This window comes from Argopecten irradians, chromosome 5 (assembly GCF_041381155.1).
Source record: "Argopecten irradians isolate NY chromosome 5, Ai_NY, whole genome shotgun sequence".
Taxonomy (NCBI): Eukaryota; Metazoa; Mollusca; class Bivalvia; order Pectinida; family Pectinidae; genus Argopecten; species Argopecten irradians.
In genome coordinates, this window is record NC_091138.1 from 15,355,320 (window position 1) to 15,474,990 (window position 119,671).

Consider the following 119,671-nt stretch of genomic DNA (forward strand, 5'->3'; position numbering starts at 1 on the left):
TGTTTTTAATAGTGAAAAAATACTATTTGTCAGCGGTGGAGCATCTTTAAATAATGTAATACTGTGGCAATGCTCTATCACAGGGATATGAGGATTTGTTACAGTTTATATGACTATGGACTCAACAGAGTGCCTATAGACCATGCTTAGACGTTTCAGTGGTCTCCATACCTAAAACGTCTAAAAATTGTTTATGGACACTCTGGTAGGTTCATAATTATATATTATATAAACTGTAACTAATTAATTTTATATTTAGGGCTACTGTAAGTGGTTAACGTCTCGGAATTGCAAACAACAATGAGGAGCTATTTCATATACTAAATTTAGTATTATTGCCTACAGTAGTGGTCTATAAATGTTGAAATATGGAAAAATCATAGCGGTTATGGAAATAAGAAAAATATAATTATATTTTTAGTCTTATCATAGCTTTTGTATGTATCTGTATATAAAACAGTTTAAAAGTATGGGATTGAGTGATATATATAAACTGTCGGGAAACCAGAAACTATATCCCTCAACCACATAATTATATATATATAAACTGTAACTAATTCTCATAATACTATTGGCTCTATAGATACGGAATCTCTATTTTTACACACATACATAGGATTTCGAAGCAAAATTATGCAATATTCTCAGCCTCTCTGTTCCCAGGAGTCGGACAGCCAGGGCCACATTAGCTTAGTGATAAAGTTGCTCTTATATTAACACAAACCTTCCACCTTTGTGGTCTCCTATTCTACCTCCCAGACCTCTCACACTCTTGTTCAGTGTTGATAGGTCATGTCATTACTCAACCAAACCAAACCAATCGCACCAGTCTTTAATTGGGTATAACCTATAGGGACTTTATAAGGATAACTAGTCCTAAATGTAATTTTACATATGTTGTCTCATTTTGAACACCGCCCGTCTGTCCCTAGGGGTCGGGTAAGACTCATTTATATAAAATTTGATTTCGAGTATAGACATCTAAGCAACATATTCATGACTAGAAGCTTAGAATTTTAAACACCACACTTAAAGTTAAATGTATACATTTGGTACTTGAGATTACTAGGGCATCACATTTGTATCATGGCAACAGAAAAATAAATGAAGTACCGCTGTGTAAACAAAGTCGCGAATCAATTACAATGTATAAGCAATATGACTTGAAGAGGCTTAAGCTACACCACGCTCGCTCGTTTCTCGTCAACATGCCCTATATTATAAGCCCATATATGTATTATCTTATATGTTCACCTATTTATGCAAATCATGCACCATAGCTGACTTGAAGCATCTTCGCTAGGCAAAGCGTCTGATCAGAAGCCTTGGCAACACACTATTATTGGTGCTGTGGCTGGGAAAGAACTTATGACGCGGTAAAAATATTACGTGCGAACGCAACACTTTTTTGTGTAAACCCAATACTGTATATAACGTGCAAACGGAATACTACTTAGGGACATTGTTTCCTTCGTGTGTTAATGTAACAATATTGCGTGCGAACGAAATAATTATTTTAAGCAACTGCAACACTAAATTGTGTGCATAAGAACAATTATTCCGTCCGCAAGCAATGATTATGCATTGACAATGGTATTGCACCGACATATAAAGGCATTCGCACGTTTCTTAAAAAACAATGATCTAAAATAGTTACGCACAACATATGAGATTGCCTGCGTAATATATGAAACGTAGAGAGTAATGTTACCACGCGGTATTGCATTTTATTATTTTATCAAATCGTTCAGAGTGATAAAATTGTATAACGTAAGTTAATAATCTTAGGACCACAAAATTATGATTTGTTTACATTAAAAGCCGTTTCGAAGGTAGTGGGCCTTAAAACAATAATGTACACATGCACGTGTACACGCAATTAATGGAGATTATTGTGTTCGCACGCATTATCGTAGGACGACGGCGGGAAAATACTTGTACACGCACATAGTTGCGTTCGCACGCAACCTTTTTAAACCTCGCACGGTATTCATGTTCCTTTTCCAGAGGATTGTTACATAGCAGATATTTCAATAATTCAATTATTATCTAAAACCTGGTTTGGATTCCCGATTTTCAGAGAAAATATTTTCGGGTCCTGTGATTTGATTTGTAACTCTGACACGGCACTAAGACAGTGCAATAATTTCCGATGATGAAGATTGTCGGAAATTTCTCTTGATGCTGTGGTTTATAAGCTTGCATTCAAAAGAAAACATGTTGAATTTTTAATTAAAAACAAAAGTATTTCGGACTTTATGATCATTTACCTGTTTTACTTCGAATATTTACGGCCCTGCGGGTAGGGCGTTAGAATTGTACCTGCTGTCCCTATTGCATGATCGTAAAATGAGACTAAATTTAGGATCTTCTCTTCTCCTAATTGACTTTATCTTTCCTAATACCTCCCTTGGCACCGTCTCACTTTTGGCCTTGAGTTGAGTGTTCGCCCTTGTGAGGAAGGCTCTGAATTCTATCTCCTGGCCGAGACACAAAGTCTATAAAAGTGGTAGTTTCTGCTCATGCTTAGCGCTCAACTTACAGGAAGTCATCCTCGATACTCCAGGGCTTCCGATCACTTACGATCTCTACACCCCTGGACTATCTCACAGTGAAATTGAAGGCAGCTCAGCGGAAAACATTTGACCAATCACGGGCTAGCAAATATTTCATTTGAAGACTACAGAGAGAGCGACGCCTAACATCAAAGGCACAGAGTCAACCACAGTACCGTTAAATACGGCTCTTTTGATGTACATCAAATGACTAAGTTACCTGTTCTATTCTGTTGCCTCCAGTTTTACTATGAGATAGTCCAGGGGTGTAGAGATCGTAAGTGATCGGAAGCCTGGAGTATCGAGGATGACAGGAAGTGGGACGACTGGTTCGCCCGTGGTCAGTATAATGTGACCGGGTGGGGTGTGTTGCTTGGTGTCTTCGGCGGCATTCTTCAGTGATATAACGTTAGCACTATAAAAAGGACAAGAATTCCACAATACAAGAAGACACAACATGAATATACCGCAGTCTCCCAAGACACGCACCTCGCACAACAAACGTACGCATCGCACCGCATGCATGGGAGGCCGTCCTTACATGACCATAACTGTTAATAGGACATTAATTAATCATACAAACAAGCTAAATTTTGTTTGCAGAAGTACATGTACTGTCGCAGACTGTATACACCTAGTGATGTATTCTGGACGAGGACAGTAATGAAACAAAATGTGGATTATGTATCACGTTAAGTGTTTTTATAATAAAAAGAGAGTACAGAACAATATATGTGTATAAATATGATCTCCCTTCGTTTACTTTAAAAATTTGTATCGTACACGTGAGTTTCAATTCACTTTCTCTGAGAAGTATGGAAAGTTTCCGTATTTACGGAAAACACCGGACGTTACCGACTGCTCAAACACGAGGCGCAATGCCAAAAATAGAAACAGAAACCGGAACAAGATCAGACTGGGCCAATCACAAGCGTCTAAACACACTGAAGGTTGCGTAAGTGTCTGTTACATACATGTGACTTTGCCGACTATCTCATCATGATAAAAACAGCAATGGAGAAAATCGTTATAGTTGGTGCCGGGATGACAGGGGCTTCATCAGCTGCTCTTCTCAGGAAAGTCTTACCGAATGGAGCCGTTGTTAAGATCGTTGACAAGTCAAGGGGAACAGGTAAATTATGTTTATGTGTAGATCTAACCATTCATGTACATATGTCTTCTATGAAGTTGAGTTTGACTTGCTTATGAAGTTGGGTTTTAGTATCTACATTTGAAACTCAGTAAAACATCTCTGCACACGGTAGATGAGTGTAATAATATAATGAATTAGTATTGAGTCTCCTGAAACTTAAGGACATGCTGCACATGCAAACATGTACATTTTGTACATGTTATATATTTATAAAAGCTCGTTTTTATGTTAACCATGCTTGTATGGAGCAATTCCTCTAAGAATATATTCTATGGGGCGCGTTAGCGTTAGCGCCCCATATTGAATATATTCTTAGAGGAATTGCTCCATACAAGCATGGTTAACATAAAAACGAAATCCAATCCCTATATTTACACTCACAAGACTTTTCTTTTATATTTTATGCAATAAAATCGTCATTTGAAAGTGACGTAATTATTCAATAAAAGTCGGTCAAAAGTGGGAGGAGCTTACTCAATTGAACAGCGAATGATGACTCTTCACGTAGGATAAAATTATTCATCCGCGACGAAAAAAGTTCAATATTTTAATGTAAAATGAACATGACAAACAGAGCTCAGATCATATCAGAACTTTAAATAGGTATTCAATTTTGCTAAAAGTTAATATATAGCGTAATAACATAAAGTATTTGTATTCGGCCACATGTGTGAACTCGGTGACTGTATTGTGAAGCGAGGCGAGGCTGACGCACGCTTACACACTGGAGTTTTCCGAAGTTGTCAAAACACTGATGTTCAAGTAGCTAAATTTGTTTGAGATTGTCGTCTGACTTGACGATATTACATCCTTCGGAGCCATGTGATTATATAATCTACGCTTAGATCCATCGCCATCTATAGATGAAACAACTTCACTTGTGTTCGATGGATACAATGTATTTGTGGTGACGTGTGACTGTCAACACGTGGATTACAAGCGGTGCATGTTTTATAATACACATGATTAAATTCTCAAAGAGAAAGACAAGAGAATATGTTTATAACTGACCTATCTCTGTCAGTGGGTCTCACGCCCGTCAACCCAAAAGACTCGATCGTAGGACACAGACACAGAGGTAATGTTTACATTTGACATCCATCATTTTTAACAAAAATGAAAGCGCTGCACGTCGCCCCGGTCGGGATATTTTTCCCGTTTCTTTATACAATTGTTAATTTTAAAAATGTTTGTATCATATATAAATATAAAACATATATGTATTGTTTACATTTTCCCCAAATTCTATGAAAAACAGCAATATACACGTAATGTTACGTCAAAATGTAAACAAAGCCATGTGTTTCTTTTTAAAAAAAGTAGCCCCTTTATTTTGTACATGTTATATATTTATAAAAGCTCCTTACAACCATGGAAAGTAAATCATTGCAACGCATTTTAATACCCCCATAGCAACTTAAACCATGGCTTTAGAACAGGATATTGTTGTGAGACCCAACTATTACCACCCTAAATGACTTTCTGAAAGACTTTGACAAAGGAAATCAAGTAGATGTGGCAATACAAAGCATTCGACACTGTGCCCCACGACAAATTATTATACAAACTACACTGTTCTTATGCCATATTAACGATCTACCAGACAGCGTAAAATCATCAGTACGTTTATTTGCCAATGACTGCCTACTAATATATAACCATCAAAACAGAGAACGACCACCTAAAACTCCAAGCAGACCTTAACAACCTTGAAACATGGGCAAATAACTCGGGCATGAGATTTAACGCCAAAAAATGTCACATCCTGAGCATAAACAAGCGCTCCCAAAGATTTTATGAGCTAAACAAACACATACTCCAGGAGGTAAAGGACAAACCATGCTTAGGACTCCAGATATCTAACGACCTGAAATGGAGCCTACACATCAACAGAGTCTGCAGGAAAGCCAACACAACACTCGGCTTTCTGGGAAGAAAACTAAGAAATGTTCTGGAACTATGCAGAAGAACAGCCTATATCAGCTTACAGTTAGATCCATCCTAGAATATGGAGCAACAATCTGGAATCCAACAAGGTGACATAGACAGACTGGAACGTATACAAAACAGAGGTATACTATTTATAAAGAAAAAAATCAAAGAACAGAGAGCCAGGTACCATCACAAAAATGAGAGAAGAACTTCAGATGGAGTCTTTAGAAGAACGTCGGCTTAATACTGTTATTTAAAGTGGTTGAGGGGTTGGTGCCAGCATTACCACCATCAGACTTCTTAACAAAAAGAAGACCAAAATGACAAATAAAAACAAAGACATTCAGCGACTGTGTCACAAGCAACATCATCGAGAACCAAGTGTGTAACAACACAAAGGCCTCCAAATACCAGATAGTACAATAAACCAATATAGACACTCCTTCTTTGTGAAGACAATTATGCAGTGGAACCACCTCCCAGAGAAAGTGGCATGCGCAGAGTCCCTTAGTGCCTTGAAGACCGCACTAAGAGAACATGGCCAATAACAATCAGGCACTCTCTCACCGTCGTGAAAAAAACAGTCAATGGGATCTACGACGAAACAAATACAGATACAAAGCATGCATGAGTGCTCTGCCGTTTTCTTTTTCACATTATCTTATTGCCTGTGAACACAATATAATGTTTCAAAAGTGTCTCATTGTGCTATATCTCTAACATTGTTGGATAAGTACAGTATGTGCATGTGCATGGTGTATGTGTTGAAGAGCATGCTAGTCTGTAAAACAGACCATATCATTGCATACTCAAAATATTGACCGATCATGTGTTTTTAAGTTTCAGATTATGGTCAGTTTAGTGGACTAGAAGTGCCTTGCGTACATTTGTACAAGTATTTTTTTAGCTCACCTGCCTGAAAGGGCTATTGGGGTCATGCATTGATTTGGCATCAGATCTGTCTGGTGTCACTTTGCCATTGTCAACTTTTCCAAACACTTCTCCAAAAGTAGGAAACATTATACAATGTAGAGACTGGTATTGCAGGCCTACATATGTATAATATGGTGGGATAAATGTCTACCACGTGTGTTTAATTGAATGACCTTGACCTTCATTCAAGGTCATATGGGTCAAATACTGGTAGACTAAAATCTTTAAATGCTTTCTTGTCAATAGCCAAAAAACCTGACATTGACTGTGGCATGCTGGGTTGATTGGCTACAAAACTTGTTAAAATGAATGACCTAGACCCTTATTCAAGGTCACATTGGTGAAATAAGATAAAATCTATAAACCACATGTCAATAATGAAAAGCCATTGAGATATGATATTGGGCCTGTGGCATACTGGGATAAAGTAACAATATATATATATACAAAGTTTGTTTATATATAAACCTTTAAATTTCATTAAAGGTGGTGACAGGAGTCAAATTGACTAAAATCTATAAATAACTTTAATCAAGGTCACAGCTGTCTGTAATCTGTAAGGCCTATGTAAAGACTGAAGTTGATACTCATGTTGCAATGAAGTGTAACCAAGTTTGTTTCATATATGAAAAACTGTTTTATGTCTATGCCTGGTATGCAACATGATTACCATGTAGTAGACAAGCGTTTTGGGCCCATGTTTACATATGTTGTACCAGTACCTCTGTTTTGACTTACACAAGTACATGTGCTATGGCAGTGAGAAGGTGAATATGTGGTAAACGACTCAACATATACAATCAGGGATCAATCTAGGTTTTGGGGGAACTACATTTTTTCAAAATAGAGGAAAAGTTTGGTGAAATATAGGGGAATTTTAATCTTCTTATTTTGGTCCAAAATTATATTCATTTTGATGAGAAAGTACTGTAAAGCAACTGATTTTATTTTTAGATTTAGTAAAGCAAGATTTTAAAGATGCTCCACCGCCGACAGAGCGTAAATGATATTCATCATTTGAACAATAATTGGCGTTTAATCGTGTATATATATGTCTAATTAGCACAAAAATGACATACAATAATTTAGTTCGCCTTTGTGCATGCGCAATCATTACTTCATTCCATATAGGATATAGTGCCCACAGAATTTTTTCGGGATGCAATTAATTATTTTTCATATTTTTTAACTTGAAGTAAAATAAGAAGCTCAAATTTTTTCAATGGTAATAATGGTGTAAAGTAAGTAACTTTTGTAACTTTGAAGAAAAATACTATATCATCTGTTCCTGTTTTTGATAGTGAAAAATACCATTTGTCAGCGGTGGAGCATCTTAAGCTCAATAATGAAAAATTTGAGTTTATCATAAAATATGCAGTAGCTGTATGATAAATATGAAGAAATTTGCAAACAAAAGTCTAAAAAAAATAATGAAACATAAGTCACCGGGGAAATTGTGTTACAAAATTTTTTTTCATTTTTTTGCTTCAAATGGAGAATTTTTTTAAATATTCAGGGGAATTTTAGGCCAGAGGGGAATTCATTCCTTGAGGGGAAATTTACCCATAAACGGTAAAAAAATCAGAGCTAGATTGATCCCTGATAATTAATGTACATATTTACATTGAATTTTCAGAGCTGCTAACAAGTAAAAGTGTTTTGTAATAACTCTCTCTATATAAAAAAGGCTTAATCCTTCAGAATATGTTGTAAATTATATATTTGTTTTTTTTTTAAGGTGGACGGATGTCAACAAGCCGCAGCTCCACAGGAAAAAGTGCCACTGTTGATCTGGGTGCCCAGTACATTTCTATTAACTCGCACTATGCCAAGACCCATCAAAGGTACAGTACATGAAAAGATTGTGTGTCAAAATAAATTTTGCTGCATCAATGACCCGAGGTCTCAGGTTAATTGATGCCCTGACGTTGAATCAGACATTCAATGTACTTTGATAGGAACCATACATATAGAGATGTTTATTATAGAACCAGATATAACTATAAGGCCTGTGAAAAGAGTAAACAAAAGTCTGCTAAATATGATAGTGATTTCATTACAGATTTATGTAATCCTGCATATAACTTTATTTGTCTTAAGCAAATTTTAGATAAACACTGATTTTATTTGCAGTTTCCATGAAGAGCTGATGTCCCAAGGCTTGCTGAAGCCATCAACCTGCGTGATTGAGAATGATAAGTTTGGTGGAGAGGATATCAAACAATATGTCACTCCAGCTGGTGTTAGTTCACTTGTCAAGTACTTTGTCAAGCAGGCAGGTATATATGAAACTTGATCCCTACATTATCATTAAAGGGACATAATCCATTATCATTAGAGGAATATTCATTGTACATGTAATACAGTTAGTGCTAGAACGGGTAACTGGATAACCGGTTCACGGTTCAGTTTGAGCTTGTATCCAGTTAGCATTTTCGATATTCCATAACCGCCATATGTATTTCAAACAGGGAAATTTTGAAATGAATTTAAAAGTGTTACAACAACAGTGTTGTTATCGGAAACTGGGTCGTCACTAAAACGCTTAGGTTAACTTGGTTTCACCAGTGAGTGCGATGTGCGCAAGTGCCGTGTGCTAAAGAAACCATGTGCAGGAAGTAGGCCGACTTTGACATTGTAAGTGTTTACAACGATTTCCAATCACCATCAGGGTTTTATTAAAAACAAACAAAATAAATAAAATTCAAAGCAAAAATTCTGTGTGTCAAATGATTGTTTCCTGAAAGATGTGAGCGATTGTTATGGAATCCAGACAGAGTATGACGAATTTATGGCATTGATATTAACGTTACTTACAAAACAATGTAAACAACTACAGTACGGTTATCCGGTTACGGTTCGGTTAATCCAATCCGATTAACCGGTTGGCATTTTTACTAACCGTTTCAGCACTAAATTGACCGATCGCCAGGTGTAAATATAGCCACGCCTCGCGCTCACAAACGCATGTGTTTCTATTCAATGTCGGAGCAAACATCGTAGCACACAATACAAAATGCAAGGTCACGTGCTATTTGATTGACAGCTGGCGATCTGTCAATACAGTGCAGTAGTAACCCTATTATAAAGGGACATAACTCTGTATAGTCTAACAATGAAGTATATAATATTATCCTACACTACTGTAAACCAATCATTTCATGTGCAATTAAATCGGGCTGTTTTCATTCATACGGTTCATACGGTTGATTTGGTGATTTTATATTGGTTTTGGATGAGTCTTAAAAAAGCCCTCATAGGCCTAAATCACAATTTACAGGTCAGGATTTATTCTTGAAATAATCACTTTCACAAATGGTCAAATTGGTTGTTCTGCATAAACGAACAAATAAGGGGAGATAATCAAGTAATCCTACTGTACAGTCTGCATTCTCTCTACTTTATCACCAGTATATTGTGGTTAAGTATTATCTGTTATACCTCCTGTTAGTCTGATACAGCTAGGTGAGTAATTATTAAAGATTATTCTTTTTGTCCATATATGGCAAACAGAGCCACCTGTGTAAACAGTAAGACTACTAGGCTTTATTTGATTTTCAGAAATGTAATGTTTCATGTTTGTTTTATGACAGGCGCAGAGTTAATGTATGACAGTCATGTATCAAAAGTTGATGTAGAGGACAATAAGGTGAAATTAACGACCTTGAAAGGAGATGTAGAATTATGTGATGGGGTCATCTTGACCATGCCTGTACCACAGATACTGCAACTGGACGGTTCTATACAAAATCTTATCGGTTTGTACATATTTTATAAGGATGGCCCAACTATTGTACTCTTACATTGCAAAATATAGTGGGAAATATCATAAGATTTGGTCATAAATTGGCACATCTAAACCAACCTCCAAACAAGTTTACTCTGCATTTCACTAAAAATTCATCTCTAACTTTTTACAAAATTTCTGCAAAAAATATCACAAACAACATTCTTCTAATTGTATTGTGATACTGAAATTCATATTACAAAATGTTGTCGTCAGAAGAAATGGTAACAAGTCCACCCTTGATATCATAGGATTTCATCTGACATGTTCTCATACCAGGTTTGATGCCAAAACCTTTTCTGGACTAAATTTATAGGTTAAATTTGATGTAAACATATGAACATCACCATGATGGTTGGATATTGAATATTTCTGATGAGTTTAAGCTGGAAGGTTAAAAAATATTGCACATCATCATCAGTGAAGATATCAATTTTTGTTTTTCTACAGAGTCTCAGCCAAAGGTCAAAGAAAATCTTGAGAATGTATCTTACTCAATGCGGTTTGCTGTAGGAATATTTTATGACCCGGGTGTAACTTTGAGCTATCCTTGGGCAGTGAAATACTTCAGGGACAACCCATGTGTCTGTTTTATCTCTATCGACAACAAGAAGAGAGGAATAGGTGAATATATAAAATACAATTTATTAAATCATCTAAAAGGTCATGTTTTGTATTCGTTTACAACTGTAGTACACAATCCTCACAATTCTTAAATTTGAAACTTTAAATCAATTAGAGTTGATTCAATATATAATGAATTAGTTAGTTCAAATTCTTTACTCTTTTCCTGCTATAAAGCAGAGACCTATGAATATAAGTAATAGGATAGCCTAGGGTAGTAATGCTACTAAATGTATCATAAATTTATGCATCAATCTGGTTTTGATTTGTGATTACATATAGAAGTATCAAATAACTTATCAAAAGTAAGTGAGACTGCACTGTAGTTTACTTTAAGTGATACATACATGCATATGTTGGCAGCTGAAATACAGGTACATATACTAGACCACCTGCTTAATAAGACCACTTTCTCATGGTCCCAGATGGTCAATTTCAAGACAACTTGCCTTGTTTATAAAGATTGCCTCCCTATCTCAACCATTTGTTCTGGGTCCTTTCGATTGTCTTTATAGACAGGGTTTTTCATAGACATTACGTTTCACTGTATATAGATATCACTAAAACTCTAATGTTTAAACGACCCTTGTCCTATATCCTAATTGTTACATGGATTCATTGACAGAGAACAGCAGTGTCGGCCCATCAGCTGTCATCCACACGTCTGTACACTTTGGTATGAAGCACATAGAGGAGGATAAGGAACAAGTGAAAAATATTATAATGAAACATGTCAAGGAACTACTTCCTGATCTCCCAGAACCAGCGGAGGTCAAAGGGCACAAGTGGAGATATTCTCAGGTAATTAAGTACAATTATTATCTAAAATGCATTGTGGTTGAGTTGATTTTACACATAAATTATGCTGTAAGTCAAATAAAATACCTTGCATTTGCTTTATATATTATGTTGACTCATAAATTGTTTATAAAAAAGAACAACCTCAAAATTAAAGACTGCATTGCAGAGTTTAGTGTATCTCTGGAGGAAATGTCTCACAAGGTCCAAGGTTATATTTAGCAACTTGTGTGTTGGAATAAATAAGTTTCAAGGTCGCTTGTGTCAGATGCACTAAAATTTTGGATAACATCTTGATAACAAAGATGTTCTTGGCATAATGCTACTACCAAGAATGGCTTTCAATAGAAAGTATGTGAAAATAAGTACATTCCAATACTTGGAGGATTTTAAAATAAGGCTCACACGCCTCATTTCTAACCACAATGTATTGGTTCTTTGTTCCAATTCAGTTTGAAACCCACTTAGAAGTAGTGACAATAGGTCAGATTGTTCTCCATGTTCTCCCCCCATCCCAATATGGCAGGTCCTATATGGCTACAGTGCATGATTATTCTAAATCATATCAAAACTTTAATCAAACTTAAATCATTTCTCATATTGGCTATATACTGGTAGTTAAGGTATATAGATCTTCCTTCCTGTTCTAGGTGCACAAGAGTTACGCTGGTGAGCCTGGCTGTGTCGTCCTCTCCAACTCTCCTCCCATCATACTCGCTGGTGATGCATTCTCTCACTCTAACCTTGATGGATGTCTGGATTCCGCTCAGTCAGTAAATGATGCATTTGTGCAAAGTTTAGGTCTGGATCATCCAACAAATCGCCTGTGAAAATTGGTGTATATTTCATTATACGAGTTGACTTCACCAAAGTGATATTAAGCAGTGTGTGTTTTGATGTCTGATTACATTTGAAATGTAGAGATCTCTTGTAATGGCTATCTTTATAAGCAATCATAGTTATGTTGGAGAAAACTGCCATTTACAAGACATATGTAAAATGTGGGTACTTTTCAGGAACTCTAAGAGATCAATCCATTTTTCTAGCAAGTCAGATTCCCATTACCTAGTCAAAGTACTGGTTTATCATTTTGTATACGGGTACCAGTAATGCCATTTTTATTACATGTATCTACTAGTTGAGTGAACAAACGTGGAAGAATGCAAGAAAAAAATCAATGTTCAATACCTACCGGTATTATAACATTGAGGTTTGTTAGTGATTAAAATTATAGATGCAGATCATACATGAAGACACTCTTTTATTATAGTATTATGGATATTTGATAACTGTGTTTTTATTATACATTGTAGTTATATTTTTGTAATAAAAGTAAATGTTTTAAATTATTGGTTTTTGTTCTTGCCATGAGAGCTAGAAAATCCTGGTTTTTGTTCTTGCCATGAAAGCTTGAAAATCCTAAAATGAATATGACAAAGATCGAGTCATATTATTATGTTGTATTATCTAGACCTGCCAGCAGATTCTAAGTTTTGATGCTAATAATTTCTTTTAGTTACTAAATTAATGTACTTATACACTAGTATGTAGTAAATATCTCCCCCTAATTTAAAATTTAGACTAAAATTGGACATGCATATCACAAAGATAAAATAAGCAACCTGATAATTTAGGTACAACATTATAGAGACTGGTGGTAAGCCAAATTGATAACCATATGACCACAAGCATTTATAACTGCATGAGACAACACTGCTGGAATGATAAATTAATACAACACACAATTGGAATTTTATATAGATTCATTAGCATTATCACAAAATATTTATACATTGTTTAAAAAACATATAAAACATTTTCTCTCCATGAATTTTGGAGATTCTCAAGTGTTCTTCCAGCCTGCTATCAAAAACACATACAAATTAACACGCACACAATACAAGTATAGATATTTAAAACCACAACAAAACAAGAAATAATGCCTCTCCTTGTAGAATTGCGTCAATATTCTTTGATTAGGCACAATATTCACATTCACTAGAACTTGTAGCACTATTATATACTATCACTATCAAACAGAAAACAAGTCCACTCACAACCATCACACTATCAACAGACATCTCTGACACAGTCACCTAGAACAAATACAGATACATTACCTAATATTACATGCATTTAAAATTGACATAATTCTACATCATACATACAATTTGTTCTTTTATTGAATTAGTATACAGTAAAACATGTAAATAATGAACACATTTCAAATTCCTGCTTATAACGTAGTAATTTTCATTCCCCATCAAGGTTCCTGTAAGACATCTGTAATAAGTGTACAACAAACTCTGCTTATATCCCCAGAGGTTTGTTATAACCATGTTTTACTGTAAGTACCCTATATAAATTGAAACATGATGATGTGTATTTATAATGTCTATATATGTAGCAATCTAATTAAGATTAGACTTGTAATGATCCATTCCACTACAATGCTCTACAAGAGATCTCCAATACAATATTGTATTAGAACAAAACATTGCTGAATCGTAGAGGAGTGGAATTGCAGGTCTAATTTTAATTAGATTGAATATGGAATGAAATAGGAAAATTTTAGTTATGCATTGGACTTAACTTCTCCAGTTCATATTTATATGTTGTGAATGCCAGTTGAATGTTAACATCTTGTATACTTGTCAAGATGTCATACTTTAATAGCTGACGTTGTGGGGTAGATTTTAATCAATAATAGGAATGTCTAAGGATTCAGCTATACTCTTAATGTCATAATCAAAATTCTCAAAAAAAAAAAAAAAAAAAAAAAAAAAAAAAAATTTCTCTCCAAAAAAGAACCTATTATAATTTATTTTTTTCAAACTGATTGCATCAGCAAATCATCAAAATTATAAATCAATCCAATACTGAATACTCTCGTGAACAAGGCAAGACAATAACACTGAACATTAACACATAGTCGTCAAACGTATTGAACCTACACGAACGCAGCAATAGTCATAGTTCAATACAAAAATATAGATATTTCTAAATATACATTACATCTATATACATTAATATAGTACTATGCATCCTGGGTCTAGTTGTTTAAATGTGTATATGGTTGATCAGATATTTCATGAAAAACAATTTTCATTGGAGGATACACGAGTTTTCAAGCAAACTCATTACTCATCCTATAAAATTCTGCAGATGTATATTGTCTTCCAACAAGTTTACTTATAATGTTTTTAAAAACAAATAAAGTAAAATTTTCTACAATCAGAAAATTATTGAATGATCACGTCTTTAACAACTCAGCCCTGAGGTGCATCGAAGTGTAACAGTTATATGATTGTGATTATATATACAATACTAAATACACATTTGTTCAAACATAATTCAACTCTTCAAGCAGTTTCATATCTGTTCATAAATCATCCACACAAAATAGAACATGACAAACATTGCTATTTTTTTATTGGAAATTGATGTAATCTCTGAAAATTGGCCCAAAACAATAAAAACACTTTTGATACTTTGTATATCACATGGAATCCATCAAACTAACATGTATATGAATAACTAGTAAGGCTAAAATGGTCTAAAACTATGAACTGAATGCCTCATTGATACATTATGCAAGTATTGAATCGTCTGTGAAGTGTTTTTAGAGAGTGAGTATTTCATTGGTTTGAAACAATTGATGCAAGAAAAGGTATAAAGACTTTCATTTAGGAGAACTATATCCTGATTTGCTGAATAGTGTACTTTATCTTGAAAGTCTGTGTCAATATTGGGCTATATGGAGCTTACTGTAAACTAGCTTATTTTCGAGTGTGATTGAATTTTGAGGATTTATCGGGTGATAAGATATCACAAAAATAAATTAACGCAAAACTGTTGTGAATACAGGTAAAGTAGAACTCTATAATTCTAGATTGCATTACTAAATCTCAGCGAAAATGTACGTACGTATGACAATGTGAAATTAAGTCACCTCGAAAATAAGTTTACAATATTACACACCACATCCATTTCCTGACCAGGTATTTACACAGAAGAAACACCAAGCCTACAGTTCATCTGTTTTGTGTGTTGTTTTCTTTGAACACTCGCCTAACAATCCTTTGCCCCTACACAGGTATTTCTCAAAGTCATCCTCCTTTCTGTAAGCTTCATATATCTCCTCTTCTCCAATCTCACCGATGTACATGGCACACATCTCCCTCAATCTACAACAGAATAGTAAGGTGTTGTTTTATATACAAGATTAATAGAATCTAACATGGGTCTATGAAGTGGACAGGGATATCTCAACCCGAGTCTAAATTTAGGATCTTGTCTTTTCTCTTCTTCCTAACTGACTTTATCTTTCCTAATGCCTCCCTTTGCACCGCCTCACTCTTGGCCTTGAGTTGAGCGTTCGCCCCTCTGAGGAAGGCTCTGGGTTCTGTGCCCTGGCCGAGACACACCAAAAGTCTATAAAAGAGGTAGTTTCTGCTCCTGCTTAGCGCTCAGCATACAGGGAGTGGGACGACTGGTTTGCCTGTTGTCAGTATAATGTGGCTGGGTGGGGTGTGTTGCTTGGTGTCTTCAGCGGCATTCTTCAGTGATATAGCACTATAAAAAGGGCAACAGTTCTACTTTACAAGAAGACACTACATGAACATACTGCAGTCTCCCAAAACACCCACCTCGCACGCCACACACAGCATACATGGGAGGCCGTCCTTACAGGACCTTAGCTGTTAATAGGACGTTAAATTAATCAAACAAACAAACAAAATTTTTCTCCCATACTTAGTAGAAAAAAGATGAAATTCCACTTGGTTTCCAGCTTTTTCATTGCGCCATTATCGCAGGAATGTCGTTATGTGTCAAAATTGATGACGTCATCTACAATGCGCGCCGCAGTTACGCCGTATGTATTAATGACGTTACCTTATTGTCTAGGGCGTGAGCTGTCTTACACCCCCCCCCTCCCCACCCTGTGTAAGATAGAGATATCTTTTCCCTAGCAACCACGGGATATCCCTGTGAAGTATGGGAGAAATAGTAATCTGTTTCATTTGTTTATATTTTAACCAGATTTATCGTTAGTACATTGTATTAAACATTGATTTTCATATACATAATGTATTAATATGAGTCATACAAAATAGACTGGGTCTCAGCCATTTTTAGGTCCATGAATGTAAATAAGACTTTTCCGTGACTGTAAACACTGTCCATACAAACCAGTATCACATTATGTACAATATCTACCTATTAGGCCATTTTCCTCCACCCTGCATAATCCCAGGAACATCTGCTGTTTCCAGCCCAGGCCCAGATAATCGCTTCTGACCGTTAACGTCCTTAATTCCATACCTGAAAAAGACATTCAACATAAAATATGAAATTCATTGCAAGAATTTTATAAAGGTTACGCTAGTTTTAAAACTAAATGGTACAAGGTTAATGAAAGGGGCATACCTTTGCTTGTATCACTTTAGCTTGTTAAAATTAAAGGGACAATTCAGTCAAAGAGAACATTGAAATTTGTACATATATCGGAAAAAAACAGTTCTAATGGAAATTAGATCAGTCGGTTTTACTGTAATATGCCTGAAAGTCCATGGTTGTGACATGTGTGTAGATGTTCAAACTCGCTCGCTGTCCGCCATTACACATTGTAGTCGAACTTCTTGTATGCCGAACCCTGTCCCTTGCTCGTCGAGTAATGCAACTTTTGTCAAAACTGCTTAAATTGCTCTGACAGTAGTGTGTTAACCTTATTAGGTGAATTGTCTTGCCTTAAAATTATTTTATGACCTTCTCAGTGGTTATGTAGTTTATTTGTTTAACGTGCCTGACTTTGGCTCGGGTATGGGTACAGCGTCCATATTGTACCTGCTTAATCGTATTGATCAACGATTTGATATTTCAACGATATTAATTAAAATACTAAACAATGACGTGGAATTTGTAAATATTTTATCTTATATGTTTCATAAGAAATGTAGAACAATACATTTATGCCATATTTTGCTTCTTTGTTATGTAAAAGAATTAGCCTGAGTGAATTGTCCCTTTAAACTGAACGGGTATTTACCATATCGTTCCCAAACAATAAATGTATCATCAAATACTTCATCAATACACTCAAAATCACAGTATTGTTTAATGATTATATATGTGTATATGTGATAACGAGGAAATATATATATAAATGTATATGATTCTGGTTATAAATTGCACTGAACCGGACAGATATAAGAATAAATACAGCTGTAGTTCTTACTTGTCAAATTTGCTTTCACAAATAGATTCAGTAATGTCGTAAATTATTGACTCTGGTAACACTTTTAAGGAAGGCCTCTTCTTGTGAGCTTGTGAAAATTTGGTTTGCAACTGAAAAAGAGTAAAGAAAAAATATCATTAACAAAAGTCAGGGAATAACTGTGTATTTCCTCAATGATTTTAAACATTTACAAATTTCCCCGTAGATGTTTCTGGCCAAAAGTGACAATCCATGCAGAAGTCTATAACTAGTAGAAATTTAAAGGGTGTACATTAATTTCTTTACTCCTATTGGCGCCGCCCCTCCAGCCCTCTAGCAAGCTAAGAGCAGAGATTTATAAGTCAGTTCCCATTCCCCCTAAAGCATATATGGGTCTGGTCAAATCTGGTTCCAATCTGATTTGAAGGATTCACCTATGTTTACCCCTATTAGTGCCGCCACTCCTGCCCCAGCAGGGGTCAGAGAAAAATGTTCCAAAAACAATATATATGATTTATTTTGTAAGAGTAGAAGACAAATGCATGCATCAGACACTAGGTTTGATCTATGGACCTGTGAAAATTAGCAGTAAGCGCTACCCGAGTTGAGCAATTCAAAACTACTACAATCTTCCATCCCCTTTTTAGTTTTCTCTTCAAAGTCACAATACACAACCCAGGTTAGATTTTCTGTTGTCAAATAATCTCTCTTGAAGGAAGGTTAATTTGTTTAAATGTAGCTATATAGGCATCTAATGCAAGGGCATCCTTGATAATCCAGGGGTTATGATCACTGATGTTATATCCACACCTAGACTATCTCATAATAAAACTGGAGGCAACAGTGTTGACACAGCCTCAGGTAATGTTTTCCTTTGAAGTACATCAAAGGAACACTGTGGTAGACTGCTTTCAAATTGGACATTGCTCCCTCTGTAATCCCCTTTTGAAATCTCTGAAAGTCTGTCATTTAGTCAGGTTTTTTTTTATCTTGAAGTGCCTTCAGTGTTTTACTACGAAATGACTGGATATAATATCATAGACCAAATAATCATACCCTGCTTCCACTCTGGTCACGTCATCTATCAGAAATCGTCTGTCCGTCGTTCAGAGCTACATGTACATCATCGCAGCTAATAAAGTCAGTGATCATTACCTCTGGAGCATCGAGGATTACAAAGGGGAATAGAATTAACATTGTAAATGTATTAGTCTGTTAAACCTGTCTATGTTATTAGGTTTTTCGCCTGTTATAAATTAGTTAAAATAACTAATAATATATATATACTGTACATGTAGGCAGGTTTAGCAGACTAACATTATAACCACCAGACCAGGTTTCAAACATGGGACCTGTGGACACTGTATATAGCCAGTTGGTTACCTATACCGTAACCAATCTACCATGGTAATCAAGACCCCATAGACTAGATTGGCCACCTGACCCAGATTTCCCAGTTTCAGAAAATGCTATTTTGGAAACAAATGTTTTATCACGTGCACTGTTTACGATACCTACTTGATATGCGACCACGCAACATGCATCACATTTCAAATTCTGAGGCATGTGGAGGCTGTGTGCATCCTCGTCATCTAGGGCGGGAGGCTTAAAACTGAGTGTCCCCGATTTTTTATCCTCGCTCTCTTCCACACCGGCTAGTTTCGGTTCGCCTAAATGGGCTGAGAGCGAACAAATTACCAGCATAATGGTAATGTGATGAGTATTCATCGTGAGTCTACGGAACATCTCCATATCCAAACTATCAGAATCAGATACAGTAACAGAACATGATCGATCAAATGTATGCACAGCGTAATAAAAAATTCACAACACGGAGGGTGTAACCACCTGAGCTATGTTGCGGAAGCGAATGATTTGACAACACGTTGTGCGCAAGAGATGATGCGCAGTGATACGGAATATACTAAAGCACGAAACGGAGATATGTACACGTTAGACCGTTTTCGTTTGAGTAAAGTCATTATAATAAAGTATAAATCCTGACGAACCTGCAGTTTTTTATACAGGGCCTGTGAAGGCTTTGTCAAGGCTCGTCTGAAAACAATATAAAATCACCAGGTCCGTCTTTAATTAATAAACGAACAACTAGGTCCAACTAGTCAAACTGTATATATAATAATAGAAAACGGCTAAATTAAAAAAAAAAAAAAAAACGTGAAAAAAACCGAAAAAAACTACGGTAATGATATAAGCATGTTTAGCGAACTAGTATCTTTCTAGGGCTACATGCAGATCGAGCTATAGAGGTCAAGAGGGCAAGCCGATTTTGCTACCATCCAATTAAGGATGGTATCTCCTAAACAAACACATACATATTTTTAACAACGCGTCAAATTAAGCTGGTTTACAATATATATATATATATATATATATATACTATGTGCTAAATACATGTCACAACACAACATTGACCCAAATTAACATGAGCCTTCTAAGACGTAGTTTCTTATTTTTGTTGAAATTTTCGCTAATGTACTCAGAATTAAATATATATATATAGATAATATTTAGCCACTGTTGATGGGGATGATAGTTTCATTTTAATTTTAAAAGATGCTGTGGACACCGCTGACAAATGGTAAATTTTCGCTATCAAAAACAGGAGCAGGCGATTTAGTATTTTTATTCAATGACAAAAGTTACTTACTTTACACCATTACCAGTCCACCATTGCAAAGCTAGAGTCTTTTACATGTGCAAGCCCAGGCGAGGGGTCTGGGGGCCGCCTAGGCTCCCAGCGGGTCCAGGGCAGCGCCCTGGTTAGGGGGTTCAGGGGGGCGAAGCCCCCCGACGGAAAATCGTTTTAAGGAAATGTTTAGCACCGAAAATGATATTTGATAATGCTTGGTATTGCTAAACTATATTTATTAAAATCAAAGGTATAAGCTGTTTTCTACCTGTACCTGATAATTATGTGTTAATGTTTAGTACTTAAAAAGTATATGAAAATCTCATGATAAGTCCTGCATGTATCTTGAGTGACTCTAATGGGATTTGATGATAGATTGACGGAACTTTCTTACGTTATCGAATTTTTTTTATGTGTAAAAATCGAATTATACATATATGTGAAAAAATGAATGAAATATAAAAACAGCGCCTCATATTGTAAGGAATAAAAGTCGCACTGATTGAAAAAAATAGTATTTGTCTTCTTAAAGTCTATCTTGACGGGAAGTTTTAATTCTCTATACAATGTATCGCTCCAACAAGAGTATATGTGTCAGTATATTGTGCATTTGTGATAGAACAGGTTTCTATCGTTGTTGTTGCATTTATTTGTACAGTATGTATATTTGTTATTGCACTCTTCTAAGTCTTCACTTCAGTGATCTGTTTATGTATCTTTGACCCAAATTCAGGGAGATACCATGAGAACAGGTCTTATCTATGGTGTGCTTGCTGTTTAGCAGTCACATTCATCAACCTAGTTGTCCTCATGATCACCCCGATGATGACCGCTGGCCGGACTACACGTGTGGTACACGTGGGAGGTGTCATCAGTCAGTTGAGCCTTGTCTGTGTTTAGCGGAAGTTATATTGCGTGTGTAGGTGGGTTGTTGTAGCAACGGTTTCACCTAAATATGGTGCTCTGTCCGGACTCAGACCAATCAGTGGTCACTTTGGGGTACTGGGTTGATGTGTTGTTATAAAAGGGGCTGCTTCTAAGGAAGCTTGGGTCTTGACTAGGGAGAATGGGTTAGGGACAGAACCACGCCGTGCACTGTCAACAGTGCAACACTTGCGGGGTCTCTGAACTACCATTTGGGTTTATACTTAGAGCTACATGACTAACAAGGGTTTGTGTCGTTCTAGGGGATTGTCAGGGGCTTAGGGCTTAGACATCCATAGGAAACCTAGTTCGCACAGTGTAGTAGGGGATCGTCAGGGGCTTAGGGCTTAGACATCCATAGGAAACCTATTTACGCAGTTAGTTATGTCTCTTATAGAGTTGGGAACATTTGGTAGGTCGGTTGTCTCCCGTTAGGTGTTGTTGGACTGTGTTTGGGAACACATGGTCTTGTTGTTCTGTAGCTATATAATTAGGGTTTCACTACATATACGACGACTGTATGCTTATTTCTCTTACTGTAAGTTGTCTACATCAGGCACTATTGTAAATATATTCTTTATCAATTCTATATTACTTGTCTTTATATAATAAATAGTTATTTGTACCTGTATTTACCTAGTTGAGTTATTGGATTAGTATCTGTGCTTCCGCTACATCCTAGAGATCGAACCTGTTGAGATACAGGCCTGTAACCTGTGGAGGAAACGGGATCCGGAGAGGATTTGTGACGACTGTGGACTCTGTTGTATACTAAAAATACTATACGATCACGATTTGGGACTTATACATATAACGGGAGCTACAGTCGGATCGCCCCTCCGGGTCTCTTGTGGAAAACCCTCCCTATTACAGAATGGTGCTGTGACCAGGATGTAGTTGTGTAAGTACTGATTACATTATCCAATTTATCAAAACTTGTGATAACTATATAACTTAGTTGTTTTTGTAACATTTATTTACCAAGCGTTTATATAGTATGATTCAAACTTTATTTGTGACGTTGTAGGTGCTTTATCTCTAGAATATTCAAGACCTCTAGTGATAGACACTCTACTAGTGTTCAGGTTATATGTACGCTGTTTTTAGTATTATTTGGATATTGTTGGGTGGCATATTGTTTAGGGAACTATTGTTATCATGGAGAAGGGTTTCTTGCATGATGAGGATAGTAATAATGAGGTATCGGGACTGGAAACCAGTTCATATGTACCTCTTGTACCTCCTAGAAGGGTTAGAAGAAAAGAGAGACACACTGACACATTCGATGGTCAAAGCTGTGATTGGCAGGATTACATCGTTCATTTTGAACAGGTAGCTGCCTGGAACGGGTGGACAGACATAGAAAAGGCCCAACAGTTAAGTATAAGTTTAAAGGGAACAGCCCAGAGAATATTGAGTAACCTTACTGTTGTGCAGTTGTCAGATTATCAGTCGATAAAACAATGCCTTACCCAAAGGTTCAATCCTAAAGAAAGGAGTGTGGCTCATAGATTTACTTTTAGGGAGCGTAAACAGGGTAAGGACGAAACTGCGTCTGATTTCGGGTATGATTTAAGGAGAACTGCCCTCCTAGCCTACCCTGAAATCCCGTACCATTACCTGGAATGTCAGGTGGTAGACCAGTTCGTTAACGGCCTACACATAACTTTGAAATTCGAAAGAAAGTAATTTTCAGCCATCCTAGCACTTTGGATGAGGCTATTTCCTCTGCAGTCGAATATGAGGCTGTAACATGTAATTCCATCAAGAAACCTATAGAGTCTGAATCGGTATGTTCTATACAAACAAATAGTACTGTAGAACAAGTTCTTACAATTAACCAAATAAGTAACTTACTAGATAAGAAAATGTCCAGTATGAAGGGTAAGGATAAGATGTTAAAAACCCACGTTAAGAAGTATGGGGACAATAAAGTACAAAAAGGTACCTGTTTATTTTGCAAAGAGGAAGGACATTATGTCCGAGAATGTAAAAGGTTACAAAACCTACAGAAACTAGAAGATAGAATTAGCCAGTTAGAAAAACTAACTAGGGCTGGGATCAGGGCCGAGACGTCAGCCTGTCAGAATACTTTGAATACTATAGGTATATGTAGGCCAGAGTTGGGAATAGAGGAGAAAACTGAAAGGAAATTAGAAAGCGAGGGAAAAGTATCGGGCCAGGTTCCATTAGGGTTACAAAATGTACGTTCGGGCATAGGTTGTCTGTATGCAGAGGTGCAAGTACAACAGGTAACATGTGGAATGCTGATAGATACTGGGTCCCCGGTTTCTGTTCTATCCTTTGACGAGTTTATAAAGTTGAGGCTAGGTGTAGAGTCGCTACAGAGATTTGATACAAATCTCACCACAGCCGACGGGAACCAACTCGAGGTAAAGGGGTGTATTCCTTTAGTGTTTAAAATGGGACAATCTGTGTTCATACAGAACTTTGTAGTTTCAAAAGTTAAGAATTTGTCTGGCATACTGGGAATGGATTTCTTGTCAGCACATTGCAGTTCCATTCAATTAGAAAATGCCATTTTAGAGACAAATAAGGGGGATGTACAGCTAGGCAGACAAAATTTTGAGTGTAATAAACTATTTCTCTCTGTTATGAGTATAGAACAGCAGGTTGAATCTAACGAGAGAGAAAATAAAACAGAGCCTGTAACTACAAGGGTAGTGGGTCAACAATCTACTAGGGTAGATGACGAAATAACGTTTGAACTTCAGGTCGGCAATACTGAGAACATTGCTACTGATAAACGGGACAATGAGTTAGTAGAAGACTCTAGGGATGTTCAAGTATTAAACAAGGGTGAAAATGAAGCTAGCCTAGCACACAAAGGCGTTACCTTGGTAAAGGTTATGGTTGTCATGGTAGCTATAGGGTTCATTTTGTTAGCTTTACTTGGAATGATTAGGTCAACTAACTTAAGCCCCATTTGTCCTGAAGATACTGCTAGTAAACACAAACCAGTCTGTTCAAGACTATTGATGATACTAGAAAAGGATGGCTTTTGTCAGACTGCTAAAATAGTTAGCGCAAGTAAACCAAAGGTTTGGTATCCTCCGTAACTAGGGTGTATACTTGTAGGTTGTTTCGGAAACTGTACATGTTTAGGGAACGAGATAACTAAATTGTAAATAGTTATGCTGTAAACAATGCCATGTGGGAAGAAGGGGGTACCTACAAGTGTAACAATCAGAGCGACTGCAAACAGTTGCCAGTATTGAATTTAACTTTGTCTTAATTAGATTAATAAATTGTGTGTGCGTATAATCCAAACTAGTGTTAGGCTAGTGGGGGTGAATCAATTATATTATAACTGAACTCCCATAGTATCTCTTGGGAGGGGGTCTATAGAAAGGGGGTCAGACCACCTAAGGGGGAGTGCTGTTATCTGATCGGCCAGGGTCAGATCTAAAGGAACTGGTGTATCGGTACCACGGATATCGGATTACCTGACCGGATCTAACTGACCAGTACTGGAGTTCCCTCCTGTGAGGATGAACACTCGTTTGTCCTGAAGTGACCTCACTACATACTTCAATGGACCTGCACGTGTATTCTGTGAAACGCACATATTTCAACAGACGTTATGGAAATCATCAAACGATGTCAGCTGTACAGACGACACGGGGACGTTACGTACCTCCGTGAGGGAGAAGAGGAACCAAAAGCCGAGTTGATGTTGGACCACATGTGAAATTAACAATATCCAGTGTTATTGAACTGTGCTTAAGGTGCACTCTGACTGTATTTATTCTTTTTGGATAATGGATTAACTTCGAAACAGAAAAGACATTGCGAAAGTTAAAGTGATAATGTGATTTTGTACATCTATTTCTATTGGATCTTACAGTGCCATAATTTTTCAGCTATAAATTTTATATCACTTACTTTGCAGGTGTTTTATTTAGTAACTACTGGTATTTTTTTAAGAACTTTGGTTTAAATTTAGGGTCATGGGAGAGCCAAACTTGACATAGCTCTGGATTTTGTTGATATTTTCGAGCTTAGTTGGTTGTCCATGTTTCTTATACAGTTTATAGTGATTATATACATGTACATTGTTGCTTACATACATTGGCTACATGATGGAGGTCAGTACTGCCTGCTCTATTATGGTACCTGTAAGGATACTGATGTTGAATTAAGGAATGTACATGTAGTATACTCAGTCATTATTGGATACTCAAGCTTATTACAGATAGGTTGTTATCTTTGTTTAGCTCACTTCTATCATAGTTACAGACTGATTATGTTTAGGTAATGTTGTTACTATGGGTTGTTTGTAGTCGACACCATCCTAATTTTCGAACCAATTGGTATGGTAGTGCTATATCTTCGGGCATATGTTTCCTGTGGAATGGTCGTTAATCAGGTCTAAGATTACAGGGATGTAAAAATTGACCAAATATCTTGGTGAATCCTAGGTCAGAATGGATGTATGATGCAGGGATGTACGTACATTACCTATAGGAAGTCATGTAACATTTAAGGTTATTTTAGACAAAGCAAATTTGTTGTCAAATTGTACTTTGATCTTAGGGGGGAGGAGTGTGATAGAACGGGTTTCTATCATTGTTGCATTTATTTGTACAGTATGTATATTTGTTATTGCACTCTTCTAAGTCTTCACTTCAGTGATCTGTTTATGTATCTTTGACCCAGTTCAGGGAGATACCATGAGAACAGGTCTTATCTATGGTGTGTTTGCTGTTTAGCAGTCACATTCATCAACCTAGTTGTCCTCATGATCACCCCGATGCTGACCGCTGACTGCTGGCCGGAGTACACGTGTGGTACACGTGGGAGGTGTTTATCAGTCAGTTGAGCCTTGTCTGTATTTAAGCGGAAGTTATATTGAGTGTGTAGGTGGGTTGTTGTAGCAACGGTTTCACCTAAATATGGTGCGCTGTCCGGACTCAGACCAATCAGTGGTCACTTTGTGGTACTGGGTTGATGAGTTGTTATAAAAGGGGCTGCTTCTAAGGAAGCTTGGGTCTTGACTAGGGAGAATGGGTTAGAGACAGAACCACGCCGTGCACTGTCAACAGTGCAACACTTGCGGGGTCTCTGAACTACCATTTGGGTTTATACTTAGAGCTACATGACTAACAAGGGTTTGTGTCGTTCTAGGGGATTGTCAGGGGCTTAGGGCTTAGACATCCATAGGAAACCTAGTTCGCACAGTGTAGTAGGGGATCGTCAGGGGCTTAGGGCTTAGACATCCATAGGAAACCTATTTACGCAGTTAGTTATGTCTCTTATAGAGTTGGGAACATTTGGTAGGTCGGTTGTCTCCCGTTAGGTGTTGTTGGACTGTGTTTGGGAACACATGGTCTTGTTGTTCTGTAGCTATATAATTAGGGTTTCACTACATATACGACGACTGTATGCTTATTTCTCTTACTGTAAGTTGTCTACATCAGGCACTATTGTAAATATATTCTTTATCAATTCTATATTACTTGTCTTTATATAATAAATAGTTATTTGTACCTGTATTTACCTAGTTGAGTTATTGGATTAGTATCTGTGCTTCCGCTACATCCTAGAGATCGAACCTGTTGTGATACAGGCCTGTAACCTGTGGAGGAAACGGGATCCGGAGAGGATTTGTGACGACTGTGGACTCTGTTGTATACTAAAAATACTATACGATCACGATTTGGGACTTATACATATAACGGGAGCTACAGTCGGATCGCCCCTCCGGGTCTCTTGTGGAAAACCCATTCTATTACAGAATGGTGCGTGTGACCAGGATGTAGTTGTGTAAGTACTGATTACATTATCCAATTTCTCAAAACTTGTGATAACTATATAACTTAGTTGTTTTTGTAACATTTTATTTAGCAAGCGTTTATATAGTATGATTTAAACTTTATTTGTGACGTTGTAGGTGCTTTATCTCTAGAATATTCAAGACCTCTAGTGATAGACACTCTACTAGTGTTCAGGTTATATGTACGCTGTTTTTAGTATTATTTGGATATTGTTGGGTGGCATATTGTTTAGGGAACTATTGTTATCATGGAGAAGGGTTTCTTCATGATGAGGATAGTAATAATGAGGTATCGGGACTGGAAACCAGTTCATATGTACCTCTTGTACCTCCTAGTAGGGTTAGAAGAAAAGAGAGACACACTGACACATTCGATGGTCAAAGCTGTGATTGGCAGGATTACATCGTTCATTTTGAACAGGTAGCTGCCTGGAACGGGTGGACAGACATAGAAAAGGCCCAACAGTTAAGTATAAGTTTAAAGGGAACAGCCCAGAGAATATTGAGTAACCTTACTGTTGTGCAGTTGTCAGATTATCAGTCGATAAAACAATGCCTTACCCAAAGGTTCAATCCTAAAGAAAGGAGTGTGGCTCATAGATTTACTTTTAGGGAGCGTAAACAGGGTAAGGACGAAACTGCGTCTGATTTCGGGTATGATTTAAGGAGAACTGCCCTCCTAGCCTACCCTGAAATCCCGTACCATTACCTGGAATGTCAGGTGGTAGACCAGTTCGTTAACGGCCTACATAACTTTGAAATTCGAAAGAAAGTAATTTTCAGCCATCCTAGCACTTTGGATGAGGCTATTTCCTCTGCAGTCGAATATGAGGCTGTAACATGTAATTCCACCAAGAAACCTATAGAGTCTGAATCGGTATGTTCTATACAAACAAATAGTACTGTAGAACAAGTTCTTACAATTAACCAAATAAGTAACTTACTAGATAAGAAATTGTCCAGTATGAAGGGTAAGGATAAGAAGTTAAAAACCCACGTTAAGAATTATGGGGACAATAAAGTACAAAAAGGTACCTGTTTATTTTGCAAAGAGGAAGGACATTATGTCCGAGAATGTAAAAGGTTACAAAACCTACAGAAACTAGAAGATAGAATTAGCCAGTTAGAAAAACTAACTAGGGCTGGGATCAGGGCCGAGACGTCAGCCTGTCAAAATACTTTGAATACTATAGGTATTTCTAGGCCAGAGTTGGGAATAGTGGAGAAAGCTGAAAGGAAATTAGAAAGCGAGGGAAAAGTATCGGGCCAAGTTCCATTAGGGTTACAAAATGTACGTTCAGGCATAGTTTGTCTGTATGCAGAGGTGCAAGTACAACAGGTAACATGTGGAATGCTGATAGATACTGGGTCCCCGGTTTCTGTTCTATCCTTTGACGAGTTTATAAAGTTGAGGCTAGATGTAGAGTCGCTACAGAGATTTGATACAAATCTCACCACAGCCGACGGGAACCAACTCGAGGTAAAGGGGTGTATTCCTTTAGTATTTAAAATGGGACAATCTGTGTTCATACAGAACTTTGTAGTTTCAAAAGTTAAGAATTTGTCTGGGATACTGGGAATGGATTTCTTGTCAGCACATTGCAGTTCCATTCAATTAGAAAATGCCATTTTAGAGACAAATAAGGGGGATATACAGCTAAGCAGACAAAATTTTGAGTGTAATAAACTAATTCTCTCTGTTATGAGTATAGAACAGCAGGTTGAATCTAACGAGAGAGAAAATAAAACAGAGCCTGTAACTACAAGGGTAGTAGGTCAACAATCTACTATGGTAGATGACGAAATAACGTTTGAACTTCAGGTCGGCAATACTGAGAACATTGCTACTGATAAACGGGACAATGAGTTAGTAGAAGACTCTAGGGATGTTCAAGTATCAAACAAGGATGAAAATGAAGCTAGCCTAGCACACAAAGGCGTTACCTTGGTAAAGGTTATGGTTGTCATGGTAGCTATAGGGTTCATTTTGTTAGCTTTACTTGGAATGATTAGGTCAACTAACTTAAGCCCCATTTGTCCTGAAGATACTGCTAGTAAACACAAACCAGTCTGTTCAAGACTATTGATGATACTAGAAAAGGATGGCTTTTGTCAGACTGCTAAAGTAGTTAGAGCAAGTAAACCAAAGGTTTGGTATCCTCCGTAACTAGGGTGTATACTTGTAGGTTGTTTCGGAAACTGTACATGTTTAGGGAACGAGATAACTAAATTGTAAATAGTTATGCTGTAAACAATGCCATGTGGGAAGGGGGTACCTACAAGTGTAACAATCAGAGCGACTGCAAACAGTTGCCAGTATTGAATTTAACTTTGTCTTAATTAGATTAATTAATTGTGTGCGTATAATCCAAACTAGTGTTAGGCTAGTGGGGTGAATCAATTATATTATAACTGAACTCCCATAGTATCTCTTGGGAGGGGGTCTATAGAAAGGGGGTCAGACCACTTAAGGGGGAGTGCTGTTATCTGATCGGCCAGGGTCAGATCTAAAGGAACTGGTGTATCGGTACCACGGATATCGGATTACCTGACCGGATCTAACTGACCAGTACTGGAGTTCCCTCCTGTGAGGATGAACACTCGTTTGTCCTGAAGTGACCTCACCACATACTTCGATGTCTAGACAGTGGACCTGCACGTGTATTCTGTGAAACGCACATATTTCAACAGACATCACGTTATGGAAATCATCAAACGATGTCAGCTGTACAGACGACACGGGGACGTTACGTACCTCCGTGAGGGAGAAGAGGAACCAAAAGCCGAGTGGATGTTAGACCACATGTGAAATTAACAATATCCAGTGTTATTGAACTGTGCTAAAAGTGCACTCTGACTGTATTTATTCTTTTTGGATAATGGATTAACTTCGAAACAGAAAAGACATTGCGAAAGTTAAAGTGATAATGTGATTTTGTACATCTATTTCTATTGGATCTTACAGTGCCACAATTTTCAGCTATACATTTTATATCACTTACTTTGCAGGTGTTTGTTTAGTAACTACTGGTAGGTTTTTAAGAACTTTGGTTAAATTTAGGGTCATGGGAGAGCCAAACTTGACATAGCTCTGGATTTTGTTGATATTTTCGAGCTTAGTTGTTTGTTCATGTTTCTTATACAGTTTATAGTGATTATATACATGTACATTGGTGCTTACATACATTGGTTACATGATGGAGGTCAGTACTGCCTGCTCTATTATGGTACCTGTGTGGATACTGATGTTGAATTAAGGAATGTACATGTAGTATACTCAGTCATTATTGGATACTCAAGCTTATTACAGATAGGTTGTTATCTCTTGTTTAGCTCACTTCTATCATAGTTACAGACTGATTATGTTTAGGTAATGTTGTTACTATGGGTTGTTTGTAGTCGACACCATCCTAATTTTGAACCAATTGGTATGGTAGTGCTATATCTTCGGGCATATGTTTCCTGTGGAATGGTCGTTAATCAGGTCTAAGATTACAGGGATGTAAAAATTGACCAAATATCTTGGTGAATCCTAGGTCAGAATGGATGTATGATGCAGGGATGTACGTACATTACCTATAGGAAGTCATGTAACATTTAAGGTTATTTTAGACAAAGCAAATTTGTTGTCAAATTGTACTTTGATCTTAGGGGGGAGGAGTGTGATAGAACAGGTTTCTATCGTTGTTGTTGCATTTATTTGTACAGTATGTATATTTGTTATTGCACTCTTCTAAGTCTTCACTTCAGTGATCTGTTTATGTATCTTTGACCCAAATTCAGGGGAATACCATGAGAACAGGTCTTATCTATGGTGTGCTTGCTGTTTAGCAGTCACATTCATCAACCTAGTTGTCCTCATGATCACCCCGATGCTGACCGCTGACTGCTGGCCGGAGTACACGTGTGGTACACGTGGGAGGTGTTTATCAGTCAGTTGAGCCTTGTCTGTATTTAAGCGGAAGTTATATTGAGTGTGTAGGTGGGTTGTTGTAGCAACGGTTTCACCTAAATATGGTGCTCTGTCCGGACTCAGACCAATCAGTGGTCACTTTGGGGTACTGGGTTGATGAGTTGTTATAAAAGGGGCTGCTTCTAAGGAAGCTTGGGTCTTGACTAGGGAGAATGGGTTAGGGACAGAACCACGCCGTGCACTGTCAACAGTGCAACACTTGCGGGGTCTCTGAACTACCATTTGGGTTTATACTTAGAGCTACATGACTAACAAGGGTTTGTGTCGTTCTAGGGGATTGTCAGGGGCTTATTAGGGCTTAGACATCCATAGGAAACCTAGTTCGCACAGTGTAGTAGGGGATCGTCAGGGGCTTAGGGCTTAGACATCCATAGGAAACCTATTTACGCAGTTAGTTATGTCTCTTATAGAGTTGGGAACATTTGGTAGGTCGGTTGTCTCCCGTTAGGTGTTGTTGGACTGTGTTTGGGAACACATGGTCTTGTTGTTCTGTAGCTATATAATTAGGGTTTCACTACATATACGACGACTGTATGCTTATTTCTCTTACTGTAAGTTGTCTACATCAGGCACTATTGTAAATATATTCTTTATCAATTCTATATTACTTGTCTTTATATAATAAATAGTTATTTGTACCTGTATTTACCTAGTTGAGTTATTGGATTAGTATCTGTGCTTCCGCTACATCCTAGAGATCGAACCTGTTGTGATACAGGCCTGTAACCTGTGGAGGAAACGGGATCCGGAGAGGATTTGTGACGACTGTGGACTCTGTTGTATACTAAAAATACTATACGATCACGATTTGGGACTTATACATATAACGGGAGCTACAGTCGGATCGCCCCTCCGGGTCTCTTGTGGAAAACCCTCCCTATTACACTATTTACAATTAGAATCTTTTTCCGCTAAGCCTGCCTATATTATAAGTTGTTGTTTTTTTGTCTAATATATAGACTTTATATTTGGCAAAAAAATAAATAAAAAGCATAATAATATAAGCATGTTTTAGCGGACTATCTAAGTAGAATGTACTGTGTGTCACTATAATTTGCGAGGTGTCACTTTCGATATTTCATCTGTCGTCCTTTGACTTTTCGTGTCTTTCGTTTTAATCTTGAACAAGCCATCTTGTGTCATAGAAGATTCATATTAACGCATAACGTATATTTCAGTATTATTAATTTTAGATAAATCATCTACGTAAACGTTTAGGTTATTTTAACTTTGATTTTAATTTACATTCAAGACTTTGACGGATCTACATAGATGTTTTAACTTTACAAGACAATGAATAACCATACTAGGATTTTTTATGTGCAAGCCCGGGCTTTTTTTTTTTAAAGAGCAAGCTACACCATTACCAGTCCACCATTGCAAAGTTTGAGCTTCTAATTTTACTTCAAGTTAAAAATATAAAAAACAATTAATTGCATCACGAAAAAATTCCGTGGCATTATATCCTATATGGGATGAAGTACTCAGTGCGCATGCACCAAAAGCATAATGAATTACTTTATATTATTTTTTTGTGTGTGTTAATTAGACATATATATACACGATTAAACACCAATTAATGTTCAATTGATGAATATTATTTATGCTCTGTCGGCGGTGGAGCATCTTTAAGTGTCCCTTTTATTAACATATAGACATCTGTGATCATTGAGAATAAAAATTTGAAAACCATGTTTTACATCCTGATCAAGTGTATTCAAACTTATTCCGTCAAATGTTGGTACTAATTATGAAAAAAGGAATAATCTTTTTAAGTAAATCAAATGTTTTTCATATGTGGTATTCTCAGTCATAACAATCTCTAATTGTTGACAAATCAATTCTGTAGTTTTATTGACTTTCAAACGTATCTTCATAATCTTCTGTATACAAGGGTATATAAACTGTCAACATAGAAAGTCTTTAAACACTTTAACACATTGACCAGAACGCGTTATAAACCTTCCATGGCACTACCCAAATACACCACTTAATTAGATAGGTAACCAACAGCGACAAAGTCGCTTTGGAGCTAAGCGTGACAAACCATTTACTCTGGGACAACGTTGGTGAATTTCAGGACTCATTTATGAAATGTTTGTCTAACACGCACCTGGTCTCTTCTCTGGACAAGAAAGTTTTCAAATTGTATACACACGATGAGTTTCGGAGATCATGATGACGATGATATACCGATGGAGAATTTACAGCCTCCGCCAGGTTATCGCGGGAGGAGGACATCTTCGATGCATCTGGACGTGGCAGAACTTACCCTTCTGTCAGCAAACAGTGGCTCCTGGATTGCACAAGAAAGCTTACATCACAACACAGACTTGGATAATGAGTATTATCACAGAATCAGTGAAGCACCATTTCGAAAACGTTTTGCGAACTTTTCAGACTATTCTATGGGTACAAGTGGGAAACATCAGGTACCCGGAAATAAACGTGGATTTTACTCGGGACAGCAAACAGCATACTTTGTGGACGATCATGTTTCCGATGATAACGCGATTGGCGAGTATACAAGGCCATCTCTTTACCAGCTGATGAAGCATTATCAACCGAAGCATCGCCCTATTCCCATGACGACAGGTAAAGGAGGACAAACGTTACCGCCCATACGGCACACCAATACCCCAGTGGACAGAACAGCGGGACCAAACTCCAAGGACTGGAGATATAGGAATCCGTCTGGAGAACCAGACAACAATGAAACCATGGAAACAAGAAACGGGACACCAGATAGCTGCCAGAATAACACACAAACTAATAGAAAGGAGTTTTTATATTCTAAGAAAGTTCCACCAGAAAACACATGCGTGGACGAAAGACCGTTAAAGATGCCCATTGACTCTGGTTTGGCATCGGAATTGAGTCTTGTGGTGAAGGCTGGCGACAAACCGATAAAAGTTGGACAAAAAGAAAACAGCACATACGAAAAAAGAAAAATGTACGGAAAAAATCTGGAGAAAAACTGGTTTTCCGAACATATTCAAAAGAAACATGTGTCGCCAAGAGAAGAGATAGGTGATATTTCTGATCTATTCTACAGTCCCTGTTATACAGAGTCGGAAGGCGAAAGCAACGCAGAAGACGTGAGACAAGTTACAGATAAGAAACGTCACCCTATCGAGGCGAACAGTGACCTGTTCTCCTCTACCGATGTATTGATGGGTGAGGAAGGTGAGCTGGAGGAGTCGACAGCTTCGGAGTACGAAATCATCATCAAAGATAACGTTCTTATGGAAAAGAAAACGAAGCACAAAATGCGGAAGAAACGGCAACGGAAAAGGGATAGATATCTTAAACTCGTAGAGGATCAGACGACAACGGACCCAGATATTTCGCATTTAACCGACACACAACTGAGAGCAATGCGGCTGAAATTAGCCAAAAGACATGTCCAACCTCGCTTGAAAGGAAAAAGAAAATTTCTTCAAGTAGCCAACGCTGTTTTTGCTGCAATGCAGTTTGCTAAGATATTGAAAAAACTACGGAAAGCTAAAAAATTGAAAAGAAAATCACTAAGGAAATCAAAGAAAGTATTGAAACAAGGTTCCGAGGATGCGTATGACGAATTCGAGAGAAAATCGACGCCATTTTCGCTGAAAACAGAATTTTTGAAAACTATTGGTGATAAATTGATTCGAGATGTTTCAAATCTGAACATAAAGGATAAGGACGACACATGTGAAACAACTGACGGGACCAAGACCTTGACACATCTGGACACGTCAATTGAGGATTTGTTGGCGAATGTGTCCGAGGGGCCTCAACCTCATCGCTTGGCGTACAGGCGTGGTAGTGACCCGACGTCACTCGCGCGTCCCAAGTTATTCCCAATAGAAGTATATGAAACAACAAAAGTCCGTAGGAGAGATTTGAGCAAGCATGTTGCAACGCCAAAATCTTCAATAAATAGATCTTTGTCGTGTGATCGAAACCGAAAGTGTACGTGTCCACGTGGTCGCTCAAATGCGAATGGCCATAACAAGTCTGCCAGGTGCGCCGTGCACGGTATATATAGGGGTTTTAAAGTAAAAGAGACGATCATAATGTTTGACAGGGATGAGGTACTAAAACAACGTCGACCTAGTTTGGATATGGACAAAATCAAATCTGGTGAAGCCATAGATTTGCGGGATCTGTTGGCTGGGATTGACATACCAGCTAAGGAAATAAAGATACAAATAGCATTAAGGAAAATGCGACGGAGAAAGTTGCGACAGTCTAATCGGCCAGATACTGTTCACCAAACAGCAGTCGTTCAGAGGCCTCGGTTTAACTTCGATGAGGTCATAATCCCACCAAAAAAATCGTCACAGAAAACACTGCATTGCGAAAGAACGCAGGAAAGACTTCAAACCGAGGAAAAAAACGAAGTGAAAGATGAGTTAAATAATGTTTCGCTTTCATATCCGACCGACGACGACCCACCATACGACGGCTCGCCAGAACAACCAAACAGTGCTTACGACGGCAGCGATGATACGAAGTGTAGTTTAAATGCAACAACACTTGAGCCAATCAAATCGCATGTAAAAAGTCGCAATGCTTCATACAGCTTCTCTTCTCCTGTCAAGCCAATCATGTCTTATGGAGGGCTATCCTGGGACCCAACCACTGCCCCTGCCCGTCCTAGATACAGTGACAAAGAGATTGCGGAGGAGATGGAGCGAGTGTCCTCTCTGATGTTACAGATGAAGGATTGTCGTTATATCCGGTGGACGCCATTCCACCAGGCTGTTATTGCTCGGATGGAGAAGAACAATTACCAAAATACAGTGTGTTAAACATTTCTCAAGTACGGATCAATTTTGGAGTGTTTGTCTCATTACAATAAGGGCGCAGGCCTTCGTGCCCGAAGTGCACGAAGTGCAAAGCACTTCTAAGGTAACACATACATGAAAATAAAAGAAAAAACTCAATTTTCAAAATTCAATCCTACACACTGACAACTTCAGGTAGCAGTGTACAGTAAGACCGAATGGTCATGGGTGAGATTTTTATTAAGCATAAAGCCCCTGTTTTATCATATGCATAAAAAAATAAAAAAATGCATATGTCCTAAAATTGGTGAATTCAATCTAGAGAATTATATGCAAGCTTCACATTTGCATAAAGAAATTCCCCAAAATGGGTTCGAGATTAATGGTTTAGAGGATATCCGAATGTGCGTCTAAGATGGAAAAACTCAATACTGTGGCAGCAGAAATTGATAGCCGGGGTACGAGGTAAGATTGCTCAAAAGTTTAATGATATACCTATGTCGAAATAGGCTCAGTTCCGCTATCACGGCAGTGATGCTTGGTTTTAAACTGTGTTCAAGAAAAAAAATCCTCCTAGAGGGGGTGTAATTTTGGGTTGAAAATACCAATTTTTTGCATTTTTTCAAAAAAAAACCAAATTTGGTTACCATGGTTTTTACAGGCTCACAACACCACAAAAAGCAGACCTGTCCAAAAATGAACTCTGCATAACAATTGCAAATTTTGTGTAGATTAAAAATATATATACTTTGATATAGATGTCATTTAAAGGCCCACTACCTTTCCGAAACGGCTTTTAATTTTTAAAATGGAAATGTAAAACAAGATCGATAATTTTGTAGAGTCTTAAAAATTATTAACTTACCGTTAATACTACTTTATCATCACCTTCTGAACGATTTGATTAAAATAAATAAAATGTTTATTTTCATAACGCGGGTCGTATTATGTTTCCCGCCGTCGTCCTAAATACCGCGCGGTAGTTGACTATCACTGCGACAGACGGCAAAACAGCAAATTAACTCTCCACTGTTTTCATATATTACGCATGAAATCTTGCATATGTTTGGTGTCGTAACCTTATTTTAGGTCATCGGTATGCATTTTCTGATGTTATTAATGTTTTTAAGAAACCTTTATATTTTGCTCCGGAAAGGTAATGGGCCTTTAAGGTTAAAAAGCTGTGTGTACATAATTAAAGCCTGCACTTAATTTTGCTGAATTTTTCAAATCTACTGTACACTGCCACCTCAGTATATATAAACGCTTTTATGATTCGACGAACGTAATCTTCATCCGGCAGATGCTCAGTGCTTATTGCTCTTTATTTGCAAGCGTTCAAGTGATAGACCACCTTCCAATATAATCAGCTGATCAAAAACGGAGTATCTGTTACGGAAATAAAAATTTCTTCCTTCTCTTATGTGGATTTCCTTCTCAAATGGGGGTTTTGGGACAGAGTGTGAATATATTATTATTTCGATAAATTGAACTTTTTAACAGTGCATAATTAATGGTTACTGAAACATCTGACTGTGCCCTTTAAGGCCTTGCCTTCAGTCATATTATATTTAGACATCGTCATGCAGCGTTCTAAACTCTCTAGTAGTCTTCTTGGTGTGGTTCTTTTTCATTATTACGCCACTTTCTGTATTTTCTATGGTTTCTTGGCGAATTGCTGTAGCGTTTTAAATACAACGTTTTTGTGGAATAAAGTATAAAGACAAACACTCAGGTAATAGTGCACATATATAGTAAATTATAGGTATATAAACTTATATTAATTTATACTGATTTTTGTTATTCGTATTACACTTTTGTATATATATGTATGTTTGCAATAAATATTGATTGTACTTCGATTTTCTGTTTATCGTTCAGTTTTATTTGATAAATGAAAGATATATCCGTCATTGTCATTATTATTATTAAATATTCATTAACTTACATCATCGTCGGTTACCCATGTATAGACGGTGTATTGGAGTTTCTATAGATCTTTGGTTTCCGAAGGTGAACTTACATATAAAACGTCAAATCGACATCTAAGAACATTAATTGATGGTCTCACCTGTATTTATCGCATATTATTAATCTTACTAGTAATCATTGATTGAGAGATATGTGTCTCCTTGAGATAGAGTATATCTCACTATACAGAAAGAGCCGATCTAAAATGAGCTTAGAAGTTGATATGACATAGCGTTTCCAAAACACATTAAATTTGCATTGTAGAGCTTCAGCAACTACGCTTAGTCTGGTAGCGTGGCCTCAGAACACTAACAGGTTCCGCGTATGGGTAAACCACAGGGATTTGAGAATAATTTACAGTTGACATATTTAATTTGACCTATTCTTCAGTACACAAATAACTTATGTAGACATTTAGGAACCTACGTGTAGATCAAAAATAGGTTAAAACCATTTGACTCAGGTCTTGAAAACATTTCTTGTTTATGGATACTATTATAGGTCAGAATACAAGCTGTAAGTAATTATGATTCTCAAATCCCTGTGTGTAAACTACCGAGCATTCAATAAAAATGTGGTCTTTATCGCGCCTATATCAACCAAAAGAACGTAATGTAAATGTCATTTGAACATAACTATAAATGATCACGTATTGATTATATCTTAGACTATCACTATGTTGACGTCAGTAGACAGATGTGTTATCATATTAGTACAGCTGTTACCGCTGTGGTATTCCATGCATTACAATGATTACTTTGAACAATTGAAAGACCTCGAATATTTACGGCGACGTAGATGTTGTATTTCGATGGCGATGCTATATCTATATACAATGTACATAGATATAGTACATGTAACTAAAATGTGTGTAGCATTTGAGTGAGACAGTGTATATTACAGAATTTATCGATTTAGAATTAACGTTTATTTTTAGCGAAAGTGCTTAATATCATTGATGTTCGGAATTCAGAGTAGCACATGATTAGTTTATTGGCATAGGTGAGACGCATAGCAGAAAAGGCAAGGAGGAAAAATATATAGAAACTATATCAACCTACTCCAGACCGAAATCAAATTCGGGAGTATGTACAACAAATCCGGGAGTTGACACCGGTTTCGGGAGTTGATTCCTAATCTAGGATCGAAGTTGATATCAAGCCCGGTAATATTTACATCACAGGTGGGAGATTGCATCAAACTGGTGTATTCACGTCAAACTCAGGAGTTAAAAACTCGGTCACGGACATCAAACCAAAATTTGATTGTGAACATAAAAGTGAAAGCTGATATATATCCACTCAGATTGATATATATCCAACTCAGAAGCGGAGTTGACGTTATTCGTGAACTGATGGAAATAATAACGAGGTTTAAAGATTGCTAACTTTACTACATATTTTTATCGGAATTATCTTAATCGACAAAATACAAAAAAAAAAGAAAACATTTTGTAGACATTTGCTGGCTGCATGTCCTGCATGGATACGACAAAACTTAGTGAATTTGCCTATTTCTATCCCCACCGAGTCCAGCTCAGGTCAGACGGTTCGTGTAAGTGTGATAATCACATATTCAAGGGTTAATATAAATACGGGTACTTCGTTAATTTCTGGTTTGACAGGTGACCAATATAATATGTATTTGTGATCAACACTTCATGTGTGTGATAGATTTGATCTCACATGGCTAAACCTGCCTTTATCATAAGACTTTTTAGGGGAAAAAACATCAAGAAGGCCTAATAATTTTGGCAGGTTTAGCGGACTAATGGTGGTAAAGCATTGAGATGACGCTTGGTAATACCGGGAACATATCTATTACGCTATACTTTCTTGTTGCTTTGTACATGTATATGTTTGGATTTGGCTATAAATTAGCCAAGATACAAAGAAATACTTCAGCGGCGTTTTTAGTCAAGAGTTAAGTAGTAATCGACTTTAACTTAGGGTGAAACATATCAGTTTTTTTCCTATTTGATTGTCTTCATTTGAAAAAAAACACAACGTACGTGCATGCAATTCGTGTTTGAAGATTCAATGCTAATTGACTTTAAAATGCGTATAAAATCCATATTATCAGCAAATAACAGGCTTCATTAAACATTTGAAAATATAAACGACCCGAAAAACTGATCGCATTATAAGCGATCGCAAGATTAATATTTGAAAATTATTTCACATTTTGACTGATTATAATAAGCCGAAAAGCGGCATTAATAAACAGGTATACAAAGTGTCAATTTCACACCACGCATGGTTTCACCAGAGAACCCCGATCGAACTTCTTCTCTTAATTTTCGTACAGCTAAAAAGCATTCCATCTTTGGCCAAAATTGTACAGTTACAATGTATGTGTTTTGAGGCATATAACGGAATATTTCTGTCTGTTTTTTTTTCTTGTTTTTTTTTCTTCTCAATATTTTGGGGAAACTAGAACTAGAAATGATGTTAATTACACTCACTGATATCTCTTGTATGACATTTGTTGCTTGGTGTGTTTCATTTTTTTCTATTTTGTTTTGAAGAAGTGCATAAAACTTAATTTTGATGCTTGGGTTTTGTTATTACAATTAATAGCATGTGTCGAAACTTCTAGTTTTGTCACATGATGTGTACTAGAACGAATATACGTACCCGGCCTGCTATACCTCTAAAGACGACACCATTTCCTTCAGTCTAAAAGTCTTTTGAGCTACAATATTGCAGCTAGATGTGTTCCCAAACTGATACCTATAGCAAGAAAAAATGTATTAAAGTAAGAAAAATCAATATATATGAATTTTTGTGATTTTGCTTTATAAAGGGGATATTGTGTTTATTATACTGAGTTAAATTATACTGAATATGATAACATTTTACTGTAAAAATTGTACAAGTGTTTTCATAACTGTACCTGCGGTAATTCAGTACCTCCGTAAGACCACTTATAATGACTTATATGATATTTCAATTATCTAAATTTAGTTTTCTGTGACATTCACATAAGGTTGTATTGTTCCAATATGGTGCATATGTCATAAGAACACTATCATTTATTTTAATGATTGGAAAAAAAATCAATGTAAAAATGTAACAATTTTAGTAAAAATCATGATGGGAAATAACGCTATACAAAGAACAATTTGCACTTTATAAAATAAAAAAATACAATGTGAAGCAATTATATTTTTCCTATTTCTGTTGAGTGTTTATACCTTAAGTTTCATTATTCAATAAAAAAAATCTTTGATGAGGCCGTACGCTTTGAAAAAGAAAACAACCCATGATTATAGTACAAATAGTAATTGTCGCACGGCCACATTTCTAGGGATTAACACGTTTCAGACCAATTAATTTATCAATTTCAAAGTTATGTTTCAGAGAAAATAACAGAATAAGTTGCATAAAATGAAGTGTAATTATCAATTAATGATGCATCTTTGGTGTCATCACTGAGAAATAAGGTAAATTTTATCAAAACGACTGTTTCAGATATTGTATCAATTTGGGTACAGTATCAATTTGGTAAAATAAAACCATATTGACGTTGCCCAACAATGGGTGTTTTTTCTATCTTTTCATATTGAATATCATATTTTACGTTCACTATTGACTTTATCGGTACCAGCAGTTAGTTTATATCTTCCAAAATCATGCCGGAAAATAAAAAAAAAATAAGTAAATAAAAAAGAATGGACCTTGGGCATGAGATTCGAACCACCTGTTGGATTTCTAGCAAGAAAAAAATTGCTGCTCCCGCATGCAGGTCAATAAATGCTCCCCAGTGACGTCAAGGGATGTTAGCCGCTTTACCACTTCCTAATATTAAGCATACGATGCAAAACTATGTCCGGTATGTTTTATGATACGCTTCATAATTTATCGACTTTGACTCATATATTCATAATTAACCAACTATAGTATATTTGATTTTAGTTGTTTTTACTGTAATCTTGTAATATAATGTACAATGTTTTTAATAAACAGGCACTTTTTTGCAAACAATATCCTTCCGCCACAAAAACATAATTTACATATTCATTAGAAAGATGGATAGAAGAAAATAGCAGACGGAGATATTTATGTATATTTAGCACGTTCTTCAAGCTTACATGAGAAATGGATATCGCAAAATCTGTTTTTGGCGGCAGAAATGCCGAAGGCTACAGTAGCAAGGCAATGACAGGTAAACACATATTGTGAATTCGTCGTATCGATAATAATATGGTGATACCTTCTGTCAAGCATGGCGTACAGTTGCCACATTGACAACTAAATCCCTGCTGAAACCCTAAACATGACTCCATATATTTCGGTCAGAGAGAGCATATTTACGCTATATTTCATTGGTCTTATTATCTCTTTCATATCATAAACTTTCAAATAATTGAAATTCCCAGTCCTGAAGCTACGTCCAACTTTCATTCTTCTACCCATTCCATAACATCAATGGCATAATCTGCAACTAGGCAGTTTGTGATATTAGACTTCTAGTGCTGAAAATTTCAGGTCCCTTCATGTAAAACCCAAGTCAGAAAACAATAATTTTTCTCACAAACTATATCATTGGTACAGTTTTGTAAAATCACCAAACTCAAAGCTTTCAAAATAGCCTTCTCAAAACTACCTTAAATATTCATACTTTAAAAAAAAATGTTTACACTCAATTATTATTTTAGCACACCGACATATGACATAATCTTCATCTTGTTGAAGGAGTCATTATGACGTAGAAGTAGATGGAGTTTGAAGTTGAACTTGGACAGGACCTCCAACCACTAGGCTTACATTAGTGATCATGGCAGTACCTTGATAGCTTTAGATGCTTTACAGACTGAGCTACACCACTGATCGACCTAATCTAATTCTACTATATATTCCAGTCTTCTTGAGTCCTTTCTCGATTCAATTAAATTATTACCTTAACTTGCAGACACAACAACTCCCAAGTTCGCATATCTGTTTACTTAGTGTACATTCAGTGTTTTTCCTGCCTATATATTTGGGGCCGGAATTCGGCCCCATTCCCAATTGTATTTCTTGTTATTTTTTCCCAAATCTATGTCTAACTTTCCCAAATCAGTGAGTTGAAGCGTATTTTGTGTGACAAAACCAAAAAAATCTGGAAATCCCAAGTCTGAACATTGTATTTTAGTATACATTCTTATACTTGATTCTTAGAGAAGGATAATTGTTTATTTCTACCTTTTCCAATATTTCCATAAACACGGTTAAAAATTTTCCCAATTTCCTACTTTTATCGCACAAAAATTCCCAATTTTCACCAGGTGGCAATTTCCCAAAATACACAGGAAAAACACTGACATTATACTCCCAATATTCTTGAAGTAAAATGTGTCAAGCTTGTCAATTTTGTAAGTGTAGAGGACAAAATGCAGTGACCAGGCCAGGGGTCAAGTCTGGGATCATCCAAACTTTAGCTTTAACTGGCTTCTCCACTGATTAGCTACCTGTGGCTAGTATTTACCACGGTAACAGTTGTATATTGATTATATACACATAATAAATCCTCAGTCTATCAGGGGTTACTATCACTATCGTAATATTCACCCAGACTATGTCATAGAAAAACTGAAGACATTTTAGGAGATGCAAATAGATTAAGTACGTAAAGAGCTAGCTGTAGATATTTCCCCTTTCTCTGTTTCATCTTCCAAAGATCACTAGACACAGGTCATGTACCATCAGACTGGAGAAGAGCCGACATAGCTCCTGTATTTAAAAAAGGTCAGAAATTCAATGCAGAAAATTACCGTCCAATTTCTCTCACTTGTATATGTTGCAAATTACTCGAACATGTCATAGTGAGTAACATCATGAACCATGCTGACATAAGCAACATTTTATATCCCTTGCAACACGGTTTTAGGCAGTCTAGATCATGTGAGATCCAGCTCATTGAATTCATAGATGACATTACAACAAATCTAGAACATGGTAAACAAACAGACATTCTAATCACAGATTTTAGTAAGGCATTTGATAAGGTGAGTCACAACCTAATTATTCATAAATTGGAAGGCTATGGTGTTGCTGGAAAAACTAACACCTGTATACAAAATTTCCTAAATAATAGATCCTAATGTGTCAATGTCGAGGTGGAAATGTCCAATTCTGTCCCAGTAAGATCCGGGGTCCCCCAGGGCTTGGTCCTGGGTCTGAGTCTTTTTCTTTATTATATCAATGACATTGTAGATGGCATCTCTTCTTCCATTAGGCTCTTTGCAGATGATACCATTATGTATTTAGCAGTTGCATTCACAGAAGATGCCATATACCTGCAAAGAGACCTTTACAAGCTGGCCCAATGGGAGAAAAAATGGAAAATGGCTTTCCATCCTGGGAAATGCCAAGTCCTCACTGTCACAAAAAACACCAAACCCACCATCATATGTACTTCATGGTGAAGAACTAAAGCATGTAACTGAGGCAAAATACTTGGGTGTCACCATTAATTCAGATCTAAAATGGGACACCCATATTAACAACATCAGCAAAAAAGCGAATTCCACCCTTGGCTTCCTCCGGCAGAACCTCAAAGTATCATCGTGTTCCTTCAAAGAAAAGGTCTATAAGTCCCTGGTCCAAGGTCCTCCCTCAGGTTGAATATGCTAGCGCAGTATGGAACCCCTATTTAAAGAATAATATAGATAAGGAGGAAATGGTACAGTGCCAAGCTGCCCGTTTTGTCTCCAACCGCTTTCATTACACATCTAGTGTAGGAAGTATGTTGGAAGTACTAAACTGGCGCAGTCTGGAAGATCGCCGTAAAGATGCGAGAATGACCACGATGTTTAAGATCATCCACCAGAAGGTTGCTGTTACAACAAAGAACCCCATTCCAATCAAAAGACCCGCAAGACACAACCACCACTTATCATTCCAATTAACATCATGCAGAACAACTTCCAGAAAAGAATTTTTTTCCCAAGAACAATAAAAGAATGGAACCACCTCCCTACACAAATTATATCATCTGAAACTGTACTCTCATTCAAATACGCAATCTCAAAACATAAATATTAATTTCTAATTCCCATATTTCATGCACCACAACCACTCGATATAATCTTCACCATGTTGAAGTAGGTTGATAACCGGTAGAAGTCACCATGTTTAAGTAGGTCGATAACCGGTAGAAGTAGAATCACAGGCCTACAAAGTTTTCCTTTGAAGATTAAGTGAGAGAGAGTCTTGCATGCAGATGTCCATCTTCAAAGCAATGCAGTGTATTGTTATAATTAAATTCTTTTGATGTGCATCTAATGACCAAACTACCAGTCTCATCTGTTGCTGCAGTTCTTCAGTTTTGCTATGGCTTCCATAAAGTGATAACAATGAGGGTAACCTTTGAAATATCGAGCAAGCTCAATTATTCATACTACATACTGTTACCTTTGAAATATGATATAATGAGTAACTGTTATTGCTTTGCAAATACTGGATAATTTAATGTTGCTTTTATATTTTCTCACAAAATAAAATCTAAACTGTGAAACATACACTGAGTAAAACCAGTAATTTCATTTTTGCATTTCAGTGGACACTCTGTCAGAGGATGAAGATGAAATTGTTGGTGCCAGTGGTGAGGGAGTCAGTGTATCGTCCACTAACTACCTGTCCAATAGTAGTCTGGATTTCACCCCTACCCCAGGGGGACCATTCTCGGCTCTGACACCTTCTATGTGGCCTGAAGACATCCTATCAAAATTAAGAAATCAGGTGATTGAAAATAATTGATGTAGAGATGGAGCATTTGTCTATTAAATTATAAAACCTGCCTTGGGTTTTAATGCTACCGTAGATATCTATATAGCTATATCTTGAAAAAGTGGACAATGTCCACAGGAGATTGTCCACAGGAGCTGTTAATGGATATAGATTAAACATTTGATTTACACATTCCTGTTCATCGTAAACCTTTAAATTATCTGTTTGGGTCACAATTGTGTAATTGTCAACAAAAGATTTGGTTTGAATAACAAATTTCCCTTTAAAAGCCATTTTTAACATCTGACAATTTAATTTTTTAAGCAGGTTGTGAAACTTCCTTGAGATATCAGTAAAGGCAGCATTATTTGGTGTGATGAAATTATGAATAATATTTAACCGTAATTTAACCATATATAGAAGTTTACATGAAAATATATATGATAAAACAATTTCGTTTATTTTCTTATTCAGCCTGAAGATCCGAATGGACAATTAGACTACAGATACGATGAATTTGGGTTCAAAGTAGAAGAGGAAGGTAAGAATTTGACCTTTGTCCCAACAAAGGTTTTGCCTCCGTGAGTAAGTCCTGCTTATCATTATATCTGCAATTTATGGACTCCAAAGTCTGAAATTTGATTGACACTTATCATCACATATATTGGAATGTCAATCCTGCACTGTGAACTTTTTCAGAATTTATTTAATGTTTACTGGTATTTCTTTTTTTCCGTTAAATATAGTTATGCAAGAATAAGATGGTTAACATGCAAACATATAATATCATGTTGTACATTGGATATAATTTCCATTGGTTGGATATTAGGATATTACAAGCATTAAGTATTCAACTTTGAAGACTAATTGATGAATTTTCTGTGAAGATGGACCTGAAGAGAACTCCAGCAAATTGTTGAGTACACCATTCGTGGAGGATGCCCAACATCGTTTAAAATGGACTGCATATTTAGAGTTTACACACAACAATGAAGTTGGTGACCTGACCTGGGATAAGGTGATTGATAATTAATTTTTCCACCATGATATAATAAAATTTATTGTAAAGACTGCATTCTCATTTGGTAGTGACTTATCAATGTAATAATGCACAATATTAAAATGTAGTTGACTGTACAGTGTATGTGCATGTATAGCATTATGCCTAAAATGTGAGAGTTATGTCCCTTGACCAACATCTAACAATAAACGTGACAAATAATTGTCAGGTTGATTTATATGAGATGCAGCATGTTGGTTTTGTGTATATTTAGTGTAAATATTATTTTTACAAATCATACAGAATCTTTACCTTTATAACCATGTTTATGTATATACTATACTTATTTTCCAGGTTGAACCACGACTACCACGCTCAGAAAAGCTAAGACTGATGGTGCGACAGGGAATTCCACATTCTCTAAGGAACCAGATTTGGATGAGACTTTCAGGGGCTCTAGAGAAAAAGCGGAAATCTGACCTCACTTACAAGGATATCGTCAAGGCTAGTTCTAATGATCACCTCATGACATCAAAACAAATAGAAAAGGTGTGTAATAGGACAGATGGATGGTTGTATTAAAATCAAGTAATGAATATGAATTACAATGTTTGATCTGAATATCCTTTCAGCCATTTTACATTGCTGTTTATATGAACAATTTTATTTTATATTTTTGTTTTGTTTTTGATAGAGGTGATTTTTTTTTAAATTTGAACACAATTGAATCTGAAATTAATTGTAATTACATTGACATAGTAAAATGAATTACATGTAAACTTTACTGTATGTTTAATTGTAAATAATGAATTAAAGATGAAAAAAGCAACAAGCTGATGACCTGCAGTACTTTAATGAAAAGTACAATGTTGGCCCAATACTTTAAAGGATTTGTTCAGCCAAAATTTTTTTTTGGTAATATGTCAGGATATTGCATTGGATGAATGAAAAATCAAGTCCCACCCAACGAATTGCCTAGCTTTTAGCGCTATCGGTTTGTTTTGGTCGTGATTTACGGGTAGTGTCGACTACGGTTCAGAGATAATGAGTTAGGCGGTCACATGGTCTTGTAATGTCATAGTAGTCTGCGGCTACACAAGGTAAGCCTAGTACTATACATGAACACGGCACATATACATATACGTTAGATCTACAATTTGAGTTTTTCGAGTAAATGGTTATTTTAGCTTTATGATATAGATATAGATATAATATATTTTCATATTTTCATATTAACATTCCATTTACACCATTTCAAACATTCAAACAAGCATATATCTAACTTTAGATTAGATAACCAGTCCAATTTGATAGTGATATCAAAATGATGTTCGGATCAGTCTGGACTGCGATTTAAATTGCATATTATGTAAATTTCAGTGTATTAAAACAGTATAATGTAACCCTATCGTTTTCGAGTAAAATCACAAAAATAAGCATTAATATATCTAGAATGTGTGTTTTTATTTCAAACTTCTGCCATAACGATGCAAACAGGGCACAGTTTTTGAGTAAAAATAAAATGTAGACGGTTGTTATATATTGGAGTTACAGTACCGAACTTATACCGAAAATAATATGTATATGTATATTGTTGCCTTTAATATCAAAGAAATACAATTTAAAGTAACAAAGCATGACAATTTATTGACTCGTGCCCTATCCGGGCCTTGAACTCATGATCTACGGCACCAAATCGCCTAGCCAAACATATCTGCGCCTTCTACCACCGGCGCCACATCCACTTGAAACTTTATCCATAACTGAAAAGCAGAAATACATCAATGATATTTCTGATATATGTTTCTAAATTATAGTATAAGTGCAGATTTGAATTCATTATTTCAAAATTATACTTAATCCTTAAAATAGTATATTCATTGTCGATCCTTTTGTATACCGTCATACCGAGATTTAAATAGTATGATATATAAGAACATTTATTGTGTAATCCAAAAAGTAATATAACTACATGAAGTGTTAAAATGAAAAATGCAATTACTTGTATACAGGCATTATAAATAGATATATTATCTTGTACCTTTTAAAAATATACTTAGTGATATTTAAATAAGTATATTTAGTGTGGTAATGTAGTAACCCTTCATGTATGACTATACATGTAGATTTGAAACGGTGAAAATACATGCTTAGAATTCTTCCTAAAGTAATACCTTAGAAATTACAGAAGATTGCTGTATGCCACGATTCTGTAATGACAGTCTTTGACTGGAATAATTTTTAAGGTTAAACCTTTAGTTGAAATAGTTCTTAGAACCATTTTTGTTTCTGAATAAATCAACTTCCATTATTGTTTTACCTGTGTACGACATATATATATATGTAATATATATTCCTAGATATGATCAGGGATATTTTATTTCCATTTGCTTTTACATCTTCATTTTAAAAATGGAGGTGACAATAAAAAACCTAGATCATAGATGTACGGGGTTTCCATAATTCAAATCACAATCCAATTAACGGATGTCCTAACCTGATTGACAGTAAGACAATAGCAAATAACTGATATAGTCCAACGAATAGCAAATTGCCTGCGGCCAGGTAATTACAGGTGAGTTCAATGAATGGCATTGTGTACAGGTAAACAACATCCTGGTCCAGGTATTACATACCGGTAACCATCAAACCAAATGCATGGCTAATTATATATCTATATCGGTGTATCTACTCAGATATTGATTAAAATTTGAAAGCGACCGCACAGTCTGAAAAAGAAGTTTGTTTTTTTTGCTTAATATCTCAATATTTTGATCTTTTCTTTCTACCACATGTTGAAACGTATTACGGTATTGTAATAAATGTATCTCAATAAATTCGGTTAGCAACACACAACACAATGTTTGTAATGATCAATCATCGGTGTGTACAACTGTTCGTACGTCAAGCATCATATCCTTGATGCTTTAATCAAGGACTTCATTAAGGACTTCTTTAATTGTTACGTAAAATTTCATTTTACAGTCACAAACTTTGCAATTTACAATGTATCAAAGATACAGACTACAAGAAAATACTATCTTATTACAACTTATTTGTTTCTCAACTCCTCGACAAAAAATCTGAAATTTTATGTGTAGATTTTCTTTCATCATAATTACACGAAGATACCTGCAATTAGAGCATAAATTAGAGTATTTAAAACATTGAATTTCACACTTTTAGTTATTTACATTCGAGCCAAAGTTATTGCACGATTAACTTCACTCAAAAGTAATCATAAAAAATAGTTGATCAGCTTTTCCTGTGACAGTTGATATGAGTGATAGCACATCAGAGTACAGCTATAAGCCACGGACTATTATAATGTAATTTCGGGTTTAGGGCTAGAAAAAATGCATTATCAGGCGGTCAGAAAATTTGACCTCGATATTGACAGCTTTCAGGTTATTCCGGTCGCGCACAACACGGAGAGGTTTCTACACATGCTAATAAAGCCATTTCCAACACAAACTGAAATTATCATTTCTGACTGCACAAATCCTTTAATGATTTTATTGTGAAATTGATCAAGTGTATTATAGATGAAATATTTTCTGAACCAATATGCAAATTATATTTTTACAGGATCTCCTGCGGACCATGCCCAGTAATGCCTGCTTTTGTAATGTACATAGTACAGGGATTCCACGGTTACGGCGTGTCCTTCGGGGCCTGGCCTGGCTCTACCCAGACATTGGGTACTGTCAGGGCACTGGGGTGGTCAGTAACATTTATCCTCTGAATCAGTGTTGTGGTGTTCAAGATTACTTATCACAATATCACAAGGAATAATTATCACCTACCCCCTTACCAGCAATTAATCCTACAATCTTTATACAGTGAAAATTTGTGGTATCAATTTCAGTACAAGATACCTCCATCTTTTTGTTACAGTTAACCCCTTTGTTACAAAACGAGTGGGGGAGGAATGAAGGATGTAAATTGGCCTCCCGGACGATAGTTTTAGTTTGAAATTTGACTACTCCAATCCTCTTTGTTTCGACTTACCACATATCACTGTTTCAGATTGCATCGTCACTGCTGTTATTTATGGAAGAAGAGGATGCCTTTTGGATGATGTGTGCTATAATAGAGGACCTCTTACCAGCCTCATATTACAGTAGTACCCTTATTGGGATACAGGTTTGTATTAAACACCATAAGCTAGAATAAAGGTCTTGGAGATTGAGAGTAACCAATATCAACTGCTGGATAAGCTTACATTGTCTGTCAATAGAAAATATTTTTGTTTCAGTACAATTCACCTGAATTTGTTCCAAATATGATAGAAATACTTATAATTTAACCTTTAACTTTGACTGCCATGTGTAATGTCAGTTTGAGTAAATACCAAACCTTGTGTTATGATTGGCAAAATTTTGCACATGCCTATATGTAGACTGTTATAATAAACATGTTAGGTTTTCAGGAGATTTTCAGTATTTATTAATGTTACAGGCGGACCAGAGGGTGATGCGACAGTTAATCATTAGTTATCTGCCTGATACAGACCTTGTGATGAAGGAACATGACATAGGTACATTTCTGTGCTCTGCTAAATGTTTACCTAAATCCTAACCCGTCAAAATGGAAAGGGTTTTAATATGTACATATCAAATGTTTTGTGACTGAACATGTTTACTTAATACATCCTTTAGTGTTATGCATCTTCTGCTCTTATCCTTCTTATAAATATAAGTAAATTGTGTAAGTAATCGTAGATTTGAATTTAAGTTTGGACGTTCATATAATGTGAAAGCTTTCACATCTAAAGTGAAATTTCCCATTTCTAAGAGTGCTTGAAATGCATAAAGCTTTCTATAAATGGTTTGTTTGAAGTTTAGTTTGAAACAGAAGTGATCAGATAATCTTATTACCTAACATGCATGTTGATTGGCTGAGTTGCATTTTGGTGAATACTAACAAGGGTGTTGATTGGCTTGCTGCGTTACAGAGCTGTCTCTGATTAGTCTACATTGGTTCCTTACCCTGTTTGCGAGTGTGGTACACATGAAGGTCCTGCTGAGAGTGTGGGACCTTTTCTTCTACGAGGGCTCCACTATCTTATTCCAGATGACCATGGGCATGCTAAAAATGAAGGTCCGTATCTACATACATATGTAGTTGATGCATTAAAAAAAAAATTCACTGCAATGTGTATGCTTTTGAAATTGCATGTAAAGTCATGTCAATACCTTTATGAATCCAAAGAAGAATTCTGATTACCATTCATATTTATTCCACCTATTCCCTTATAGTTTTCGATTTAAAGAATGTCTATTCTAACACAATTTGTGTATTGCTTTAATGGTATTAGGTTCCTTAACCCTTTTGCCTCCTGCATCATGTAGTAGTCTCCCTTACACCATTTTAAAATTATTGTCAAGGTTGTCAACCATCAAAATCATTGTATGGTCAATGAAGCCCCCGTCATGGTGAATGAAGTCACTGTAACACCTTGTGTTGAAAGATAAGATTCTATCATTTTTGTAGTAGTCTTATTCTGTTTATGCACTATATTTGATCATGGTGTTCCATTATAAGATATTTTAAAATATCTTGCAGAGAGCTAAGCAAAAATTATAAAATCTGTTGAGAAAGTTGCATTTAAAAACTACACCTACCTATAGCTACATTACTTATCAAATATTTTCAAAAGATAATGTACCATAATTTGTGAAGTATGATTGGAGATGTAATGACATGACCGTAAGACTGACTCAATATTAAAATGCTGTGATCAAAATAAAATCAACCACACATCTTCTATAATTAAAGTACATGTATATGATTGAGAGCTTATCCTATAGAAACAGATATGGATGCAATAACATTTCCCTAAGAGCTTTTCACAAAGGAACACCATTACTATTTATACGAACCTTTTGAGTACAACAGACTTATTTGGTTGTAACTTGCATTTCAGATTGGGACAAAACAGAAAAACACCTGGTACTACAAGTACATATTTATAATAAATAAGTCACATGACATCTAATCACATGACCTTTACATATACTATGTATGCCACTATAATCACATCCTTGTGCACCACTCATGGACACTGCTATATATGTATGTAATTATCTTACAAAGTAAGTGATGCAAACATTTTATAGACGGAAAATATTGTAGCGGAATCTCCTTGACACAGCAAAACACAACAAAACACAGCACACCACAACACACCACTGCATGATGCATCACGTTTTATATTGTATTGGTAAGAGGATTTTATTTTACACTCTACACTAAGTGTAGAATCCATGACTACCTTTTTTTTTCTATTTAAAGAGATGTCAAACTCTATCTCTTGTAACTTATACCCTCTTTTTAAGTCTTTTGTTGGTGCAAATCACATTCCACCATTTCCACACTAAACAATAAAACATTCCATTTCAGCTGTCTCCAGCTTTTGTACAATTTAATAGTTAATCATATTCCCAATTAAAATTACTTCAATACAAATTAAGTTTTAAAATATTTCCCAATTTGAAACAGTTGTGTATAGCCTCAAGGTTTTGCTTGGCAAGCATCATATGAATCCTAGTCCAGCATTTTATGTATTGTTTATGCCAGAAGGTGTGGTTAAAATTTTTATGTATTATCTGTGACCAGGAACAAGAATTGAAGACTCTAGACAATTCAGCCCAGATTTTCAATGCCCTGTCTGATGTTCCTGGTGATGTGCAGGATGTCGAAGACTTAATTGAGGTGAGTATTAGAGATACAAACTTGAACCATTAAAATTATTTGTTGATGGTTTCCAAAGACTTTTGTTTACCAGAAATTAAAAAAAAAAATCAAACACAAATTCTTCAGTCGTGAATGGTAGTAATTTTGATTTAACACACTGTTTCAGATATCTTTCAGAACCTGTGGTTCCCTAACAGATATGGTGATAGAATCTCATCGGAGAAAACACCTGGCTTACCTTATGGCTGATCAAGGTGTTATTGTCAACCCAGACTCAACAAAGAACCTACCCAAACAGGTACACATACTTCCTTTACATTTGGTATTACTATTAAAATAAACAATAACTGTTAGGTAAATGGTAAAATCTCATAGTCCTTAAACATTGGTATATTAAAAAAAGACAACTTTATAAATCACTGTTCCATTTATTTTTTATGAATTGATTGCTTTTAAAAAGTATATTTAAAAAAAGTTCACTTTTTAGCTCAACTGGTCTTTTGGATTCAAAATTGTACAAATGATGGGGATTACTCCTGGGGGCCTGAGGGGCAGGGACAAAAGGTTAAATTTGGCTATTTTCATATAACTGACTTTTTCTCTGAAAGTAAGCATGGGATAGCACTCATTATACACAGTAGCATCTTATAGGGTGGGTGGGTCAATATGGCGACTGTTATATAAACTTCGTCTTTGAAACTTTGGAAAATTATGATAATAAGTAAAAAAAAAAAAAAAAATGGGGCTGTGGTGGCAGAGTGGTTAAGATGTTTCGACATATTACCACAAGACCTCTGGGATGAGGGTTCAAAACCCATGTGGGGCAGTTGCCAGGTACTGGCTGCTGGCCGTTGGTTTTTCTCCGAGTACTCAGGCTTTCCTCCACCAACAAACCTGGCACATCCTTACATGACCCTAGCTGTTAATAGGACGTTAAACTAATAAAACCATAAAACGATAGTAAAAAAAAACAACCCAGGTGAGTGATACAGGCCTTCTGGGCCTCTTGTTCTTATAATTCTTTAGTTTTAGATTTGACATTTGATCTCTAGATTTAATTTGAATATTAATATATTTATTTGCTAGAAGAAAACTTTCTGAAGAATTATATGATTTTATCAATTTCAGCAACTCAATAAACGCCATCTGCGGAGATCAAGAAGTCTGGTTTCAATGTTGCTCTGGGGTGATCAAGAAGATGATGATTTTGGGAAAGCCAAAAATATCCGGCAGACAGAGCTACTTGTGGATATGAGGGAGGCTATCTTACAGTTGGCACGCCACTTTCAGTCCCTGGACCCAAAGAACAATAAAGTGGTAAAGTGAATAAAGTTATATGAAATTGGTTGCTTCTCTGGAGGCATTGAGAGATATAGAGTTATCTTTCTTGGCCCATATAACTTCCAAACCAAGATCCTGCTAGGTCTTTCTTCTTGCTCTGTAAAAAAGTTGCCATCCAAAAACGACTATGGTATAAAATGTCAAAATGAAAGTTTCTTAAATGATAATTTGACAGCCTTTTGCATAAATTAGCTTTTTGACAGTAATCAATTTGTCTTTTAGATGAAAAAAAAATTAAATCAGAACAAAACTAAATAGAATTGCATTATTGTTTAAGTAATACATGTACATAAAATGCAAATTTAATTTCAATGATACAGAACCTGATAGCAGACTACACCATGGACAGCCATGCCAGAGATTTGGAGAATTATGTGAATGTAGCTAGGAACAAACGAAGAAGAGCAAAAGCGTTACTTGACTTTGAACGGCATGATGACGACGAACTGGGATTCCGAAAAAATGATGTCATAACAGTAGGTTTTTGAGAATATTAAAGCCATGTTTAAATGATGACTTATCAGTTGTCTCCATAGAAATGTTTTTGTAAGTGTTTGAATCTGTCATTTCATTTTATCAGAGTTTAGAAAATATTATCTTAACTTATCTTAACATCTACAGTGGACTCACAGTAATCAGGAAGCCAATATTCCAGAAAACTCACAATCTGGGCAGAATTGTCAGAAAACGGATTTGATTATTGACTAAAGTAGACAGAATTTGGCAGTTAGGACGGGAAAATTGGGAAACAGATTTGATTATTGACTTATTATCAGATGGATAGAATTTGGCAATCTACAAATTTCTGGACAGTTTGGGTTTGAAACTAAAATGTTTGGATTATCAGGGAGTTCCACTGTATTGAGTGAAAGGATTTTTTTACTAATGGTAATTGGTATTTCAATGAGAGAAATGTAGTTTAAATCACTATCAGCAATGGGAATTTTGTGTTTTTAAACTTTGAAGTGTGGACATTTTTGGACTTTCTAATTCGTCCCTATTTTTCCTGTAATATAGATAATCTCCCAGAAGGATGAACACTGTTGGGTTGGGGAGTTAAATGGACTCCGGGGCTGGTTTCCCGCCAAGTTTGTGGAGCTACTGGATGAGAGGAGCAAACACTACTGTTCAGCTGGAGATGATTCTGTGACTGAAAACATCACAGATCTCGTCAGGGGCACGTAAGTAATAAACAACACTTACACCAGCTTATATGTCATAAAATATCAGAGGTTTCATCTTTTATATTTCTTATACCCATCTACCTTTGAATTCAGGGTTTTTTGGGGGACAAAAGTGTTATAAAGTTAAAAAAACCAAAAGAAATGATTTATCCAGCTGTCACATAGGTATTTGATTTGAAGATAATAATAATAATAATAAATAAAATCTTTTATTTAACCAGGGTTACATATTTATACAAGTCTAATTTACAATATGGCCCTGCATCAATATATACAGTTATCACAGACAACAGTTTAATACAGACAACACCTTAATTAAAAAGGCATATACATTCATATCAACATATAAATATGGTTGCTTTCTAAAAATATTGGTAGAAAGTATAAAACTAAAATTGTGAAAATACATCCTTTAAATATTTTTGTTTAAAAACAGCAACACTGGGAGCATTTCTAATATCATTGTTCAATCCATTTAGTACATTGGAACAAGTGTAAACAAATGAACGCTTAAAATAACTTGTTCTAGCATTAGGAATATAAAACTTATTTGAAATTGAAGATCTTGTATTTCTCATACTAACATCCTTAATATAGGTAAACATGTTACTGAAGACACTAGGAGTATCCCCATGTAAAATTTTGTAAGCAAGAACAGCTTTCCTAAAAATAAAATAGTTTTCTATTGGCAGCCACTTCAACTGAGTAAAAAGTACTTTGGATGGTGTTAAAATATCTCTAACATTTAGTAAAACTCTTGCTGCTCTTTTTTGTAGCTTGCACAATTTATGAATATAAGATTTGTTACTGGCCTCACTCCAAACAACAGAGCAATATATGAATTGTGGAAAAACTATACTTTGGTAGACTTTTTTCAGAACATCATTTGACATAAATGGCCTTAGCCTTTTCAGAACACCAATCTTTTTTGAGACTTTCTTTGATACATAGTCAATATGGTCTTTCCATGAAAGACAACGGTCAACAAAAACTCCAAGGAGTTTTGCACAATGTACAGATTCAATATGAAAATCATTTATATTTAAATTCAACTCTCGGCATTTGGATAACCTCTGTGCTGATCCAATCATCATGCACTGGGTTTTGTTCAAATTCAGACTAAGTTTGTTTTCTCTCATCCACTTGATTGTACAATGTAAATCATCTTTCATTTGTGCCTCTAAAAGATCTACTGACTTATTTCTCACACTTTGTGAGGTATCATCGGCATACATAATTACAGTAGAATGTTTAAGACATTTAGGATAATCATTTATATTTAAAATAAACAGCAGTGGCCCAAGTATTGAACCCTGTGGTACTCCAATATCTATAGGTTTAAAATCAGACATGACATCCTTGTAGCTTACTGCTTGTGATCTGTTTGTAAGATAAGACTCAAAGAACCTTAATGAAAGAAGTGATACAGCATATGATTTAAGTTTATGTAAAAGAACAGCATGATTAACAGTATCAAAAGCTTTTCGAAGGTCGATAAATACAGCACCAGTTAGAAAACCTTCATCAATATTTTTAAGCCATTTATCTACAATATTAACTAAAGCTGTATCAGTAGAATGATTTGGACGAAATCCAAATTGACAATCACTTAAAAGTTTGTTCTTAGAAAGAAAATCATACAGAGTGTTGGTAGTTGTGAAGATGCCATTGATACTAAAGAACAAATCAATTAAATTTGGTGTTGGTGAATTTTATGATTGTTATAATGTCATTGTTTGATTTTGATTTTGGTTGCAGATTATGTCCAGCTTTGAAAGCGATATTTGACCATGGTCTGAAGAGATCTTCCATACTTGGTACAACTTGTCACCCCTGGCTGTTCATTGAGGAGGTAAGAAAATTAAGATATTTTCCAAAACTGCCACTACCACCATCATCGCAACTACCAACATTTGTTTCATTTTAATCTTTGTACTTTCATTATTCATGTCAATTTTAGCAAAAACATAACAGAGTGGATTTCTATCCTTTAAACACAATCCATTTCAATTTATTCGGTGAAAACATTTTGCTTTATTAGACCCACATAGTGTAAAGGATGATGTGATCTGCACTTTTAGTTGGACAGAATTCATTTGAGTTATTGAATAGAAACTGTCATAATCTTGTGGGAAATTGTGCAAGGGAACACAAAGTATTTGGTTTCTCAGCAATTTGCTTCTGCTATGTGGGAAAAATAATCAAGGAAATGTCTGCTTCATAGATAGATATCTAGACATTACTTTTAGACTCGTAAGAAAGTCAGCCATGCAATAGCAATTGAAACAAACACTTTAATTGTTACCGTCAACCAGGAAGTGGAAGTTTAATAATATGGTAATGTTACATGTTGTCTTGTCTTGATTACTATATTTCAAGCACATGGAATTATATAAGATGGATAGCAGTTACCTGGATATCTGATGCAAATATGACACCGGTAAAACTTAAGGTTTGGCACCTGGTCATTGCAATAGATTACAATCAATAATTTGGAATGAGAAGAAGGATATAATTAATGGATATCAGTTTTAGCTATCTCTAGCTGTTTTACAAGAAAATATATCAAAGTGTATTCCAGGTAAGCTGTTCAATAATGACTGGTGTTAGTGCACCTGATCACTTCCTCGATATTATATTACTTCTCAGCCAGGAGGAGAGAGCATATAGAGACAAAGCATATGAATGTTGTCCACTCTCTACTGTAATCCAATGTACCTTTTTCAGCAATTTTATTTTGCATTTTCATATGCATGCCTAGCTACCAGTACTTCATGGTGATTTAATTTCACGATTTAAAGTCAAAAGGTTCTGCTGTAATTATGCAAAGCACTTTTTCACAGCCATTTTTGTTGTGATTTTTACACAAAATGTGTGTAATCACATGCGAAACAGTTGATTTAAATCAAATTTATTTTTCTTTTAATTCCACCGGACATGTTGTCAGATTTATCCTTCATCAATTGTATATTTTAATAAAACTGTTACTCCTACATTGTTAATTAATTTACAAGACTCAGGATTTACCTAATTTTATCTATAGTGACATCTTGTAATTGGGAGGCATATGCCTATCCTCATGAAATAGTTCATGTAATCTTTTCCCTAGCAACCATGAGATAAACATCTGAACTATATATAGGAGAAAACAGTTTCTTATTCTTGTAAACTGTGAATAGTAGACGTTTATTTCATTTTGCATAGAAATCAAATCGGTACTACAAGTATAATGATAATATCATTGTACATGAACCTGAGATTAGGTAACTTTACAGCTGGTTAATGTCAGCTATAATATATCATACCTAGCATATCTGTTAAAAAAAGTACCAGGTTAAGAATTTTTTTAACTGTCCAGTTATGCAACTGACATTGATTTTACATTTATCAAATAGAGTATAAAGGGTGTTGTGTCCTGAACATTTCATATGAACAATTGTATTAAGTAAGGGAAGAAACACACAATTTTGATAATTTCAAGAGGCCTAAAACAAAATACTTGGATAAGGTTTTTGTGCAAGATAATATTATGAATTGCTGTTACAACTGATCATGACCTGGATTTCTGTATTGATCAAGGATTATTAGTATTGTATAAGGTGTTGGTAGAGGTTTTGAAATGACAATATAATATTTGTAATAACTGACATTGTTTCTGTATTTGTAATAACTGACATTGTTTCTGTGTTTGTAATAACTGACATTGTTTCTGTGTTTGTAATAACTGACATTGTTTCTGTATTTGTAATAACTGACATTGTTTCTGTGTTTGTAATAATAACTGACATTGTTTCTGTATTTGTAATAACTGACATTGTTTCTGTGTTTGTAATAACTGACATTGTTTCTGTATTTGTAATAACTGACATTGTTTCTGTGTTTGTAATAACTGACATTGTTTCTGTATTTGTAATAACTGACATTGTTTCTGTGTTTGTAATAACTGACATTGTTTCTGTATTTGTAATAACTGACATTGTTTCTGTATTTGTAATAACTGACATTGTTTCTGTATTTGTAATAACTGACATTGTTTCTGTATTTGTAATAACTGACATTGTTTCTGTATTTGTAATAACTGACATTGTTTCTGTGTTTGTAATAACTGACATTGTTTCTGTATTTGTAATAACTGACATTGTTTCTGTATTTGTAATAACTGACTGACATTGTTTCTGTGTTTGTAATAACTGACATTGTTTCTTTAGTTGTAATAACTGACATTGTTTCTGTATTTGTAATAACTGACATTGTTTCTGTATTTGTAATAACTGACATTGTCTCTGTATTTGTAATAACTGACATTGTTTCTGTATTTGTAATAACTGACATTGTTTCTGTATTTGTAATAACTGACATTGTTTCTGTATTTGTAATAACTGACATTGTTTCTGTATTTGTAATAACTGACATTGTTTCTGTGTTTGTAATAACTGACATTGTTTCTGTATTTGTAATAACTGACATTGTTTCTGTGTTTGTAATAACTGACATTGTTTCTGTATTTGTAATAACTGACATTGTTTGTTTTGTAATAATGAATTGTTTCTGTAGTTGTAATAACTGACATTGTTTCTGTATTTGTAATAACTGACATTGTTTCTGTATTTGTAATAACTGACATTGTTTCTGTATTTGTAATAACTGACATTGTTTCTGTATTTGTAATAACTGACATTGTTTCTGTATTTGTAATAACTGACATTGTTTCTGTATTTGTAATAACTGACATTGTTTCTGTATTTGTAATAACTGACATTGTTTCTGTATTTGTAATAACTGACATTGTTTCTGCCTTCATACAGGATATTATTGTGTATATGTAGTTTTTTGTATATATTTGGGCAATCATTTTTAAGGATGAAAAAATGGGAATTTGAGAAGTTCACAAAGCCTAAGGGGTCAATAGTACTTGAGTTTCCCTTCACAAATGATATTGGTTTATGCATTGATATAGGATTACATTATATTGTTATGGATAATTGGAATATATATATATATATGGGCAATCATTTTCAGAGAGAAAACACAGGATTTAAAAAGGCCAAATTGGCAAAAATATATACACATTCATATGCTCATAGGTTATTAATGGTTGATAGGCAAGCTTCGCTGTTCTCAAACATGAAGAAATGCTAATCAAGTCTAATGAGAAAGTGTCATAAATAAATCATGAATTATCTGAGTTTTTTTCTCACCACAATGAAAGTAGCTGGAGCAAGTCTTACATGTAGTTATAGGGCATATTTACACCCCAATTGTCCATGTGTTGATGCATACAGAATTCGAATATTTGAATTTGTTGATGTTGCAATCAATAGAAAATACACTTTTATTACATTTTCATTTATTTGGTTTTATCAAGTTTTGCTTCATCAGAAATTTTAAATATTATGACAAGGTTACAATACAGATTCAGAGGAGATTTTGTCATAATAAAAGAGGCATGAAGATAGCACAGCCTCCAAAACAGACACCTGCACATAGTCTGAACATGATCATACTCCTAATAAGAAAAAGCTATATCTTTGAGTATCAGGTATATTTTTATGGTGACATAAATTTTGTGAAACGATATAGCGCGGAAAAGTTAATTAAATGCAAATCTTTGTAAGATTGTTCAAGCATGCTGGTTCAACTCAGTATGATTTGATTGGTATTTAGAAATGCATGTTAATATTGATCGCACATGCTTTGCTGGAATTTAATTATTACATTCACTGTTAATGTCTTTGGTGTGAAATATGCTAATACAACAAGTGTGCTACAATGCTTAGCTATCTTGACAGCTAAATTTGTTTACATGACATTAAAAGTGCACACATTTCCAGTGTGCTGGCGTCATGCCTTGAATTAACTTGTGCAGGTGTTCAATGTGTAAGGGGTGTTGTTGTTACAGGCATTGTGAATCTCACAATCTAATATTCCACGTGTCTATCCAATAGCTGAGGGAGTTTATCTTAAGTGTAGAGGAGGCCATTCCAGGGCTTTGTATGTGCTTTGGGTCAAGTCCTGAACGTAAAGTCTGTACTAGTTATCTTTTTTTTTTTCTAATTAAAATAAACTTGTGATTTGCCATCTTATGAAAGAGCAAATGGTGAAGGAATCTGGCTCGGTATATTGGATCCATGACAATGTTTCTAAATTAGAAAACACCGTAAGTAGGCGTCACTTCATGTCATACGTTTGATAGAATTGGAATAACTTGGCTCTCATGCATTGTATTTGTCTGACCTTCAAAATAATTGATTAGCTCACCTATCAGAAGCCAAGTAAGCTTAAGTTATGGTGCCATGTCCTTCCTCCTTATGCCTGTCTGATGTCAATTTTCTTTTTTTAGAAACTTCTTATCATAGATATCTGATTTTTGGCTGATGGATTTTAGCTTATGTTAATGAGCTTGATCTTCATCCAAAGTCATTTGTTATTGTATGACCTTGCTCTTCATTCAAGGTCATTGGATCTAATGCTGACTCTTAGCAGGGGTCCTAGAGAGATATGATATTGGGGATGTATCTTGCTGGGTTTACAGAATGCTATACTTATTCAAATAAATTACATGTACTTTTACCCTCTTTTAGGTCACAGGTGTCATATGGGTTAGATCCTTTACGTCCAATAATGTAAACACTTAGCTTGCAAAAAGTTGGGTCTGCAGACACAGAAGGTGGGAAAGGGCAGATGGGAGGGTGACTTGGCACTTGCAGTCTCCCATTTTTCCTGAGTAACGTACTATTTCAGATTCAGCTGTAAAGCAATTTTGGTTCAAGAATTGTGGTTCAAATTTTCTGCATTATAAATAGAATTTTACCCCCTCCCTTTACATTCCATTCAACTTTCTTTGAATCTACCATTGGAGTGGTAATACTGCAGCATTTGAATAGACGACCTTCTTTTAAGGGTTAATATTATAGTGTCCAACCTGTCCTGTTCTATTTATGTCTTACAGATCTGTATCTAGATTTGTGTTAGTGATGATAATGTCTTCTGTGTGCCTCTTTAGGATTCAGCGAAGAAAAACTTTAAAATACCCTAATTGCATTGAAATTGTCAACAGAAATAGAGGACCTTACACTACAGTGTTCATTCCACATTACCGTCTTCCCCTATGTGCTTCCATACACCAACAAACATGATATTCCTGGATGTAACTTGTTTTTTGCAATGATGTTGTAGATGTAAATTGAAATGCGTACATACTAAAACTTGGCAGTTCCTTAAATGACCAATAACAATTTATATGAAAGGCAATCAAACAAGTTTTCTGCATAAAAGAATCTTGGTTTTTCTTCTACATTTTATTAGACAGACCTCAATGTGGGTAACTAAAGCATGTGTTGTATTGTTAGGAAATTGGTCCCACCCAAAATGTCATGTTACAGAATTGTTTATTTACTGTACATATAGCTGTCAGCAATTTTTTATGTGATCTTAAGAAAAGAAAAACAAATAAACAAGCTAAGTATGCATTTCATTTTTCAGTAACTTGATAACTTGTCTATTTTAGGGAGGTTTTCAATTAAATCACTTTAAAGGTGCATGCCAATCTTCTAAGTGATGTAATTAATGGGTTTATCTTTTAGCCAGCTAACACAATGTTAAATATATATCCTTGGTATTATTTCTGTTCCACACCTAAAATAAGCCCATATCAGCTATAATACAAGCTCCAGTAATGTCCCCTTTCAAGACCATGGTGAAATATGATCATACTTTGCCTTTGATAAACAATATATCCAGAGGCGTAGCCAGAGGCTTTTACACTTTTACACGTGCGAGCCCAGGCGAGGGGTCTGGGGGTCGCTCAGGCAGCGAAGCCCCCCAACAGAAAATGGTTTTAAGGAATTGTTTAGCCCCGAAAATGATATTTGGTAATGCTTAGTATTGCTTCACTAGAGTTATTAATTAAGGAATAAATTATTTTGTTGAGGTTTTGAGGGTATAATGATAATGGAGCATGTGTAAATTATTGGAAAACAAGTGTATGTTGACTCAGTATATTGCATATTTACTCTGGTTTTGAAATCTTGGAACAATAATCCTATATCTAGATAAGGTGTCCTATTCTTATTTTGCGAACTGAATAGAATCTACTCTGTGTCACTATAATTTGCAAGGTGTCACTTTTAGACATTTCATCTGTCAGCCTTTGACTTTACTTGTCTTTCCGTTCAAGCTTGAAGAAGCTATCTTGCCGTTACTTTTGTCTTCTTCATATTTACGCACCAAACAACACAAGCACTAAAAACTCGAAACCTGTAGGTTGATAGAATCAAGCTGAAATCACATGCTGCTGTACATCATTATGTTCTTTAGTTTTATAAGTCATTGGATTTCTGAAACTTAATTAAAACTATAATATTCCAAACATTTATATAGGTAATTAAAGCATCATGGCAGAGACAATATCTACCTAATAAAGGTCCAAACTTGTTTTGGAAGATATGTACATGTATAATGGATTCCATACTATAAAATATATCTAAGGAAGAATTGTGTGAAATACCATAGATCACATTCAACCTTTTATTGGCATTTGACCTCAAATGATTTAAAGAATAAATATCAACTATCTTATTAGTCAAGATATGTTATGTAATTTGCTCACAAAGCATTTCAAAGTGGCCATGATTACATTAAATGCAGTAAGAGTAATCTCATAAAACAGTTATAAATGTTACAGGGAGTTTACTGGTACTTCGGCAGGGGCACATATATTGCATCAGAAGGTAATCAAAGTTGAAATTTGCATATACTGCTTGCGTTTTTCTCAAAGTTATATCTACAAGGAATGTGTTCCATATTTTCAATCAATTTCTATCTATCAGTAAAAGGCAGGATTCATTGGTTTGTACCCAGCTTGTATTAAGCTGCCAATAACTGCTATAAAAGTGATCTTTGTGGCAGACTCAAGTTGATGAATCTTTTCCACAATTACTCTTTGTGCTGTGTGTTATTGGACCAGAAGACCATGCATTTTATGATGTAATAAAAGTGTTTTGATTCGTGTATCATGTCAGTTGACCTTTCTGGTGCATGCGGTTAGTGTATTAACATCACAGTCTGTTTAAACTGGGTTATTTATGGGAGAAATGCCCCTCCTACTGTTCCATGTTGCTTTCATCACAACATTCCTGGTATAATAAAGTTAAGGTCATCCAAATCACATACCTAGCGGCTACATCTGTTTCTCATGTTGACTTCCGTTTACCTATGGGCACGCTGCCTTCTAAAATATGCCCAGGATTACACAGCTTTCAAGACAGGCGAGTGATTAAATAAAAGTCAATATTGATACAATGCACAGCAAAAGGAAGAAATATGCGCATAATTATTAGTAATTACATATGGATGACCTTACTCCAGGACAAACATTAATCCAGTTATTAGAAATTTTCATTTAGAGGCATCTTGTATTAAATTTCTGCTCAACATTCTCCTTACTAAAAAAATCATAGGGTATATGTAATGATACATAACAAGTAGTTGTGTTGGGAAGGCTACCTGAGGTTTCTTCATGCCAATGACCTTGTATGTCACATGATCAGTTGTGTGATGTTCTACAATATTTTCATACCGAAGGCAATTGTTCAGTTATTCAACCGAAAACATCTACAAGCGCTTTAATGGTACTCATTACTCATATTTATCTTTAATACTCATGGCTTTTAATGTATTAAGACCATTGTCTACAAAATGGTTTCTAGTTATGCTGTGATGTTAAAGCTGTAAGGTCTGTGGTATATATCTTCAACATTTTTAGGTCACCTGAGACGAAGTCTCAAGTGACCTATTCTAATCGCCTTTTGTCCGTTGTCGTCCGTCATATGTCCGTAAACAATTTACATTTTCGACTTATTCTCCAAAACTGCTGAAGCAATTTCAATGAAATTTTGCACAAACCTTCTAAGGCATAAGGCCAATCAAAATTGTGAATTATATGGTCCCCACCCCCCAGGGAGCTATGGGAGGGGCCAAAAGGGGTAAAATTGACTAAAATTTCAAAAATCTTCTTCTCCACTCACAGATGTGATGGAATTAAATACTCTTCATAGATAGAAAGGTCCTAAGGTCCTTTACAAAAATTGTGAATTATATGACCCTGGGGTCTCAGGTTTCCCCCTGGGGAGGGGGTTAAGTTTACTGTAGTTTATATAGGAAAAACACATTTTTGAGTATTATTTGATCATTTGTAAAAGGAAATGAGTCAAATATTGTCAGAATTATCAGTATGAGATGGCCATTGAATCCTATTAACTAATTATCCATGACTGATCCCCAGGGGCCTTAGGGGTGGGGTCAAAAGGTGTCAAATAGGCTATAACTTCAAAAATCTTCTTCTGAAATTCTGGAAATGATAGAATCACATACTCTTCATAGATGGAAAGGTCTTGAGGTGTTTTATGAAAATTTTGAATTATATGACCCTGGGGTCTCACGTTTCCCCCTGGGGAGGGGGTCAAGTTTGCTATAGTTTATATTGGGAAAGCACCTTTATGAGCATTTTTTGCTCAATTTTCATTGGAAATGAGTCAAACTTGTTTAGAATTATTAGCCCGAGATAGCATTTTAATATTATATCTATATTGGTCCTGGTCAACCCCCTGGGGACAGAAGGGTGGGCCCAAAAGGGGCAAATAGGCTAAAACTTTAAAAATCTTCTTCTTAAATACTGGAAATAGTAGAATCAAATACTCTTCATAGATGGACAGGTCTTAAGGTGTTTTATGAAAATTGTAAATTATATGACCCTTGGGTCTAAGCTTTCCCCCTGGGGAGGGAGTTAAGTTTACTGTAGTTTATATAGGGAAAACACATTTTTGAGCATTATTTAGTCATTATAATAGGAAATTAGTCAATTGTAGTCAGAATTATCCCTATGTGATGGCCATTGAATCTAATTACCAAATTTTCCATGACTGATCCCCAGGGGCCTTAGGGGCGGGGCCAAAACGGGTCAAATAAGCTAAAACTTCAAAAATCTTCTTCTGAAATTCTGGAACTGGTTAAAAATAAAATGATGGAAAGGTCTTAAAGTCCTTTACAAAATTTGTGAATAATATATTACCCTGGGGTCTCATGTTTCCCTTCTGGGGAGGGGGTCAAGTTTACTTTAGTTTATATTGGATATACACATTTATGAACATTATTTGCCTATTTTTCATAGAAAATTAGTCAAACTGGGTTAGAATTATTAGTCTGAAATAGCATTTTAACATCATATCCATATTGGTCATGGCCGACCCCCAGGGGCCAGAGGGGCGTAGCCAAAAGGGGTCAAAATGGTAATTTCAAAAATCTTCTTTTTGAATTCACAGATTTGATGGAACCAGATACTCTTTGATAGATTGGAAGGTCTTAAGGCCCTTTACAAAAATTTGTGAATTTCATGGCCCTGGGATATCAGATTTTCCCCTGGGGAGGGGGTCAAATATACTATAGTTTATATAGGAAAAACACATTTAGGAACATTATTTGCTTAGTTTTCATAGGAAATTAGTCAATCTGGGTTTGAATTATTAGCCTGAGATAGCATTTTAACATCATATCCAAATAGGTCCTGGCCGACACCCAGGGGCTAGAGGGGTGGCGGGGCCAAAAGGGGTCAAAATGGATAATGTTTCAAAAATCTTTCTTCTGAATTCACAGATTTTATGTAACCAAATAATCTTCATAGATTAAAAAGTCAAGTTTATAAAATCACTGACTGACTTCAAGGGCCTGATGGACAAATATATAGTGTTTATATGCATGTCTTTGTTTCATTCTGTACCTGAACTCAGGTGACCGTTAAGGCCCATGGGCCTCTTGTATAGTTTAAGTGATTTGTTTGTTAGTTGAATTACATTCATTTAAAATTTCTGTGGTTTGTTATTCTGTTGAATTCATGCATGTACAGTTGCCACTCAATCCTCTTGCATGTTCAACATGTCAGATAGAATAGGCAAGTTGTAGTTCTAGTACTAGATCCTAGTTCTAACTAATATAACTTAGAAAGTTTAACAACATTGTTGCACCTGGTTACTACACAAACCTCTTTATAATCAGTATGGATCTAGTAGTTATATAAATCAATATATATTATAGTCAATATTTTTGTTTTTCAGGCAGCAACACGAGAGGTTGAAAAGGACTTCCAATCTGTCTACTCTAGACTTGTGTTATGTAAGACCTACAGGTATGGACACAATTTTATCATGAACCATACTTGTTTCTCTAGTTTATCATAAGCTCTTAAAGACAAACATATTGATTGATATAGATTCCTAAAGAAAGTAGTATGAAAATCTGAGTAACTGTGTAATAAAACATGATAATTTGATGGCTCATCAATATCATATTATGATGTTGACAGGTTAGATCAGGATGGCAAAGTGTTGACACCAGAAGAAATTTTATACAGGGTGAGTTCTTTATAAATTGTATGATTTGTCTCCCTTCTGTACCTGGAAGGGGCTGCAGTGGTGAGTGGTTAAGATGGCACGACATATTACCACAAGCCCTCCACCTCTGGGTCACTTGTTTGAATCCCATGTACTGCCAGTTACTGACCACTGCTTGGCAGTGTTTCTCCTATATTCTGGTTTTCCTCCATCAAACTTAGTATGTCCTTACATGACCCTGGCTTAAAACCTTTAAAAAAACAAAAACAATCTATACTTTGAGGACCAAAATTTTGCTTTTCATTATTTCTGTATACCCCTTCTTTTACATAATGCCAAATCCTTGACTATTTGCCTTTATAACTTCATAGAACATTTTTGTACCATGATTTAAAAATAATTTGTATGCTTCTTGTTTCATACATTGTAGTGCTGAAATATTTATATATTGTAAATGGCTGATTACATTGTCTTATGTAATAAAAATTGAAATCTTATGCTGATTAATTAGTTGATTTATTGAGTTAAAGATGTCGTAAACTGTGATGTCTTGTTCCTCTACAGGCAGTACAGGCTGTGAATATATCCCATGACTCCTGTCATGCACAGATGGATGTCAAGTTCAGATCCCTGATTTGCTGTGGGCTCAAGTAAGTAAAGTTTCATTAACCTTTACATTTTAGTTAATTACAATCTTTTAACTTACCAAACCATGACTATTGTGAATGAATATTACAATATCTAACATCACAGTTACACATATGTTCCATTATAACATTAGACACTATTTCATGGATTCACTGTCTTATGATTTGACACCTCAGTGTGTTTTGCAAAATGGTATAGCTGTACATTTTTGGTGAATTATTGGCTATTTCTTATTATATAAATCATAGCTAAGTGGAAATGCTTAAAATGATTCAATGGATGCTTGGTGAGGTTCTTAATTTCTTCTGATCTGACCTTCCAATGCTTTTTTAATGGTTTCTAAACAGAGTTCCTTTTTGATTTTCAGTGAACAAGTATTGCACCTGTGGTTAGAGACGCTGTGTTCATGTGTGGAAGTGATAAGTAAGTGGTATCACCCATGGTCTTTCATGAGGAGTCCAGGTTGGGTCCAAATCAAGTGTGAACTCAGGTAAGTAGGCTAGATGTTTGTAATATTGCTTTGCATTCAAAAGTTGCATGTTAGATTTTGTCTTCAGTAGAATCATGACGTTGACAGAGCATTCATTTGACACTCAAGTTTGGAAAGATATTTCACTTCATTTGTAGAGAATTAATTTAAACATGGATTTAATGATTGGGAGGGAGGAGGGAGGACAGAAATAGTTTTAAAGACATAATTTTCTATCAAGCTATAAATGGCTGCTCTGGCCAGCATTGCATGTATGTGTTCAGCTTTTTGTTTGTTGTATGCTCATATACCAATATACAGTTAAACCTTGTTATATTGCCAATTGTTCTGTCAGGAAGTGTGTATATAGAAATCATTTTAAGAAAATATATAATCCAATACCTAAGTTAATTATCAATATATTGGAAGCATTTAGTTTAGAATTTTTGAACTCAAAAGTCAAATACAATGAGTTTCTGAGTAAAATAAATAAATGTCTCTTTCATAGAATTTGTTTTACCACCAAAAATTGTACTATACCAAGGCTTTACTGTATAGAGAAATAAGCATGCTTGTATCATTTTGCCACTTTGCATATCGGTTTAATTGCTCTGTAGTTTCAGAGGTTGTATGGTAATTTGTTGATAAAATGCTTGGCTTTTAGGATAGAATGACAATTATTTTAATAAACTACCTGGCACTGCTAAAAGGTAGATGTAATCTCTATCCAAGAACAGTCAAAGGAATACTTCCTTCCTCAAAATGATTCTATTAAAGACTAGCATATGGGATAAGTTTAGCACACATAGCATGAATTGAATTGGATGAAACTCTTTGAATAGAAAGTAATGTTTATGAAGTACTAAATAAAAGATCTGAATTAAGTGTTAGTCTAAAATATTTGATTCAAATCCATATCAATGTATGTGATGAAATTATTAATCATAAAGAAAATCTAATGCAGTTATCGAAATTCTGTGATATTTTTTATGTGTACTTGTCAAGGTCAAGACCATTCTGTTATGATGAAATATTTGATAAACATTTCCATACTTTTGGAATGTGAATAATGTTTAGATGAGCAGAAACAAATAACTTAGCATGACATTTTTTGAAAACTTGCAAGGATGAAAATTGAATATCTTTTGACTTTCCTAATCATTTTCATCAGAAGCAAAATGTAAGAAATGCTGCCAATTTTATGAATTTACGTGATATTTACTCATTTGTTAGGATTTTTATAGCATTCTTTCATGTGGTGAAGAATGTGCAGTAGGTGTTGGAGTGAGATGCCACTCTCATGTGATGTGAATTACAGACCTGTTACTTTATTGACACCTGTATGTGCTATGTTAGGTGGAATCAGCGTACTTTGTTTGATGTAGGTTTGGTGCTCGTATTAACAGGCTGGCAGCCTGCAGTCAGAACTAACACAGTTAACACACAGGGCTTCGAGAGGATGGGGCATGCTCGCTTTTTAACTAACTCTAATTAATTATTTTCTTTTTTTAGCCTAAACTAATGTTTAAGAATGTGATGAAAACTGCACTGTACTAGGTATGATGTTTGTTAATATTATTAATTAGATTCTGGGAGTATCTTGTGTTATTTAAGAGGAAGAGATTACCTACTCTGTGGTTTTTAAGCACCATCACACTAGCATTATGCTAGATTAAATTTAAACCATGTTTATTTCATTTTTTCAATTAACTATCTAAGATTAATCAACTTATCAACTAATATATTTTCATCGTTTTGATTATATACGCTAGTAACTTGCAAGTATCAAATATTTGTGTTTTTGATCACATGGTATTTTGTTTCATACAACTCAAATGAACAATATACATACATCTAAAATATTTTATTTCGTAGTTACTTGCTGCTATCAAATTACTGGCAGAAATCATATCCAGATGTTAGTTTCATTAAAACTGTATAGATTGCATACAATCAAGCATTATGAGTTAGGATATGATAGCATCAAATCATTGAGTTTTAATTCAAGATGGCTGTCTATATCGGGGCGTGTGGTCAGTCAAAATTGGAAAATATCTTATTTGTTGAAATTAGTACACACACTTTTACAAAACCAAAAATTTTATGTGACATATGTTTTTCCACATCTTATCCTTAATTCTTTGTTTGCTATCAAAAATACTAAATTGGAGCTATTTCAGAATCTCTGTGATGTTGACAAGTACTGACAGTTAAAACGCTTTGGTGATAAGGCATTGGTGGTTAAGAACACTTAATAGATATGAGACAAAAAAGACTTGATATTTGTGTGATCAATGCAGACCAAAGTGAGGATCATCTCTTGGCTTTGATAAACAGTCTTCTTTGATTTAGAAAAGGTAAAGTGTTCAGATTGAAGGTTTGCTAGGAATGTACAGAGCTTAACTTTCCTACACTGAGATACACACCAAATGACTGATTTATGTCTTTTATAACTACAACACACGAAATGATGAGTTTTATAAACCTGTTTCTTATCTGTTATTGGTACAAAATTTGTTCGGTGAGAAACATAACATGATTATATAGAAGATGCACTTCTGAAGATTTCTCCTTCAAGGTTCTTGCCTGACATTTATTATCAATCATGGTCAGACCCACTCTTTGTAAAATAAGCCTGCTTTCCCTTTGCAATAGAGAGTGTTGATGACCTTGATCAAAGTTCACAGTTACAGCTTTTTTTCTCTGCTGTGCTATCTCTTGGCACTCTTTGCTATTTGGTTATATGATCTTCACGTAGGGAGTGAGTGATTGGATTTTTGTTATAAGTGTTATACTGTTTTCATTAAAAACATATTACAGGTGATCAGATATTTGGATTTTTATATGGCTCTACATTTTCCTAAGCGTATCCAATCTCTTGGTTTTTAAAAAAGAAATTTTCCATATCAGTTAATTAAGGTTTCTACCTTGAACCCATTAAATCAAAGACATTTGTCCTAACACCTGAATTGCATCAATCATCACTTGAAGTACCTGTTTTGTTAGATAATCGATTGTTGAATAACGCTGCTAAAGTTTGATGTATGGGTTCACCATAAAGTAACTGAATACTGGTGAGAAGTAGTTGTTAGCCTGAAAATTGACATTGAAGTCTTTTAATACCTGTTCTTAAAATTTGTCGCCTGTCAATTTATAACCCATACTTGACTACAGTAACTGTTGAGTACAGGGTACAGCTTATTGTTTGGTAATCTATTGTTAATTTATTCTTATCAAGGTAACTAGGAAGTGAATTCTAGTGAAAAAATAGCTGCATATATTGGTAACTGATGCACATGCTATTGAAAAAGAATGTTATCAACGCTTATATCAAAACTAGGTAATTAAGTGTTGGTGACAGTGTTGAATAGGTATATTCAAAAGTTACATATCTTGTGATTAGATGTGAATAATAAAATCCTTTACCTGTAAGTGATCGAGATCGGGTTATCTCGGTCGAGGGCTAAGATTTTCTAATATAATCCCAACCGAGGCGGTAGCTGAGGTTGGGATGTTACAAAATCTAAGCCCGAGACTGAGATAACCCAATCTTGATCACTTAAAGGTAATAGATTTTTTTTATCGCGCCTCTAAGATAAAATAAAACCATCTATAAACGCATTCAGGGTAAAATTATCCCGTCTTTGGCCTCCTTGTTCAAAGCTGATTAACCATTTCACCTGCGCTTCGAATTTAGTCACTCCGCATAAAACTATAGTTCGGTTATATCAAAGAAAAAAGCTGATCAATCGGTACATACTGTTTTAATAATTAAAAATAACAATAAAACAATTCATGGTAAATGCTAAATGTACATATTTCTAATAATATTGATTGTCTGATGCGTATGACGTCATCGATTCGAGAATATGACGTCACATGCGCGGACTGTTACATGAATGGCGTAAAATTCCGCCAAAAATCGCGTAAAGGTACCAGACAGATCGGACGAGATAGAAAAATCTAGCACTGGGTATCATGTGAGAATTCCCTGTCCGAGTTGCGAGAATACTTTTACTTGGATACATATAGATATTTGTTGTTTTGGTGAACTTGTTGTTGAATAGGAATGTGTGAAACTTGTTACTGTCTAGGCAACCTGTTGAATACTTGTTTGGGAAAGTCACTTCAAACTGTTTTGGGCATTTTGTGTGAAGAAGCTCTATATACTCACCAGTATTTGAATATTGTTTGTCGTATGTGTAAGATGTTATCTACATGCTTTAACAGTGTTGAAATATCTAAACAAGTTAGAGATTTAGAGCCTGTTAACTGATATCTTAGTACTGTTTTGTCAAAGCATTACTTCAAAGTTGACATTGATTTTTACTCTTCCAGCATAATAAGCTCTTTCTAGTATAAAGTGTGTTAATCTTAATACAATTCAGCCAGTAATTTGTCAAAAATACACATATTGCTCAGTGTAATTGTGGAATAATTCAGCAGAAATGCTAAATAATTATACGAGTGCTAGCTGTCACTGGGTATTTATGTTGCTAAGGAGTGAATTTGCATGGCCAAAGAGGTGCAACGTCGGGTTTGTAGGGTTTGGCTGGAGAAGTCACTAGTGGCAATGCAACATTCTAATCATCCTTCACATCCTAATGTCCCGGGCTGACGTGTATGTTACGCTTATCCTGTGGTATTAGTGCTTGGCAAAGTGATTAAGTCGTATTTGACATGACCTCTACAACATCCACATCAACAATGTCAAGGACATTGCAGTCGGCATTTACACTCTTATTTATCATAACAACACAGAATGCTTGCTAGAAACACAACACGATAGAATTATTATTATTAATCATAATTAGTAATGTGTGGGTGGTTTTTTTCTTCTACATATAATCAGATATAAAAATGTTTTGCAATTTTGCTGATTATTTGTATATACAGCTGCTGTTTTTAATATTTTGTCAGAAATGTGATATTAAAATGACAAATTTTTGTTTTTTCTTTCTCCATCACAAAAAAGCTTAACTTGCTGGATTAAAATTAAAAAATATAGCGATGATTTTATTTAAAAATAGGAAGTGTCATAATGACTCGACAATAATGATGAAAACGCTGATATAAGAATACACCAAGATTGGTGAGACAGATTGAAATTCTTTAAAACTCCTACAAAATGAGATATTACAAGATTACTTTGATAAGATTGAAGTGTACTGTTATAATATGAAATGGAAGGAGTAGTAACAAAAAGCTAAAATAGGACACTATCATGTAACTTATTTACATAACAACTTTTTAAAATATATTTTATGATAATTTTTGTCAAAGGTTTCATTGTGTTTGACGGCAGTGCTCTAGATCTGTTAGAGTTTGTATTGTTAGTGCCTTTCACACACTAAGAAAAAGCTTGAGAATGCCGAGTCTTCCGGTTTCTCTGACATTTACTGTCTTAAAGCATCCCAAGGTGACGGATAATTGTCACACAACCCATGTCGGTAGTCAGAAAATGCCACTTATCAACGCGCTAAAATTTATTGGAGGAATACCACATCTGATTCAAATGCATTAAAACTGCCTGATTTCATCTATGTGAAATTAGGATGGTGTCAGAGTACATAGGAGTCAAGGGAGACTTGTAGATGCTTATAGATAGGTGACATGACATTTTCTTACAGTCAGGCACAGCTGTCAACATATTTACGCAGGCTGTCGCAAGGTGTTGTGCGATTCAGACACAAGTCATGGTGGGGCAATGAATTTGAAATTGGTCAGATTTCATATTCCATTCATAACATTGTCATAGTCCATTTTATGTGATAAGATAATTAAACTAAAGTATTTTGGGTGTGCGAAATTGGTGTCAAGTCTGTTACGCTTCTTGCTTAAATTACATACGGGATGAGAAATGAATAAGAAGTTCAGTCATACTTATATCAAACATTTGTTATCATGAGTATATTGATATTGTAAACAAACATGAAAAACTGATCTTATTTCACTCAAATCAAGTTGTCTTGGATGTTCTTATTATCTGTTAAAAATCGAATCCAATTTATCAATTCTCTTTTCGGATGTAAATGCGTATATCAGAATACTAGCAGTCAAACTATAGATTGAAAGGACGACTCTCTTATATCTCGGAATCTGACATGTACACAAGTAAAAATAGGTCTGCACCTGACATTTCTACATGTTAGTTCTTAATTTCATCCTAGCATTAGATGGATGAATTACTAGATTGTGTTGAAAATTTTCTGTCGTATTGAATTGAAGAATCCTCATCTTTGCACATCCTAATGTCAGGAGGTACCTGCTTCGTGATTCCTAATTACTAGTGTTCAGCTTGTAAGCAGGCTTTGTGCCAACATAGAATGCATGCTAAAGCCCAAAAAATATTCCTCCCTGTCAGATTCTGTACTACGCTACAATATTTTGATAGGAAGAAGTTGTTTGAAGGGAAAGAAATATAAGTATGACATTTTATAATTGGCATTTTGTTGGGCTTTACATACGATGTGATACTGATTGACGCCGGAGGTCATTACAGCGCAATAGGAAGACCATTTTTTGTGGAATCGGTGCCAAGTGTCAGCGGAGGGAATGGATTAGCGGGAGCAGTTTTCTGACGTTGGTATCACACATTGTTACAGTGTAAGCATGCCACATTCATCAATCCAAACCGAGCACAAGTAACATATTAAAGATGCCAGACTTTGTTTTTTGACTGCTAATCATTAAAGCACACCAATAGATTATGCAGAAAGCTCATCATTTTCATTATAGATATGATAAAAGAAATAGTGCTAAAGTATTAAAGTAGTTTGTTGGTTATATATAACCTGTTGTTGTTTGTACAAGACTGGAGTGTCAAAAGTGAAACATATGAGGCAGAACTCTGTGAGTAAATATCCCCAGGCCAGATATTTTTTGAAGTTGATGCAACAAGTGATTTGGCTTGAATTGCTACCATTCCTAACCCATCTGTAATGAATTTGTGCTGTAAATGAGAACACCAACTCCACAATATACTTTCCATCTAATTATTCATTAAACAGCTGTTTACATGAAGTTTCCATTAAATAAATTCCTGCAGGTTTCCTTTCTATATCAATTCTCATGATACCAACATAATACAATCTGTTTGAGAGATTTATCTTGTGCAATATTCGTTGTTCTTCAGAGGACTACATAATTAATTACCATTTTGAAATCCTCACATAGTTCGACAATAAGATTTTAAGTAGGAACATTACTTAATGCCAAAGGTATAATGTGTACCATTAACCCGTGTTCAGATTAAAAGATCAGTGATGAATTTAACGTGACTTACCTGCTACAGGAGTTAGATATGAATATATGATATTGGCATAATCAACAATGATTGCCAGTTCTTCATTTCATTAAAAAAACCATTTTAATATATTTGTGTGACTATTTTAGATGTGTATATACATTTCATATTACATGATATAATTGTGTATGCTAAGACATAAAAAAATATCGCAATTTACACTGACGGGGACATACATTCTCATGCTGCGACCTGATGTAAAATTCGGAAAAAAAGCTTATGTAGATTTAACATTGCAACTTGACCCACTAAATTAACCTTTAACTAAACAAACTAATACATACTTTACTCACAATACACTGTACCTGGATCTTGTGGAAAGCACACCTATGTACTGGTTTGCAATGATCACCTGTATGTTTTGGGGAAAAAAACCATTTAAACATTTAAACGTGTATTGTGTTGATAAAATAAAACAATCACATGCATGCGGTTTATCTGTATCTGAAAACAGAATCAACCTTTGTTGAAGCATAAAGTGCAAATATTCAGTTGAATAAAGGTTATAGTTGGTTGTTTTTAACAAAATTGGGTTTATTTTTACTGCAGAATTCTAGCAAGGTATGCTTTCAACCTAAACATGGATTGGGAACTGGATGACAAGAAGGTGACACCAAAACCTGTGCGGGACATCACTGAATCTGTGTCTGATATTCTTGTCAAACATCACCTCTTTAGCTGGGAATTGTCAAACTAAGGTTTCAATTTCCGGTCCTAGATAATAGAATTATTAACTATTAAAATAATGTCGTCGTAGTTTTAAAATTTATAACGTTTTGTATTATTTTCCTTTTCTACGTTTATATTCCGAGAAAGGTTTTTTTTCCTCTAGAGTTTGCATAATTTGCACATTTGCTGATGTACTGTTGTATATCCAAAATCATGTCCATTTGTTTACCCAGTATTTTTATGCAAAAAAGAGCTCTCGTTAATGCTTCACTGCTGTTGGCTTTGGGAAATGCACAAAGAGTATTAAATGTAAAAATCCTAATAAATTATTGTATTTTCTGCATTAGTTTGATGCATGCTGGTACTAGCAAGGCTTCAGAGTGTTTCACAAATATATTTTTATTAAAGATTTAACAAATTTGTTTTTATGATGGCACTGATAATAACTTTTTTTGTCTACATTTTGAAGAGCCTTGGCTTTAGATGTAAAGAAAACATTATCATATTCAGTGTTGTTTTCTGATTTGACAGAGTGTTAGCACAGCTTTCGTTCAAGTTGTCCATGGAGCGGGAATTGCCGGCTAGGAAATTACGTAGTGATCGTTATCTGAAAGACAGTGTGCGCGACATGCTGTTAAAACATCATTTGTTTAGCTGGAACATCTAAAAATAACTGCTACATTGTGTTCACATATCTGTGTGAAAATATCAAGTTTGTCATGAAATAGTCAACCACATTAAAAGAAAGACAGCGAAACTGCATGTTGCTATCGTACACAATTTTGTTTTTTGTAATTTTTCGCCGAGTTATTTTTTAAGGTGACTTTGAATAAGTATTTTTGTGTTTGAAAATAATGTGTAAATTTTAACTATTTTACTTCAAGGAAAATCAAGTTTGTGAAGCAAAATGTTTGAGAACGAAATGGAAAAAAAATATTTTGTTATTGAAATCCAGTCTATTTTTATTTCATGTTGAATGGCACGCTCTTGTATTTTTGTCTATTTTTATTTCATGTTGAATGGCACGCTCTTGTATTTTTGTCAAGTTTGAAATCCATGATATATTTCGTATATTTGTACTCTTATTTACATGTGGTTGAATTTGGTATTTGGAATATGTTGTTAATTTTATACATTTATGTTATAAATCTATGATATTATTTTGATTGATGATACAGTTGTATTGTTATCAATATCTGTTTATGATATTACTTTTATTTTGAAGTAAAACTACACAATGCATAATGCAGTTACTCTTTGCTAAGATAATAATCTGTCATGTTGTATTAATGACTATTATTTACATTGGATGAACATACTTAAATTTAATTAAACAGTTATGTTCAAGATCTATAGTATGTGTCAACAGCTGTTATATTTATAGTGTTTTTACAATCGCTGCTAGTATTAAATTAGATCTTACGATTCTTCATACATGTAGATTAAGAAATGTTGAAGTGTTTCATTGCTTGCTTCTATATGTTGGTACACGGTGTTGTGACAATGTTGTATGGTTACCTATAGTTTATGATAATAGAAAAACTTATCCATTCCATAGTTCACTTAGTAGTGACTGGACAGTATACTAGAAGTAGCTGTTTTAAAATGTGATTTAATTAGTCTTGTGCATTTTATTTATTTATTTTCCTTACCTAGATTGTCGCTAGTATTGTGTTGGTGTTGGTGTTTGGTTGTTTAGTGTTGTAATTTGTTGTAAAAGATATATATTTTATTACAAACAGCTGGATTTACTTATGCAGCCTAGTTTGTATACAGCATTGGTATGAATTCTATCTGTCTTTGTTTGTACAGGAGGCTCTCACTCATCAGTTGGATAAGATAAAGATAACGCAGTATATTTGATAACCTTTAGATAAGTTCCTATTGATAAACTGTGATATTGTACAAGATAAACCATGGTAATATCAACTGCTTCCTAACGTGTTGTGCTAAATATATCTGTTTCATATCACTGATGTATTATTTGTATTCGGGGAAACTATCTTGCAATGCAATTTATTCATCTAACACCTTTCAAACTTTGATATATCATAACTTCTCTTGCTCTGTGCTTAACTATTTGGTGGTAAGATTAATATTGTATGCATATTGAAAACAAGCATTGTATTATATTTACATGAGTATGTTTTCCATTTATCTATATGCACAGTCTGAAGATGAATGGTTGGTCTCATTTGCTTCAAACTATCACTTAACTAATGCTTGCTAACCTACTCTTTGCAGACTCTTGTCCCAGTTTTCTTTCAAATTGTCCAAGGATTGGGAAATTCCTAAACAGATGACTGAATCTTACAAGCCCTTGAAGGAAGGGGTAAAGGATATGTTGGTCAAACATCATTTATTCAGCTGGGATATATAGGTACTGATGGTAAAGACGTCGTCAAGAGACCTCACTAATAACCCGTAGACAATGTTTCTCAGGCAGTCAAAAGTAGCATTATCTTTGGTGGTTGATTATAATGTATTATAACTCAGATCATGTATTAAATAATTCGGATCACTTCCTCCAAGGAATAACGTGGAGAAAACATTGTAAATTAAAATTTCAGTATACAATGTTGTTTAATAGTCCAAGTTTGTAATCAAACTCTTTTCTGAATTGCCTGTGAGAAATCGTCTTTATTTTAGATATAGATTGCCAAATAAACATGTTTCTTGATACATCATCAATTGAAAATTAAACTTCATACACATGCAATCAGTAGACAATATGTGGCATGTTTATTACACGTATCTATTATATGTTCAAAATATATACCAAAGTGTTATGTTCATCATCTACAGCTTTAAATGAAAATGACCAAATCCCTTGAATCTCCTATTTGTGCAATAAAAATGTGTGGTGATATATATTTAAAACTATTGTAGATTAAAGATCATGGTTCAAATACAAATATATCATACATGCAGAGTGTTTCGTCAAAGTCATAAACTCATTTGGTCAAGACTACTTTGAAATTTGCGTAAAACTGCTGAATATCACATTAAATTTTTTCAAAGCATGATTATCATTACGCATGAACATTGACCTGCTTTCATTTGGAAAGTGTATTCATTTCCTTTGCTTTGACTATATCCCTTTCAATCAATTGAATGATTAGATTATGTTCAAAATTCAAATTAGATTTCCTTTCGTACAATTATGATACAATAATATGCCGATTGTTTTTCAATAAATTGTCATTTGAGAGACGGACAAGTAGCATGCGATATATAATAAGTCCTGATCATTCATTAAAAATAAGTCACCTAAGAACGACATATTTTACATGTCATAACTCATCGTGTGCAATGCTTATATCAATTGATACCAGTATCTACATCATTTTATGAAATCCTAGCTTTATTGACGAAGTCCCTGTTCGTTTAAGCATGCTTTCTCAAGATCTTTGTTTTTGTTACGTTTTCTTTTAGGAAACTATTTATATCTTGACCTTATTTACATTCCTTCATTAACTTTTTTTGTTATAATTATTGTTTCTTAGTGCGTTATTTCTTGTATGATTTCTCAATGTTATTTGATTAGATGGTGTTTCGGCGTTAGCTATTGGTTTTTAAATACATGCCAAAACATGGAATTTCATGTGTTTTTTTTTTACTAGAAACACGTGTTGAGTATATTAAATGAAGAGAAAGAGCGATAACGGAGTTGTCGTTCTTGAACGAAATGTTTACACGGCTAATTTGACCTATGAATTAGCATGATTAAACTGATACTATACTATAGATCCTCGACAGATTGCTTTTTATTAAAACATTTGGTGAACAAGTAAAGAAATACATATTAATAGTTTTCGATTTTACAGCTATACATTTCTCAATTTTTCCATTCACCACGTATACACTTAATTACGTTTACTTTATATTTGTTATAATATATCATGGTAAAACGTTCCCCTTGCAGTCCTTAAGTTTTACGAATTACGAAATAGTTTTCATTGGACAAGTTTAAATTTTAATATCTATTTGAAAAGTATTTATGTATGAAATAATGGGTAAAGGTTGATATAAATAGTTGAAATCATGTAGATTAATTATTATTGAGAAGAAAATCACTTTGGTTTATTCCAAAAGTACACTTTTTCCATGGAAAAGTGCTTGCATTTTACGGCTGATAAATATGTCACGTTTTATTGGATACTACTTGTATGAAAACATGGGCTCAAGTAATTAGAACAGCTTATCAAACGGATCTGAAAAGTACTGCGCTGTTATATATCTGAAAATTGAATCACAAACTCTTATAATTACTATTTGATTGTAACAAAATGTAAAGATTAATGATACTTTAAGAAGAAACGTAACTCTTGTAAAATCTATCCATTTGTTCCTATCTAGAAACTATGATGTTGCTTGGCAATGTTCCATACTAGCAACTGTCTCTGTGTCAGGTTTTTCATGTTCAACAAGCTGCCATACATAAGCCAACAATACGAGAACAATAACGGTGACAAATACCTTGGCAGACTTGACTGCTGTTGAGATGTCTGTGTCTGCCTTGTCTATCACATCATCTCTGAAGCCCAATATGTTTTACTTGCTCGTAAACAGGCGATAGACGATAACAACCCATGTAAATAGTAAAACATGTAACCAACTAATTAATTTGAGCACAACAATACAAAGTGAACGCTGATCAAGCTGATGCTATCGTAAAGAGTTTCTAAACTGTTGAGAAAGAAGCGTAATTTGGCAAGTAGGTTTTTTTAAGATTGTGTTAGACGTTTTTGGAGGTATTTTGTTACCATACAGACCTATTTTATTGTACTATTTCTTGTAGCAGGTGTCAGGTTTCCCTTCTGTAGAATTTTACGTACATTATCACTTTTATTGGCAATTGACTGTAAAAAATGATTTTTGTCATTTGATTTGATATTTTTGTGACGCTAACTTTTCGATCTGTAGACTGATGTCAGACATCTTTTTTTTCTCTATTCTTTTGTATTTTTGTGTAATTTATTTTTAGTCGGTATCTTACATTAAAGTCAATGATCTCTGTTAATAATAATACATCAAATTCATACTAAAATTGTGTTTACGAGGAAAACATAAACTGGCATATTATAAAAAGCACTCTAGGCACACCACTGGTTGTGTGAACTGTACATAGAACTATCACTAACTGATTGTTATTGTTAATGTTCTGTTAGCAACGAAGTAAATGTGGGAGTAGTTGATGGATTACATAAGTTGACGAGTTTGTAGTATGGCGAAGGTCAAAGTTCAGCAGTTGAAATGTCAATATAGTAAAGACGCAGCATGTATATATGTGTGCATGTGTACAGTATACACAAACGAATTGATAAATGACACAGATTTTATCAATAGTAGCTGACGGGATACTGCTTCTTGCTCACCAGAAGCGAACAGTCGATCCTAAATGCTAATATTTTTTTCGGAAAAGAGTTGTCTCCCTTAATTAAGTGCACACTCGTAAACGGAAAGTATTGTGTAAATCGAAATTGTCCCTTGTGGGCTAGGTTTGCTTGTGTGTGAGAGCATAACGTATGGTAACAAGAGAAAGTATAGTAATTTGAAGGAATTAATTCAAAGTTTTTTAGGATAATCAATCAATATCCCCATTCAAATGCGGAATGTGGTGATAAGAAGAATAGTTTGAGGTTAGGAGAAGCATTTTCTTGTTACAGTTTTGTTTGTTATATTCTTTCAGAATGTTTTTGCAAGTTTGTGAATGTGTAAACCACCGACTCGTTGTCAATCAAACATTGAATGTTGACAAACTTCAGTAGTAGTTGCCTGTGATATAATTTGTGACTGGTTTAAATCTTTCAAATGACCGTCTTTGAAACTATGTTCTATTAATGTAAGGATGCTTGTAGGACTTATTTCATTATTTTTTCGGGATGGGAGGGGGAAGGTTCGGTAATCATGCCTGAAATATTATTATATCATAATGGTAAGTTGTAGGGTGGTGGGTAAGATATAATTAGTATTCCTTAATGGGTTATGGAAGTTATAAGAGGCCACTTCAAAAATAGTCTAGTGTGTTAGCGGGTAATGCATTAAAATATGTGTCATGTACGGTCATTGATTCACTGTAGTTGACTTAATGTTAACAGGAAAGGGTATTAAATAGCGATATATGGGAGTACACAGAGAGGATTGATTATAATACTATCATTAAGGGAATGAGGATCTATTATATAGCATGTTTATAGGCATTGCAGAAATAAACATTATTTTATTTATGTCGGCTGCATTACTGTCAGAAAACGAGTTCTTCAAGCGGAGTGCCATTTTTTATATCAATATTCTAATGATAACGATGAAACTAGAGCTCGCAAGCAAAATAAAACAATTTCGAAAGCCAATATCAATGAACTTTGTTGAAATCCCGAGGCGACTCTAAGAGACATGTAATGGTATTTTGCAATGTCATGCTACCTGAGCTCTCAGTGATGTTTTTGTTTAGGATACTCCCATGGTTTAAGTAGTTATCAGATGCTAGCTAAGCTGTTATTCCGACAACAGAACTTACGACACAGAGGGGTGCCTTTATTACACTGTTATTTCCTAACCCACAATTACTGGCCATTACTACAACCCATGATTAGCACTAAGCCTTTTGTTGTCGCCACTTTACCGACCTATCAGGGTGAGAAAAACAAATTCGCTACAGGGGAGGGGCTGCAACCATCAGCCAGTGTACACAATATCGTACTGGTGGCTGTTATTACAGGCAGATGGGGGAACACACTAAAGATACGTACACAAGAGGAACTGAGTATCATCTTGATTATTTGGGAGTGGTGACAATGATAGACACAGGGGAACAGTTGTTGGCAGTTCTTGTCAGACACAGGTTATGACTTTGCAAAAAAATCACTAATGTTGACAAGCTTTTTTGAAAGTGAAAGCTGTCACGTTTATTTTGACCTGTCATAAAACATTTGGATGATCTTCCGTGATTATTTCGGGCTGAATTCTAAATGTATTGTGTTGACCTAATATAGCAAACGAAAGGACGACTTAGGTGATTTTTACCAGCGAACATAGTAAAAGAATGCGTTTTAATTTTAGTTTTGGTAAATAGCTTCAAAGCAAAGCTCAATTTTTTTTTGAGTTAAATTGATCGAAACTGTAGCACAATTATATGGCTACAACACCGTTGTATTAAAATATTTCATATTAGATGTTTTGTTTGATGTATGACTATAATATAAATTGTGTTAATGTAAACGAATTGTATTAAGCATATAAGTACAGGTACTATGTCTGTAATTACGCTGAAACATTTTTTGCCTGATTTGCTCGTCAATATGAAACAAATGTGATTTTAGATGTCTCAAAAATATTTGTATTTCATATAACTTTCATAAATTGTTTTGTATCGGTGATGGGGATGTTCTACCACTGCTTATCATTTCTGGACCAGATTACCCGTGGTGATTTTATCACCGTAGGTTATTATTGTGAAGAGAATGGCCAGGTAAGATGGTGACGACTGGTCCATCTACTGACATAAGGGACATACATTGGGGTGTCTTATTCTGATTGTATGTTATTATCTGTGCAATATTTCTTTGTTGTACTCTTGTTAAGATATATATATATATATAAATATGTATAAAATAAGATGAACAATTATGTTGAATAAAAATTAGATTTCAAAATAGTGTGTCACATTATTGTTGTCTCACTGCTTTGTACATATTGTATTGAAGCTTTTAGAAGATTTAAAAAGAGCAACTCTGTAGTTAGGCAGTTAAGTGGTTTTAAGTCATTTCGCATTTCATTGTATTTCATAAACTGTAAACCAACTTTCTTCCGCGGCTACCGAATATCGTTATTTCATTTTAAAGCATATTCGTCAGATTAAGTTGCGCAGATTTGAATTTGAATTGAACTATCTTCAAAATAATTGTGGATGAAGATAATCTTTTGTGTACTTAAACGAAAATACATTACACGCGAAAGATAATTGGTCTAGAGTAAAATCTGGAGGCACGGACATTATTCAATGTACGTGTATTAAACATAGAACATGAAAATGTATTGCATATATTTTAGCCTACCCATTTCAGATGTTTGACGTTTTAAATTGTTTTACGCCCATCGTCAAGAACATTAAGTGAAGAGACCTTTTTTTTTTTTTTTTTTAAAAAAATAAGCAGGCGTCCCCATGAACTGTTTCTAGGATTGATTAGAATGGACGATGACTGACGGAGAATTTTTTGTTTTTTTGATAATACGCAGTTTTCGGAATGCTACGTTCAGGCGGTTTATTCGTGTGACTTTTATTACTAAATGCCATACTAAGGACGCTTTTGAAACAAAATTGCGGTATTTAGATGGTTGTATACGTGCGGAATATTATATTTCATGACAAGAATGATAACCATAACTATCGTAACCATATGGTGATATATACTCTTGGTATGCAAAGGAAATGAATTTAGACGTTACAGATGGACATGACATGTATATATGTTACTGCCTGATCTGGAGCTGTCACCTTGCAGGTTGAAATCAACGGAACATTAACATTATTGTGTGTGCACGAATACATCTTGGGCGGGTCGATTGTTCTTTGACAATGGCAATAATTAGTACAATGGTACGTTTAAACAATATTTCAGCACTTCGAGAGAAATTCTGATGAATACTGAATGTATTTATAACTTACGACAACGCCTTCAACGGAATTAGATTGTCAATCCTATCACTTTGAATTGTTTTAATATCTCGAGTGTCCCGATATAATGAAATACGTTCCGACGGTGTCCGCCCGGCCACTGGGCGTGGTGTAAGACCTCTCGCCTTTCAATTGTTACACCATCGATTACCGTCATTAATCAAATAGCAGTTAGGGTGTAAACTGTTCAGTCGTTATATTTCCGTGGAGAGAAAATGTTAGAAGCAGCGGATGGGGTGTTTTATTTGAAATCCAATCACTTTATAATGAGAGCTTATTAACTACGCAGTTCACGTCATTGAGACATCCACACGCGCTCTTTTATAATGTATAACACGCATTTAGTGTTTGAGTGACATTTCGTGAAAGCAGTTACATTTCACCATATTCCCTTATTCGGAAATTCCAGATCAACTGATAAGGCATAATTGCTCCTACACCGTAAGCAAGGTAACCTTTTACTGATATATAGTTTCCTCAATTAAACAACTACGTCACACTTGTACTATGACACACATACTGATGCAATGCTCTGTGCTTTTACGCAACATCGGAAGTAATACGTTCATTGTGATACGGATACTGACAATATCCAACACTTGAATTACCGTCGATATCGTATGCTTTAGTAATACAGAATTCAACAAAAAATTGATCAATCAAGTGGATTCAATTAAACTCTAACCTAATGATGTTTGAGTTCGCGGGATCTATGTCGAAGTTAATCCCTGACCGGAAGCCTTTGCATATTTTCGGGTCTTTAAGCATAGTCTTATGTGTTTCTTATGGATCCCTTAACTTGGTCAATCTTTTTTTATGAAAATTGGTCTTCAATTTCCCAAATGACTTTCGCCGTTTTGTTATACAACCTTGAACTTCATAGAAAGTCTTCTTTCCCACTTTTTACTTGTTGAAGGTGTGGAAAGAACGGGACATTATCCATACGATTTTGGCAGAGTTTATTCGCGACTTTAGCGCAATGAAAAGGGAGGATTGAATAATCCTAATTGATAATGTTCTATTCGTCTTGGTGTCATGCAGAAAAATGTTTGAACCTTGGCTTCAATGGTCTTTTCCACGCGATACGTTAACTGATCAACATACAAAAATGATGCCATTTATCTTACCATTTTGTCTTTCAATTTCAGTTATATTAAAAGCGATTACGATATAATGGGCAAGTAACGAATTTTTGGAAAATGTAAAAAAAATTGTAACTGTTGATTTTTACTCGTAAATTGATATCTATACAGATAAAATATTTTCTCATGAAAGGCCTTTTTAGATAGACTAGTATTTTTTTGGAACGGGAAATACTGAACATATACCATTATGTACAGCTATGAACGAAATCTCGTAAACGTTGTTGATAAAAAGAAAATGAATAGATTTTAGTTTCAGCTTTTTACAAATTAAGAAAGGTAACACTAATATGCGTCCGTTTGCACATGAATTTTAACGAAAATGTATCATTTTGTTGCGATCCTTAATTTGGTTTGTTCGTTCCGTTTGTTTTGTAAAGCACAACGAGTGATTTATTAAAACATATATAATTTTGTTTTCAATTACATAAGGCTAGACCTAGGGATAGTTACTTTTACCAACGAATATGATAAAATCTACGTGTAGTCCGACTCTCGTGACATGTTGAATTTGCCGCACGGCTTAGACATACCCATTATTGACTATACATATGAACATGCATGCGATACCTATGTAACTTCATCATTTCTGTGGCGTTTTATCAGTACAAACATACCAATTGATTTATTTGCCGCCCACCAGCTTACAGGATATATGAGGGCTGGCTTTATAACTAATGTTCTTCCCCCACATCTATACTGGTTCTATCACTCCTTCCGAAAGTCTGATACAAACTTATTCCATCTTCTGACAGTTATCCCGTTTCTTCTAAAACCTAATCATCACTGAGTCCCACGCAATCATTCGATGATTCCATATTATCCCACATCAGAAAAGTTCGTGTACTTTCGCTCGACTCGTTATAATACACGTTATGTATCGTGTATGTCTATCAAAGTGGCATCTTAAAGCATTCCGTTATTGTTTATCTAAGTCTCATATAAATATACACCAGACGAATGTATTTGTTTCATTTGTTGTCTACAAAGAGCTGCTGACCAACACACCAAATGTATTCGATTGCAGTCAAATATTACACGCGGGTCTTCCTGCCGTTTCGTGCTTTCCTAACTAAACACATTCCATGGTTGCAATGTCTACTGTTATTAAGCTACATCATATATTTTCAAGTATGATGTTGATAAATAGGTTAATGGATGATTGAAAGTTCTTTTAGTTATGAATGACGCTCTTTTTGTTAACGAATTAAAACAATTTATTTAACCTTTGATGATTTATACTATCTTTAACCGATGCACATGATCTCTGGAGACAAGATATATCGAACCGATCTTTAATAAATTTGTACCATTGATACTTTGCGCTATTTTGTAAAGAATGTCAGAATTACTGATCTTGAGCGAGAAACATATGAAAACTATATCTCCAAAGAACATTGTATGACCTGTGACGAAAGTTGTACGCGATATCTTCTCAATATTTCAACACGATAACTGATGATTTATTATTCTGACACATTCCGTGTCCATCTTTGCAATGCTGGCTATGATTTTGGTTTGAACACTATTTAGCACAACTATTTGGTAACCGTAATATGGGTCTTAATAACCACAAATATTCATAATACGCAATCATTGGCACTCCACTAACTTTGTTAACATATTATTGAAATGTTTTGATAAATGTGTGAATTGATATATCCTTCGAATTAACCTTTAGCTCAGTGTACAACACATGATAGATAGTCGGAAATGTACCTTTTGCATGCATTACATACTTTGTATGCACTCCATAGATAAGCCCTTGTATCATCGACAATACCTCTTTCTTTGAAACAACTAAATGGTATTTATCTATATTTCATGTTATTTTTACATTTTGGTGTATTGTTTTCTCCCCGTTGGAACATTCAAAATCTTTAGGTCGTGTTTTAACTCAGTCCTTCGTGCTAGCAATTCATGATTCAGCCAATCACATTTCGATCAAATACGGTTATCCGTTATTTCTTCGTTTTGTGCTATATACACGTACGTACCAGAAGGACAGTCAAAACGTTTCTTTGCATTATATAAAGTAATGGTCCATTTCATCTACGATATACTTTTACGACAGCGGTGAAAGCTGTTTATTAGATTGACTCTGAAGCTGGTATATTAGGCAGTATTTTGATAATAAAACATAATTTGGTATCCATAGTTCTGTATGGCTCAAATGTCGGATAATATATCATAATGCATATAGTAAAGCAATACTTTCTCTTGAATAGCAAAATATTTTCATAAAAATAAAACTCATCGGACGAAACCAAATTATAAGGCCTATACTTCTAGAGCAACAACGGAAAGTCTAACGTTATTATCTTATCGAGACAAAATAGTAATCTGGAAAATATAATAAAATGAGAATAATTGGGATAAAACAATAAGATTTAGAAAAAAAAAAAGAAAAGAAATCCTACATTCACCAGAGAAACTGAGATAAAAAAAAGACATTTAGAGCATGAACGAATACTATGTTCTTCCACAACAAACACACGACTTTCAGAAAAATAGAGCAAATTTACAGCACATATGTGTAGGCGACATATTCATTTAGAGTTTAATATTTATTGTACTTAAATACTTTTCACAAGTATATGATAGAAAGAATTTCCATCACGTTGTCATATCAGTTATTAGTATACTTAATGTGGAAATATTATCAAGATTCATATCGTGCAATAATCCATGTATCTAAGTCGACAATTACATGTACACAATGATAACACCATTCCTGGTATACTGGCAGTTCCGATTCCCAGGAATTACCTGTGACTCACGTGTTACTGTGACATCATCGTACGGGTATCGGTGTAGAGTTTAATGTTCATGATAAGCATGTTCGACTGTAGACCATCCACCGTGAACAGACACATCAAATGTTGATCTGGCATAAACTGAATCATGCTATATAACGACCCACTCTACATGTGTCTATTATCATTATCAGTTCGTCCTTGATCCTAGCTTCAACGAGTTGAGCACCCGCTGAAAAATCATCATCAATATACTGTTTTATTGGTGAAGTTGCTAAGTACCAAACGAGATTGATTAGATGTAATGTTTATAAGGTAACATGTAAATATATATCAAGACACATATTCGTATTGCTGATGACTAAACTGTCCAAACAGAAGGAAAATAAACCGACAGTTGACTCATTGTAATCAAGGTAAATACTCTGGAAGTCCCTATAGATCTGTATCACACAATGACTTTAACACGCAATTCAAAAAAACTTTATTATTAATGGTTTAAATGTATCTGATGTCATCGTATCCGTGTAAAATCCATATGAATCACTTAATGACATATCACGTTGGTTGTAATTAGGTTGTCACACCGCCTTACCTGATATTGATAATCGAATTAATTATCTTAAATTGGCCAATACTTTATTAGCCATAATCTAGAAATACGAGTAAGAGATTTTAGCCATAATCTAGAAATACGAGTAAGAGATTTTTTGCCAAATTGGTATAGCATTTTAGTCTCAATTGTTATGTATACATCGAAGTTTAACGTCCAACCGATTGACACGGAAAAGTCAGGTGAAAATAAGATGGGGAAAAAAAAGAAATGGAAAAAAGTATCTAATTAAGTATAACATAAAAATTAGCGAATCTATTATATAATCTACTTATCTGACCTGTAAATATTTATATATTTAGTATACTAGTAGCCTCCTAGGCAATGCATGCTTAATCATTTTTCAGTTTATTATTGAAATAAAATTTGTTCAAATGCTGCCATTTTGTTTCTCCCATATATTACGGTGTGTCAGCTGACTAATGATCACTGAAACATTTTATTGGTTACCTTATCCTTGACATTGTTAACAAGTCATCAGTGATGACTAGAATATCAGCATGATCAGCTGTTGCAGACATCTCAACTACAACCATAACTTGGAAAAGAGCATTTCTGCTGAACAAATCACGTTATTAATGATTCCGCGCTTATTATAGACAGTCGATAATGCAACTGAACATCCTCTTACCACAGTATAATATTATTGGAAAATGTTAATTCAGGTATATACGATACATATTCCCTACGATAAGAATTGACATTTTCCTATACTTTTTTTCGACAGAATCAACTTAATCCAATAACAAAGCATGTTTTTCGTGTACTGACAGTAGTTTTGTATGTTACGTTAGTTACTACCATACAATTACAATATACTTGACTCTTTCTACAGTTATTACAAGATGTGAACTATAGCTCCTATGCAGTCCATGACCTTTGCAGCAAATATCTGCATGTTGAACGTGACCACATAAGCGTACAATATTAGTCATTATAGTGAACTAATATGCTACATGCATGTGAATCATTGGATATCTGCTGCACTTGCATTGTGCAGGAATGCATGCATTATATGCTGTATTTATTTATCACCGTGTTATTTTAATCTGCAGTTAATCCTGTTTACGTGCTTTCGCGTCATGAACACCTCGATCTAAGCGCCCTCTTCACCATCCCGACAAGTCTTCCCATTGTAGTCAGCAAGTATCTCCCATATTGTCAAGTTATCGTTGTTTATATTCATGTCTTAAACGCTTTGTTGATTGTTTTCCTATCTCGCCGTTTCCGACTTTCATCACAATTATCTGTTCTCATCATGAAATATGTTTTCCGGTGATAGTATTTGATACGTTTATCAGATGCCTAGGAGTTATTGAGTTCAGACACGTATAAATACTTCCGAGTCACTAAACCCACGTCACGTAAACGGGCACGACGCACCTGCAATGTACGTGCATGATCGAACATCGTGACTTCTCCAAATCTATTTTGCTGACATGACGTCATGTTGGTAGAGCTTTATAGCAGGATTGTTTTGGCCGCGTCGTTGAACTAACAGCTGTTGTTGACCTGAGGTACAGGAAGGGCAATGCAGATAGCGTCAAGGGTTATGACAAAATAAAGGAACCATTTGTAGTTCACTTCACTCACACTGTTATAAAATAATTTTTATGCGATAAGAAAAAATATATATATATAAATGTATTTGAATGCTTAAATACGAGTATCTTCTCTAGAGTTAATAAAATTTATGATATACGAAAAGTCAGTTATAAAAGATGATGTCGGCTTTATAGGAATAGAACAATATATACACATATGATACGTTAATAATATGTGAAACATTTTATTGAAAATTGACCCAAGAGCTATAAAACGTGTTTTAAAGTGTCTGAGAAGAAGTATAAAAATTGTTTGTTCGATAGTTATTTTGATAAAAGTAATAATTGTTTGTATGTTTGTGACAAGTACTCTCGAATTATTTGATAATACAATGCAATTTCCAGCATATTTAATCCAAAAGTAGTTTATCTTCGGCGAGTATTGTTTAGAGATTCCTGTAAAGGGGCGTTTATACGCGATGTTTCTAAAGCTCTCTTGATTATGATAGTATTTCATAAACTTCGTAGACAATGTAGTATTTTAAGTCGCGGTGAAATATTTGCATAAGTCACGGTTCTTGAAACATTTATAAAATTATTGTATGTTTTTATTATTTCAGGATGATAAAGCAAGATTATTAAGGAGTTTTTGATAACTTGGCATCTCTGTTTGATATTACATTAAATAAAGTTCCTTTTTAAACGGAAGAATGTTTAGTTGTTTATTTTACTCCGTATAAAAGTGATGCATAAGCATGCAACACTGAGCAAAAAAACAAAATTTAGGAGTCGAACCAACACACGCAACGTAATCATAGATTTGTAATAAGAAACTTGAAGGCATATTTGGAAACCAGATCCATTACCTGCAAAATACTTCGTATTTTCCATTTTGTCATTGTAAGGTCACTTCATTTTCAAAATTACGTTCATAATTTATGATAAATAACCAGAAAAACTAAGATTCTGGACTTTAATGGGTTTTTTTTTTCTTTTTATTTATTTGTTTTGCAATTACCTTTTGTGGTAGAAAGATTCCACTTCACTATATTAGCATGTATCATGCTAATCAGTTCTCAGCACACCTATCAAGAATATTCTCACTTCGTTGAGAAGAAATCATAAAAAAAGTTATGTTATCATTTCTACGTAAAAGAAAAGATTGAAGATCAAAAGTATGCAACTTAATCAATGTATTCAATCTTTCATAATAAAATTACGCGCTAAATTCGTGATCAAGGTTGAATCAAAATAATGATAGGGTTAAGATATTTTAAGATATCGAGAATATCTAGTGTTACTAGAAAGTGTTTTGTCCTTCTAGTGAGATGAACACATATTAATGGCACTTTGTTCGAACTGGTGTGGCAAAGAATGTTGAAATAATTTTAGCAAAAAAGCAACTTCCACCGGATGTTGAACATTGCATGTAAGATGGATTTATTAAAGAATTGATAAAGTTACAAGTTTTTAATAGATTGCTGTATTGTGATAGGAACAGAAATCAGTGACTAGATCGTCTCTTTAAAATATATCTCTTGTAAACCTCGTTATCGGGGAAAGGAGGGGTTTTAATCCATTAAAAGCGGAAGTATTTTATATGCAAATTTCCCAGATAAGATGTTTAATAGGTGATCTGTGACGATCGAGACACAGATTCACAAAGGTTGAATAAAACAGTTACCAGTAAACACATTCAACCACATAAAAGGTACAACTATCTCTTTCTTCAAACGTTTGTCGGAATATTGTGAGTGGTTGACAGCACATATGCCCAGCCCCTTTTCATGGCCATGTTATCTTGGGGATTATGTGTGGACTCTACTGTGGCAGCAAGATATTTATTGGCTACGCTTTGTGAGATGTTGAAAGTGTGTAGTAATGAATAGTAGTCACTCTTACCGCACCTACCGTACCCGTTTCTTTCATATGGTACTGGTATTATAAAGCGGGTACATCTCGTTATCTACCTAGGGTATTGGTATAATATAGAGGGTACATTTCATTATTTACCTAGGGTACTGGTATTATATAGCGGGTACATCTCGTTATCTACATAGGGTACCGGTACTGTATAGCGGGTACATTTCGTTACCTACAAAGGTTACTGGTATTATAAAGAGGGTACATCTCGTTATCTACGTAGGGTACTGGTATTATATAGCGGGTACATCTCGCGATCTACATAGGGTACTGGTATTATATAGCGGGTACATCTCGCGATCTACCTAGGGTACTGGTATTATATAGCGGGTACATCTCGCGATCTGCATAGGGTACTGGTATTATATAGTGGGTACATCTCGTTATCTACATAGGGTACTGGTATTATATCTAATTGATCTTATATGTTCTCTTCTTCCTAATTTTGTTTTTCAAATGTATCCCTTGACACCGCTGCACTTTTGGCCTTATGTTGAGCGCTCACCCTCGTGAGGTAGGCTCTGGGTTCTGCCCCCTGGCCGAGACACACTACAGTCTATAAAAAGAGGTAGTTTTTACTCCTGCTTGGCGCTCAGCACATAGGGAATAAGACGACTGCCCGTTGTAAGTATAATGTGACCGGGTTGGGTGTGTTGATTGGCGTCTTCTGTATCATACTTCAGTGATATAGCACTATAAAAAGGGCGAGAGTTTCACTATACAAGAAGACACAACACAAATATACCGCAGTCTCCTAAAACACATTACCTAAACACTGCATACATATAGGAGGCCGTCCTTAGATGGCACTGGCTGTTAATAGGCCGTTAAGCAATCAAACAAACACATAAATCGATGTTAGAAACATACACGGATCGTTTAATAGAATATCATGAACTGAAATTTCATTTTACATTCTATATTCATAACTTAATGAAAATTATTGTTTTTAAATTTAAGTCAATATAATCAATCCAACACACTTCTTAACCATATATTATTTAAAGGTTTGCACTACGTAACACAATGAATATTATACCCAACAATTTCCTCCCATATCTGATATTGTAGGATGCTCGTCCCAACAATTTCCTCCCGTATCTGATATTGTAGGATGCTCGTGATAAAGTCATCTTGTTCTTTGTATACATCAATCCGTATGTTGGTGTCCCAATATAGAACGTAGGAGAACCGAATTGTTGCTGTATAAATATTTTGATGATCACTCAGTTCATACAAGCATCGATACGGATTATTCCTTTGACACATAGAATACTGGAATGAACCCGAATTCGTTGATAGCACTAATCAATCTAGAATATTAAAACCCGGATTATATAACGTACCGGTACTGCACTCTCCAGGTGTGACGATAACCAAAGGCGATAGGCAATATCTGATAAATATATGGTTTATTTAAAACATGCTAGTTACTAATTGAACCCTGCACGTGGGCTGTTCTGAGCGTACTGGGAACACCAGCTTACTCGTGTCTCCGTGTATTTCAGGTCTTAACAGGCCTCGTGTATTGCATGTTTATGATAAATGACTTCGTGTAAATTGACATATCTGTGAATAATGCACACCATTTCTTGAAACAAGCTAATATTAATTTTGTTTAATTATGTTTCAATGTTTACTTTCTTTGACAGTTTGTTGTGATAAATGCCTGGTTTATTCGAACAATAAAATTATACATTCGAAAGTGCTTAATGAATAATGTTTTATTGTTTTCATACAAAAACATGCATTCTACCTTGCGCAATAATCTTTTATTGTTTTCTTTTATAGTTATTCCTGATAATCTTTATACGTTGGAGGTATTATTTTTCTTTTGTAATAGCATTTTGTTTATAGAGTATCCTTATTATAGTGTGTAGGATAAACTTTAAAATATATGCATGATGTAATATCATAAGACCTGTTTTACCAGCGGAATATTTAGCCTGATGGTTACATGTCAGCTAGAAATTATTCAAATCGATAATTTTCAGTGAAAGCTAATATCTATTATGTTGCTATTCTGATACGTAGGAAGTTAGTGTTCTAAATTTTCATTTAATTTTCACTTTGTGTAGTTATAATGTTTGTGTATTCCTATTGGTACAATACTTGTTTCATCATCAATGATCACATTATTAAGATAATTGAGGATGTTTTTTTTTTCAAAATTGGCAAAGAACTTATTCGATGATACTATCTTGGATATCTCCTAAAGCAAATTAAGAAATTGCAGATAATTAATTTCACCAATTACCGTTGATTTACCAACATAAATGGGATAATAAATAACTAGTATTTGTTTAATTTTCTTTCCGTTTGCACTTTCAATTTATCAAACAATACAACGACGAACTTTAAAGCGAGGATCAATTTTATTTATGAATCTCGTTATGAAGGTATATATGACTAGAATAGTTTATGTTTCGGGACCAAGAGCAATTTCCAAATGCTTTATTACTCAGTTTCACACGATAGTAATTTGATAACAACGTTCTGTAAAAAAAAACCCGAACAAACAAACGACAATCCGTTTATAATCGAACTATCAAAATATTTAGAAATGGAATAATCTGACTCTCTTTACAAAACTGAACCATCGACAGTGCCAATAGACCAATGAACACGTCCTGATTTACTGTCGAATGTTACGTGACGTCATCTCACGCGATGTCGTACGACCTTATGTACGATGTTAATATGTCTTAATTTGTAAACATTTCCGTAACATAATATATCACCAAAAGCTTGTTGTATCATTAGGGATCACAAGATATCGGCGATTATTTCTCGGCCTTTTACTTTGTGTGCAACAGTGCGAGTCTTTCCGCATAACATAGGAATGACGTACAATGTAATTGATATATTAGTGAACATTCAACTGTTCAAGTAATCAAATAAATCGACTATTGAATGATATTTGCAATACAAGGTTTTAAAGAGTAACAGCTTTTCATCAACGTTTAGCACTCTATGGATATTTAAAATTGTATATAATGACATCAGATGTGAATGTGTAACACAAAACAATAACTACACACAATCTAACATGTTTATAGTTACATTTAATATACCTGCCAGCCTTGACCCCATTTGAGCGATTTTTTTCATATACCCTAACTCCACGATTGGACGATATTTTCTCTATACCCTAACCCTGTAGTGACCCCTTCGCGGGGTTAATTACCGTACGGAGTACACAACGGTCATCTCTCCTGACCACTCAGCCTTGGTACACGGGTAAACGCACCCTAGGTAGAACACTGCTTACATAACCTTGGCATACTTACATGAAAAGGCATGTAAAATATCATAAATGAATATCATAGCCTTGCCTATGGGGTAAACACACGACACCACTTACCCTGACATACTAACACTTAGAATTATTTGTATACAAACTGCCGATAGAACACGTCTTTACTGACCTGATTTATTGAGCGACCTTTGTAGCACAATATTGACTATTATAATTCTTCTTTCAGTGGAAGCTTTGTTGTGTTAATAACAAAGCGAAAAATTTACATGCACGGTACATGGTAGGAAATTAACAATTGAAACTACAAAATAAAGATATAGACTATAATAGTGATTTATCTGACAAAAGGAAGGACACTATTTTGTGTGTATTTTTTGCTGTTGTTGGAAACACTCATATACATCATGTACAACGGTGCTCAACCGTGTAATTTTCGAAGTACAATGTATATTGATGATTGTATACATTACATTTTCAGGTTTGTGAGCTTTTGGCCATTGACTGAATTCTTTAATATTATGCAGTTTTGACAAAATTGAACCAATCGGTCATGTTATAACCGAAGGCAAATAACCTGTAACATATCTAGCTTTATTGATATATTTGGCTTAACGTCTTATTGATAACTAAGGATGGGCCACGCTATATGTTGTGTCTCGATGTGACAGCGAAGTTCTTGTCAGCTTTATAGTGCTGTCTCAATGAATCACACTGTCGCCGATACCGAATAACACACCCAACCCAATCGAATTATACTGACAACGGTCAAAATAATCGGCCGATTCCTTTTATGCTAAGCGCTTAGTAGAAGAACAAAGTTTTATCGCTAACATTATGAATGGTTACTTGGTTAACTAAGCAACTGAATTAAGATATAATGGAAATGTATACAGGAAGTGACGAAGATATCGGAGAGTCATGTGAGATGTTGATAAAATATCAAATAAGAATGTTAGATAAAGCTTATAAAACAATGTAGGTATATCAACACGTATGTCTGGTACACCTTCATCGCCCATACTATCTTAACTAACCTAAGTCGTTCCAAGTAGATTGAGTAGATCATACTGAATAAATTGTCTTTCACATTTTTTTTACTTAATAAGTCTTCCTTGATTTTTTGTTTGTTTGATTAATAGCGTTCCATTCACAGCCAGTGTCATGTAAGGAGGGCCTCCCGTGTATGCGGTGTGTGAAGAGCGAGACTGCGGCATCTTCGTGTTGCCCTTTTTATAGCGCTATATCACTGAAACATCCTGCAGAAGATACCAAGCAACACACCCCACCCGGTCACCTTATACTACTTATACTAACAACAGGCGAATCAGTCGTCCTACTCCCTGTATGATAAGCGCCAAATCAGGAACAGAGGTTACCATTTATTGGTGTGTCTCGGCCAGGGGACAGAGCCCACAGCCTACCTCACAGGGGCGAGGGCTCAACAGAAGGTCAAAACTGATGCGGTGTCAGGCGAGACGTTAGGAAGAACAAAGCAGGTCTTACTCTTTTTTTCCCGTTGGACGATACATTCCTCATGACTTCATACTATTATTGTACAGTCCAACACTAGTTAGGTATACATATTCACTTTCACTAAGAGATCGAACATACACCTTCTTTCGTCCTATTTATATATATGGTTATTTAATTAGTATTTATGTTTAAATCATTCAAATATGCAATTCATAAGTCACATTTCATCCATTGCATTATATGAGTTTCGCCTGTTTACGTATACATTGGTTAATGTAGGCTATTTTATCTTCAGAAGAAACACTGATCTTGCCGCCTAAGTTAGCATTTTTTTCATTAGAACCTAATTTTAAAGCGTTCCAAGCTGAAAAAATAGCATTAACATAAAACAATAAAGATATTTGATGAATCCTATCTAATAAAATGACAAAATTTTCCAGCCAACGGTTTTGTTATTTACACGCTTTAGTTGTAAATATTTCCCATCACAACGATTTTACGATGATAATATTAAGGAGGTGCGAGTTTAGTGTAAAATTCTATACGCGAGACTAGATGAAACTAACGCAGTCGACTTATTAAAAACGTAGTCCATCTAGTCGAAATGCGTAGTGCTTAGCAGAATATAGGCACTATACACACAATCATATGACTCTGTCACCTTACCCATAGCCGTCCTCGGTATAGAAACCTTTTCAGTAATTTACGTTCCATGTATGCGGTGTGTAGCGTGTATGTATTTACCTGTTACCTGAAATCTTTGAATATACTGTAGGCATCTCTGACTCAGTAGTGTGCGGTGTGTGTTTTGGGGGACTTTAATGTTTTCGTGTTGTGTCTTCTTTTATAATGAAACTCTTGTCCTTTTTATAGTGCTACATCACTGAAGCATGCCACCGAAGACTCCAAGCAACACAGCCAACCCGGTCACATTATACTGACAACGGGCGAACCAATCTCCCTACTCCCTGTATGCTGAGCGCTAAGCAGGAGCAGAAACTACCATTTTTATTGACATTGGTGTTTCTCGGCCAGGGGACAGAACCCAGAGTCTACCTCACAGGGGCGAGTGCTCAACCGAAGGTCAAAAGTGAGGTAGTGTCAAGGGAGACATTAGGAAGAAAGTTAGGTAGGAAGAAAAGATAAGATCCTAAATTAAGTCGCCTTTTACGATCATGCAATAGGGGCAGTAGGTACAATTCTAACGCCCTACCTACAAGGCAGATTTTTATAGAAAACGTTCATGTAAAAAAGCAAAATAATAATGAAATGCGATTGCAAACATGATTCCAAATTACCTTTTAATGTCACACAAAGAGGAGGCGGGGGAACATACAACATTCTAACGTAATTCCAACAGGGAAGTTGTATGGATGAGTTCCCCCAACAATTAAAAAAAGAGTTAATTATCAAGAAAAAACACAATTCTTGGAAGGATATCACATACAGTCAAGAAAACAAAGGGGTTTCGAGAAGGCTGTTATTAGTAAAGTTTATAGTGTTGATAGGGCACTGTGCCTGTGGAAAAACTTCATTCATTACACCACTCCGGGCCATCAGTTTAAGTCATGTTATGTCTGCGTTGCTTGATGATTAGCCGTGTAACTATGTTTCACATGCTATGTTCTGCCTTCATGAAACTGTGTCGACATGGCCCGTGATCAATTTCACTGCACGCTGTGATCTACCACGTGTGATACGGTAAGTCCGAAGCAATAAGTGTCGCAACTAAGTCTAAATTAAGAACTTAAAGATAGCATATCTTTAGAAACACATGGTTTCCGGACTGCAAGGAATTTGTTTGACAACAGGATTGCGTATTTTTGTTTCAGTTGCTATTTTTACAACCCACTATGCATTTCATGTTCATAATGCTATGTTTACAACTTTCTTTCTATTTGTTTTTGGGAAAGGTTACAGTAGCATTACTACTTCTTCCATTTTTTTAAGATTTCAATTATGAAACCCTAAATTAAAAAGAAAAAAATACTGTGCTTAATTTGAACATGTTTGTTTGTTTGATTAATTAACGTCCTATTAACAGCTAATGTCATGCAAGGACGGCCTCCCATGTATGCTGTGTGTTGCGTGTATGTTGTGCGAGGTGCGTGTCTTGGGAGACTGCAGTATGTTCGTTTTGTGTCTCCTTGTATAGTGGAACTCTTGTCCTTTTTATAGTGCTATATCACTGAAGCATGCCGCCGAAACACCAAGCAACACACCCCACCCGGTCACATTATACTGACAACGGGCGAACCAGTCGTCCCACTCCCTGTTTGCTGAGCGCTAAAGCAGGAGCAGAAACTACAACTTGGATTGACTTTGGAGTGTCTCGGCCAGGGGACAGAACCCACAACTCAAGGCCAAAAGTGAGGCGGTACCAAGGGAGGCATTAGGAAGAATTAAAGTCAGTTAGGAAGAAGAGAAAAGATACGATCCTAAATTTAGTCGCCTTTTACGATCATGCAATAGGGGCAGCAGGTACAATTCTAACGCCCTGCCTGCAGGGCAGTTAATTTGATCATTAAAGTGAACAGTCGGGCAAGGATGGTTAAAGTCGGTAAAATGGTGTGAATGTATCCAGTATAATTCCTTATGGAATAGAAAAATAAACTTTCTCGTCAAAATCTGTCTGCGTACATAGAAATAAATTTAAAGTATAGGAATCCTAATACGTCCTCCCGGCTGACTATGTCCGTGGTTACATTTCCACGCAGTCTCACTTTCAATGCTTTCAACTTTTCTTTATTTCAATGGTCAGAACTGGAAACGTAAGCAGAACTTGGCCGTCGTATTAATATATGAGAACTTTTGGAAGGCCAATGAACGCATTTAGACTGGTTTTCTTTGCCCGACTATTCACTTTAAATATCAATGTCGCCGTGATTTGAATCATTACCGAAGTGCGAAGAGTTAAATGTGCTGTTGATCGAGACAATAAAACATTTATTTTTGAAGAAACACTCACATTACCTCATTCACAAAAGCATCATGTGGTTACAAAGAAGGAGGGATAATAATTTTGAACTTTACATGGGTTCTAGAGATTCAGATATTTACTCCCCGAGCAAAGCTTTATGTGTCGTGATAACCCAAAACTTGCGAATCATATATCATTCTAAATTCATTCTATAGCTTTGAGGCGGCTTTCTCATCCTGTCCTGAAATTGCTCTGGCCTTGTCTTTTTGTCTACTGTTTAGCGTTCACCATTCTTAGGTGCGGGGTTATTTCTTGAACATACCAGAGCTCAGCAAGTAGGAAGCAGAACGACTTTGATATGTGTAAGTGGGATGACGCTAAGGTAGGACGACAACACACTAATATACCGTAGTTAACATAACACACGAAATATACATACAATGTGTAAAGGTGATCGGGTGGGGGAATGATGGTGCCATAGGAAGACAACACATTAATATACCGTAATAAACATAACACACGAAATATACATACAATGTGTAAAGGTGATCGGGTGGGCGAATGATGGTGCCATAGGAAGACAACACATTAATATACCGTAATAAACATAACACACGAAATATACATACAATGTGTAAAGGTGATCGGGTGGGCGAATGATGGTGCCATAGGAAGACAACACATTAATATACCGTAATAAACATAACACACGAAATATACATACAATGTGTAAAGGTGATCGGGTGGTGGAATGATGGTGCCATAGGAAGACAACACACTAACATACCGTGATTTACATAACATACGAAATATACATACAATGTGTAAAGGTGATCGGGTGGGGGAATGATGGTGCCATAGGAAGACAAAACACTAATATACCGTGATTTACATAATGTACGAAATATACATACAATGTGTAAAGGTGATCGGGAGGGGGAATGATGGTGCCATAGGAAGACAACACATTAATATACCGTAATTAACATAACATACGAAATATACATACAATGTGTAAAGGTGATCGGGAGGGGGAATGATGGTGCCATAGGAAGACAACACACTAACATACCGTGATTTACATAATGTACGAAATATACATACAATGTGTAAAGGTGATCGGGAGGGGAATGATGGTGCCATAGGAAGACAACACACTAACATACCGTGATTTACATAATGTACGAAATATACATACAATGTGTAAAGGTGATCGGGAGGGGAATGATGGTGCCATAAGAAGACAACACACTAATATACCGTGATTTACATAATGTACGAAATATACATACAATGTTAATAGGGGATGGGGCGTGCCGTCTTTAGAAGACCATACCTACCATTATCCTGAGGCAAACAAGGTAATTCCGAGGTATATTAGTACAGGAAGATGTCCAACTTCATAATAATGTACATTTATAAAGTGCAAATGATAAGAACCCTGTGTTTTTTTATTAATCTATTATCCCCGAGAATCGCGATGAGTGACTACTAATGTATATTTCTATGGTTTGTTAGTATCGACTGAAAACATTTTTTCAATTTACTACCAGAATGTAAACAAATTTTGTCCTATTGTTCAAGATAATATCGTTATAACATATTATCGATCGCTGATCATTACGAAGCAATATTTAACCGATAACATCTAGTGAAGATAATTGAACCATGAAAGTAGTTATCTGTTGTTGAATGAACATCAAGAAAAAGAAAGAAAAACTCATCAGCTAATCTCCTGTGACCAGTAATTACCACAGAAATCGGTCGCGTTTGTTTTTGACTCCCGATAGAAACATAGTGGTCTGTATATATTGTATCCTATTGACCGACTTCTGGTCGTGGAAAACTACTACAACAACTGCCGTGTACACTCTGTCACAGAGCCGTAGGTGTTTACATCACTGCATATTTCGTGGGAGAATAATGGTCTAGGATCGCAAGCAACGCATGTGTATACAAAATGATTGCCCACAAAATGAACTACAGAAAACCAAGTAATCGCGACTATTCTTAAATAAAAACATATCTCATCTAAAAATCTCAAACTTTTTGAATCAATTCCTAGAGATGCAATACCTTTGCATAAATCTTTGTTTAATTTGGCTTAACGTCTTAGTAACAGCCAGTGTCATTTAAGAGGGCTCCCTCCGTGCAATGTGTTCTATATATTATGTGCGCTATACTCGTGTTGTGTCTACTTGTAAAACCATTGCCCCTTTTAAGAGCAATCTCACTTCAGCATGTTACTTAAAACACCAAAAAGCCCATTTCACCCGGTCAAAATATAATAAACCAGTAGACCCACATCTTTAATGCTGAGCGCAAGAGCAGAAACAACCACTTTGAAAGGCTACGGTATATTTCGGCTAGTTTGGAAGTACTCGCCCATCGAAAAGTAGAAACAAACACAGGTTAGTCTAAAGAAAAGGAATAATTTTCTTCGTCGACGATACTTGGTACGCTGAGTTTGGCTTTTAGTCTGGCTTTATGATACACTAGACAGTGGGGTATTATTTAGAACTATCATTGTGTTTATTGGTTGGTACATTTCACTAAACATCATTTTAATCGCTGAGGCAACTGTAAGGCGGCTTGCGATGTGTAGCATTTATGGAATGGTGTATGTTTTGGGAGACTGTGGTATTTGGCAATGTTGTGTAGCCTTGTAATTACCGCACGTTGTGACTGTTTCTATCGTATAGATGTAAGGGGTTATGCAGTATTGGTTCAACCATAGAAATAAAGTTCATTAGACATTGTTTTGATATAATATTGATTAAAAAATCTTTCTTTTATTTTCATGATTTATATTTGTAACCTGCATGTTTTCGACTTGACAAACTAATGTTTTGGTCATGTTAGGCCTACAACCTCTGTCTTTAGGAAAATATTGCAAGAGTCTTCAACATTGAAATGTAAATATGAATTCTTCATAATAATTGTATTAATTCGTTAAATACGATTATTTTAATGCTCCGTCAAGCAACTATATGGGTACGAAGATATCGAAAAATTTTAAAGTCTAAGATCGTTATCTGACGAAACTCTGGAAAATAATGAACGCATTGGGTACAAAGGGGAGTGTTTTTTTCTGGAAAGACCGAACATATTATAAGTACACGAGAACTTATACTGTACCTTATCGGATAAGAGCTACTCTGCGCTCATTGTCAAAACACATATAAATCTCCATCGTTCTGATTGGTTATCTATTTAAAACTGTTTTGTTGTGAAGGTATTTTCCCACGAGAGAACGATCGGTAGTATACAGTTTCGAATACAATTATTTGCTATACCTAGTTTTTGGGCCTTCTTTTGAGGTCAAATATACACGGAAATAGGAGTGTAAACAAGTATCAAAAATGTAGAACCGTGAATTATATAGCGGTTATCTAAAGCCTTATACAACTATGTAATGGCACCCTAAACCCTTAATGTAACCATAAATGTCACAGTCGACAGTTATACGCAAAAACAATCTGCTGTTAAAGCAAGCGATTTACACACCAACAGTTATAGCATGGTGTCTCTAAGGCACCAGGGCACGACCCTGCTCGATCGTTGCTATCTACCGTTAAATCTGTATATGTATGGGCCTGTAAGTGTATGTGTAACATTTAAGTACACTGCGACACTCAGTATATGAATAAAACAAAGATGTCAGATTTTTTCTCTGGAGAAACCTTTTTCATTCCGCTGTCGTGTTAGAGTTGAACTGCTTCAGCACCTGCGTCATTGCTGTTCTATTGTGTGTCAACGGGTGCAAGCAAGAACAAACCCACGCGCGGCAAAAGTTGTAAACAAACCCAGGTGTCCTTGAATATACTACTATATTCCGGAAGTAGGTCGGTGTGTAAGTGAATCACATTTTCATATTTTATTTATATCCTTCACCGATATTCATTGGTAATAAAAGGCGATCTGGAAACGAGACAACATACGTTTCTAATTCGAAATATGGAATGAGTTTTAAAACAAGTGTTCTATCGTAAACAAAACAGGGACATTAAAATTTTCTGATTGCAATCCGGTAAATGTCGTTTGAAAAAATAATTACGTCACTGCAGTTTTGTACAAGGGTAATAGCAAATATCTGGTGCATGAAATACTCTAATTTAAAGTAAATAATGAATTTGACAATAAAATATCTCAATTGCATATTTTCAATAAGCTGATATCGCTCAATATACATATTGGTTTTTTTTATATGTACATCAGTTTTGAAACTCTTTGATGTAAGCACTTATATTCACTTTGATTTATAAACCAATAAAAATTATAGATAATGATATCGGTACTATTAACGATAGGTGTCACTGTCGTCACCGTATGATGAGTGAAAATGTTTGATAACTGGGCCAATAGCAACGTTGATTGGTGAAATAACGATAGGTGTCAAAAGTAAAGACTTTCCAAATGTTACAAACAACTAACCTACCGCAACAATTTTGTTTCTTTTTATGAATTCTGATCTTACCAATTCATTTCTTAATTAGTTAACTACAATGTAATGCTTTCTTATGAAAGTATACTATATTACATGTAGTATATTAATCGAGACTAAAAAAATAGTATCGAGTTGACGCACATGCATATACACATGACATACAATTCAATGCAAGTGATCCCTGTATACAAAAATAGTGTCCTATTTGGCATAACAAACGGACGTGGGAGAGATATGTGTTTGTTTATCTCGTGTACACATACTTCAATGTTGATGATAATATACATTGGGATAAGTACCTCGACCTAATTCCTGACACTGATCACTCACCTGTAAGGGTTTTATTCATTTTTTCATTCGGTTCGGTTTGATGCATTAGACTTACTTAGAATTAGACTTTATCAACAGCTGGGTTCATTTATTATGTCAAACATTAAAAGGAAGTAGAACATTCGTGTGAATACAATGCATTCGGTAGACATGCAACGCATGAGCCTTAAGATCATGGTCATTAATGGTGATAGGACGATAAACGTTTTAAGTAATTCGCCATGTATATTAACAAAACACGTCTCTAAACACATATTGGGGTTTGTATGCAATATCTAAGTCAGTTGTGTTAATTCGTAAATCACTTTCGCAAGTGGACGGTGCATAAAATTGGGTTAATATGGTAATAAAGTAAACTGAATTTACATGGATTATCATTAAACGTTACTGACTTATCAAAGTTCATACACCCATTGTATGTATTTGTGTTCAATTTACTCATGAAATCGACACTTGATTGAATGCTTAGCCGTCAGCAGTGAGTTAGCACCGCCCTCCCTTGCAGGAAGGGCGGTGCTAGAGAGAACACAGTAATGTTAAAGTCAATCAATATATTTTATATTATTAATGTTTGCTGCAATAACAAGGAATGTCGATGCGAAATCAAAATCACAGTAGATCAAACATGAGCTAAATAACCGAAAATGAAGATAAGCTAGAAGAAAGTGAATGATATAAAGCAATGCGCACTGAAAGGGTTTCTCCAACATCGACGACCACCAACACTGTTATTAAGATCGTTCCATGGTCAGGAGTTAAATACAAATATTGAGTAGTGTTATGATATTGGTCTTAAGATTTACTTTGGACTTGATCTCCTCAACCAATGTACTTTCGTCAAAGACACAACTTTGTAAATGGATGCATTGACTGGTTTTACAAACCAAACAACTAACATAAACTTGAGCTGTAAATCGGAGAAGAGCCTTACAATTAGTACTTTGTAGATCGACCTTGACCTTGTAACTAACTCCCATTCGCGCTTCTATTCAGGCGTAACATGTTGATCGCCAAGGAATGCCTTTGGAAGATAAAGCAGCCAATTATAATGGAAACATTTACCATAATTATAAAGTACATTATGGTATAAATAGGCATCAAAAAGTAATGGCTAAAGTACACCCCAAGGTCTCACGCTATAGTTAGCTTCATACCCTTATTTGTTACCACGCCGACTTCTTTCTTCGCTAACAAAACAATTTGATGAAGGCTTTGTTTGAGTTATATATATAACATGATACAGAACATTCTGTTTAACGAGAGAAGCCCGGCCGTTACTAACAAAGGAACAGTTATATGTGACCATGAAACTGGCAGACTAGTTCTCAAAAATGTTTCACATGTCTGTTCAAACGATACCATCAGCTTTACTATACTCGGGTGAATTGCAGACAATGGCTTCAGCATTTCTTCTAGCACTAGTATTAAAATCATAACTATACAGTTGGTCTGTGTGTCTTTACGTAATTTTTTATTTTATGTTGGATTATCGTGATGTTTTTTTTTATTTTGTTGAAATGTAACCACAAATCTTGAGAACTGATATATTCAGAAAACACAAGGATGCAGTGCGTGTGTTACAAGCGTAGGGGCCATTCAATATCATGTAGGAGCTAGATGTGAACATGATAATTTTTAGTATCAGTAATCAAGGATGTTTCATTCTTAACGTAATTTTCACATTAAGTCACTGATAAAAAGAAAACGTGTCATGAGAACAGGATAACAACTTACAGTAAAACATTGAGTGGAAACGGTTGACTCATAGAAACAAAATAGGCCTCAAAAGTGCAAAAACTCATACATCCTGGTTTTGATAAAAGAAATTTTAATGATACATACTTGAGGCATGGGTGTGAAATATATCATTTTAGTACAGAGGTCATCAATAGCGTCATCAGCACTACAGCAGTCATACAGAGGAATCGCGCATTTTGAAGAATGACTGCCAAACGAAATTGATGTATACAAGTGATACCAAGGTCACTGTGGAAAAATTTAATCGATGACGTCATTAAAATGTTATGGATTACAGAAACTGATGACTGGAAAAGAACAAATCGGCAGCAACTTACATATCATCTTTATGATGTTTTTTTTTATTACACATCTCTTCATCTTTTATACTTGACATTTTTGAGTAAAACATGGTAAGCCTGTACATCGAAATTAATTCAATGAATGTGATATTTCTTCAATTCAGACAGACTGTATATTTCTGATAAGAAAGATTCACAACATTTTATGTTTAAAATTAACCCCCCAATAATTAATTTCTTAAGTAAATGGACATAACACGAAATTTGAGAAATTAATTAATTTTTTATTCATCAATTTCTGTCTATTTGTTTTCTATCATTAGATTAACTAAAAGTACAAAATAAAACCTCTGCTTATTTTAAAATTAATCTTTTGTACTTTAATTCTATATCTTACTATGTCGATGAAAAGCTCTTTATTGAAGTACATCACTGATCTATATCACTGTAAATGTTGTTCTTGATAGTATCCCTATATGCTAAACACTATGTGGGGTCACGACGTTCTCTAATCGGGGGTTACGACAGAAAGTAGCCTAATTTAAAATGAATATTATCAGTGTGTGTATTAGATTAAACGCCCTATTATCAACTAGTGTCATTTATGGACGGCCTCCTCTGCGTGTTTTGTAATGTCGTAATGTATACAGGTACTCTTATTCGTATCATAGTATATTTTCAGAAAATGGTACCTGTGGAAACCCCAAAATGAAGAGGCTATGAATAAGAAATAAATCCTATTTCAAATGAACATGGGGGTAAACTTTATAATAAATGTTAAGTTGTTCAGAGACAGAGTAAATAGAACAAGAACACGAAGGAGAATACAATGAAGCCCTAAAATTCATGATCGGTTACGTTATAGAAATCAAAGTTAAAGACAAACTCTAGTTACGTCTCAAATCAAATGTAGGTCAAAATTGGGTGACATCACGAATCCATGACGACACCAGATTACATTACATAAGTCCAGGTCCATATATATCAGGTAACGTTACACAAGTCCAGGTCCATATATATCAGGTAACGTTACATAAGTCCAGGTCCATATATATCAGGTTATGTTACATAAGTCCAGGTCCATATATATCAGGTTACGTTACAAAAGTCCAGGTCCATATATATCAGGTCACGTTACACAAGTCCAGGTCCATATATATCAGGTTATGTTACATAAGTCCAGGTCCATATATATCAGGTAACGTTACACAAGTCCAGGTCCATATATATCAGGTAACGTTACATAAGTCCAGATCCATATATATCAGGTTACGTTACACAAGTCCAGGTCCATATATATCAGGTTACGTTACATAAGTCCAGGTCCATATATATCAGGTAATGTTACACAAGTCCAGGTCCATATATATCAGGTTATGTTACATAAGTCCAGGTCCATATATATCAGGATACGTTACATAAGTCCAGGTCCATATATATCAGGTAATGTTACACAAGTCCAGGTCCATATATATCAGGTTATGTTGCATAAGTCCAGGTCCATATATATCAGGTAACGTTACACAAGTCCAGGTCCATATATATCAGGTTACGTTACACAAGTCCAGGTCCATATATATCAGGTAACGTTACCCAAGTCCAGGTCCATATATATCAGGTAACGTTACACAAGTCCAGGTCCATATATATCAGGTTACGTTACACAAGTCCAGGTCCATATATATCAGGTTACGTTACACAAGTCCAGGTCCATATATATCAGGTTATGTTACATAAGTCCAGGTCCATATATATCAGGATACGTTACATAAGTCCAGGTCCATATATATCAGGTAATGTTACACAAGTCCAGGTCCATATATATCAGGTTATGTTGCATAAGTCCAGGTCCATATATATCAGGTAACGTTACACAAGTCCAGGTCCATATATATCAGGTTACGTTACACAAGTCCAGGTCCATATATATCAGGTTATGTTACATAAGTCCAGGTCCATATATATCAGGTTACGTTACACAAGTCCAGGTCCATATATATCAGGTAACGTTACACAAGTCCAGGTCCATATATATCAGGTTATGTTGCATAAGTCCAGGTCCATATATATCAGGTACGTTACACAAGTCCAGGTCCATATATATCAGGTTATGTTCAACACAAGTTACAAAAGTCCAGGTCCATATATATCAGGTTAGTCCAAGTCCAGGTCCATATATATCAGGTACGTTACATAGTCCAGGTCCATATATATCAGGTATGTTACCCAAGTCCAGGTCCATATATATCAGGTAATGTTACCCAAGTCCAGGTCCATATATATCAGGTTATGTTGCATAAGTCCAGGTCCATATATATCAGGTTACGTTACACAAGTCCAGGTCCATATATATCAGGTTATGTTACAAAGTCCAGGTCCATATATATCAGGTAGTTACATAAGTCCAGGTCCATATATATCAGGATACGTTACATAAGTCCAGGTCCATATATATCAGGTAATGTTACACAAGTCCAGGTCCATATATATCAGGTTATGTTGCATAAGTCCAGGTCCATATATATCAGGTAACGTTACACAAGTCCAGGTCCATATATATCAGGTTACGTTACACAAGTCCAGGTCCATATATATTAGGTTACGTTACACAAGTCCAGGTCCATACATATATATATATATCAGGTTAAGTTAAAAATCCATGTCAAAATCGGGTACGTCACAGAAATTTAGGTCGAATTAGGATTATGCATCGCAGTAGTATCTTTAATCATTATAAATGTCATTGACTTGATCTTGCTTTGTGTTTTGAAGCTTTATTATAGAGATATTGTCGGTTTGTTGATCTAAAGATTATTATGTTCCTCCTACTAAAATGTCGTAATTTTTACCAAAAAAGCAGCACACCGTATACAGGGGAGCCCATCCTTAAATGACATTAACTGTTTACAATCAACTCATGTATTGTTAGAAATCTTTCCTTTATCTAGATGAAAATATTCCATTTAATGCGACAATCTCTAATTCACGAGTGTAAATACACATAAGGCACTATCTACATCAGTGATATAATAAATATTGTACGATTACCAGGTATGTATCAAGATAAGCTTGACCTTGACATTTCATATATGTTGATATGGTTTGCAGTTGGGACATTATACATGTTATGCTGTTAACTAGTCATTTTAATCGCAGATTATTCCATATTATCGACTAATAAGGTTTGGTTTATTGACAAACAAGGTCATTTAAGGACGGCCTCCTATGCGTGCAACGTATAGCAATGTGTCAATGTCTACGTTTTGGAAGGCTACGATGTATTCATGTTTTGTCTCCTTGTTATAGTGAATCCCTTGCCCTTTTTATATTGATATCACACTGAAATGAAGCATGTCACCGAAGATACTGATCAGCACCCCCCATCCGTCACATTATACCGACAACGGGCAAACCAGTCGTCCCTCTCCCGTTAGAAAGAAGAGAAAAGATGAGACCCCAAATTTAGTCGCTACTATTCTTTGTTTGTTTGATTAATCAAGGACGGCCTCTTTGTTTGTTTGATTAATCAAGGACGGCCTCCCATGAATGCGAGATGCGTGTTTTGGGAGACTGCTATATAATTATGTTGTGTCTTCTTAAATATTGGAACTGTTGCCCTTTTTATAGTGCTATATCACTGAAACATGCCGCCGAAGACACCAAGCAACACGCTCCACCCGGTCATATTATACTGACAACGGGAGAACCAGTCGTTCTACACTCTGTATGGTGAGCGCTAAGCAAGAGCAGAAACTACCACTTTTATAGACTTTGGTGCGTCTCGGCCAGGGGACAGAACCCAGAGTCTTCCTCCCAGGGGCGAACGCTCAACTCAGGGCCAAAAGTGAGGCGATGCCAAGGGAGGCATTAGGAAAGATAAAATCAGTTAGGAAGAAGAGAAAACGATAAGATCCTAAATTTAGTCGCCTTTACGATCATGCAATAGGGGCAGCAGGTACAATTCTAACGCCCTACCTGCAGTGCCAGATATAAGTATCCACTTAAAGGCAAAGTAAGACTCATTTTATTGTCCTTGACAATATTACAAGGCATTGACATACTAAAACCCAAGCTGGCTCGATTACATTAGAAATCTTCCTACTTTGACACATGACATGCACTCATATTAAATCAAATACATTCGAAAAGAAAAAACAACAACATCAAAACATTACTAATCAATAAACTTTATGGTTAACATGCTTAAGTCAAATTCTGTTTGGTAGCTTTGGTATCGCTTTTCGTTTTCGCTAAAGCACATCGAAAATTGTAACGTCATGTCTGCAATGGTATACAAGAAAATGAATAAGTGACAGGAAGTAGGTCGAATGTGTAATTTGAATGCTTTATTTAGGCACACCAATGACCCAAAGGACATCTATGGTTTAATATAATGATTCAAACACCACGATTCTTGAAATTCAGAAATAATTATTGATATAATCTACATTGGAACAAGACTTTAACAATTAATTGCCTCTAATGTGATTGACAGAAATAGAAATATTGAATTACTTAGGTAAATAATTGTTAAACCATGCATAATATTGCATATGCAGCCGACTGTTTAGCTATAGTAGTGGTGGGATTTGTAAACAGCATTTTAGGAACGCAGTCAAGATGACACAGCTCCTTCTTAGCTCTCAGCATACAGGGAGTAGGACGATTGGTTCGCCCGTTGTAAGTATAATGTGACCGGATGGGGTGTGCTGCTTGTGTCTGACGGCAAGCTTTGGTGTTATAGCACTATAAAAAGGGCAAGAATTCCACTGTACAAGACACAACAAGGACATAACGCAGTCTACCAGAACAGACAAACAAAAGTATGACACGATAAACGCGAATACTATACAGTGTTACTGAAGAGGGAAACGTCCACTTCGAATTGCTTGTAGAGATTGGTCAATATGATCCTATTGTGGTACCCTCATACCTACATACATCTAGAAGATGGACCCTTAGATTGACAATCAGACTAGCTTTGGTACTAACGTGAACACTTGCTACCTTTGGTGTTTCAGGTCCGATTCATCTAAGCATGATGGTCGTTTCAGTTTACCTTATAGCATCATCCGATATATAAGTAGAAAATACGAGAAAAAGACGAGAACTTAATTTTCACCAAAAACTCAGCAAGCACTTCATGTGCCGTAACAATACATTTCATGTTGTTGTATAATGACATGGAAAAAATCCGTCACCTGGTGACTGTAGGGCATAAATATAATATGCGGTATCAAAATTGAATCATTACTCTTTTCATATATGTAGGTATGCCTTATATGACAGAGCCGTGATGTTGTATAGCTGTGCCAATGCATGGGACATCGAACCTTATTATACGGAATTTGTCCTTCCAAGAGAACATCAAAGGGGAGCCGTTACTAAAGCAAAGGAGAACAAACCACCATCACGCAATATCCGTCCTTAGAACCGCCTTCCGGGGAATACATTCAAATTACTTCAAGGCCATTCAATGCATATGATGTTTATCTATCTCTATTTCCTTGATAGATTATTTTCTACGTAGTGTTTTTGTATGTTTTAATTTACTTTTCTGTACATTTACCTTAGGTCTGGAACATTAGCGATCATACATGTGCGTTCTGAGTAATTAAATGTAAAAACTACAGAGTTATTTCTAGCTGCGCATGGACCCACAAGGTCACTGAAAGATACCCAAGTAATGCTTCTCAAGGTCATACGTAGTCTGCGTAACACCAATCTCAACATTGCTACTCGTCATTTTGTCGTCACATCTTGCCTCTATGTTGTTGTTTTGAAATCCTCTACGCATTTACGCTAGGTCCTCTTGATCTCTACACGGTACTTTATCTAACGGGGGCGCCCAGGTGGTTTTATTATGTAGGAAGTGACATAGCTGTGAACCCTCACTGAAGTGATCATGTTGTCGTTTTCTGCTCGAGATCCCGTGCTTTATGTTCTTAAGTAGCTGTGACCTTGGAGGGGTACAAACGAAATCGGAACCGGGGTGAACTCTGACACGAGGAGGGGGATACGGGGGATGGAAACGCTACCGATCTGGAAAGGTATAGAGTTATACCTCGCCAGCTAAACCATGTATTACAGTGTTACGGAGAATTACCTGAGATAGACTAGCTGACACAAGGAAGGTCTTAAATACTTAACGTTTTGTAGCTTAATACAGGATAAAGTTTTTAGCATACCATTAAGAATAAATTATTTAAGAAAATGATGAATTTTCAGAAATATTTTATATAAATGTCATCTAAAACAAGAGAACTTTCGGACGGAAAAACTCGTGATATACTCCACTTTCTGTACACTTTAGCTATGCTACTGAGTACGCTGTTTCTGCTTTCTTTCAAAAGGCTTTATTTTCATTAATGACTAGGCACGCGTTCAGGGGTCTATATTTAAGTGTTCGCTCTCCGGAATGGTACACTTGGTTAATTACACTCACTCTGATTGGCTGAGTGATTTTGATTGACACATTATCATTCGTTTATCTGTAACATAGAGAAAGTCGACATTTTATAGTATTTAAAGCTTTGCACAACGCCAGTTTTACACACAACTTGGACGTGCTTCCTTCGAGGTTTAAAAAACTTGGCAAAACAGTTTTGTATATATAGAGCGATCAGCTGTTAGCCTGTTTACAAGCGTAGTGTAGGTGTGTTGTACACGTGGAGTGGTATTTAACCACCTTCGGGTAACTCCACTCAACACGCCATCGGTGTTGGACGATCACGTAATATTTTTCTATTAGGGACAGAAATTACGGAGTTTTCCTCAAATATAGTGTAAATATGGATGTTAAAGTTGTTTTCTGGATCGGCTTCCTGTCCACGTGTATGGTAACATCAACAGGTAAATATTTATGTTTACAAAACTCGCCAAACTATCACGTACCTTGTTATATTGTTATATTTTCTGATTTTATCATTCAGAGTTTTGAATAGACGTAAATTGATGGAAATTAACACTACCGGATTTAATACATAATTTCGTATAATATTTATTATCTACTAAATATATTAATGTTTTCTCGGAAGGAAGGAGTTACGGAAAAATAGGAAATACTAGGAATGGCGCAAGTTTAATATAACACAAACAAACTAATTGTTATCATATTCCAAAACATAGATAAATCATTACACACTACACACAGCTTATCGTCCGAAATGTCATATTTATATGCAGGCAGAGCTATGTTTTAGGATGTTCGTAACTGACGAACTTGTACAACTAGTTGGCATCCCATGGAGATGCCAGGTAGTACTGCATGGACTCTTATTTAACCCGCGTATTTAGCAAAGAAGAGCGTAATGTCGTCCAACAAATAATAAGATACAGAGGAAGACCAGTTTCATGCCTCGCTAAAACATACACAATAAATCGGAATGCAGTGTACGATTATGTAACGAACGCGTTTTTCCATTAAGACATTGAGCGCACCAGTGCACTGATACAGTGTGCAAGTATATGTTTAGTACGGCCTAGTTCGGTACCAGTAGGTCATCGACTCAACACACTATTCCAATTACTGACTCTAATTAAGCATGTGGCAGTAGCACACACACATATATATATACTAATAGTTCAGAGGTTGTGTTTACTTCGCCACGTGGCCATCATACACACTAGGTACCAATTCCTACATAAATAACTGATGGTTATCTTTTTTGATATAACTATTAATTCAACGGGTCTATTCCTTTATTGATATTTTGTCAAGCTTCATATCACGCGAGCTATGGTACTGTACATTTGTATGCGACCGTGCGTGGCACCATCCATCAGTTTGTATGGGTCTCACGGTCTCAGGTGCACTTACCATTGGTCAAGTGATATCAAAACATGCTCGGACCATACAAACCGTTTGTTTTGATTGGTTGACTATGTGTCACCATCGTAGGTTTGTTTACAAACGGACACTACCGCTTAGAACGATAAATAAGTATTATCGACTTAAAAGTTAAAGAAACTGACATTCCAACAATTGTGGAATTAGACCATCGAGTTATTTAACAATCGGATTAGTGCTGTAAAGGTTTCAGCAGTAAAGGTTTCAGCTAATCCGAGGTACCGTGACGTCATATACACATTTCAATCAGGCAAAAACAGCTTACGATTTAACCTCGTAAAATCCCATCAGGTCGGTGTCTATTTTTAGAGTTATTTTGGCACACGCGCTAAATAGATGTATACTGACACCTGAATAGACAGAAGGTGGCTCGCGTGGTGTGATAAGGCCTTAGGATGGTATGACCACGGTACCCTAACCCCACGACTAGCAGACACATAGGCTCCTCAGATACCAGCAGGAGGTCCACGCCAATAAACTTAGGTAGAAAGCAGGTCAACGTCCTTCTAATTTATTATGTACACTAAAATATGAAGTCGAAATATTGCAATGTAATTTTCCAACAGAACAAAAAAAGTCATTCGATATCCATTAAACAGAGAAACTCTATTTTATGATTTTTTTCTCTTCTTCATTTACGGAGAAACTGTCTGATCAGTTTTACTTAAAAACCTACAGTTTGTTTGATGTTCTCGTCATCGTATTTTCAGTCGAATGTGTTACTGTTATGAGTGTGTGTTTGGAGTTTTGCAGTATTCATATTGTTTCCCTGTATTACATAGTTGAGCTGCTGTGACCTGCTAGGCTTAACTTCCGAAAGCTTGGTTGTTTACTTTATTTAGTTTAACATCCTATTAACAATCAGGGTCATTTAAAGTTAGTCTTCCCTGTATGCAGTATGTGTAATATTGTCTGTATGTTTTGGGGGCTGTGGTATATTCGTGTTGTGTATCCATGTAATATTGGGAATTATATCGTTATCTCACTGAGACATGCCGCCAAAGACACATCAACGCTCACATTATACTGACAATTGGTAAAAAAATCGTCCCATTATAATTATTTATGCTGGTTTGGTTTTCTATATTATAACGTCTTAGTAACAGCCAGTGTCATGTAAGGACGACCTCCCGTGTACGTGGTGCGTGGTTTGGGAGACTGCGGTATATTCGTGTTGGGTCTTCTTATATAGTGGAACTCTTGCCCTTTTTATAGTGCTATACCACTGAAGTATGCAGCCGAATACATCAAGCAACATACCGCTTCGGTCATATTATACTGACAAAGATTATGGTGTGTGACGGCCAGGGGACAAATCTACAGCATACAGTGGAGAGCTAGGCTCTGGCTTATTTATACGCCCGGGGAAATAACTCCATTCCTTACAGGGGTAGCCGCTTTATCTCAAGACCAAAAATAAGATGTAAAGTTTATAAAGATACGAGCACATTTTGTTTGTAATTTGTTATTCTTTAACTTGCATGCAATTGGGTCAGCGGGTTTTATTTGAACGCCTACCTGCATAAATAGTGTAAAAAAATGCGATCATCACAATTACTTGGTCACAAAATTATACAGACAACGGATTAACAAGTTGTCGTCGATATAATGTAGGGGAATATTAGGATTGTACTTTGAAACCACGGAGAAGTTGTTTGGTAGATCATTTACATCAAATAACGGTCGCTAAGGGAGAAACTATTCTGTTGTCGCAACACAGAATTGTCGCGTGGATCGCCTAGGGCAACATCTATACAGCGAAAGATATGTTATATAATATCCATTATCTGGAAATTTTATAACGAAACGTCTTCATAATTTTTTACAATAAATGTAACAACAGCTCCTATTTGTTCTTTATACCCTGTCCTGTTATGATATTGGGTAGATATAGTGTAATTTATACCCGTTTCAACCCGTCCTGAATTCACGGGCAGGGGCATTTGTGTCTTGCAGTTATTCCTTTCTGTGAAATTCCACTAACGAGTTACAACAAAATCGACATTTCAACATCCACTCCATAACGTTGTCATCGGTTGTAGAGGAATCTGGAAATGTTTGCTCTACTAACCTACAATGCATAATTCGCAGCCTTCATCTGTGTCAAACATTACATAAACAAACAACTGTTGCTATTTTCACATGAACTCTACTTGAATTTCAGTAACAAATGTCAACATTACGAGTAAGTGTTATTCACCATGACCATGATTCACATCTACTGTTCGCCAGTTAACTATTATGGCGAAATCTTTTGAACAAAAAATGTGGATTTTACAATAAAAATACATACGTGACGCTCAACAGCTAAAGCGTTTCAAATGAATTTAAATCGATCATACTTAAATGAAATAGATCAATATATCAAAGGGTGGAAAACAAATTACCTTAATAATGGAGTCCGGTTCCTTTGAACTGATACTAAAGCACAATTGTACTCGCACTTATGATAGGTTTACCTACCGTACTGGATGTTGAAGTTCCCGGTGTGTCTGAAGTGCGAGGTGCGTGTATTGGGAGACCGTGATATTTTCGTTTTGTGTCTTCTTGTATAGTGCAACTCTGCCCTTCTCATAGTGCCATATCACTGAAGCATGCCACAGAAGACACCAAACAACATACCCCACCCGGTCACATTATAAAAATGGCGAACTAGTCGCCCTACTCCCTTTATGCTGAGCGCTAAGCAGGACCAGAACCTACCACTTTTATAGACTTTGGTCTGTCTGGGCCAAGGGACGTAACCCAGAGTCTACCTCACAGAGGCGAGCGCTCAACAGAAGGCTCAAAATTAGGCAGTGTCAAGGGAGAACAAAGTCAATTAGGAAGATAGGAAGAAAGAAAACATAATATCCTTAATTTAGTCGCCTTTTACGATCATCTTTCGCCATACCTACAAGGCCAATGATGTGTTCCGTATATCATTGTTTCTGAAACTTAATGCATTCTCATGGTATTTCAACTTATTGTTATTTTGTTCTCTTTTCAGTTGACTCCGTTATCCCTGACTACTTACTTGAGCGTGCACGGATTGCACCACGTCCGCGCCGAAAGATCTTCCGTGCTACCTCCAAGAAATGTTGTAAAATTGGCGTACGCACAGCGAAGAAAAAGTTATCATGTACAGTGGATTTAGCTGCTAGAAACAATAACTTTGTAATTACCCGTGTGAAAACAGCGGGGTCAAATACTGAAATGCAAA

At 35.4% G+C, this 119,671-nt stretch overlaps 4 protein-coding genes across 6 annotated transcripts in view; 3 read left to right on the forward strand and 1 right to left on the reverse strand.

Moving 5' to 3' along the window:
- Nucleotides 1-3,474: 3,474 nt before the first annotated feature.
- LOC138322975 (renalase-like) lies at nucleotides 3,475-13,128 on the forward strand. The gene is made up of 7 exons (XM_069267255.1): nucleotides 3,475-3,687; nucleotides 8,312-8,417; nucleotides 8,707-8,852; nucleotides 10,167-10,331; nucleotides 10,811-10,984; nucleotides 11,610-11,785; nucleotides 12,433-13,128. The coding sequence occupies exons 1-7, from the start codon at nucleotides 3,555-3,557 to the stop codon at nucleotides 12,610-12,612; spliced, it is 1,080 nt and encodes a 359-aa protein (XP_069123356.1). The 5' UTR covers nucleotides 3,475-3,554; the 3' UTR covers nucleotides 12,613-13,128.
- Nucleotides 13,129-13,527: 399 nt separating this feature from the next.
- On the reverse strand, nucleotides 13,528-20,349 carry LOC138322976 (marginal zone B- and B1-cell-specific protein-like). The gene is made up of 4 exons (XM_069267256.1): nucleotides 19,518-20,349; nucleotides 18,021-18,130; nucleotides 17,003-17,107; nucleotides 13,528-15,969 (listed from the first exon to the last, which is right to left on the reverse strand). The coding sequence occupies exons 1-4, from the start codon at nucleotides 19,749-19,751 to the stop codon at nucleotides 15,810-15,812; spliced, it is 609 nt and encodes a 202-aa protein (XP_069123357.1). The 5' UTR covers nucleotides 19,752-20,349; the 3' UTR covers nucleotides 13,528-15,809.
- Nucleotides 20,350-42,083: 21,734 nt separating this feature from the next.
- On the forward strand, nucleotides 42,084-85,157 carry LOC138322977 (small G protein signaling modulator 3 homolog). Of its 3 annotated transcripts, none has more exons than XM_069267258.1 (20): nucleotides 42,084-42,253; nucleotides 45,629-45,810; nucleotides 46,273-46,339; nucleotides 46,686-46,816; nucleotides 47,153-47,347; nucleotides 50,387-50,521; nucleotides 50,828-50,944; nucleotides 51,260-51,338; nucleotides 51,756-51,901; nucleotides 53,420-53,515; nucleotides 53,664-53,795; nucleotides 54,626-54,814; nucleotides 55,159-55,314; nucleotides 55,856-56,019; nucleotides 57,781-57,874; nucleotides 68,130-68,200; nucleotides 68,378-68,426; nucleotides 68,970-69,055; nucleotides 69,421-69,543; nucleotides 79,742-85,157. In XM_069267258.1, exons 1-20 carry the CDS (start codon nucleotides 42,187-42,189, stop codon nucleotides 79,875-79,877), a joined length of 2,415 nt encoding a protein of 804 aa, XP_069123359.1. In that variant the 5' UTR covers nucleotides 42,084-42,186; the 3' UTR covers nucleotides 79,878-85,157. The 3 variants fall into 3 exon arrangements, with proteins under 3 accessions (XP_069123359.1, XP_069123361.1, XP_069123358.1); XM_069267260.1 differs by lacking the exon at nucleotides 79,742-85,157 and adding an exon at nucleotides 78,029-78,497; XM_069267257.1 differs by lacking the exon at nucleotides 79,742-85,157 and adding an exon at nucleotides 77,378-78,169.
- A 29,894-nt stretch (nucleotides 85,158-115,051) lies between these two features.
- Nucleotides 115,052-119,671, forward strand: part of LOC138322978 (uncharacterized) — a 6,556-nt gene continuing 1,936 nt past the window's right edge. The window contains exons 1-2 of the mRNA XM_069267261.1: nucleotides 115,052-115,472; nucleotides 119,459-119,671. The exon at nucleotides 119,459-119,671 is cut by the window's right edge and continues 1,936 nt beyond it. Of these exons, the coding sequence (XP_069123362.1) occupies nucleotides 115,412-115,472; nucleotides 119,459-119,671 (274 nt within the window). The 5' untranslated portion in view covers nucleotides 115,052-115,411. The remainder of the gene's footprint in view (nucleotides 115,473-119,458) is intronic.

Bases quoted from the DNA above. Each gene is read 5' to 3' on its own strand.
- LOC138322976 (XM_069267256.1), bottom strand. From the start codon at position 19,751: ATGGAGATGTTCCGTAGACTCACGATGAATACTCATCACATTACCATT. The intron at 17,108-18,020 runs GTAAGAACTACA...TGTCTTTTTCAG, and splicing joins TGTGAAAGCAAATTTGACAA to GTATGGAATTAAGGACGTTA. The intron at 15,970-17,002 runs GTAGATATTGTA...ATTCTGTTGTAG, and splicing joins GGAGGAAAATGGCCTAATAG to ATTGAGGGAGATGTGTGCCA.
- LOC138322975 (XM_069267255.1), top strand. From the start codon at position 3,555: ATGATAAAAACAGCAATGGAGAAAATCGTTATAGTTGGTGCCGGGATG. The intron at 8,418-8,706 runs GTACAGTACATG...TTTTATTTGCAG, and splicing joins TATGCCAAGACCCATCAAAG to TTTCCATGAAGAGCTGATGT. The intron at 8,853-10,166 runs GTATATATGAAA...GTTTTATGACAG, and splicing joins GTACTTTGTCAAGCAGGCAG to GCGCAGAGTTAATGTATGAC.
- LOC138322977 (XM_069267257.1), top strand. From the start codon at position 42,187: ATGGATATCGCAAAATCTGTTTTTGGCGGCAGAAATGCCGAAGGCTAC. The intron at 50,945-51,259 runs GTTTGTATTAAA...TTAATGTTACAG, and splicing joins GTACCCTTATTGGGATACAG to GCGGACCAGAGGGTGATGCG. The intron at 56,020-57,780 runs GTAAGTAATAAA...TTTTGGTTGCAG, and splicing joins ACAGATCTCGTCAGGGGCAC to ATTATGTCCAGCTTTGAAAG.